Source organism: Gossypium hirsutum, chromosome D11 (genome assembly GCF_007990345.1).
Source record: "Gossypium hirsutum isolate 1008001.06 chromosome D11, Gossypium_hirsutum_v2.1, whole genome shotgun sequence".
In the NCBI taxonomy this organism is placed as follows: Eukaryota; Viridiplantae; Streptophyta; class Magnoliopsida; order Malvales; family Malvaceae; genus Gossypium; species Gossypium hirsutum.
This window is the reverse complement of record NC_053447.1, coordinates 14,938,562-15,078,452: the sequence shown is the minus strand read 5'-3', so window position 1 is coordinate 15,078,452 and position 139,891 is coordinate 14,938,562. Positions and strand designations below refer to the sequence as shown.

The 139,891-nt window shown below is 32.3% G+C and overlaps 13 protein-coding genes and 1 long non-coding RNA gene across 16 annotated transcripts in view; 6 read left to right on the top strand and 8 right to left on the bottom strand.

The window, feature by feature from the left end:
- Positions 1-23,808: 23,808 nt before the first annotated feature.
- Positions 23,809-24,829, bottom strand: LOC107912524 (EPIDERMAL PATTERNING FACTOR-like protein 9). 2 transcript variants are annotated; one of them, XM_016840734.2, is made up of 3 exons: positions 24,557-24,829; positions 24,339-24,409; positions 23,809-24,234 (listed from the first exon to the last, which is right to left on the bottom strand). In XM_016840734.2, the coding sequence occupies exons 1-3, from the start codon at positions 24,627-24,629 to the stop codon at positions 24,049-24,051; spliced, it is 330 nt and encodes a 109-aa protein (XP_016696223.1). In that variant the 5' UTR covers positions 24,630-24,829; the 3' UTR covers positions 23,809-24,048. The 2 variants fall into 2 exon arrangements, with proteins under 2 accessions (XP_016696223.1, XP_016696222.1); XM_016840733.2 differs by having other exon boundaries at positions 23,809-24,240; positions 24,557-24,797.
- Positions 24,830-28,604: 3,775 nt separating this feature from the next.
- On the top strand, positions 28,605-32,607 carry LOC107912528 (asparagine--tRNA ligase, cytoplasmic 2). The gene is made up of 8 exons (XM_016840738.2): positions 28,605-29,355; positions 29,443-29,685; positions 29,796-30,383; positions 31,335-31,520; positions 31,613-31,677; positions 31,799-31,928; positions 32,041-32,099; positions 32,251-32,607. The coding sequence occupies exons 1-8, from the start codon at positions 28,927-28,929 to the stop codon at positions 32,432-32,434; spliced, it is 1,884 nt and encodes a 627-aa protein (XP_016696227.2). The 5' UTR covers positions 28,605-28,926; the 3' UTR covers positions 32,435-32,607.
- Positions 32,608-33,702: 1,095 nt separating this feature from the next.
- Positions 33,703-41,619, bottom strand: LOC107912526 (uncharacterized). The gene is made up of 14 exons (XM_016840736.2): positions 41,208-41,619; positions 40,878-40,987; positions 40,224-40,286; positions 39,945-40,137; positions 39,650-39,754; positions 39,427-39,557; positions 38,751-39,324; positions 38,111-38,176; positions 37,849-37,925; positions 36,875-37,156; positions 36,235-36,538; positions 35,999-36,148; positions 35,072-35,611; positions 33,703-34,291 (listed from the first exon to the last, which is right to left on the bottom strand). The coding sequence occupies exons 1-14, from the start codon at positions 41,475-41,477 to the stop codon at positions 34,097-34,099; spliced, it is 3,060 nt and encodes a 1,019-aa protein (XP_016696225.2). The 5' UTR covers positions 41,478-41,619; the 3' UTR covers positions 33,703-34,096.
- Positions 41,620-45,749: 4,130 nt separating this feature from the next.
- Positions 45,750-46,682, bottom strand: LOC107910962 (uncharacterized). The gene is made up of 2 exons (XM_041106235.1): positions 46,618-46,682; positions 45,750-46,510 (listed from the first exon to the last, which is right to left on the bottom strand). Exon 2 carries the CDS (start codon positions 46,448-46,450, stop codon positions 45,824-45,826), a length of 627 nt encoding a protein of 208 aa, XP_040962169.1. The 5' UTR covers positions 46,451-46,510; positions 46,618-46,682; the 3' UTR covers positions 45,750-45,823.
- Positions 46,683-46,763: 81 nt separating this feature from the next.
- On the bottom strand, positions 46,764-51,511 carry LOC107912530 (uncharacterized). Its single transcript, XR_001688198.2, has 3 exons — positions 51,338-51,511; positions 51,132-51,251; positions 46,764-46,965 (listed from the first exon to the last, which is right to left on the bottom strand). It is a non-coding gene; the product is annotated as an uncharacterized lncRNA (long non-coding RNA).
- Positions 51,512-70,201: 18,690 nt separating this feature from the next.
- LOC107910963 (zinc finger BED domain-containing protein RICESLEEPER 2-like) lies at positions 70,202-71,541 on the bottom strand. The gene is made up of 3 exons (XM_016838874.1): positions 71,377-71,541; positions 71,086-71,308; positions 70,202-70,809 (listed from the first exon to the last, which is right to left on the bottom strand). The coding sequence occupies exons 1-3, from the start codon at positions 71,539-71,541 to the stop codon at positions 70,202-70,204; spliced, it is 996 nt and encodes a 331-aa protein (XP_016694363.1).
- Positions 71,542-82,305: 10,764 nt separating this feature from the next.
- On the bottom strand, positions 82,306-84,245 carry LOC107912531 (cytochrome b561 and DOMON domain-containing protein At3g25290). The gene is made up of 3 exons (XM_016840740.2): positions 83,565-84,245; positions 83,092-83,346; positions 82,306-82,966 (listed from the first exon to the last, which is right to left on the bottom strand). Exons 1-3 carry the CDS (start codon positions 84,192-84,194, stop codon positions 82,655-82,657), a joined length of 1,197 nt encoding a protein of 398 aa, XP_016696229.2. The 5' UTR covers positions 84,195-84,245; the 3' UTR covers positions 82,306-82,654.
- A 12,600-nt stretch (positions 84,246-96,845) lies between these two features.
- LOC107912532 (60S ribosomal protein L32-1) lies at positions 96,846-98,872 on the top strand. The gene is made up of 4 exons (XM_016840741.2): positions 96,846-96,998; positions 97,121-97,216; positions 98,313-98,494; positions 98,579-98,872. Exons 2-4 carry the CDS (start codon positions 97,127-97,129, stop codon positions 98,706-98,708), a joined length of 402 nt encoding a protein of 133 aa, XP_016696230.1. The 5' UTR covers positions 96,846-96,998; positions 97,121-97,126; the 3' UTR covers positions 98,709-98,872.
- Positions 98,873-99,867: 995 nt separating this feature from the next.
- On the top strand, positions 99,868-103,661 carry LOC107912533 (adenylylsulfatase HINT3). Of its 2 annotated transcripts, none has more exons than XM_016840743.2 (7): positions 99,868-100,229; positions 100,343-100,398; positions 101,344-101,401; positions 101,905-101,971; positions 102,773-102,828; positions 103,224-103,246; positions 103,339-103,661. In XM_016840743.2, the coding sequence occupies exons 1-7, from the start codon at positions 100,053-100,055 to the stop codon at positions 103,358-103,360; spliced, it is 459 nt and encodes a 152-aa protein (XP_016696232.1). In that variant the 5' UTR covers positions 99,868-100,052; the 3' UTR covers positions 103,361-103,661. The 2 variants fall into 2 exon arrangements, with proteins under 2 accessions (XP_016696232.1, XP_016696231.1); XM_016840742.2 differs by having other exon boundaries at positions 103,193-103,246.
- A 4,501-nt stretch (positions 103,662-108,162) lies between these two features.
- On the top strand, positions 108,163-110,796 carry LOC107910965 (wall-associated receptor kinase-like 22). Its single transcript, XM_016838875.2, has 3 exons — positions 108,163-108,937; positions 109,063-109,170; positions 109,537-110,796. Exons 1-3 carry the CDS (start codon positions 108,349-108,351, stop codon positions 110,769-110,771), a joined length of 1,932 nt encoding a protein of 643 aa, XP_016694364.1. The 5' UTR covers positions 108,163-108,348; the 3' UTR covers positions 110,772-110,796.
- A 2,297-nt stretch (positions 110,797-113,093) lies between these two features.
- LOC107910966 (E3 ubiquitin-protein ligase CHIP) lies at positions 113,094-115,685 on the top strand. The gene is made up of 6 exons (XM_041104233.1): positions 113,094-113,108; positions 113,719-113,790; positions 114,584-114,717; positions 114,824-114,977; positions 115,070-115,180; positions 115,258-115,685. Exons 1-6 carry the CDS (start codon positions 113,094-113,096, stop codon positions 115,381-115,383), a joined length of 612 nt encoding a protein of 203 aa, XP_040960167.1. The 3' UTR covers positions 115,384-115,685.
- A 2,538-nt stretch (positions 115,686-118,223) lies between these two features.
- Positions 118,224-120,292, bottom strand: LOC107912534 (U-box domain-containing protein 9). The gene is made up of 2 exons (XM_016840745.2): positions 119,620-120,292; positions 118,224-119,512 (listed from the first exon to the last, which is right to left on the bottom strand). Exons 1-2 carry the CDS (start codon positions 119,920-119,922, stop codon positions 118,421-118,423), a joined length of 1,395 nt encoding a protein of 464 aa, XP_016696234.2. The 5' UTR covers positions 119,923-120,292; the 3' UTR covers positions 118,224-118,420.
- Positions 120,293-127,692: 7,400 nt separating this feature from the next.
- On the bottom strand, positions 127,693-129,277 carry LOC107912535 (uncharacterized). Its single transcript, XM_016840747.2, has one exon. The coding sequence runs from the start codon at positions 128,744-128,746 to the stop codon at positions 127,871-127,873; it is 876 nt and encodes a 291-aa protein (XP_016696236.1). The 5' UTR covers positions 128,747-129,277; the 3' UTR covers positions 127,693-127,870.
- An 8,834-nt stretch (positions 129,278-138,111) lies between these two features.
- The window catches only part of LOC107912536 (transcription factor bHLH62), a 3,020-nt gene continuing 1,240 nt past the window's right edge, over positions 138,112-139,891 (top strand). The window contains exons 1-4 of the mRNA XM_016840749.2: positions 138,112-139,283; positions 139,372-139,575; positions 139,672-139,737; positions 139,841-139,891. The exon at positions 139,841-139,891 is cut by the window's right edge and continues 18 nt beyond it. Of these exons, the coding sequence (XP_016696238.2) occupies positions 138,420-139,283; positions 139,372-139,575; positions 139,672-139,737; positions 139,841-139,891 (1,185 nt within the window). The 5' untranslated portion in view covers positions 138,112-138,419. The remainder of the gene's footprint in view (positions 139,284-139,371; positions 139,576-139,671; positions 139,738-139,840) is intronic.

The following is a 139,891-nucleotide window of genomic DNA, read 5'->3' as shown; positions in this document are numbered from 1 at the left end:
TTAATCTTGGAAGGTATATCCAATAGCCATAGTCTATTGTAAAAGTCCTTATAGTCGTTTTGTAAAGCAAAAGCTCTAGGGTTATCTTCAGTACCTTGAATAGTTTATAGGCACTGCGTACTGTAAACTCGTCTGACGCCTTAGCACGCCAGACTTGGGAATCATCATGTGGTACCTCCGCCAACGGAATACTCAAAATCTTCTCGGCGACATTCTCCAGAAAGGTAGCTTCTATTAACTCTTTCTTCCATGTTCTACTGCTATGATCAATAAATTCTGCAACTCTAGTATCATTCAAATGCAAATTTAAATCTAATAGTCTGCCAAGCGATAAATCTGGAATCCAATAATCCCTACTTACTGAGATGTCCATACCGCATCCTACCTTCCAGCATACTCCCTCCGTTAACACTCCCTTAAAGGCCCAAATGCTTTTCCATGTGTACGAAACATTGTTCCCTAACTGTGAATTTAAGAAGTCAACATTTGGAAAATATTTTGCTTTTAAAACTTGTGCTACTAAAGAGTTTGGATTTTTCCAAATTCTCCATCCTTGTTTGGCTAATAATGATAAATTGAATTTAGCCATATTTCTAAAGCCCAAACCCCCTCTCCTTTAGGCCGACATAAATACTTCCATTGGCACCAGTGAATACCTCTTTTACCATGCGCTTTCTGCCACCAAAATTTAGCCAAAACATTTTGAATCTCTCCACACATAGTCTTCGGTAATAAAAAACACGACATGGCGTAAGTTGGGATGGCCTGCAACACTGATTTTATAAAGACTTCCTTCCCTCTTTGGGATAACATTCTAGTGCTCCACCCATCAAGTCTAGTGGAAATTTTCTCTTTTAAATGCCAAAAGGATTCTTTCTTTCGTTTACCAATAACACTCGGAAGCCCCAAATATTGCTCTATATTAAGTGAAACCTTTACCCCCAGTATCGTTGTAACTTCGGTCTTCTTCTCTTCTGATGTATTTGTACTAAAGAATATGTTGGATTTATTAAAATTAACGCATTGCCCCGAGCACTTCTCATATTCCTTCAAAATTCCTTTTATCTCCCTTGCCCTAGCCTCTGTTGCTTCCTCGAAAAGAATGCAATCGTCTACGAAAAGTAAATGTGAGATTTCTGGACTTCTTCTACTGGCCTTTGCACCCTTTATCAACCCTACTTGTGATGCTATTCTCATCAATGATGATAATCCTTCACTACATATCAAAAATAAAAAAGGGCTCAGTGGGTCTCCCTGACGCAAGTCTCTAGTAGGTCTAAAAATTCTGCCACTTTCCCCATTAATATTTACTGCATAAGACGTTGCGGTAATGCACTACATAACCAACTCCACCCATTCAGTTGCGAAACCCATACGTAACATTACCTCTTTCAAGTACCCCCATTAAACCCTATCATAGGCTTTGCTCATGTCAAGCTTAATCGCCATGTAGCCTTTTTTCCCTATACGCTTCAGTCTAAATGTATGCAAGATCTTATAAGCTACTAACACATTGTCAGTTATTAACCTTCCCGGAACAAACGCACTCTGAGCCGCATCAATACATCTTCCAATTACTCATCGGACACGATTTACAATTGTTTTTGTGACCATCTTATAAATAACTGAACCAAGCTAATGGGTCTAAAATTAACAATACTAGTAGGACTTGGGATTTTTGGAATTAACACTATATCTATTTGATTTAGCTTGCCAATACTTGCACCATTATTTAAGACTTCCAAACAAAATTTACTTGTTTCCTTACCAACGATATGCTAATAATGTTGAAAGAAGATTGCTGGGAAGCCATCATGTCCAAGCGCTTTTGTAGGTCCCATTCATTTTAAAGCCGCAAACACTTCTTCTGCTGAATAAGTTTTCGTTAAATCTCTATTGATATCTATCGAAATATTATTTTTGATGCCCGTCAAGAGATAGGAAAGGTCCCCAGTCCCTTTTGTCGTGAACAACCTCTGAAAGTATAACGTAGCTACCTAATTTATCTCACTAGCTTCAATTGCTTCGCCACCTCCATCTTTCTTCAATTTGGAAATGGTATTAGTATGCCTACGGGACGTTGCAAATCTATGAAAAAAGGTTGTATTCTTGTCCCCTACTTTAAGCCAATTTGCTCTTACCCTTTGTTCCCAATATATTTCATCTTTATCAATCTCCATATTCACATGTATCTTAGTGTCAATGATTTAAGCCATCACGTCGTCATTCCTCTCCTTCGCCGTTAGCATATCAAGATGCTTCATGAGTCTTGCCTTTAGCCCCGCTCGCCCATTCTTAATCGTACTTGCCCATGCCATTAAGTCTGTTTGTAATCTTTCAAGTCTCTCCATCACTATGCCTGTTCTTGACTCCCAAGATTCTTTAATTACTTTCTCGCACATTTCCTCCATCAGCCACCATGCCTCAAATTTAAATTTTGGAGCTCTCTTAGAGAATATTTCCCCGCCTGTATTAAGAAGAAATGGGTAGTGATCGGACATCGAATGGGTTAAGTGTTTAACATTTCCTGTCGGGAAAAGAGACCTCCATTTGTCATTGCTCACCCCTCTTTCAAGTCTTTCTCTAATATTTGTTTCCGGCAGATTTCCCCTCTCCCAAGTAAACCACACTCCCAAGTATCCCAAATCTTCCAATTGACATTCTTCAAGGGCCTCTCGAAAGGCTTGCATTCTGCTCTCCTCTTTTCGTATACCCCCAACTTTCTCAAAGGAATACATAATCTCATTAAAATCACCACTTACCAACCACGAAAACCCCTTGTCTTACCCCAGTTTCTTCAGCAGCTTCCACAAATCACTTTTATTATAGACATAAGGAGAGCCATAGAACCCTGTGAATCTCCACTATTCCTTTATCATCTCTTCTGTGATCAAAACATCAATATGATTTCTAGAGAAACTTTGTAAGCTAACTACTAATTCTCCTTTCCATGCTAGGCATAAACCTCCTTTCGAACCTTCTGCTTCAATCTTAATTCCATTAAAAAAATCGCAGCTTCTTCTAACTCTCTCCATCCTTTGCTTATCGACTTTAGTCTCCATTAAGAAGACTATTTGGGGACTATGCTACTTTAAAGAATAGCGCAGCCTCCTTCTCGCTCGTGGACTCCCCAATCCACGAACATTCCAACTTAAGATTTTCATTGTGTCCGGTCGACTTGCCTACTGGAAGCCGCCGATCCCAATGACTCCTAAATATCAGATTGCTCATCGTTGTATACCATCTCCTCCAAAAAACTTTCCTCCCATTATCCTATATTATCATGCTTCAATCTTTTGAATCTAACACTGTCGATATTTTCATTATAACCACTTATAAGATCTGCATCGGAGGACTTCATCTTTCTTCTATTCGCTTCACCTACTATTGTCATAATCTTGCCGATTGGTTGAGTTCTTTTTCAGTTTAGCTTATCCTAATATTTGATTTGGCCCTTTTTCCTTGGACCACCCTTCGACTTTTCAGCCTCTTTGAGCCCCATCAGCCCCTCCTCCTTTCCAGTCATCTCCCCTCCTCCCAACAATTCCCCATATTCCTGTGGCCCTCTCACCTTATCACTATCACCTACAACTTTTGTTTTACTTATTTGCGCCCCATTTTCACCTCCAGTGTACGAGCATTAGGCTTCCACCTTTTTTATCAACGTTTTAAATTTAATGCTCTCTTTCCCAAATAATTTTGATTCTGCTTTTAAGGCTAGCGAATAATGAGGGTTCTCACAAATTTTGTTTTTCCTTTCAGGTGTTAACTGAGTACAATTGCTCAACCCATGTCCCAGTCTTCCACAACCAAAGCAGAACATAGGTAAATTTTCATACTTAAAAGGAACCCACACTTTACTAACAGCATTAATAGAAACAAAAATACCTCTTCGAAGCGGTCTCTGAACATCCCAATTAACTCTGAGCCGACAAAAGTGTTTATTAATTTTAGATCTGAGAACCCCGCCAAATGTGGCACTGATTGCATGCAATAAGTCATTCTTATCAAATTCTGGAGAGATCGAATCAATTTTCATCTAATACGGTGATGAAGTGAGTCAGATTTGGTCTCTATCCACTGCCTGACATAATCTATCAAATAGGATAACACTTTTGCAAAAAAACCAAGGCCTACCCTCCAAAATCAACTCCAAATCATCCACCAACTCAAAAACTATCGAAAATAAATTTTGACCCACCATCTGAATCTCAAACTTTCTTATTGTTTTCCAGATGCTTTTCATATGAGCCCTAAAGCTGTCTGGATTGTATAGTTTTTCGTCTATATTGTACATATCAATGTAGGTTTAGAACTTGGTACTAGCCTAGAGCCCTTAACTGATAGCATAACCAATTCTTCTGCAAGAAGCGAAATCTCCTCCCCCCCTCTCGACCGTCACCACCGCTTTCCTCCATCCCAAGCCACCGCAATTACTGCTTTCTCTAGGACTTTTAGGAAGGCACTCTTAGAAGCAGAGAGTGAATTAGGGTTTTTTTGCCATCCTTTATATTTTTTATCAGCTAATGATAATGAAATTTTAAAAATGGCCTTTGTTCTTTCACATTATTTTCCTCACCTTTCTGTCAATCCATTCCACATAAATAATATCAAAATTTAAGTAACTTAGAGTACTAAACCACATCAAGAAATCCATTTTAAAATAATAAAATATTTATAACACTTCTTAGATATCTATTGACAGATAATTAAAATCTTACTAAAATAATAATCTTGTGGGAAAAAATCTTAGTGGAGGAAAAATAATATATGTATCTATAATATGCATAACATGATTACCTCATTAAAAATTTATTAAGAAAACCCAATGGGACAAAAACTCAGTCAATGGGAAAGAAGTATAGCGCGTATTTACTCCATCTCATGACAACATCACATAACATCTCATATTCTACATATTCAATCTTGAATACTACCTTTTCAAATTATCACTTGAACGAAGTTGATAAATGATTATATCATTATTCTTGTAATACCCTATTTTGCTCGGGTCTAAAAGACTCAAATTACAACAGGCCAATATGGCCCAAACCCGAAATAAAATAGAGGCCCCAAAATTTCAAAGGCCAGTGGCCCAAAATAGTTTCAGAAACCCCTAGGGTTTCTAGGGTAAACTTTTGCACCGCAGCCAAGCCCCGCACGAGCCACGTTCGTACCTGCACAACAAGAAAAGAAACAACGCAGTATATGGCAAGAAAATCAAAGATTGCGAATCAAACATATATGAATAGATTCACTTTTCTTGTTATTGTTTTCATTACGGCTATAAAAAGTCATTGCAATACTGTAAAAATGGGGGAAAAATCAATAAAAAAACTGAGTATTACACAGCACAAAAAGAACAGAGAATTGAACAATCGAACCAAAAGGTTTATATTTTTATTTTCGCTTCGCTTTAGTTTATTACATTATTATTATTTTTTATCATTATTTGCATATGAAATAAAACGAATAAGAAAATAGAGTAGAAACGACCTTCATTCAAGTCCGAACCGTCGTGAATGGCCGAGGAAGTCGTCTCCGAGGAAAGACAGTCAGAAACTGAAAGGTTTTCTGGGCTTTTGAGGCATTTCTGCTAATCTTTTGAAGGTTTTGAACCCGGATTTGGGTTTAAAGGGGTCGGAAGGGTCGAGTAGGGGATTTTCCCCTTTTTCGGCCACCGCAGACGGCGGTGCCGTCGTCGGATGTCGGCGGCCGGCGCGGTGGCCGACGATCAGCCGATGCTTGGGCCCCTGGCAGGACGAACTGGGGGGAGAGTTTTTTGAAATTTTTTTTTGTTTTTTTTAGATGGCTTTAAAATGATTTTTTTGGAAAGGTTGGGGCTTTTATAGGGTACCAAAACGGTACCGTTTTGGGAGAGCCCCCAGACACCCAAAACGGCGTCATTTTGGGGAGGCCAACATGAATCCGACCCGACCCGGCCTAGGATCCGTGTGTTTTTATGTGGAGGAGTAAATTGCGCTTTTAGCCCCTCTGCCTTTTAATGTTTTTGCAATTAAGTTTTTTTTTTTAAATTTACAACTTTAATTTATTTTTGATTTCAATTTAGTCCTATTTGAACGATGCCGTTTTTAAGGAAAAGGGAGAATTTCCTTTCCAGCCCCTCTATGTTATTCGCGTGTTCAATATGGTCCCTTAGTCTGCATTTATTTACAGATTTACCCCAGATTTCCATCTCCAATTCAAATTAGTCTTTTTTGTTATTTTTTAGAGAATTCATTAATTTCAATAATATAATTATGATTTTTATTTAATTTTTTTATAACTTATATATGTAATCATTATTTTCATAATCTATATATTTATTTTATAACTTATATATGTACATATATATACTTATATTTTTAATACATATTTTATAATCTATATATATATTTATATATTTTTCTTTATTTTCGTAAATGCATTATCTATTTTATTAATTTCATAATCCATATTCGTATATATAAATCCATATGTGGTTTGGATTAAATTCATAGATATTTGTGCATTGGTTGTTTTACACTTTAAGACATGAGAGAATCAAGAATGATAAATTTATTTTCAGAATTAAAAATTTTAGGTTTTTTCCCTAAATTGAGGTATTACCTTGAAGTTTTAAATTTACAATTTTGACATCAAAAACTATAATTTTTTGTGAGAATTTGAGCCTTTAAAGCATACATTTTTATTGCTCATTTTATTATTGGTTATGAGTGTGTCAATTTGATTTGTTATTCTAGATTTGATTTGTTATTCTAGAACTTGCTTCAATTATGCATGTCGACACGACACTTTTGATTTGACATACTGAGATTACAAAGGCACTTAGGTTTTAACCCACGTATCCCATAAAAAGCCTACCTTTTTAATTAACCCTTAGTGAACCCCGTTAAGCCTAAACACATTGTTTCTTGATTTACCCATTAATGTTAACCCATAACTCATTTTGTTATTCGTTGAGAATTTTTCCCGTTTTACTAACTCCCTGTTTTGTTGAGATGTGATTTGGTTAGTTGTCTAACTATGCTCTTTTGTTTGATTTGCTGAATTATTTCTTATTGTAGAAAAAAAAAAGAAATCGAAAAAAATATATTTATTTACATTTTGATTATTATTTAGTTCTATGAGCTTGAACAGTTAAATTCATATTTTGAGAAGAATCTCGTTTTCTTATTCTTGAATAATTCTTGGTTTTAATTCAGTATTTGTTATTTTTCTAGTTTGGTAATTTATCAATTCGATCTCGATTTTAACCATCTTTTTCGGCTTTTCTCCACACCCTTAACCTAAGCCCCATTACAACTTCTTAAAGACATTTTGATTTGTGTATCATATCATTTTATAATGGTGGAGATTTGATTTTCATGCAAGCCTATGGTAATGACTTTTCATGTTTGACTATTGAGTGCTTATTCTTGAACCTTAAACATTTTGAGTGATTTGAGTGAATCTTTAGTGAGGATGTCGATTCTTGTCAATTTTGAATAAAAGGTAATTACTTAGATAAGGTGAAACACCTATATTTTCGTGTTTAAAAATTTTAGCTTGGATTTTGAGACTTTAGTGCTCTTTTAGTTGAATTGCCAATGCATGATTATTTATGGATTATTTTGAGACATTATTGATGGGAATTACAAGTTGAGAAATATTATTTTTAATGTGAGTTGAGGATTTTCCTTGAGGACAAGCTAACGCTTGAGTGTGGGGATATTTGATAAGTTGTAAAAGTAACATATTTTAATTCTATTCTTAATGTGTTTTTGGATGGTTAATTATGTAAATTAATGAATTTGATGCTCCTAATCCGTTAAATTCATGTCACTATACTAGGAGAGCATTTGAGAGCGAAAGGAGCGAATAACAAGTCAAAATTAGACAAATAGAGCTGTTTCCAGGATCCACACGGCCTGGGCATTTCCACATGGGCTGGCCACATGCCCATGTGCCAGCCCGTGTCGATATCACACCCTGCTTCCCAAATACGTGGAAAAACTCAATTTTTAAGCTTTCTGAGCATTCTAAAGTCTATAAATACCAATTAGAAGAAGACATAAGGGGACACTCAAAGAAGATCGAAGAAAGCACTCGAAGAATGCCATCGAAGTCAACTCGAAAGCGGATCTCCCTCAAGATCGAAGATCTCAATTTAATTTCTTTCAAAATTTTATTAAGTTTCTTTATGTCTTGTGGTTATTCTGACTTTGAGATGTTTTCATTTAGGATTATGAACTAAATTCCCTAGATACCTAGGGAAGATGAAACCTGTGATGAATCTCAATATTTGGTTTCTGATTTACGCGATAAATACTTAATTCTTGTACTCAATTATGTGTGCTTATTTCTTATTTTAATATTTTTGAGATATTAATTCAAGTTTAATGTGCTTATTTTGGTGGGGCAAAAATCCATGTTTAAGAGTAGATCTAGCATAATGTGGAGTTGTATGCAATCCTAGAAATAAGACGACATAAATCTACCAGATTAGAGTTATATCTAATAGGGGAATCCATAGATCGAGTTAATGCGATAATAGAGGTTTTAATTAGAAAGAGATTTTAATTAATCAACCTAGAGTTAGTTGTTCTTAATCTCGAAAGAGATATTAACAAAATTTAGGGGTTTCTACGGATCAAGACACAAGTGAATAAATCGATTAATTCAGAATCATAATAATAATTGAAGTCTAGTTGGATTCTTTCTTGGGTATTGTCTATCTCATTGGTTATTTTCGTTTATTTTCCTATTTCATTCTCTGTTGCGCTTTTAGTTAGATTAGTTTAGTAATTTTAGATTAAAAATAATCACTCCAATTTATCGGCTAAATAATAGAAAAACGGTAATTACTAGTATTTTTAGTCCTCGTGGATATGATATTCCCTACTCACCATAACTATACTATTGTTCGATAGGTGCGCTTGCCTTAGTCATATTTATAGTTAGTTTAGTAACCATCACAACTTGTCTGCATAATGTTTCGGTGGCCTATGACCACCCTGTCTGGTGTGTTAGATGGATGGATATGGTATGTAACGGTTGGGGGTGGGATCTATTCTGAATGATACTTTGCATTGCTAAGAATACCATGCCATCTGTTATCTGATCTGATATGTTATAATCTGTCCATTAATTTTACTATTTGTTATGTTATTGGACTATGACACACACTGGACTTTTAGCTCACTCTGTTATTTTATTTTCTCAGGTAATCCTTAGGATTAGGATTGGGTGGTGCTTAGGAGCTTTGATTCGGATTCTAAAAATGAACTGGTTTTAAATAATTCTTTAAGTATGGGCTTTTGGACTATCAATTATCTTTATGGACTTTTATTTTGATTTTGGGCTTCGACATTTGGTTTAGTAGGTTAGTTTTAAACGAGAAACATGATTTTTCTGATAATTAAATAAGGTAACCATTGAAAAAAAAATTGATAAGTCACTAGTTTTTAGCTTCAAATTAAATGTGTTTTTCAAAAAATATCTAAGCTAATAATACGATTTTTAATTCAATTTGACAGAATAATAACAAATGTTTTTGAAAACTTCTCACTCAGCAAGAGTGAGGTTTTCTGGAAGAAAAATAAAATGAGTTTCACAAAAATATCTACACAAGATCAAATAAGATTAAATAAGGCAAGCAAATCTAATTTTCTGTGTGGTCAATATAACCTTCAAAACTCGATCATAACATCTAAACTATGTTTAGGGTGTTACAATGGTGATATTAAATTTTGTCAGCATCAAAATTAGAATCTCTCATTTACCAATAATATACAAACAAAATCATCTTTGTCCCTTCTATTACTTAACTTCATTTACAAGTTACAATCTCTCTCTCTCTCTTTTTAAATTATCTAAATGGTTATGTTAGTTTAGTATTTTTAAAATTTTTAGTAAGATTTAAGTCTCGTGGTGTTTAATAATATTTTATTATAACAATTAAGTTTATTGTAAAATCGACTTTTTATATTTTATTTTTTTCTTTATGATATTTTTTCATAAATAATGAAGTACACTTCTTACTTCTTGTAACAACATCTTTCTTTAAAATTGTGCAAAATTAATTCTATTCTTAAGTAAAATAAAAATAATTTTTTTCGTTAAGATATTATTTCAATAATAGGTTTAAATTTTATATAAAAATATATTAATGAAAATAATTTTTAATAAATAAAATCACATTTGTAAATTGTTTAAATCACAGTAATTAATAATATTATATTTTTATTTTGAAAATTAAAAAAAAGTTAAATGTGATCTTATATGTTACAAATAATAACCATTATGTTATAATATTTAAAAAAATGGATAGATAAATGAAATTATTACAGAAGATTAAAGGTAACATTTTTAATTTTCTATCAAATTGATGATATACCTTAAGCTTTGATTGAAGTCAACTTTTCCAGAGAAAACACTAGTTTTAATAAATAAAATAAAAATGAGGTTGCTTTGGTGAGATGGAGAAATGAAAGATTTATTATGCTTTGATTTGTCTGATATATTTGTCATTTAGTATTTTGGGTGGAATGTTCCATCACAAAATTCAGTTTTGTTTAATAGATCTTTGTCAAATTGTGTTTAGATAGATTTTGCTGTTGATCCATATCTGCTTTGTATATTGTTGAATGGAAGCCTCACTTCAGGCATGTCAAATTTTGTATGAATATAAAATCCCAGCAAACCGTAACCCTAAACCAATAATTGTGTGTGATTATCAGGTGGTGTTTAGAATATTAAGTTTGTAAACGTATGGATAGATGCTAACCTCCAAAAATCTGGGCAGACTTCTTCCCACTTTTCCTCCTTTCCTATTCTAATATACAAATACCCTCGCGATTTCTTTGCCTTCTAAATTATATTAATACGACCAAATAAAAGTGTTCACATATACATATAATGAATTCTGAATAAAATAAATCAATGCAGAAATTTACCAAATTCAGTTTTAAATTTAACCCAGTTTAGTGATAAGATTAGGAGGAATGGAATTGAATGTTCCAAGGTGATAAAGTGATAAAAGGTAATATATTTTAATCCTTTTTTTAATGCGTTTTTAGATGATTATTTATGTAAGTTGGTGAATTTTATGTTACTAATTCTTTGAATTTATATTTCTATACTTAAAGAGAGCATTTGGGAGCAAAACGAGCAAAAATTAGACAAAAAGAGCAGATTTGAAGAACCACACGAGCTAGACACACGACCATGTGCCAGATCGTGTCGATTTTGCTATTCGCATCCCAAGCACATGAAAAAACATAATTTTTAGGCTTTCTGGACATTCTAAATCTATAAATAATAAACAGAAGAAAAGAATATAGAGCATTATGTTTTTAGGTTATTCTGACTATGAGATGTTTTTTTACTATGAACTAATTCCCTAATTAAGATGAACCCTATGATGAATTCTATTATTTGATTTCTGTTTTATGCGATAAATATTTGATTCTTGTTCTCAGTTATGTGAGCTTATCTCTTGTTTTAATATTTTTTGGATATTAATTCATGTTTAATGTGCTTAAATCAGAGGAGGAAAAATCTTATTTTAAGAGTAAATCTAGCATAATTGAGTGGAGTTGCTTGCAATCCTAGAAATAGAACAACATAAATCTACCAGATTAGAGTCAAATTTAATAGGGGAATCTATAAATTGAATTAATGTGATAATAGGGGCTTTAATTATAAATAAATTTCAATTAATCAACCTAGAGTCAGTTGTTCTTACTCTCGAAAGATATATTAGCATAATTTAGGGATTTTTACGGATCAAGATACCAAGTGAATAAATCGTTTAATTCAGGTTCATAATAATAGATGAAGTCTAGGTGAATTCTTTTCTAAGGGTGAGTTTGGATGGGTTGTTCGTTTACCTGCGGTTAGTGCAAAAACAGTGGTGGCGGTGAGATTATAAATTGTAGCGATACTGTAACGTGAGACAAAAAGTAAGCTAAACGCACCGCACCGTACCCAATCGCCTATCCAAACCCACCCTAAGTATTGTTTCTCTCATTGGTTATTATTCGATTATTTTCTTAATTCATACTCTGTTGTTAGATTAATTTTAAATCTTAGTTTAAAACAATTACTCTAATTTGTCGGCTAAATAATAGGAAAATATTAATTACTAGCATTTTTAATCCTCGTGAATACGATATCTTTACTTACAGTAATTATACTATTTATCAACAGATACACTTGTGTTTGTAGTATTTTTAGTTAGGAACAGTAAAACACACATCACAAGACAAAGAATTAGCGGTTGGGAGTTGGAAAATGTCAAGTCAGTGGCATGGACAGCATGCCGCGCTGCTTCTATTAATTTAATCACTCTAAAGCTATTGTGAAAGATGCCTTCACTTTAATAATACAAGGTATACACATCCGTAACTCAAATCTGGAGCCATCCATATGGGATCTACAACATTTTCCTTTGTGAATATTATATGTTGAGCCATGATGATAATATTCAGGTTCTACATATACTCTGAACCTAACCAATTTCAACATATTTTGGTTTGATCCAACTCTTCAGGCAAGGCTTTTGTCTACACAAGTAGACAGTGAAACAGGGTTTTGTCTAGTAAAATAAATCCGTGGAAAATGGGTTTTAACGAAATTACAGAAATCAGTCAATGTCAATGTGAAAAAGATGTAGCAGACCGAAAGTGAATTTTCTTTTAATCAAATCAGAAATTAGGAAATTTCTGGGATTTGAATGTGACCTTGTTCTTTCATCCCGGGTGTTAAAGGAAAACATGTAAACTTAAAATTTGTCCTTTGTCGGCAGTTGATGGGCTATTTAGTCACTGCATTGGACCTGGTCGTGATGCAAAATCTCATGGTCAATCTTAAATCTTAAGTTTTAGTGAGAAGAGGAAATGTGATGGAAGCAGCATTGGCTTATTTTATGTTGGATAATGAATGCCGTGTTAGGGATTTCTATACAAATATTAATTAGTTTAGTTGAAGTTTGGCAGCTAAATACAGAGGAAAGAACATTGCTGATATCCAGTCACGGACTATATCATATCCAGTGATCTAGATCTAGACTTTAGATTTTAGAGGTTGTTTAATTTAGTATACTAAGAAAATTTTATTATATAAAAAATGCTGTTTTTTTTTGTCACTCAGCTTCTTCAAATATTAATGCTCCAATAAAGATAATGATCTTTATGGATCCTTTAGGTGATAATGATAATGAATTTTAGTTGATATGGATCCTTTGGATTGTTTTAAGGCTCAATGAAAGGGGTTTGATCATAGTAGTTGAGTATAGTATCCCATACTAAAGGGAAATTTGTTATTCCAATATATCATCGTTATAAACATGATGTAGATCCTCCATTGTGCGTTGGGCACAAACTATAAGATTGAAAATGAATCCAGGTCTTGGAGGTAGGAATATATATAGCAGTGCAGCAGGCAAATACCAATGCCATCTCTTGGTTGTAATGAGCAGTCATTTCTAACAGTCTGGCTATCCTTAACGTTTATTGGACCATTTTGTTGGCACGTCTCTCCTGTCCTTTCTTTTCTGTGTTGGCCGAAAACAACACTTCAGCTTTATTGTGTGGGCGAAAAACACTTCACATCAACCAACCGAATCCCTTGTTTTTCTTCCTTCTGAGATTTTTCTTCCACTTCTTCTGCTGATGGCTGAAACCATATCTCTAATTTAACCCTCACCCTCACCTTCCACCCTTCTAATCAAGCTTCAATACTGCTATGGATGAATGCTTTCTGGCCAAGTTTGGTTCATAGTAAGCCGTTTTTATAATAAAATTATCAAAATATATGATTAATTAGGGCATTACCTATAATATATTATATTACTCTATGTGGTTGATTTCGCTAATATAATGTGAATTAATTTGGTTCTTTTAAAATATCTGTAAGTTAAATGAGTTCTAATTGCACCATTTTTAAATCTATATTATAAATGTTTGGCTAAAAATGATTTTGACTAGAAACAAAAAAAAATAATATGCAATTTGCATGATTAATTTTTTTAACTAAGGTAAAACTGTGAAAAGCATTAGCTCATATAATAATATCATTATTCTAGTGACTAATATATTCCAAAATATATCGACTATGAATATATAATAAAATTTCATAGACATGGTTTTGATTATAGTCCTAAAATAATTAATAATGTCTATGATAAAGGATGTATAAATGTGTGATATTGTAGTCAAAAAATTAGACAATTGGTGATCTTCTACTATGACTATGTTCAAAAAATATGTGAAACACTTCTATATGTATATGGCTTGTTGAGAAAAAAGTCATGCACAATAAAATTTAAGTTTTCGCCAAGGGATTTGAGACCTCTTTACAATAACTAACTTAGTGAAAAATATATATGATGCGTAATTTCATGTATTTGGTAATTGTAAAATTAATTTCTTGGATATCAAGAAATAAATAAAGTAGACAAATACGAAACCATCATGATAAGAAAAGATAAAGTGATTATGGTAAATTGATAATTGTATAAAGGATATCCTTAATAACATTCATTAGACAAGGAATGGATAATTAAACTTGATGAAAATGTTGGTCTTGTAAATTTTCAAGATAGAAATATAAAGTTTCACCATGTGGAATTTTGAACATTTAGAGATAAGGTACAAGTTGATAATATTTGAGTCACCCGTGATGGAAACTTGATCCAATACTTGGAATAATGTTAAGCCTTGAGTGCAATGAGATAAAGTAAATCATCAGTATGTGACTACTAGCACTATAAAATAATGTATGATATATCATCTCAAGGTAAAAAATGCTAGGCACCCGTAATGGTAAATGATATTATTCTCTCTATCATATCATAAATATGTTACGATGTTATAATTATGAAATTACTCTTAATAATATCAACTTATGTGAGTGTGAAGTGTGGTTGCTTTTAGAAATTTAAGGGTTTGACTTTACCAACACTCATGAAAAAAAGTTACAAACACATAGTTATAATAGTGCCCCAATATATTATGCATTGACTAGTGTTTGAGCTATGTTTCGTTAATCAAATATAATAGCTAGTTCAAAGCTTAGCTTATCGTACAGTTTCGAATAACTTGAACATGTTTTCACTAAGTGCATGTTCAATCATCTATTATGCAATTGATTTTTAAGATTATCAAAATTTAGAATGATTTGAAAATGGAGAGAGATTGTTGAAATATTTTCAAAATAATTATAGTTCCAATGATTATAATTGAAAGGTTGTAAGTAACTAATAATTATAACATTTGGTTATTAGTTAAGAGTTGTCACTCTCCATAAATCATAATGTTAAATCACACCTCTTAAATTTCAAAAGTTTTATCAATTGATTTTTAACAAAGAATTTTAACTATTCAAGTAATATAAATTGTTTGGTTGTACTTATTTAAGAGACATGTCTATTCAAATAAAGATCTATTGAATAATAGTTATGTCTCTATACAGAGACACGAGAACTCTTATAAATAGGAGTCAAATTTCATTGCAAGGCTCAATCAGAAAAAATAGAAATAAATGCTCTTTCTATTCCCTTACCATCTTTTATATTTAGAGATCATTCTATAAAGAATTAGGATAAACTATATAAATGGTCACCCAATTATGCCTGTGAACCTGTTTTGGTCACCCAACTTTAAAACTTTTCAATTTAGGCACTAATGTTTGAATTCATTCCTATTTTAGTCACCCATCGCTAAATTGATAACAAAAAGTCTTTTTCTAATTAGTATAATAACACATTTAGTCCTCAATACTTACATATTCTATCAATTTGATTCTATTTCTAAATAGTTTAATAAATTTAGCCCTTCACATTTATAAAGTCTATCAATTTGATCTGTAAACTTGTTGGAAAATTTTGGTTAAGAAAACGATTTACAGTTATAATGGAAGTTTAAAATTTTCAAAATTGAGTATGTTTGTGATATTTATAGCAATAAACTTCTTACTAAAAAGTACTTGTGCTTTGTGCAAGAAAGATTTAATTCAATCTTGGCTTTCAACTGAACGACCTTCTCTGCTATTCTCATACCCTGAACATCAAGTGTGGGCTCGAGCAATACGAACTAAACACAGAATAAGAAATGATTAATTACTTTCAATAGGAAAGTAATTCTCCTAATAGAAACTGGTAAAGATTGTAATTCCTAGCTAGAAACTATAATTTATTCTAAGTAAATAATTTACTACTATTTTCTGACAGAATAACAATAACTAAATAATCAAGAAGTGTGTGTTTTAGGTCAACCGGTGTCATCTATTTATATAGAGAGATAGAAGAATCATGGTTGATGATAACACTCTAAAATAACGTATTTTTATGTATTGATTATGTATTTATTCTGAGTATGATCCTGCTAATTTGAGCTATTTATGATCTTTTATCTCATAGGGACTAAATTTGAGGCAAAAGCAAAATTAAGGGCCAAAAGCGTGAATTTAGAGATAAAATGGGCCAATGTGCGACACAAGGAAAAGTTGGTGCCAAAAGTGCAAGCATGGAGGACACAAGGGTTGAAATGCAAAAAGAAGATATTTTATTATATTAAACTCTATTTTTATTATATTAGGATAATTAATATTGAGATAATTATTAAGGATTATTTTTAGGATTTTATTTTATCTTTATTTATCTTCAATTAAATGTATTTATCTTTTAGGAATTTAAGTAGGATTAGACTATCTCCCCTAGCACTATAAATAGGGGGTGAAGTAACTCAAAAAGGGATCCCATATATTTTTCTAAAAATACTCTCTCCCCAAAAGTTTAGGCTTTTGTTCTTCTCATATTTCTTTTTAATAAAATTTTTATTTTTATTTATTTATTTTATTTTCTACCACAACCATGAGCCACTAAACCCATCTAGCCAAAGGTTGTCAAAAATCCCCAAAAGGGTTCATAAGGCTTAGAATCCGTACTTAGCCTCCTCGCTGAGTATTCATCGTTTCTCCGTACTACGGGGTTGACGCTTTCGTCCATGTCCCTTAAGAAGTAAGCATTTCAACGTATGCAAAGGCGGCCGCTTTGTATGTTTTGGGAAGGTTGCACAGTCGGTTCGTTAGCTTACTGCGTCAGAGGTTCGCGAGCCCAAGAGACAAAATGGCGTGGGATTCGCCATTGAGAAGCACTGATCTAGCATAAGACGATCCCATAGAAGCGATTGTTGGCTAGAGTCAGGTTCAACTAAATTGTAAGTCTAAATCCTTGGAGCTGGTGGTCGTAGGCGTCCTCTTCCACTATAACTGGCTTATTCGGTTTGGGAAGGATCATCTAAAAGCCGAAGATTGAACCCAAGGCGGAACGAGACAACTGGAGGCTGGAATCTCCCATAAGAATTTCTTTTCTCTCAACTCTATTTTTAATTTCTCAAATTTTCGATTCAATATTCTTAATTCTGTTTTTATTTTATTTTTCGTTTCCAGACTCAACCATTTAATTTTTTTTTTATTTTTTTATTTTTTTTCAGGAACGCAGGTTGTCTTGGGCAAGACTCTACCCGGGATTCTACGTAACAAGATATTGTGCAAATCCAGTCCCTGAGGAATTGACCCTACTTCCCTTTTACTATTTTTTTTTTATTTTTTATTAGGGATAGGATATTTTTGGTGCTTTCAACGACCGCATCAGTTGAATAAAGCTTAAACAAATAATTTTATTTTAATAGAAAACACACTTCTACTCTAAGTAGAGTAGGGGTGGGCGACACACCTTAGATAATAATACCAACTCAAATGTCAAAATTCAAGGTTATGTCTTAAGACAAGTGATAAATTATTTTGGGATTCTTGGCATTGAAATCAACATGTGTCAAGACATTACATGTTGTGTCTTAAGGTAAGGTCTTTTATGTCTCAAGACTAAGCCTGAGACCAACCTCCCTTATTTTCCTATTTTTGCTTCAATGTTAGAATGTCTCGAGACAAAGGGTTCCTATCTCGAGACCTAGAGAAGGCAAAATCTAATTAGTTTCGATGTTCTTTTATCTCGAGACAAAATCAACTTGTCTCGAGACTATACAAGTATGTCTCGGGACTTCAGGCTCTTGAATGCAAAATTTATGTGAAATTTGTTCTAACGGTCTCGAGACATGTTCTTTCTGTCTCAAGACTCAGTGACCAAATGGTCAAAATCCTGCTGTTTTAAGTGTCCAAAGTCTTAGTAAAATGAACCTAAACATACCTAAATATACCACAAAAACATATTCAACCAACTGACCTATCTAAACATATTCAAACATCACAAAATTATAACCTTCAATTCATCATTACTGAAGCAACCAATTTGCACATTCAAACTCACATAATCAAAAGATAAAATTCAACCAAGATACATTATAGGTCACTTACCAAAAATGTCAAAATTAACTTAGGCTACAAGTCAACCAACCTAGGTACATGCCAAAAAACTTTAAACATGTATATACATACAAAATAAGATCGTAGTAGCTTCCAAACTGAGCTTGAGAGTTGGATGTTTGATCGAAAAATTTCTTTAGCTTTATTTGAGACTTGTGTATGGAAACAAGTATATTCGTACGCTAAGTAATGGTTACTCAGTGGCGCATTCGAATTCAAATATAAACATACAAAGGCAAATAAACATAAATAACATGATAATTCAACTTAACCAACTAATCATTTCACATTAATATCAAATATATGTATATATATACTGATAGTTTACTTGTCATTTCATTTTATTCACAATAATGCTTTGCTCAATTTCTCGATATAATTTCTGATGCACCCTCAAGGTATTTGCATCTAGTTTAACATACCAAAATCATATATCATGTTAACATCAATATCTCATATCACTTCAATACATGTTCAATATAACATTTTTACATTATGATCCATATTAACCAAATCGGATATAATAACAATACTAAAAAAATCTACACTAATAGAAAAATCTAAGAATTGGTTTAGCCTAATTTAGCTTTTTATATCTTGAATTCACAAAATTTACCAAAAGAAATTAGCTTAAATAATTAATTGTTTTCAATCACACTCATTAATTAAACTTTTTAAAATCATACTCGACACATAATTATTTTATTTTAATTATCTACTAATTTAACTTAATTTATTAGGTCCGAAATCGAATTTTACGAGACTATTGAAAATCAGGTTGTTACAACATTAATTTGTGAATGTGACCCTTTTCTCTAACTTCATCATTTCCATTCATTTGGTTCTACATTCAATTCATTTATAATTTCAATGAGCTAGCAGATGGATCGATTGGACATATATAATTAGGGCTCAAATAATTTATAATTAAGTTTCAGCTTTTTGCCTATCAATTGTAAACTTATTTAGTCACAAAGTCATTCCACTATAGTATCGTGATTGAGCTCTCTCTAATTACATACCATTACGAAAGCTACTTAATAAGTGATCGTCCAATGACCTTGTCATAAGTGTGTTTCCCTCATAAGATATCTTTAATCTCTTTGGGATAAATACATTCTCTCAATATGATCCTATTTTATCTCATGGTAACCATCTTCCTTCATGAAAATTCAATTATTATCAAATAATAATCAAGTCATTTTTCACAAAGTCGATAAGAGGATATCATTTACCCATTAGTTGGGCTATGGATTCCACTATTGTAAATGATGCTACATACTGCAAAAGTCGTATAACCAACTCACAAGCTTTCAATTCCTTACCTATTTGAACTTAGGCTTTTACTTACATCAATGTATACAAGTCACACATATATGGTCCGTCATTCGCTCAAGATTAAAGTATGCAACACTATGAACGTCACAAGTGAAAAATCTATAAACGGATCTAGGATCTATTCTACTTGGATCTTATCCGATGTACTGTTAGTCCAATTAGTCACATTTATGACTCTATCTTTTGGGAGTCATTCGCTCCGATGTTCAAGACAAAACATCTCCCCAATTGGACTTGATAAACGTCATATTAGGCTTTCAATCGGTTCATTCATTTCTAATTAAAATAAAAGCATGTTTAGGTTTATCTACTAATACAAGTCGTCTTTTTGTATTACGATTTGACCATGTAATACTGCTTAGTATTAGTTAAACGTTAGACAACTAGTGAGTCAATATTTACTTCCATTTTGCTTTGCATGCAAAAACATTGAAGACAATATACAAAGACTATTAATGTAATCAATGGATATTTTATTAAACCAATTTCTTCAAAAAATACAAGTATACAAAAAGAATATACTACACTTAGGGTACTAGATCCAACAAAACTTCCTAACTAAAGCTTTCAACTTTTAAAATAGAGTCATTACAAATCTATAAATTTGCAAAACCCAAAAAAGGAAAATAATTTTTTTTCCACTAATGAGTCATTTTTTGAGCCAATTCCTAATACCAACGAGTTTATCATGAAACTTTATTTATTTTTTTCATGAATTTCTTCTAAATATAATATTTTATAACACTTTGATTGATAAAATTTTGACTAAAAAAAACTTTTAAAAAATACTTTAGATTTACTCTTGTTGTTAATTGTTGTAAATAATTTTCAATTCTAATTGTTGTAAAGTCATTTGATTAATATGGCATATAAGTGCATTATAAAGCTGATTTTGATTTTTTTTTAAAATGTGTATGTACTACTCAATTTTGCTTTGTGTTGGACTTACATTACTCATATTTGAAAATACATTTTTTTAATATTTTAAAAATAAGTAAATAAAGGAATATTTTAAAATTATGATAAAAAGTAAAGCCTTTAGCTGTAAAATATGGGAGATGTTTTATTCATCGTAAAATATTAAAAAAATGTATTTTCAAATATGAGTAATGTAAGTCCAACACAAATGAAATGCAAAATTGAGTAGTACATACACATTTAAAAAAAAAAAATCAAAATCAGCTTTATAATGCACTTATATGCCATAATCAAAAGAGTTTGGTTGGGAAAGGGAGAAAATTATTTAAAAAGTTTACGTGGAGAGAACACATTACACAAAGAAATATTGCTATCTTCATTCTTACATATCATAAGAACCAAGACTACATTCTACATGTAACTCTATCCATCACAAACATAAACCGAAAGAAATTATGTAATGAAAACATAAGTTTCCATCCATTAAGCATTTGGTGCTCATCAAACTCAAATTATCATATCTTCACTTTCAAAATGTATACTCATCAACTCACAACCCAAAATATATATTATACCAGCCAAAGCTTCTTGTGGCTGCGCCTCACTTCCTCCCCAGCTTTTTCTTTGAAGCCGGTCGAAGCTTCTTTTTACTCTCACGGTTATGCCTTCCCTTTGTTCTTATACTGTGAAAACCTTCCCCAAAAGCCATTAAAAATTATAAAAATTTAGAGTATTACAATTTATAATTTAGTTTGGACCCGCTCTCAAATCCAATTTAAATCACCTTCAAAACTTGTTCCCTCTCTTGCGCACAGCTGCCCCCACATATATATTATTTATTATATATAGATATAGGACTTTGTGAATTTTTATTAGTAAAATATAATATTAAAATATTAATCATCATTAAAAAACCCAAAAACTAGAAAATAAATAATAAATAATGATTAATAAACTGATAAAATGTTAACCACCAACTTAAGATTAAAATCATAAGACTCTGCTACATTAATAGTACCATGTTTTTCTCAAAGTACATAGAAATAGTTTTTAAAGTTGATCTTTGAAATTGAAACTTAAAAATCAATAATTATATCAGAAAAAATTATGAACATTTTAATTTTTCATAAGAAAAAAATGTGAAAGAATTAATTGAATTTTCTTTTGTTACATAGATAATGATTATTATGTGTTCTATTTATTTTTAATTATTTGTTTTTTTATTTTTAAATCCACAATAAACCATACATATCACTAATAATTTAATTTAGTTTAAAATCATTTAAAAAATTAATTACAAGCTAAAATTATGCTAGTCAAAGTGAAAAATTATTTTTAAAAAATATTAAACTATTTATATAATTTGATTATATATTATATTTTTAAAATTTATATTTTCTATTATTTTCAATGGTGATTTGTTAATTTCTAACACTGTCGGTTTGGCCTTTCATAAGTGGAGACAGAATAAAGCATCCATAATAAAGGCGCTTACTATCTATTCTTCATTCAACACACTTCCATTGTCGTGTCCAAGTCGAAGTAGAGACTTTTACTTTCTCTCAGACCATAGTAATATTATTTTATTTGATCAGATCATTGAATCACTTATTTCTCTTGAAATCTCTTTAGTGTTTATTTCTACACACGTCTTTTTTAGGGGGTCTACAGCCATTATGTGGCATAGGGGTTACATCTCGTACGAAACTTAATAGTATACCACTTCTACGAATAGCTTGTAATGTTGCATCTATCTTTGGTTATGTACCGAATAGAATAATTTCAACCATAAAAAAAAAACAGCAAGTGACTAAAACAGAAACAAATTTAAAAGTTGAATGCCTTTGATTTAAAAGTTGAAAGCTTTGGTTAGTAAGTTTGAGGATCAAAATAGTAGAATTTGTAAATGTGGAGGGTTAAATTTGATGAATTGTTTAGAATTAGGATCGAATTGACAAAATATGTACGTATTGAAGACTAAATGTGTTCTTGTACCAGTTAGAAAAGGCTTTCCGTTATAAATTTAACAGCAAGTGACCAAAACAGAAACGAATTTAAACGTTTATGCCTAAATTGAAAATTTTTAAAGCTGGATAATCAAAATAAGAACATGAGCATAATTGTAGAGTTGTAATAATTTTTTTATAGAAATTGATATTCTCAATGTAATATTTTTATTAGTACAAAATGCAAATCTTTATCGTATCTTCAATGTTGATTTACTTATAATTTTTTTACCCACTAAAATAGGAATTAAAAATTGTAATTCCATTCGACGCAGCAATAAAATTATTCGGTGGAGCTCAGCTGAAAGATAAAGAACACAGGTGGGGAGCAGAGATTTTAATTGTGCGAGGGATTCATGAATGTGTACTAAGAAACATAGGCCCACGACTGCAAGAGAGCCAAATTGCCATCAAGCATATTTAAATGTTGGCGGGTCTTGCTTGTTTTGCATACTCTGAAAATGGGGCCTCCCCCGTAGGAGCTTTCTGGCTTCTTTGTTGGTTTCCAAATTTGCCATTTTGTGCAATTTAATGGATTCAAAACTAAAAAGAAAGAGTAGGGCATGCAAAACTTTTGTTAGCTATTCTTTTAATATTTGGGACCGCTGCCACATGTTCCAACTTGCCGAATGACAAAAAAAAAATCTTCCACTTGAAGAAGCCCTTAACACCGGCATTCTTCATAAATTTGCTCAACAGTTAGCTTCTTCTTTTGCTCACATCATCAACTGATACGGAATCTTAGACCTCATTACTGAATTTGTTAGATCGGAACATACTAGATTATAACATACCGTCAAAGATTATAAAAGATTTCGGTTTAAATTCTATTATATGCTTATATATTTGACAAAAACATACTCAAAATAATATGATAATATTTTGTAAAATAAAGTTATTTTTATCATTATCCAATTGAACTGATGACTAGTTGATTGTAACATCAATTCATTAAGCTACTTATAGGTAATATTGAAATACGAATATATTAATGCCACGTTGTCAAAGCTATAATCCCAAAAACCAGAAGTTGTTATCGTATAGTGTTTCAGGTTGTTCTTATCTTCCATTTTGTTTTGGACCAAAGGTAGTGGGAAAAAGCAAATCATATGTAAATATTCAAATTATAAAGGGTGCAATATAGACCTTGTTATAAATCTTCAAGACTAATATCAGTATATGCATGAATAAGACTGGAATTTATCAACACAAATAATCTTGGTTTCACAAAAATGAAAGAAGAAAAATTTAAAAGGCAAATGCTACTTGATTTCCTATTACTTTATAGACCTTTGATATAACATGCCAACAAGAAACTAATGATAAACTTTCCTTGAAGCAGGAAATTTGTTAAGGTGCAATGTGTTCTTCAAGGATAAAACGACATCATGTCCCTTCAAACTTTGCAACAAAACTTGAATCATGGTCTATGGCAAACACATTTGTAGTGGTATGCACTATTGATTGGGTCGTTTCCTTCCACTGGGACTTGTTCAGCTCTACATTTGTGTTTGCATCCTCTACATTCATTGTAAGTGCAGGTTGGAGCTGTGGATCCAATCATCAATCTCCTTGAATTTCTTTTCATCTTTGCTTCATTGCTGCTCTGTTGCTTCAGAAATGTTTCAGTCAGAAAGTCTGGAATTTTGTAAAACAAGTGAAGCAAATGCTGGGATTTTGTAGTAAGCAATGAAAGTGAATCTCCCTTACCTGCAAGTCCCATGGAGGAGAAAAAGAGACCCCTTGTTGGAAAGGAAGTATTACTTGGGTTGTTCTAGATCCTGCAAAACTTTGAACCATAAGCGTATAAAAAAAGTTCATAACAGCCAACCCAAGTATGCAACATTGTTTAGAAAGCAACATAGAAGAGAACATATATCCCTGATATATAAATACAATATACAAGTATAAGGGGGCAGATTTTTTACCTTGTATTGCATGCGCTGCAAGGAAGAAGGTGAAGAATAGCATGTGTAAGCAGCTTAGATTAAGGTTGGCCATTGTAGCCTTTGTATTGTAAAGTTAGAAGGTGATATATATGGAATGAAGTTGTAGGGCAAATATGTATGGTAGGATAAATGAGAGAGATAAAAGGGGGGGGGGAGTTAAAGAGATTTGTGGTCAATTAATGACCATAAAGAGATAGACTGGCAAATCATTCAGTGACTCAGAGGTGCCCACATGAGAGGTTCCCAAACATCAAGGCCGATAGATTTGCTTGTTGGTGGCTAAACCATGAGAGCTGTGGATTGACTTTTGGAGTTACAAAAATGCCCATTCTGCTTCCTTCAAGGGTTGATTGAGCTTGATGTTTTGGTGGGGGCTAAAAGGGGAAATTTGAGGTGTGTTATACTTAGAGTTGCTCATGGGCTGAGTTGGGCCCATGCAAGGTATTTAGACTAATTTTTCAAGTCAGGATCCGATTCAACCCAAAAAATAAATTTATTTTTTTACCTAAACTCGGTCCAATTTAAAAAAAAATAAACTTGAGCTTAACCCGATCTGCTCATAATTGATTTTTTTAGATTAGTTTTTATTTAGAAATAATTTTTTTAAATATAATATATTAAATGCGCTAAAAACAAATAAAATAAAATTTTTCTAATTTATATTAAAAAACACTACTATAAATATAACAAATACTTTATTATATTAAAAATAAAAATATAATAAATATTTTATTGCATTAAATATAATTTTTAAAATTTTATATTTTGGGTTGAGTTATTTAACTGGGTAAGTCTATTTTAAGTTTTGGGTAATAGATTTAATTATTATTGGGTTAGTAATTTAATATAAATATAAATACGTATAATAATTATTTTATATATAATTAATATAATATTTTTATAATATAATATATTCAGATCGGCTCAGAATCCGAACAAAAAAATTTATCTAAAGCCTGATCAATATAAAAACGAACCTTATATTTTACTCAAACCGATTTTCCGACCTTCTTATTTTATCAAACCCTCTTATTCTTTAAAATCACTTTTGAATCTAGACCAGTGACATAACCAATGAAAAGTTCTAGACTTAAGGTGGGTTTGGATGGGCGATGTGTTTACCTGTGGTTAGTGTAAAAATAGCAGTGGCGGTGAGATTAGATACTGTAGCGATACTGTAGCGTGAGACAAAAAGTAAGCTAAACGTACCACACCGCACTTAATCGCCTATCCAAACCCGCCCTTATAGTTAGGAAATAATTTATTTTGGCCCTTAAGATGAATGGTACAGCCCCCACAAAAAGGAAGCATCCAGAACATCGACCATATGCAATCCCTGGATGAATGTTGTAGAAAGAATTTAACTTTTGTCATTGAAAAGACTGATTGATAATGGACCACAATGTCCTATGCCACAGTAATTACTATATTGCATCTCTACAATTCCCAAGAAATGGAAAATAGAATTCTTTTAAAGATATCTTTTTACTCAAACCCTAACCACATCAACAAAGCTTCCAGGCTACTCACTTGTGTTTTTGAACGTATGAGAGGCAAAAAGTCAAAACCGACAATATGTTCGAGGTTAGTGAAAATGGTGAGTGGACAGGCATGTGCTTGCCCTGTGGACTGTGGCGTGTCATGCTACTTCTTCCATATCAGACCCATGCTTCTTTTTCCTCCCATAAGAAGAATTTCCCCATTACACCAAGGTTTGTAACAAGTCTCCTTCATATTTAATGTGATGCCTTTGTATGAATCACCTCTATAAAAAACCAGTAGTGATAAACAGAAGAAAATAAGAACCAGAGTTGGATATGATCATATGATAGCGTGGAGTATTGGGCCTTGGGGGAAATGCACGAGTCATGTTTCATGACTAACCCATCAATGAGACTCACTACATATTTCCCAAAATTAATTATTTTGTGCTTATTTAAAATTAGGGATAATATAATTTTTGTTTTTAAATTTGATAATTAAGTTGACTTTGGTATTAAACTTGATAATTATGTCTACTTTGACATGAATTTGAAAAATATCAAAGTTTGATGAAGTGACATTTTGATGTTGTGCCACATCATCACTTGAAAATTAAAAAAATTATATGAATTTCAAGGCAATGATATGGTATAATCTTAGAGTGTCACATTCAATATTTTAATAACCAAGTTGGTAGTTAAACATGTCAAATCACCAATTCTCAATTCAATCAATTCGACTAGTTCAACCGTCGGACCAACAAGAATTAAATAAATAATTAAAAATTCATAAAAATCTAAAAAAATAAAATAAAAAATTTATTAAACTAGTTCAACATGTTCAACTTTCAATTTTTGTCGTTTTTGCCAATTTCAAGTAATTTACGAGTTAATCAATTTAACCCTTTTGTTTAGACCATTATACCGATCAAGTTTCAATCCATTCGATCCGGTTTTGTTCCAATAACACTAGTCACATCATCAAATATTGATAGAATTCAAGTTTAGGGACCAAAATGGATTTAGTTGTCAATTTTAAGGACCAAAATGGACCTAGTTGCCAAGTTTAGGGGCCAAAAATTATATTCTCCCTTAAAATTATAGATGAAATAGTAAAACAAAGCCATAATCATAAATTTAGCCCGCCTAATATTTACTTCTTGTGTCATTTTGATCCTTTTTTTAATCCCTGTGACTCTCAATCTTCAAATTTTGGTCATTGTTTTCCTTTAGATGGAGAAATTGACTAAAATGTTAAAACTTTAACAGCAATGACATGATAGCTTACATGATAATCCGCGAGTATTTCATAAAAATTTGAAATAATAATAACAATAATTTTCAAAAAAGTTCATAAAAAATATTAAAAATAATTATTCACGTCGGCAATGAAGTATATATGGTTTGCCACACAAGCAGCCACATTAGTTTTGTTAAAATGTTAATAGTTTAGTCAATTATTTTGTAAAAAAAAAACACTTTAACTAAAATTTGAAAGTTGAGGATTAAAATAATAGAAAAAAAAGAATTAAAGTCAAAGTGAAAAAACCTAAAAAAATAATGTAATTTTAATAGAATTTAACTTTGTTATACGTCATTGATAACTTGAAGTCGTTTGCTGGCTCTCAATCAATTGAAACAGTCCATAATTCCATATTAGTTAATTTAATGCATAAATTAAAACAACCTCGATGGTTTGATGATTAAGGGTGTTCATTGTTTCAGGTATAATCTAGACTCGAGTTGTGTAGTCATGTTGATTGTTCTAATTGCGTTGGTTGTTGGGGTTTTGGTCTAATATTATAATTCACCTAGACCTGTTCATGGGTTGGGCCACTCGAAATGTAAGAGGGTTTGAACAAAAATATAGGCCCAAAAAATGGGCTTGGACAAAAAAATAAAACTCGTTTAAGAAACAGGTTGGGCCTCGGGTAAGGCATTTTTGGCCCGAGCCCGGCCCGAATTCACTAAAGGACAAAAAAATCTATTTTTTATTTTTTAATATTATTTTCTTATTGTTTTCTCCCTATTTTGCTTTATGTTGCTACTATTTTGTTGTTATTGTTTGGATATTGTATAAAACTTATTTTATTGTTAATTTTGTTATTATTTTAAAGACATTTGTTAATTTTATTATTATTTTAGAGGTATTAGCTGGTTAAGTTACATCTATCTTAATGTTATTTTAAGTATATATATTTTTAAAAATTTATTTTAAATTTGTTTGAAAATATTTATTTTAATATTTTTAGTATTTTTGATGTATTATATATATTAAAATTATATAAAAATAATATAAAAATTAATATGGGCGGGCTGGGTCGGGCCCGAATTTTAACATTTTTATCAGGGTTAGGCTTGGGCAAAAATTTAGGCCCATTTTTGGGCCTGGGCCAGGCCTAGCAAACGAGCCTAAATTTTTAGTTGAGTTTGACCCGGCCCATGCACACCTCTAAATTCACCAATAAAAAAAAGCATAAATTAAAAAAGTAATAAAAAGAAAAATGGTAAAAGTATAATAAACCTTTGATTAATGTTCGTAAAACAGTTGGAGAGTGTGAAAATCCCGCGGATACCCAACATTAGAAGAATACCTAACCTTGCCGCCAAGCCTTACTCTCCTGTTTATGTCCCTTGGCCTCGCCATTATCATCTACACCCAAGAAAAAAAAAACCTATGTCAATGCAGGCAAACAATCCCTTTCCTTTGCTTCCCATTCTCTTCCTTCTCAAAGAAAAGCACCCTTTTTCTCTCTATATATCATCACCCTCCTCCTCTACCATGCCATTTATAAACCTTGTTTACTCACATACTTCTCTCCATTCCCTTCCTAGTTCAGCTTCTTCTTCTTTTTTCTGTAATAAAGCATGGAATCTCAAGAACCCCAGGTGAAAAACTCCCCTTTGATGCCTTCGATGTACACCAACCGGGTGGCCTTGAAAACCATATTGAAAAGTGGTGATGGCGAGACGGGGCTGATTGGTACCACAGTGGTGGTTGGAGGGTGGGTGAAATCTTCCAAGGAGGTAAAGAAGGAGCCTCTTCCGCCGCCACAATCACCACCCCCAGCGGCAGCCGATGCTTTCCCTGCTGCTTCTCATGGGACTAAAGACGTTAACTGCGTGGAAATTCTTCAATCTCGAATCCCGTTTTTCAGGACCATTATCAGGGTTTTGGGCGGCTCTGCTAGTTCCCCAGCTGTTCGACAAAAGTTGGAGTCTTTGATCCCTAAACCACCTCCTCCTTCCATATTCTTTTTAGATATAAACGATGGGTCTTGTGTTTCAAGTCTGAGGGTAACCCTCAAATCTAATTATGCTTTGTTCTGTTTCTTTGAAGTGATTATTTATAGATTGCTTGATCATGAAAATTCCTAATCTCAGGTTGTGATAGATTCAGCTATAGTTCCAGTGTCTGCCGGCCAGATTCTACCAACTGGAACATGTATATTAGCCCAAGGTGTATTGGGAAATCCATCAGCACTTGGAAAACAAACCATTGAGCTTACAGTAGAGAAGATTCTTCATGTTGGGACAGTAGAGCAAGATAAGTATCCTTTGTCAAGGAAAAGATTACCCCTTGATTCTTTAAGGGATTATCCCCATATTCGTCCTAGGACAACTACGGTATTCTTTGCATACATTACTATTTTTCTCAACATTCTGTCATAAGACCAAATACCTTAAAGATTGAACCTAGTATGCTACTCTTTAATTGCTATGATTTTTTGTTGCAGGTGGCATCCATTGCACGAATTCGCAACACCTTAGATTTCGCATCCCACACATTCTTCCAGAACCGTGGATTTTTACATGTGCAAGTGCCAATTATGACAACTACAGACCCTGAAGGGTTCAGTGAAAAGTTTCAGGTCACAACTCTTCTAGGAGAAACAAGCAAGAAAGAGTCGCCGGTCGGTGTTAGTGATGCTGATGGTGTTAACCCGGAAACTGTTAAGGCTGCCATACAGGAGAAATCAAGTCTAGTTGAACAACTCAAGAGAAGTGACAGCAATAGAGAAGCACTTGCTGCTGCTGTTCAGGACCTGAAGAAAACAAATGAATTAGCACAACAGATTGAAACAAGAGAAAAATCCAAACCCGTCACTGCAGTGAAGCCTGACTTAGTGAGCTTCAATGCTGATTTCTTTGGTCGCCAGATTTATTTAACTGTTTCGGGCCGCCTTCATCTGGAGAGCTATGCATGTGCTCTTGGACATGTTTACTCATTTGGACCCAGATTTCGAGCTGATAAAACAGTGTCCGCAAAGCATGTGGCTGAAATGTGGACAGTTGAGGCCGAAATGGCCTTTGCACAACTAGAGGTAAGCCTTTGCATCATCAAGGTTCAAGCATCTTATGTAATTTCATGGTCCTGTCAGATAAATATTTCCATTCTATTATCATTCAGCTCTTCTTCAAGTCCTTAGGTAGTTCGAGTTAGGGCTAATTTGGCAATGCTTTTGAAAAGTGCTTTTGAAAAGTTTGGTTTAAAATTTGAGTGTTTAACATTGCTCTCAAAAAGTGCTTTTGAGAAATAAAATGTCTATTTTAAACACGATATTATCAAGTAACAAATATGCATTTAAATAATATTTAAATTAGTTAATATTATTATATTTTAGTAAGAATATAAAAAAATTATTATAACTTGTTAGTATTTTAATATATGAAATATAAATTTTAAATAATTTTAAGTAATAAATATTAATTATTTATAAAATTTAATTAGAATATATAAAATATATTTTAAATATTTAAACATAACCATTAAATATTTGTAATTAGTATTTTAAAAATATTTTTTATTTTTAATTAATGATTTTAACACATTTGTAATTAAGCACCAACAAAAAATAATAATAAAGTACTATGTTATTAGAGGGGTGAAAAAGTAATTAAGCACCAAAAGTGTTTTTGGGAGCGGAAAAACTAAAATTTTTAGCTTCTTCAGCCAAAAGCAGTTTGTTCTGCACAACTTTTCTTCTAAAGGTGCTTTTGGAGTTAGAACTGTTTTTTTTAAACAATGAAGAACTGGCCCTTACTCTGTATTTGCACTATGCCTAATAACGGTTGCACATCGCACATCTTCCATTGAGAAAATACGTGCAGTTTCCTTCTAAACTGGAATTATTTCCCCTCCCTTTCTTTTCTGGTGACATAAATTCAGTAGTTTTGAGGATTTACATATCTCTAGCTGTTTCTTATTCAGCTTATATGTGAATGAATTTTTCATATATTAAGATCACATTGATATCTTTGATTGGACTTTCCAGGATGCCATGAAATGTGCAGAGGACTGTTTCAAATTTCTATGCAGATGGATATTGGATAACTGTTCAGAAGATATGAAGTTTGTCTTGAAAAGAATCGACAAGACTGTCGCCCATCGTCTTGAATATATGGCATCAAGTTCTTATGACAGGATTTCCTATAGAGAAGCAGTTGAAATTTTGAGAAAGGTAAACCTGGATATCATGCAACTCCTATCAAGCCAACATATCATCTTTTGGCAACTTCCATCTGACAAAACCTTTTCATTCTTGGACAACAGGTTACAGACAAGGCTTTTGAAACACAGCTTCAGTGGGGTGTCCCTTTGACAGATGAACATCTAAGGTATGTATAATGTGGCTCTCAGTATCAGCCTAGAAGTACCAATGCAAATATGATAAAGAATTGAACGTGAACTATTTTCCAATTAGTGTGATTCTTACTGTATCGATTTACTCGGTGGCAGTTACTTGGCTGATGATCACTACAGGAGGCCTGTAATTATTTATGATTATCCAAAAGCAGTTAAGCCATTTTATGTACGCTTGAATGATGATGGAAAAACAGTTGCAGCATTTGAGATGGTTGTGCCCAAGGTAAGTCTAAAATTTTCTCAAATGATGAAGAATATCTTAATACAAATATCTTCTGACGCCAAAACAGTGTGGTAGTTTAGAATGGTTATAAAGCTAGATAATGTGTTTGCAGATTGGAACAGTGATTATAGGCAGCCAGAATGAGGAGAGATTTGACATGCTAAATGCAAGGTATATTGTTTTATTGCACCATACATTTTCACTCCTAGTAAGCATAATTTGCAAATATATGTTGGGAAATTTTCGATTTAAATAAAACTGGCGACAGCACCGAAACACTAACTAGTTAGCTTGATCGTCTGCCATGGTTTTCTAAATTCAGGATCAAGGAATTCGACTTATCAAAAGATCAGTACGAATGGTACTTAGATCTTCGCCGGCATGGAACAGTCAAGCACTCTGGACTCAACCTAGGGTTCGACCTGATGGTTCTCCTTGCCACTGGCCTAACTGATGTCAGAGATGTTATTCCCTTTACCAGAACTCATGGCAAAGCCAACAACTAAGGAGGGAGTGTTGAAGTGCATAAAAACTACAGATAAAACAGTTCCAACTTGCTTGTGTTTCAGAAAAAGAGAAACTTGTGTAAACAGATATATATAAATGCTGCATAGGAGAAATGTATCATTCTTTGTTGATACCAAGTACACCAAGTTAATGCAACTAAAGAATTTATTAACCGAAAATTAACAATCACATGGCTTGCAAATCTCACAGAATGCTAGTTCCCAGGTTTAATGTAATCGGTCATTATAAAAGAATGATATCAGCGGTATTATATGCCCCCTTTTAGGTTGCTGGAAAAGTTATGGAGAGATCTCCAGCATAATCCCTCTGAAATAAGCCCCACATGCCCTGTTCCATTGCAACCAGCGACAAACTTTGACACTACGGTCTCAAGTTTTGCACATCCACGTCTAAATTTATCCATCACCAACTCTATCTCCTTGTGAGAACTTTCAGTATCTGCAACCTTCTCAAAGCTAATAAAGTCCATACCAAATGATAATTTGTCAACTCTTCCACCCATCTTATTGCTAAACTGTAAAAAGCAATGGTCAAACCAAATCCTCGCATTGCCTTGGTTCAGACAATGTTGCCGGATTTGCTTTGATGTGTCTTGGATACAACTCGAACAGTCTTTGCTGCCTACAGCTCCTGTGCACCGAGCCAGGCCATAGACTTGGTCAGGGTCCTTGCCACAGAAGTAGCAACATCAGTTTTCAAAAGAACTTGAGAGACTTGTTTAGCCAGCAAATGATATTATCGTATATCAGGCTACTGCGACTTATGATAGCCTCTTGATTACAAAACTGTCCCAAAGGATTTGCAGATTTTAGCCCAGAGTTCCCAGAAAAAATAATAAAAGGAGAGCACTGTAGGATAAAGCTATGTTTCTTGTTTTTAAAGTTTACATTTTAATTAGTGTCAACATTTGTTCCTATGAACTATTTTCAGAAATATTCTCCATTTGCAATTTTTAAGTTTTATTAGAAAATTGTTGACACCATATATATCTCAGTTTAAGGAACAAATTAAATTCTATATGTAACTATGAACATAATTTGTTGACAGTTTTATATACATACAATATTGGACAAATCATTTTCCTTTTTCTCTCACAAATTCATACTAATTGTTCCAAAATTCTAACTCGGAATCCTTTAAATGATGGGATTACAAATGCTGAAATTTGAACTGTGACTAAATGATGGGTAAATTAGTCACTAAGTTAAACGTCTGTTAATAGAATGATAGGAATAACAAAATGATCTCAAGTAAAATGAAGAACCAAACGAACTAATCGGAAGTTCTAATAAATGTACATGGATAAGACTTAATAAATATAGCCACATGCAGGATCGGTCCTAAAAGTATCGATCCTAAAAAATTTTAAATCATGAAACACTCATCAAATCACAAGACCACCTAAATTTTGATTCAAATCCATTGATTCATGAAAAATCGTAGGTAACCCTAAACCATTGCTCACCCCTACTTTGTTACCTGCTAATGGCGTCTTAAAAGTTAAATTCTTGTAAAATCAACAATATTTACACTGATGGAGAAAGCACAACACACCTGGCGCCCACATCAAAGAGGACTTGCTGCCTTAAACATCACATATATATAAAATATATTTGTATATATGAATGCGAAAGGTTGTTTCAAGGTTTTCGCAATGCAGATGCAGCACCCATTACAACAGCCAAGATAATACCCACACCAGCACCAAAAGAGGCACCTACAGCAGCTGATGTAAGAGAGAATAATGCCTTGGCTTGAGAATCCTTCTTCCCATCTATTGCACCCATAGCATGGTCTTGTGCCAACTCCAATGAAAGCCTATCTCTAACAAGTTCCTGCAATTTGATATGCAACAAGAAACCCAAAATTTATTCATCACCATCTGATCTTCATCAAAAGTAACAACAAACCAAACCATGTAGTTCATTATAGCATACTATCAGAAATATCCAGGTATTGGTCAGTTGATGTTTATATTTCCTGTATATTTGACCAATGTGCCGATAACAGTCATAGTTTATCCTATAGAACTGTTAAAAATGCATATGGGCATATACCCAAGGAATTCATCTATAAACATCTTTAAAAGAAAAGGGAATTGGGTCATATCCTGAGATGTCATGTTATATGCACTACAAACATACATCAACTAGATTATGAGGAATAAGGAGTAACTTTGCAAAAGCTCATGAACCAAATCAGGTGGCACAGAATATATTTCCCTGCATCAATATTAAGCTGTCTGGTTAAAAGTACGAGGGCAGCAGATACACAAAGCAAATAGATCTCATATTGTATGGATTATGTTCTTCTAGACACTATTACATCACACATTAGAAAGGAAATGCCTTTCAACACATTCAGTTAGACATAAAAATTTTCAATATTATCAAAGCAAATGCCTACCACATGAAAGTTTCAATATCAATCACAACATAGCAACTATATATTTTAATTTGTTGTTCATTCAGTCTTTTTCAGCTAGTTTCTGAATTGATTAAGCATATCTAAATCTGTAATGTTTTTTTTTTCTTTATAAACTCTCCAATGCCTGCAAAAGAGTAACTGATTAGTACCTATGCATATTAAGAGCTATTTATAATCTCTGATTGTACCTCCAGTGAAGCCTCTTCATGGCTCCGAAGAACACGGTGAACAAGATGGCAGAGAGAATTAACCCGCTCCACAGGGAAAACAATATCTTTCCTTTGGAAAGGTCGACTAACAAGGTCAATAGGAGCAGACAGAAGCTTCTGAACACCCATTCTCCCATCAGAACCTTCACTACTTATTACACCCCAAGGCAATGAAGCACTGGCAGCACCAGGCATAACATATGGACAAGAATTGATAACTTCAGTGGTGCTTGGAGATGCTTGATATGCCTGAACAACTGTATTAATTGCAGCTCTCTGCTGATGTGCACTGACAGAAAATTTGTTTGTTATTGCAAGGACCCAAGGTATTCCAAGAGCTTTTGCCTCATCTAATAGTAGTGAAAGGGCTGGATATTGCTGTAATGCATCTGGATGATTGTATCGAGGTATCTTATGGGATAAGTTATGCACAAGAACAATTAAATCAGTCTTCTTACTAAGGTCGCGGATTCCCCTCCATAGTTCATCTTTGAACCAAGAAGCCTCCATGGCTAGCTCCTACAACATACAAAAATCCAAAGTTAAATAAATTAGTGCAATTTCCTTAAAAGACCCAAAAGGTGAATATAATATTTAATAAAGCTCAAATTACAGATTGGTTTCAACTGCTAGGACCCTTTTTAGCACCAAAAAATCTAAATCTTATATTCAACAATTTTTTTAAGAATAAATAAGTTAAATTGCAGTACCGCCCAAGCTCCACCATAAATTCGCAGAACAGAAGTCTACAACAATGTGAGATATAATATTTGCTATCCCACAGTACAAGCATTATTGTCTTCTAGAACTTCACAAATATATTCAAACAAAATAAATCTATACTGCATAGAAAACTTTGAATCATAAAAGTTTCAATTATATTCCTCAGACTCACAAAAAATATACCTGCAAATTTACTCCAGGCGAATCACTGTAGCATAAACCACCAGCAATGCCATCCCGAAAATCAGCTTCTTGTAAATTTTCTATATTGGTAATAGCGGACAATTTGCCTTGACCAAGTATTGCCTTGAAAAGAGAGGTCTTACCAGCACCCTAGTAACTCATAAAAAAAATATTCAAACCATGTTTGTACTGGAAAACAAAAAATACAAAATTTACAAGTTGAAAGTGAAGAATACCTCTAGACCAAGAAGTCGTACCCTACGAGTTCTAACATGAACCTCCTTCGATGCAGTTGTAAAATCGCTAGTACAGAATATGAAAAAGTCATTCAAACCATCTGGCCTTATGTATTTTTCTTGATGAGATGATACAATATTATGTTCTCGATTGAAATTAACAGTGTCTGCTACTATCTGATGCTTAGGAGGTTGCCTCAAGGGAGCCCCTACTAAGACTCTTATTTTTTGTAATTCTGGTGGTTCCCCATTCCCAGATGAGTAAACTGGTGCTGAAGGAAATGATTCCACAGTAGTTGAACACCTAAATAAGAATCATGTCAAAGTGCTTGTCACACGCCAAGGAAAGTGAAAGAGATTGGTGCAACTTTGAGCATATAAAATGCAGACCAAAATACCATGTTTTTACATGCATTTGTTTGAATGACGGATGTTGTCCAGCAGCATGTATTATTTTGCTAAACTGTATTAAAAAAAGGATTGAACACTAAAGTGCATTGAGTTCAGTTGTTTTGTCATTAATCCCTTCCCAATGAGAATCCTTAAGAATTATGACTACATCTAACCATACTATGGACATAAAAAAATATATAAACAAAATTAGAAACAAGAAAAGGATGACCAATAAGTCCAATCATACCATTTGCCATTTACTTGAGCATGAAATAGTGTGCACAGATGCAATCTGAATCCAGAAATATCAACCTTCAATGGTTCTGCATTCTTCTCTCCAGGAATACCATTCCAACCAAGAGGCACGATGGAAGTAGCAGTACGAATAATAGGAGACTCAACAATTTGCCCAAGCTGTACAGCACCTGCAACTGCAAGGCCAAGCCATTGCTGCAGATGTGGAAACTGTTGCACTTGCTCGATTCCGAAGAAGGATGAAGCATTATCATTCATGCACAGGTCATAAATTCTGCCAAAAAAATCATTTATTTTATGCAATCCACTAACAAAGGTGCCTCAAGAGGAATTATTCAACTGGCATTTCCCAGACAAGAATAAACTCTATCTCCATGACATTCTCAATAGAATAAAGGTTCCCAAAATCCAACCACACAGCCATATGCCCGTGGGATAGCATCACTTAACACTCCCCCTCATGTTTAGCTCCACAAGAGCCCTATGTATGGACAACCTTAGAAGAAGCATCAATTTAATATGGAGTTATACCATGTTAAGCATCTAGTCTAAAACTAATGTAATACATGGAGGGACTCAACTTGAATATAAGGCCATGGGAAACCCCAGACTTAATAGACATGGGATAACACCACTTAACGCCATCAAAGGAATATAAAGCAACAATGTTGAGTTCATGAACAGTTGATATGTTTATATCTTCAATTTGTTTAGAATCTGATCTCTATTTGGCAACTTTTCTGACAGAATTACATTGCATCAGTTACGCTTTTGTCACTAAGAATAGATCAAAGGAGAGAGAAAAAAAATCAAAACATAAAAGATCAAATTCTGCAATGTAATGGACTAAATATGCTAGCTGATTTAAAAGAAGAAAAAGAAATACACCACTGCAATTAGAATTTAGAACTAAAAATTAAAATAAACAACAGTAGGCATTAAAACTATTGCATAATTTATTATTACCTTTGAAATCGAGACCTATATGACTTCATTGAATGAGATTGAAGTCTCTCTCTTAATTCAACAATGACAGATCTGACCTGTACATGTCTTTGCCAGAAGAAAGCAAACAAAATGAGAGGTTGAAGAAGACATCATCCCCATCTCACAAATCATAAGCAATAATGGCTATATTGAATATGGTGCTCTAGTTTATGAAGTACAGAATACGAAATATTCATTAGGAAGCCTAGACAGAAGCTCCATAAACAAAAGAAACTCATACCGATGTCAACTTTGAGTACTCTGCACCTGAGAGTGATTCCACTGACGAATTCTCCAAGAGATAGATCTGTTATGAGTGAATTTATTAATAATTCATTTGTATAAATAATTGAAATAATAACATGACAGACTTGTGGGTTGTAGCAACCATTAAGCACTGTATGATTAGGAGAACAGCTTAGGCTGATGCCATGGCGCTGAAATAACCACCTATATCTGAACTTTCCAATTTGAGTGGGTAGTGACAATTGACAATGGTTGCAACCATCAGAAAGGGAAACAAAACCCCCAAAGATATCTCAACAAGGCAAATTGACTTGTAAGAAAGCTCATTAAACATTTCATGAAATTCCAAATTCCTCAGAAGCAAGACCTTAGGATCATTTAATCAGAACTAGTTTACAGAAACTAGATAATTAGATGCCTATTGACACTAGCAGTTATGAAACAACTGTTACCAGCTGGTGATGACAATCCAAATTTTCGAACAATCTCAAAACTCCTATTTACCTTAAGCTTAGCAAATAAACAACAGAGACAAACTATTATCAACATTTTCCACCTTCATGCATGTGTAGCTTTAAGTTAATTGAAATACAAACAAATGAATGAACTAAGAAGTATTCCTTCATAATATGTACCTGTCCAAATGGTACATATGAAGGTAAAGAAGGCACACTATGCCATCTCTTGTTGTCTCCACTACCATTGTTTTTATCGGTCAACTTTCCAGATCCCGTGTCTGACTCACAATTATCGGTGTTGGCAATTGGTTTAAGAGAGATGCCATCAGTACCCTCTTGAATTTCAAGAGACTGTGGTCCAACAACTACATCCTCAATGGAAGATGCAGTTTTAGAGTCAGTTGCAGATGGCTCTATGGGGTCGATTTGCTTTCTGCTGTATTTTTGGAATTGTCTTCTAACTCCTTCTAATGGAACAAGCCTTGAAAGTCTCCAAAAGGGCCCCTGGACAGGGCCTACCCCTATAACCAATTGCTCCCCTTCATTATCTTTTAACCTCTCAGGCTTTCCTTTCTGTAACCCTTGTTCATTCTTTGATGTTGGTAAACTGTTATTTTCCATGCCAGAGGGCATCAATAAACTTTGTGCATTATAGTGGTGGAAATAAGCAGGTGACAGGAGACGGGGTACAAGATCTTCAGGAATGCAGTAACTCTTGAAATAGTGCTGCCAACCTTTTCTGTTAACATAACTGGAAATTTTGTTCATCACGGAACAAACAATTAGCTTCAGAGAAAATTAAATAATAAAAAAACCACACGATAAATATTTCAAAAAAGGGGAGAGCACTCACTCTCTTAAAGCCGCATTTCCTACTGCAGGTTGGGAAAATGTTATACACTTGACCTGAACCCTTTCACTTTCTTTTGATGAAGATGATACAGCAATAACCCTCAAAATGGCAAGGGTAGCCAATGCTGCCACCTACTATGTCATACATAGAGAAGGTATGAAATAGATTAACTGACAAAAACACATCAGGTAAATCTTAAGTAAAACTAGTCCATCAAACTTACTGCTCCACCAAGAGAATGTCCACATAATACAAGTTTCCGTTTCTTTTTCTGAGCAAGCCTGTACAACTCCAAAGCAGGTATGCCTTTAGCACGAGCCAAGAAACCCTAAAGATTATAAATTGGAATGAATATAACTAAAGAAAAATTATGCAGAATCTCTAAGTATTTTTAGTTATAGACAACAACTAACTACATAAAAGTATGAGCAGTGAAAGAAAGTTCAAGACTTAAGTATCAACCACAAAAAGAAGAAAATAAAATCTAAAGATATATGAATAATAAACTGTTATCAAACCCGATGTGCAGCAGGTTTAGGCCTATCTTTAATCTGTTTAGGTTTTGATTCCAAGGGATTGAACTGATTTTCCTCATTTCCTTTCTGTCTCTCGCCTCGGTTGGCTTCAGTTAATTCAATCCGGCCAATCTCCTCTGCAACATCCTCATGAAATATAGCACCTTGAAGTATGTTCGCATCAGCCATGACATCTCTTAAAGAAATCAAGAATGAAACAAAACAAAATCAAGCTTCTGAAAGAAAGAAACAATGAGTCAAACTATAACCAGCCATGCTTACTTATACTGCTTGGTTCCAATGAACGAAGCAAATAGTGTATCGCCTGCTTCTGCTAACAGATACCTGCAATGAGAGAGATGCAAAGGAAAAATAAGGGAACCAACAAGGCCAAATTGCAAGGTAATATCTTAGGCAAGCATGCATCAAATGATTAATAGTACTTCATGGTGGAGTACCATCAGAGACCTAATCCAGACTAAATGAAAACCAGGCAACCAGCTAAGTTAATCACCTTATGAACCATATGTCATTTTTTAAATTTAGGATGGATGCACACACCTGCCTTCGAACTCATTAATGATGCTCTCTTATTCTTCTTACCTTTCTATTTAACCCCTTTTTGTCCACATTTGGGCCAAAGCTACACAAGCATGTTGAATCGTTGACAAGTAATGAGAAAATTCCAGTTAAATTTATTATTTATAGGAAAAAAATGTTTTCATACCCGCATTGCATACAATTTTAAATTAAAATTACGACTTTATGTAAAGAATCACTATGGTATTCGTACAAAAACTAAATCATCTTCAGCAACATCATTATAGCTTGCTATTGCAGCACAAGATCATTCATCTGTGCTCGAGTTAATATGAAAGATTATTTACAACTATGTAATAGACGAGGAGTGTAGATTATAGAGTTAAAAATAAATACCAGTGTGGAACATGATCCGAAGAAGGTTGTACGCGTTCTATAGAAACAATTTGTCCTCCAAAATCAGCCTTAAATTTGTTCACAGCTCGAATCATCTCAGTAGCAGGTTTCTACAAAGAAAGGGGTGGAAAAGAATATTTTTCCCATAAATAATAGAAAATTTATTATAAGACATGCAGTTTCTTTTTGTAATTAAACATGGATAAAACTTAGCTCCCTTTGAACTTAAAAAATTTTAAATTAACTGTCAAATCATAACATCTTTTAATATATGTGTATAAAATTGGCGTGATGGGGAAATATTGGAGAAAGCCGCAATTATTGCTGTACCTTGTAAACGCACTCGGAGAGGACCATACAACAAAGAATGTCCTGCAAATCCGAGAGAGAATCAGCTTTGACGGCTCGGCAAAGCTCTTGGAGTTGGCGCTTTCGCCTTTCGTACTCTTGATGGAGTTTCTGGCGCTGTTCCATGTCGCCGTTGTTCCACGGCGGCCAATGCCACCTCATCCGCCACTGAAGCGGCCCCCACGAGACCTTGAGGATCTTGGCTCTTTGGTCCTTGATCCATGTCTCCACTCTGCTTTGTATTGATTCCATTATTATTCGATCAAAACAATGTTTTCTCTTTCTTTTTCTTTTTTTTATTTGGGTTTGTCTGCCTTCGAATAGTACAGTTGAGATTTTAGAATGCGAGAGAGATAGGGCAACTCCGAGTTTTATTGGGCGAAGCTGAAAGCCGAAGCCAAGCTAAAACAGCAGAAACCTCTACTTAAATGATCAATTACGTGTACGCTAAGTTCACTTTCTCTGTCCGAATGGTAAGTTTAGCAATAACTATTTTTGAACAAGTGTAAAAAGTATTTTCTTTTTGTATAAAAATATTCTTAAATAAGTAATTTTTTTTAAATATAAAAATTTTAATTTCTTTTTAAATTTAAAAAACAATCGTAGCTTAATTGTTGCTCCCATTAGTTGTGTTTAACAATGCGGAAAACACTTTTAACTCTAGTCAAAAGCAGTTTTACTTAAAAGCACTTTTTATCCCTCCATTTTTCTTCTCTCAAAAACACAATGTATTTTCTTTTTCTTTTTCTTTTTCAAATCATTAATTAATAATAATAATAATAACATTCCTTAAAATTATACGTGTTAATATCTAATTATAAATATTGATTGATTATATTTTAATATTTAAAATATAGTTTATATATTTAAATTAAATTTTATAAATAATTAATATTATTTGCTTAAAAAATATTTAAAATTTATATTTCATATATTTAAATATTAATAACAAATTATTTTCTATATTCTTACTAAAATACCATAATATTAACTAATTTCAACATTATTTAAATGTTTATTTGTTACTTTATAACACAATTAGACTTGTTTATGGGTCGGGTCACCCAGCCCGGCCTGACCCGAAGACTTGTCCGAAGTGTGGGAGGGTTTAGGTAAAAATACCTAAAAATGGGCTTGGATAAAAAATAAGGCCCGTTTTAAAAAACGGGCCAACCCAAATTCATTAAAGGACAAAAAAATATTTTGTTTTTGTTTTTTAATATTATTTTCTTATTGTTTTCTCCCTATTTTGCTACCCTTTTACTATTATGTTGCTACTATTTTGTTGTTATTGTTTGGATATTGTATAAAACTTATTTTATTGTTAATTTTATTATTATTTTAAAGACATTTGTTAATTTTGCTATTATTTTAGAGGCATTTGCTTGTTAAGTTGCATCTATATTAGTATTATTTAAGTATACATATTTTTTAAAATTTATTTTCAATTTGTTGGGAAATATTTATTTTGATGTTTTTAGTATTTTTGATGTATTATATATTTTTTAAAATCATATAAAAATTAATATGGGCGGGTTGGGTCGGGTCGGGTCGGGCCCGAGTTTTAACATTTTTATCCGGATCGGGCTTGAGTAAAATTTTAAGCCCATTTTTCGGGCAAGACCTGGGCCTAGCAAACAGGCCTAAATTTTTAGTTGAGCCCGGTCTGGCCTATGCACACCTCTAAACACAATCTCTAAAATGGACATTTTATTTCTCAAAAGCACTTTTTAACAGCAATATTAAACACTTAAATATTAAATCAAACTTTTCCAAAGCATTTATCAAAAGAAATGCTAAACTAACTCTAAGTTTTATTCATCAACGAGGGATTCTATGTTCCTTTAAAAGGTATTTATGGTTACTCAAGTTTTAGACTAAGCAATGTGATAATAAATTTTAAAATTACACCCACCAAATAAAATACAAATTTGGTTAGTTTTAACCTTTTTAGTGATTTTTACTGTTAACAAAATTAATCTATTTATCTTTAATAATATTAATCTATTTATTTTAAATTAATATATTTATCTCAGTATGATTAAATCGAAAATAAATTTAAAATATTTTATATGTAATTTTAAATAGTATTTAAAGTAATTTAATATTAAATTTTTTATGATTTTAAGGTGAAAAGTATTGCATAAAAATAATGAAAATAAATAAAAAATAAGAAAAAGATAATTTAGTCACAAAATATAATATTAATTTTCTAACTATTTGATTAGTTTTTAGCATACTGAAATTTTGAACAAAATGATGACTTACCGTCATATCAAACTCCCTCTTAATTTCAGAATTGTATGTTTTAGCCAATTTCACGATAAAGCAGTGATTGAAGTCGGCACCTCAAAGATTTTTCTTTTTTTTCACCTCTCCCTTTGGATGCCATTCATTTAAATGCATCATCATTCTGCTCAATATTCAACCCAATAAAAATATAAGGGCTAGTTTGGATGGGCGGTGTGTTTACCTCCGGTGAGGTTAAAAATAGCAGTGGCGGTGAGATTAGTTACTGTAGCGGTGAGATTGGGTACTGTAGCGGTGAGATTAGAAACAATGGTGGAGTGTGTGTTTGGATTCAAACGCAGCTGTAGCGGTGAGGTGAAAATGAAAAATGACTATTAAGGACATCAAATTAGAATTGATATATAATAGAAGTTATTTAAATTATTTTACTTTTTTAAAATTATTAAAATATGCAAATTCATTTAATAAAATATTAAAATGTATCTTCCAATATTTTAATGAATTATATAATTAATTTAAATTATTTATTAGATAAAATGATAATTATTTTTAATTTTTTATAGTTATAATTAAATATTTTTTATAACAATGATAAATATTATTTTCACAAATAATAACATTATACTTGGATCTAATTTTGAAGTATCTAAACGGATGATTTTTAATAAAAAAAATATAATAACATAAGACATAACAAGTTTCATTATTAATAGAAATTAGGTTATGATACAAAATGTGTTTACAAATATTGATTCATTAAACTAGTTGCAATGGTTTCCCTTAACATTGTGATTTCAAGGTCACTTTCTCTGCTAGAAGAACTCGATTCACCTCTGTCAAACTGGCTTGAAGAGACTGGCATGTCCGGTATATTCTCAAATTCTCGAAAATCCTCATCATTTGACCAAGCATGTCTTCGAATGTAATTATGCAAAACCATTGTTGCAATAACTATTAAAACTTGCTTGTCGAATGAATAACTTGGAATATCTCTTAATATTGGCCATTTTTTTTTCCATACTCCGAATGTTCGTTCAATCACAGAGCGTAACGAAGAATGGGCATGATTAAAGATTTCTTTTTTTCCAGATACTTGATGATTACCTCGACGAAAATCAGGTAAATGATATCGTTCCCCCCTATATGGACCTAGAAAACCTGCCATTTGTGGATATCCGGAATCCACAAGATAATATTTTCCTGCAAAAAAAGTAAAACATAATATCAAGTTTAAAAATAAATTAAAAATTTTAATATTTTTATGTAAAAAGTAATTAAAAAATTAAAGTTCGACCTGGTGGAGGGTGTGGAAACTTCAACTCTTGCTTTCTAAGTGCTTGCAAAAAAATTCTACTATCATGTGCTGTTCCTTCCCAACCAGGAAATGCAAAAATAAAGCACATGTTGAAGTCATAAGCTGCCATAATATTTTGAGTTGGTTCACCTTTCCGTCCGATATAAGGTATTTGAGAAGAAGGCGAAATGCATGCTTTTATGTGTGTTCCATCTATGGCCCCAATACAATCCTTTAAAATAAATACAAGTAATGAGATAAAAGTTAGAAATAATTTATGTTTTAAAAATATAAAGATTGTGTAAATTTTACCTTAAAGTGAGGCCAATATCTTGTATCATGTCGAATATGGTTCGGTACTTCCTCGAATTGACCTTCAATGGGTTTAATCGTGTCTATTCCCATTCGAGCAAATATATGCAACATATCAGTAAAAATTCGACTAACAGTTTCCCCAGATCGTTGAAATCGCTCTGTTGCATTTGAATTTGATTCTCTATTTCCAAGAATGTACAATGATAATGCTAACTTCTCCATCGCCGATACTTTCCCATTCTTTAAGCAATAATTTGTTTGCAAATCATGCAACAATCTGTGAAATATATTTTTTGGCATCCTAAAACTAATCATGCAACGATCATCGTGCCCATTTAATACTTCGTCCACCCACATTTGACCAGTATAATTTGAATCCATACGCGGTTGCATAGTGAAATAAGTTTCATGGTGTACCAATACACTGCTTAACACATATTCTTCCTCATTATGATAATTGTTGTGCTCAACTTGGGTAACAATTGTGGCTATTCTTCGTTGAGCTTCTTCACATAATTCAGAGGTATCATAATTCATATCAAAACTATTATACATATTGTTAAATTCATCCATAACCTGAAAAAGTAATCAAATGAAAATAAATCCTTTAAAATCTCGTGACATTCTATACAACACAAAAACTTGATTAAAAGCATAACATAAAAATACCAAACATAAAAAGTAGCATACATTAGTTTTACATATAAAAAAGTAGTATAGTTATATTACAATAATATTTCTAAGGAGCTGATGGTGGAGGTGGTTGATGGTATGGTTGGAAGGAAAATGAGGATGTTGCTACCAAGGATGAAAATGATGCAATTGGATTTTGTTCAGCATACTCACGTCGAAGCCACCAAACCCTATCATCTGGATCTAAGTTCAAAAACATTTCTCGTTTCACCGGTATTTGGAACATTTTGGTGGCAAAATAGTACAATTCATCTCTTTTTGGAATTTCATCTCCCAAAGCACGCAAAGCATCCATTGCATTTGAAATAGTATATTGAGAGTGAGGAAAAATAATTTCATTCACTGACTTCCTTGGACTAGCCATACTCTCACACAATTTCTCAATCTGAGTAGTTAATGTATTTCTTGATGATTTTCTACTTGAACTTGATTTTTTTCCCTTACCGTGTACAGTCCCAAGTGTTTGCTTTCTTCGATTAGGGATTTCATGAGAAGGGTTTGATGGTATCTCATCAGGGGGAATACCTTCATTCTCGTTACTATGTTCATCTGAATCACCAAATCCCTCATTAGGTGCATCATCTCCCATAGGAACCCCACTTGGAAGAACACCAGACGAAGGTGCCCATGCGTTCTCTCCGGTGGCTACAATGCCACCAAACATTTGCCACATTAACTCATTCAATCGTGGCTCAATTCCTTTCTTCTTAAATCCTTTAAAATCAGGATTTTCCTACATAAAATGCTAAATATTAAATGTTATACTAAGATTTTTATAATTGTAAATTATTAATTTCAATAAACTTTATGCATTAAAATAATGATAAAGTGAACACTAACCTGTATTTTTGCAGCCCACCATTCTTCGGTAGCATCGACCGTCTTTTTAGTTGGACACCATCCAATACCTGTAGATTCCTTAAGCAACTCCCTCCATAACCTCCATTCCTTTTTTAATGTATCCCACTTATTTTTCAATTGAGGTTTTCCATAATTTTTTTGTGTTTTTGCTTGAAAAAGAGCAATGACATTTTCCCATCCTTTTGAGTTTAGATGAGTTGTCGGTCTATTACCAGCATTGACTTCATTCACGCAAAGTTCACAAAATATCAATGTCAGCTCATCATCCCAAACAGCTTTTGTTGCTAAGCTACTATCTCCTTCCACAAAATTTCGTGTCTTTACCATCTATTGTCATTGATATAATTCAGTCAATGTGCTAGCATTCACCAAGAAGCATAGAGCAAATATATAGTCTATAAGTTATATTAGACGTCTCCCAATGCTAATCTTTATCTAGCCACACCCAAAAAAAACTGGCACCTTAATTGGAAAAAAAAACTGTTGTAGTTTCTTTCTGGATTTCTCTTTTTTGATTGTCTATAAATAGATACATGTGTTGTTATGGCTTTTATAGCCGAATATATTACATAATATTCATTTTTATTTTCCCTGTATTTTTGGGCTTGTAAGATGGACTTATTTATTTTTTAATTTATCTGTTTTGTTTGTTTTTCTCTGGCCCGAATAAAATTGGCCTGTTACATAAGACAAATAATGTTATATTAGTTCGAATCCTCTAATTTTGATTGAATTAATAAGGTTAGAAATTTGAGAATTTTAAAATCTTAAGTTCGAATCCTTTAATTTTGATTGAATTAATAAGGTTAGAAATTTGAGAATTTTAAAATCTTAAGTTCGAATCCTCTAATTTAAATACTATATATGTGGCTCACTACTAGAATTATTTGGGACAGATAGTGGCCTTAATCTCTCTTGGCTAAACGGGAGAATTTAGACCATTTTATAATACGAGAAAAATGCAGACATACATTACAATAGTTAGGTATAAAATAAAGAATAGCTAATACGGTTTTACACTTGAAAAAGAAAGATAGTAAAAACTTTTGTAAAAAAATAAGATCTTTTCAAAATAAACAAAAAAATTACATAAGCAGAAAATTTTATCTCTTTATCAAAGATAAGTTATAAGAATGGCTAAATATTATCAATCAAATTAATTTATTTTGACTCATTTACTAACACATGAGTAAATAATAATAATACTCTTATTAGACGGAGCATTATTTTAAGTTTTTTATTTTTAGAACTTTTTGTTAGATGAGACAATTATACTTTTACCCTTCTAAAAATTAATAATTTAAATTTAACTTTCATAATGTAGAATTTTCAACATTAATCCTTGACTTCACCTAAATGGATTTTTTACTCTAGCTTTGTATAAATGAACCTATCCAAGTTTATTTGAATTTAAATTTGTAGTTGTAATTATATTTTGTATTAATTTGGTTGTAGTTATAATTATTTATTGCATTTGTAAGTTTCTTAGAAATAAAATGATTAGAAATAAGATGATTGGGGAAATTTGGGTCAAAATTGAGGAAAAAGCAGTGAAGATAATCCTGGGAAGTGAATGGGAAACTTCCCAATCCAGGTGTTGAATGCAACAGTTTTTTCCTTTGAAATGAACGACCGAAAGAGTGAGCTCTTTTTTTTCCTTCTTGTTGTTGATTTAATTTGTGCTTTCTTTGCTTCTTTTCATTTGGTTAACGAATCTCTGAATCTTTTCATTTGATTTAATTTGTGCTTTCTTCGCTTTTTTCATTTGGTTTGATTTATCCTCTCCCTCTCTCTTTGTCTCACACATATGCACATCAACAGACGCAATTGTGTGTTCATCTCTTGTTTTCATTATAATTTATTGCATTTGTAAGTTTCTTAGAAATAAGATGAATGGGGAAATTTGGGTCAAAATTGAGGAAAAAGCAGTGAAGATAATCCTGGGAAGTGAATGGGAAACTTCCCAATCCAGGTGTTGAATGCAACAGTTTTTTCCTTTGAAATGAACGACCGAAAGAGTGAGCTCTTTTTTTCCTTCTTGTTGTTGATTTAGTTTGTGCTTTCTTTGCTTCTTTTCATTTGGTTAACGAATCTCTGAATCTTTTCATTTGATTTAATTTGTGCTTTCTTCGCTTTTTTTCATTTGGTTTGATTTATCCTCTCCCTCTCTCTTTGTCTCACACATATGCACATCAACAGACGCAATTGTGTGTTCATCTCTTGTTCTCATTATAATTTATTGCTATTGAATGCAGGGAACAATTTCGTTTGGTGTTGGCTTCTTTTTCGTTGTCATCGGATGGCCTATCATTAGCATGGTATTGGAGGCATATGGGTTTATTGTGCTCTTTAGGTTTGAATTTTTCATTCCCTTGATTTAATAAAAATGCTTGGCTTCTATTAATTTTGCTCTTTAGGCATATGGGTTTATTGTACTCTCGGCTATACACACTCCCAACCCTCTGTCAACCACAATACACATTGCATCGCCATTTTTGTATGGACATGTAAGCTGCACGGTCCAGATTATGCTAATTATAGTTGTTTTAATTATGCTTGTGGAATGATTTTCGATATGGTGGTTGGATTTGTTTTGGCAAGTTCTTTTATTTGGTTTCTAGTAGAATTTGGTAGTGAATGGAAGTACATGAGGAATATGAGTCAGCTAATGAAGAAAATACTTATGTCTCTAATCCTGTTACAACAAAAAAAATGGAATAGAGAAGGATGTAACAGAGTAGCAGACTTTGATTGAAAGATTTGTCCTGAAAATTGAAAATTTCTGTAAGGGGAGCTCCTCTGACATCTTTGCCTAAAAGGGGGAGAAGTAGCAGCAAATGTTCAAAATGAGGATGGTGATTGTTAATGATTGTTGCTTTATGCTTTGCCAGAGTCGATCTGGTGTAGCAAACGGTATATACGATAGATGTTGATTTGTTGCTTATCTCGTGTTCTCTTTATGCTACTTTTTGTGGTTTTTGTTTATACTAGATGGGACTTGTGTGGATTATTTGTCATGCTCTATATTTCTTGAAATTACTTTGGAAAGTGTGTGTATGCTTGGTGGACAATGTGATGACCAATCATATTGACAAGGGAAGTGTATGGTCGAGCATGGTTCTATTTCTTAGGGGGAGATATATTCTAGTTTTCGTTGATTTGTTCAGATTGTGTGTTAATTATTTGTTGTTGATCTTGTCAAAATGTCAAAGAGGGAGATTATTAGAACTTTGATTGCTTCTCTTGTTCCATTTCATATTCAAACAACATATAGAATAACAATTTTGTATAGTCAAAGTTTTAGTGTTGGCATGTTTGACTTTTAAATTACATGGCTTTTGCTTTAATTTTATTTAGCAGCAAATGAGGAGGTATGGACGTTGAAGATGGAATTAATGAGATTATCTTTTAGTCTATTAACTTGGCAGTGGTTTTTGGCCAACACTGGCAGTGTTTTGCAGAGGATACCTATTGTTGGTTGGTTGTTCGAGCAACCATATATTAGATCGGTATGTTTTGTTTCTAAGTTAAGTACTTTTGTTTTTAACTTGTAAACTTCTGCTATACATGCATGCTTCTGAAGTATTATTTTGTTATTTCTTGGTTGGTTGTTTACTTGATTGAATCAGTTTGAACTTTTAACAGCTTCCTAGAATAGCCCTAAATTTTGAAATATGAGCAATGGTCTTTGGTGATCTCAGATTATGAAAGAAAGCCAAAAAGTAATCTAAAACTAAGTTCTTATTGAATATTTTTGACTAGCTGAAAGAAGTTTGGTCTGAAGCCATTTTATTTTGCAGTCAACATGTCAGCAACTGAATCAGCATCCATTCTTCTTGCTGCAAGTAGTGCTCGAGAGGCAAAGGGCTTGCTTGAAATGGCAAGAGGAACAGTTTCAGCAACAACAACAACAGCAAAGCTATTTCAGTGAGTTAAGTTGTGGGGTGTTTTCGAGCCAAACCAACCACAATTTAGCTGAGAAAGTGAGTATGAATTTGCATGTTTTTTTTTGTTGTTGGCATGTTACTCGGTAATATGGATGGTATTATTACTGATTTGTTTTCTTATTTTATCAGGTCTCTTTCATTAGATAATAATATTTTAATTATGTTGATTTATATAGGTTGGAAAGGAGAAAATCAGTGAAAGAATGAAGTATCTGCAAGATTTATACCAGGATGTAACAAAATCACAGGCAAAGCTGGTATGCTTGATGAAATCATCAATTATGTTCAATCTCTTTAACGGCAAGTAGAGGTAAAAAATAATGGAGAAAGAACATATGGATTTGTGTATGAACACAAAAATTCTTTTTCATTTCTACTAATTACTTAACTGCTTTAAGATTTTGTCCTCCATGTGAGGACATATTTATTTGTTGTTATTTTCTTAGCTAAGAAGAAGATGAGAACAAGATGAGAAGGAAAAACAGAAACTACTTTGATACAATTCAAACACATATATAGAGTAGAAAAAGAAGAGTTTTGACTTACCAGAGCAAAGTTGAGAACAAGATATGAGTCGAAAAATAGAGCTTCTTTGAGTCTGCTGTGAGTGTCTTTGAGTCTGCTGTGAGTGTCAATTGAAGAGCAGGAGTTGAAGAGCAGGGTTTTCTGCAGATTCGAGAAGATATTAATCTAATTTTCAAGGATAAAATGGTAAAATAATAAATAAAAGTAAGGGTGTTTTTGTCTGCTACAGTGCCAACAGCTTAAGAAATTCATCCACTGCTGCTGATTCCTCCAGCTGAAAATCAGCTGACCAGTGTGGTAGGAAAGAAATCTCACTGCACTGATAGTCCAAACAAACAACGCTGCAGTGAGTTTGGTAGCAAATTTTTATTATAAACGCACCTCACTGGCGGTAAAATTGAAACCAAAGGGGCCCTAAAGCTTAAACTTTTACTTCACCCATTTCTCATGTCTAAAAAATCACCAAAATTCAAACTCAATTTTAGATGCGATGTATATGTGTATGAATAAATTTTGTTAACTAATGTTAATTTTTAAGGTTAAAAGATCAGTCAACTTACAATGAGTTTTTGAATGGAATCTAGACATTTTTAGGTTGAGATATCTTCATATTGATTGAAGAGTCATCTCTTAGTTTCGAACGGACTTTGCATTGCCTAATTTCAAGTTCAATAGCTCAAGTTACGATCGTTTTAGTGAAGATTGTGCGAGCAAAATTTTTAGACGGGATTACGACAAAAAATTACAAATTTTAAGTTTTAATGAGTATAAATCATATTAGGTTAAATTTCAAGGCTTAATCTTGATCACATATTAGGTTTTATATTTTTTTACTTATTTATTCCGAATATTTGTATTTCTTAATCAATAAGAAAGTTTAGTTAATATTTGTATTTCTTAATCAATAAGAAAAAAAAACAACTAAAAATGAAAAATATATATATTGCAAATAAAGAAACTCATAGAGTTGTATTGAATTAAATAAATGAACGGTCTGCTAAGACACATTTGTATAAATTAGCTAATTACATCAAAATAAAACTCCTTCTAGTGGAACTAAACTTTATTGTTGACTAAGAAACATAAATGTCCTAAACAATTGAAAATACCAAAGAATATCTTATTTAAAAAACTGGAGTTTTTATTTTTTTAGTTAATCCAATTATATTCAATGATATTATAAATTTATTAATTAATAATATATTATGTAATTATTTAAGTAGATTTTTTAAAAGATATGGCCAAATTAATTAATTTCACATTAACATACTACCATATTCATTAATTACTTTCATTGTTACCACATAATAATACTAATAAATTAGTATAATATAAATTTAGTAATATAATTAACAATAAAATATATTCTCATCAATTTAAATATTTTTTTCAATTCCTACTTTAATATATATTATAAAACTATAGGTAGATAAAGTATTGAACTCGTAATCTTAACTAGTAAAAATATAAACGCCTATCACTTGACTCTTAAAAAAACTCAAAAATAAATTTTATGGGTCAACAGTTTCTAGTTTGTTTATATACTTTTTATGTCAAATAAAAAATAATTAATTTTACAAAAAAATTACTAAAATATTCATAGAGTGGTCTGTGGAAATTTAAAAAATTAAAAATTAAAATCCTTATAATGGCTCCTTTTACATAGGGTGGGTTTGGATGTGCGATTGGGTGCGATGCGGTGCGTTTAGCTTACTTTTTGTCTCATGCTACAGTATCGCTACAGTATCTAATCTCACCGCCACCGCTGTATTTACACTAACCGCAGATAAATGCACCGCCCATCTAAACTCACCCTTAGACGGAAGAAGAGCCCATATTTAGACATGGGCTCAAATGACACAGACAATCTTAGAAAGGATGGCGGCCAGGGAGGGGCTGTAAGGGTCCAATATGTATGGGCTTGAACTTAGTAATGAGAGAAAACAAATCCATGCTTTATACAGGCACCGAAGCCCAGGATTCTTTTTTTGTTTCTACTCTTAAGGGAAGAAAAATATAATATTTTGCAAAAAGGGCCAAACTATTTTCTTAATCCCTATTACATGCTTAAACAGTGGATTTGGTATCTTATTTTAATTTCTTCAATTTCAATCATTTACTTTTTAATTTGGTTAATTTTAATCTTTATATTTTTTAAAATTTAGATTTTCAATCTTGATCCAAATGATAATAGTTAAATTCTAATATTAGTTTTGTGTTATGCGAAAGTTGTGGATTTAGTCCATCTTGTCAAATTTAATCATTTTCAGGCCTTTTATTGTTCAAATTTTGGAATTTAGCTCTGACTCAAACGACAATCATTAAATATATTAATTTTTTTTAGTATTATGTGAAAATAGCTAGTTTATATGATGATATTACATACGTGATGATATGTTTACTACATAAAATTTTAAAAATAGTAGAACGTAATAAATTTAACTGCTACTATTTAGTTAGAATTAAAATTTTAAAATTTGAAATAAATTAAAAATATTAAATTAAAGTATAATGATTGAATCCACAACTTAGAATACTATAAAGATTAATAATAAAAAATAAAAAATAAAAAATCATTGGCCCTACTCTTAATACGAGCTTTGAGAATCAAATGGAGAGTGTCGAATCTTTTTTGGAAATCGACTTTTTATTTAAAATGAAAATGGAGTCGCCACCAATATTTTTTAATTAGGTATGATTGAATCACCTCAAAACTTGGTCATTTTAATAAAATGTTAGATTTACTAAAACGATAATTTTCGGTCTACAAAATTCAATAAATGGGTTCGGGAGTCGGTTACGTATCAGTAAGGATTAGCACCCCCTCATAACGCCCAAAATTGGTACCTAGTTAATTACTTAATGTCTTAACGTCAAAAATTGAAAATTCGAAGAGAATTTAAAATGCAATTCCTTTCGCGCAATGTTATTTGATGGTATTGAAAAAATCCCTACCTAAATTGAATTTTTAATGAGGAAGTTTTCACATTTCAGATAGATCAAGACGATAAATCATGTCTCGTAAATTGTAGTACAAAATCTCGAATTCTCGAAAATAAGAATGCTTACCGTTTGATTATTACCTAAGTCCTACGTGTATTCAATTTAAAAAAAAGATGTTTGATTATTTAGGTTAAAAAAGAAAGTCGAACCTCGTAAGTTAGGGCACAACTTCTCGAATCCCTAAATAAAGAACATTGCCTCGATTTTAATTATTTCTTATGTGTCAGGTAAAAGCGAATATAACATTTAATGTGATGTGCGATTAATTTGTTTGAGTTTGGTACCAAATGAACGAGTGCATGTAAGCATAATATACAATAAAATAATGGCAAAAAATAAAATAGCTACATAGGTACAAATGAAATAACGTTATAATGAAATAATAATAAAAGAATAAAATGATTGTAGTAAAGGTAATGAGGGTAAAAAAGTAAATGATTATAACATGATCATGATAATAATAGTATTAATAACCATATCTAATGACAAAAATAAAACTAAAATAAAAAAATAACTACTCAAGCATGTAAATAAAATTCCATAATTTAGAGAGGGGAAAAATATAAATAATCATAAAATAAAAGTGTTGGATATAAAATAATAATAAAATAATAAAATAACAAAAAATAGGCAAAGGACTAAATTGAAAGCTAAAAGAAATTCTAAGCATAAATTTTAAAAAAAGCAAACAAATGATTAAATCAAAAACAAAATAAAAAGTACAGGGACTCAGGGTGTTAGTTCCCCCAATCCAGCATATGTGTCATTCCCTTGGTAGGTCAACAGTGGGTCAAGGGACTGATTTGAAAAGAAACTAAAATTATGGGGTAAAAATTAAAACAAATAAAAAGGAATAAGACAAAATTAAAAAGGATAAAAAATGGAAGGACCAAAATGGTAATTAGCCCTTCCATGCAAAAACGCGCGAATCCTATGGGATATTTGGGTCGAATTTTTGGGTCGGGCCAAAACGACGTCGTTTTGGGGGTCTGAAGCCAAGCCCAAAACGATGTCATTTTAGGGGGCTATATAAATTAAAAAATGCCCAAAAAATCATTTGGTTTCAGTCTTTTAAAAAAAAGATTCCCTTTTTTGTTCTTTTTTCTCTAAAATCTCCTCTCACCTTCCGGCCACAATGTCACCGTGCACCGCTGCGGCCACCGGTTATTGGCACCGGCGACTACCACCTACGATGGTCGAAAAATTAAAAAAGACCCATTTTTAAATCCTTTCGAAACCCTAGAGTTAGATCTAGGGATAAAACACCCAAAAAAGGCTGGGATAACGAACAAAAGAAAAAGGAAAAAGAAATCATTCGCTTTCCTCCCTCTCCGGCGAGGCCCTCAACGGAAACCCAAGGGGTTTCGAGGCTTCTCAAATAGAAGGTGGTTCTCGACAACGGCTCTTAACAGGTAAAAGTTTAAACTTTGTTTTTATTCTTATTTTTTTGAAATAAAAAAGCAAATAAAATAAATTACCTTTTTTTTAACTTCGTTTTTTTGTATTTTATTTCTTCTTCTTTTTTTCTTTATGTTACAAGATGATTTTGGCTTTTATAGCCAGATATATTACAAGGTATATTCTTTTTGTTTTTTTTGTTTTCTTTTCTCTGCTTTTACTTTTTGCTTCTGTTTCTCTATTGTTTTGTAGATAGTGGTGGCAAGGGGGTGTCAGACGGCAAGCCTGCCGACAAGGTGAGGTTGCGGTGCCAAAAGGAGCTAGGGTTTTTGAAAATTTTTTAGGTTTTGGGCTTTTGGGCTACTGGGTTATTGGGTTTAGTAGGTTTGAGTTAGGGTAGTTTAAGTTTGGGATTGTAATTTGGGCCAATCTGTTTTTTTTTGTAAATAGACTGTGATATTAATATTATTTTTTGGTTTTTGTTTTGTCTGGGCCGGATGAATTTGGGCCACTACAGCTGCCCCTCTTTGCTTGTTGTCGTGTAACGGAAAAGGAGCAAAAACCTTAAAAGAGGACCAATTATGTCCGGTCCCGCTAAATCTCGACTTCAGTGGTGCTTCTCCCACTCCTTCAGTCTATTGGTTATTCTACATCACCGTATCTACTTCGCTACAACTTTAGGAAGGCAAGATTTAGTGTTACAGTTTCAACTTGCTCCATTTCAACATTAAGGAGATAAGATTTGTTGTTATAGTTTCAATCCATTCTACTGCAATTTCAGGGATAGAATATTTTTAGTTTCATTTTTTTTCACTGCATCCTTAGGGAGATAAGATTTGTTGTTGTAGTTTCAATCCATTCTACTGCAATTTTAGGGATATAATATTTGTAGCTTCATTTTGCTCCACTGCATCCTTAAGGAGATAAGATTCGCCATGGTAGTTTCAATCTAACCCACTGTAACTTTATGGGTATTGGATTTGTATCTTTATCTTGTTCCACTGCAACTTCAGGAAGATAAGATTCACCATTATAATTTCATTCTGACCCACTGCAACTTCAAGGGTATAGGAATTGTATATTTAATCCGATCCACTGCAACTTTAAGGATATAGGATTTGTAGCTTCATATTGCTCCACTGCAACTTTCGAGAGATAGGATTCACCATTGTAATTTCATTCCAACCCATTGCAACTTCAGGGGTATAGGAATTGTATCTTTAATCTGATCCACTGCAACTTCAAGGATATAGGATTTGTAGCTTCATCTTATTCCACTGCAACTTCAAGGAAATAAGATTTGCCATTGTAATTTCATTCAGACCCACTGCAACTTCAGGGGTATAAGAATTGTATCTTCAATTCGATCCACTGCAACTTCAAGGATATAGAATTTGTAGTTTCATCTTGCTCCACTGCAACTTCAGTAAGATAAGATTCGTTATAGTAACTTCAAGGCATAATTGCAAAAAAAATCCCTCAACCTTTGGGGCTTTTGAATATATGCCCCTAACCTTATTTTTTTCTAAAATCAGCCCTTCACGTAACAGATTTTTTAGACATCAACCCAGTTGAAATGGTAACCGTCAGTTGACCGTTAATCAACAACCGGTCAAAAAATTGGTCTACATGGCGTTCTAGGTGACTGATGACGTGGCTGACATTAAAATAAATAAGCTAACGTGGAAAAAAATTAAACAAATTTAATAATAATAAAATAAAAAACCTTAAATCCTCAAACCCCCAAATTCGATACTCTTTTCCCAACTTCTAAAATACCTAAATTGTGAAATTCCCTAAATCCCTAACCTTTGAAATCTTCATTGAATCCTTAAAATCTTCAAATTCCTAAATTTTGAAATCCCTAAATCGATATCATTTTAAAATATTCTTAAAATCCCTAAAACTTTTACGAATCAAATCATTGAATCCCTAAAACTATTAAAAACGAAAAAGCTTCAACAATCGTGAGCAGCTTCTGTAACCCAAAATCGAAAGGTAGGTGCTTTCTTATTTGGTTTGTTGGGAAAATAAATTCCATTTTTGGTTTGATTTGTTGGTTATTTGTGATTTATTATTGCAATTTCAGTGCCACAATGTAGGGTTTGTTTTGTCAATTTTTGATGCGATAGTAATCCCGATGCTGTTGATAAAACTATTGTCAAAATTGTAGATGGTTAATTGTGATTTATTATTGCAATTTTAGTGCCACAATGTAGGGTTTGTTTTGTTGATTTGTGATGCGACAGTGGTCCCGGTGATGTTGATTTCTGTTACCCAAGCAAAAAGATGTTAAAATTGTAGACATGTGTTACTGTTTTGTATGGTATTCAAAGAAGTGGTCCCGATGTAGGTAGTGAGTTTTGTTTTTTTAATGTTTTTTGCTTAGAAAATTGTTTGTTTATTCAAAGCAATTTATTTTTGCTCAGAAAAGATGTTAAAGTTGTAAACTCCTGTTACTATTTTGTTTATTTTTTTAATGTTTTTTGCTCACAATGTGTTACTATTTTTTTGTAGATGTCATCAGATGATGAATATTATATTATTTTGCATGTGGGTGGGCACTTTGTAAAGGACCCATATGTTAGATATGTAGGTGGGGAAGTGATTAGGCTTAAAGAGAACCCAAACACAATATCTTATTTTGAATTATGTAAAATAGTAAAAATTAGGTTAGGGTTTAACAATGTCATGTTAATATATTTTCATGAGCCTGGTACAGTAGGGTTACAAAATAATCTAAGGGTAATTTATGATGACACTTCCACCATAGCAATGTTAGACTTTTGGGTCAAGTTTAAGGAGATTGAGTTATATGTTGAACATGAGGTTGATAACCCTATAATTATGGATAAAACTTTTCTGTTGACTACTAAGGAGGGTGATGCTGAAGGGGTAGAAGTTGATGGGGAGGGTGATGATGAAGGGGTAGAATCTGATAGTGAAGGTGATCTGGAAAAGGTAGAATCTGGTAGGGAGGGTGAAGTAGGAGAGGTACAAGCTGATAGGGAGGGTGTGTCTGCTATTGGTATTGAGGTAGATGAGGATATTGGTATGTAAAGTGGTGGACATATTAGTTTAGGGTCTATTGTTGGAGAGGATAATGATAGTGAAGTTGCTGCTGATGAATATGTTGGTGATTTTCCAACATCAGATGGAGTGGATAATGTTGTTGATGAATATGTTGGTGATTTTGCAACATCAGATGGACTGGATAATGTTGCTGCTGCACGTAGTGGAGGAGAGAAGGATGAGAATGAGACTAAGGTATGGGACTCAGATAAGTATGGAAGCTTGATTGGGTTCGATGAAGGTGAAGAATAGAGGTGTTCAGTCGGTTAACCGACCGATTAACCGACTTGAAATAACATTAATCGAATTAGCCGACCTTTCAAAATTTTTAACCGTTAACCGAACCGAATTTTTTTCAAAAAAATTAACCGAACCGAAATATTTCGGTTAATTCGGTCGGTTAACCGAATTAACTGAAAATTATATGTTTTTTTTTATTTTTGGTTAAAAATTAACCAAATTAACTGAATTAACCGAATTACCCGAATTACCTGAATTACCCAAATTAACCGAATTAAATCACTACATAATTAAAAACATTACATAAGTCTTTGAATTTTATTTTTATTTATTAAATTATTTGTTTAGACTTTTAGGCTTTAGTTTTAGTTTTAGTTTTAGAATTTTATTTTTATTTATTAAATTATTTGTAATTTTTATGATTGGGTTGGGTTGGGTTGGGTAATTGGGTTGGGTTGGATACTTGGGTTTGGATTGGGTTTAGGTGAATAGTGGGCCTATTTATATATTATAATTTTATTTATTAATTTTTTCGGTTAAACTGAATAAATTCGGTTAACCGATCGGTTTCGAACCAAATTAACCGTTAACCGAAAAATAAAAAAATAATTAACCGGACCCCGACCGAAAAAATTTGGTTAATCGACCAATTAACCGAATTCGGTCGGTTAACCGAATTTTTTCGATTTTACCCGAATTTTGCATACTCTTAGTGAAGAACATGAAGATGGTGAGAGAAGAATGAACAAGTTTCCCTTATACAATGATAAGTGAAAATTTAGTCTGGGAATGTTGTTTAAGGATGGAAAACAGTTTAAGAGTGCAATTCAAAAGTACTCCCAAGAATGTAGAAGACAACTAAAGTTTATTAAGAATGAATTGAAAAGAGTTGTTGTGAGGTGCATTGCTTCCCCTAACTGTCCATGGAGAATTAGGGCTAGCTGCAGTCCTGTTGCGAAATGCTTGCAAAAAAAGACGTTTTAGGATGAGCACCATTGTTTGGTTAGTTTTAAGAACAAAATGGTGACTGCTGCTATGGTTGCCCGGCATTTTGAAGCAACTATCAATGATCACCCTAAGATGAAGCTGAGGGAAATTCAAAGAAGATGTGCTTCTGAGATGCATGTAAATGTGACCACTGACTGTTGTTATAGAGCGAAGAAAACAGTGAAGGAGAAAATGGTTGGGAATCATAAGGATGAATTTGGCTTGCTATGAGACTATGTTCATGATTTAAGGTTAAAGATGCCAGGAAGCACAATAAAAATTGTAATGGCCTAAATTCAAGGTTATCGGAACAGTGGTTTCATAACCACAAATCTGATTTAAAGAGAAGTTTATTTTAATATTTTTACATGAGTATTGATATGATAGGAAAACCGTATGAAAATATCGATAGAAAATTTTACCGATTTAGTGGTTAGTTAGAAAAAGAAATTATTGATGAAATTGGGTAAAAACAAGGTATCGAGACCTCAATCTCGTAAAATCGAGTCAGAAATATTTTTATAAATATTTATGAAGCGTTAGTAATATGGTATTAAAATTTCGTTAGAAAATTTCTACGTTTGGGTAGTTAATTAAGTAAAAAGGACTAAATTGAAAAGGGTGTAAAAGTTACTAGAAGGATTAAATAGCTCAATTGTTAAATGAGGAGGGATATAAATTGCAAATAAGCCCAAAAGGAGATATTTTGGCCGGCATAAGCTGAGAAAATTTTGGAGAATTGGTGAAATAAGGGCAAAATGGGAAAATAACAAAATTTACTAAAATAAAAATGGGACCAACTTGTAATATCTAGAATTCTCTTCATATTTTCTTCATTATCATCAGCCAAAAACGTCCTAAGGGTTTATTCAAGCTGGTATTTCATAATTTTTGCACCAAGTGAGTTAATCCTTGCCTTTTTCTTGTAATTTTTATGTTTCTAAGACTTTTACAACTAGGTCCTATTACTAAATTCATTAGTTTTTGATTTTATGAATGAAATTGAAAGTTTCTATGAATATGTTCTGGAAGTATATGATTATTTAGCATGTAATTAAAGCTTTAAATTGTTTATATGCCGATTTTATTGAAAGAATTGAATAGAAAGTGAATGTTTGAAACCTAATTGTAAAAGAGTTTGAAGTTAGGGTTTTATGTAGAAATTATGAATTTCAATAATTATGAAATAACTTATAATGTCTAGGTTAATTGAGTAAGGACTAAATTGTATGAACTGTGAAATTTGGGGTAAAATGGAAATAACAATTGGCACTAAAACAGTTTTGTACAGTAGCAGTAGTCTAAATTCGAAAAATCAGCAAAAATTGTAGAGATTGAATTAGAGGATTAGTATAATATGAAATTAAAGATTATTGAGTCTAGTTTCTTATAGAAGAAACGGTGTAGGCAATGGAATAGTAAATCATGATATATAATAGGTTTTGTGAGACAAGGTCAGAATGATTTTGGGTTCCCCTATTCTGATTTTGGAAAATCATAAAAAATTGGAGACAAATAATTAGAGTCTTAAATTTATAATTTTAAAATCCTTAATAGGTCTATTTTCAAAAGAAACAAACAAGAACATGATCCAAATCTTGTACGAGGAGATAATTAAGTTTTAGTGAAGAAGGGTCAAAACTGTCAGACAGCAAAATAGGGATGACTTTAAAGAATAAACTGTACTTATTGGCTAAACCAAATATTCTTAAAATTTTATGGTAAGAATATATGTGAGTCTAGTTTCAGGAAAAATTAGCAGATCTTAATTTGGAGTTCCGTAGCTCAAGATATAAATAATTTAGTGACTATTACTCAAGAAGACAGCTCTGAATGAACTATAAATAATAGTGGGATTATAGAGAATGTTACATATGAACATGAAATGTATTAAATTAATGATTAAATTTATTTATTTAAATACAAAAAAATTCAAATATGAAGCTAGATCGAAGGAAAGAAAAAGTTTAGGATTAGTAGATTTTTTTTGCATATGAACAAGTATCGAGGTAAGTTCGTGTAACTTGAATTATATTCTTAAATGCTTGAAATGTTTGTTATTGATGTGAATATGATTTGAATGTTCATTGTATGAAAATTGATGAAACATTGATATATTTGATAAAAAGGGGAAGAAATCCCGATTGAATGGAAGGAAAATTCAATGGATCTCTAAAAAGGAATTGATGGTAAAAAGGATCTAGCCCGGACGGGTGATCCTATCCTGATATAGCCTTCCCGAAGAATATGTGGAAAATGGATTTAGCCTAGATGGGTAATCCAAATTAGGGTCTTAATTTAGCCTGGACTGGTAATTCAGATCCAAGCTTATTATAGTAATTGTCATTGCAAGGGATTTAGCCTAGACTGGTAATCCCGACAATACTCTATGAGTTTATATTACAGGGGATTTAGCCTGGACTGGTAATCCCGCTGTAATGATGAGGTTCGCGGGAGTGTGCTCTCTGAAATGGAAATGTGCGCACATGAATATGAATTGACGGACCCGGATTTGTACACTTAGGTGTACCCCTGAAAATCCATCGAAATTCCAAGTAGTTCAACGGGATAAATATGGAAAAATAACAAGGGGATGGAAATCATGGAATTGATGAGCTCATCAATCATGGTATATATATTATTGATACATGGAAATTATTGAACTAACTTGAATGTTGAGTTTGTGCATGTTAAGGGAATAATGCATTGAATGGATGTATGAATGTTTATTGCATTGTATTGAAAATATTAGGTAAGTATAATTCTTGTTACATGAGCTTACTAAGCACAAAGTGCTTACCCTATTTCCTTTTCCCCTGTGTTGTAGTGTTAACGCTCGAAGGTTGGATTTGGTCGGAGACGCATCACACTATCAACCTCAAGATTTTGGTATATAAAGAAACTTTATTTTGGAAATCAATGGCATGTATAAGCTAGTAAAGTAAATGTTAATGTGAAATGAATGTATGGTTAGCCATTGGTATGGCTAACAAATTTTGGTTTTGGTATGTGATGAGGTTATCTTATGAATATGTTAAATCTATCTTGAAAATATGTTGAAATGGATTGATTGGTTTAGATTAGTCTCGGTTTAAAATTGCAGGGAAGGTTAGATATTTATAAAGGGGTTATATTGAGTTCATAAAAAGAAAAAAAATCTTATGGTTTCGATTTAATCTCGGTTTAGTCCCGATGTATGTTTTGGGCTTCAGAGGCCCATCCAAGGGACGTCATGACATGTTTCAATAAATGAATAGTATTTAACTCGCAATAACGAAAAATTAATTCGGTAAAATCTGGTAATGCCTCGTACCCTATTCCAGCGACGAATACGGGTAGGGGGCATTACAAAAATGACCTTTTAAAGGGTGATAGCAAACTCCCTTCCTCATTTTAAGAGGTATTATATGTGCTTTGATGCACTAAAGAGAGGCTGGAAAGCAAGGTGTAAGCCACTCATTGGGCTAGATGGTTGCTTCCTAAAATGCCCATTTAAGAGTGAATTTCTCACAGTTGTTGGAAGAGACACAAATAATCAAATGTTCTATATTGCATGGGCTGTGGTTGAAATGGAGTGCACTGATTCATGGGCCTAGTTTCTCAGTCTCCTATCAACTGATTTGGGCTTGGAAGATGGGTATAGGTACACAATTATCAGTGACCAGCAAAAGGTTAGTAAATATGCAATTTTAAGCTTTGGTATTGTTTTTTTAATCTATTATTTGTATTTAACTAAAATTTTCTAACAATCTATCTCGTTCATTATTTTGAATTAGGGCATTCAGATTGCAATTTCTGACATACTACCAAGGGTGGAGCATAGGAATTGTGTGAGGTACGTGTTTGCAAATTGGTCAGGGAGGAAGTTAGAGAAATCTTATGAGTGTGATTTTTGGAAAATTGTGAAGTACACGACTGAGAGAGAGTGAGAGGATCTATGTTCAGCACTGGACAAGAAAGATAAGGATGCTTACGATAATTTGATGAAAAAGTCTCCAAAGATGTGGACTAAAGCATTTTTAGGGACTACTTGTAAATCAGATATAGTTGACAACAATTTGTGTGAAGCATTCAATTCAAGCATTGTTGAAGCTAGACTCAAAGCATTATCAGAATACCTGAGGATATTAGGACCAAGATGATGACTAGGATAGTACAAAAAAGGAAGTTATGTAATGGATGAAAGCAAAATTATGGTCCATTGGTGAAAGCTAAGTTTGATGCCAACAAAAAAGGACTGTGTAGAGTGGCAACTGATATGGATTGGTGAAAATGGATGTGAGTTGAGGAAAGGAAGTTATCAGTATACAATAGACCTAAGTCAAAGGATATATAGTTGTAGAAGTTGGCAAATTAGTGGGATTCCATGTTCCCATGCATGTGCTGCCATGTATCGCTTAGGGCTTCAACCAAATGAATATTCGTATGAATATTATCACATTGATACCTACAAGAAAGCTTACTCTTTTCCAATGAAGCCCATAAATGGGCTACATAATTGGGAAAAAACTGGTATTCAGCCAGTGCTACCTCCTATTGAAAGGAAGATGCCTGGGAGGCCCAAAAAGAATAGGAGGATGGCCAAAGACGAACCAAAAAAATTGAAGCTTGGTCACTAAAGTAGGAAAGGTCTACTTATGACATGTACTCAATGTGGCCAACATGGTCATAACAAGCGGTCTTGCACAAATTTGAAACAGGTACAGTGTTGTTCTTCAGTTAAATATATTGAGTAAATTTTTTATTTTATTTTATCTAACCAATGATTATGATCCATTTTTTGTAGCAAGATGCACAACCACTTAAACAAAAGGGGAAATCTTCCATTAAAAGGTCAACTACCTTAGATAAATCTAAGGGAAAGCAAACATTTTGTGTAAGTTTCTTCCTTTTACTATTGATATGAGTTATTTTATATGTTATTAATATTAATATAAAATACTCTTGTAGTCTGGTAGAACCATAAGGATCATGACGATAGCTTCATGCCAAGATGGTAGTGGACAAACTTCTTCAACACCCAAGTCTCGAAATAACAAGCGAAAGGCTCCTCTCGACCATCTTAGAACACAAGAATCAGTTGCAGGAAACATGAGTAAATTATTGTTTTTTTTTTTGAATGACTTCTGTTGTTTGTCTTGTGATTCACTATGATAACTTGCTTTTGAACTTGTGCCATAATTCATTTATCTATTTGCATCTATTTTCTATTTCGCAGGACCATCTCGCGATAGCTCGTGATCCTAAAAGTACGGTGTAAGGATTTTGCCTACAATATTCTGGTTTTTAAACAGAAGATGGTAGTCACATTTTGAGCCTACAACATTCTGGTTTTGGAATACACCATTGTTGAATGTTATTTTGTTGTATTGAAAACCAATATGTTAGTTTTTTTTGGTTCATGTATATCTTACTCACATTTTGGTTTTTGGCTGGTATAACGTTAGTGGTCTATAGGGTGAATAGTGTATAGACTAATCATATGCTTTTGTAAAGTACATTTATCCAAATTACAATGGGGAAATCATATGTTTAAATGATCAAATTTGTCCTTTTAGTCTTATGTTTATTGTCACTGCATTATTTATTAAGCTAAATTAAATTAGGCATAAACAACAAATATTGGTCATTACTTCTAAGCATAATGTTAAATTATATAAAAAACAACCAATATTTGTCAATCAACATTTGCAACTGCTAGCTGCATATGCCTCTTACCACTACTGCTAAAAAAGAAACCTATGGTGATGCATACAAGACATAACATAGAGCAAGAAAATACTATATTATACATTGACTTCTCTTTCTTGATAACTTTAATTTTTTGCTTCATGGTCAACATTTTCTTCCTTAATGCTACTTCTCCTTCAACACCACAAATTGATCTACCTCATTCAACTTCAATGCCAACCGCACTACTGCCACCATTATGGTTACCATCAAATGCAACCAAATCTATAGCATTATTTCTAAGTACAAAATTATCCTTCAAAAGATTTCGTTCACTATCACACAATTGACGCAATAACTCAGTCACACAGTCACACATTTTCCCGTCATACTACTTGAAGAAATCACAACCACCGTCCTACAAAAAAATCTCAATTCAACCAAATTGGAATAATCCAAAATGGAAACAAAACAAATACTGAGATTTATGAAATCATCAAAATAGATCTCAAGCTCAATTTGCAAATAAAAATTCTTCACTCACCCAAAAATCTGAACAACCATAAAATACCCTCCCCGGATTTAAATCGCTCTATGAAGTGTCTCTTGGAGCTAACTTATTGCAGTGACATTTTACTATTGGTCCATCGTAGGCATACTCCTTCCGCGATGACATTTTACGATTTTTTCTTCGAACCATTCAAACCATGCGTTACCCAACCTCTAGACTGACTATTTGAACTATGTGAATCCATAATTTCAGTCGAAAAGGAAGAAAAATAAAAATTTCTGGCAAGATTAAGGATTTCACAATTTGGTTTTAAGGGATTTCATGATTTTATTCTTAATAGTTTTAGGGATTCAATGATTTGATTTGTAAAATTGTTAGGGATTTCATGATTTCATTTTTAATAGTTTTAGGGATTCAATGATTTGATTTGTAAAATTTTTAGGGATTTTAAGAATATTTCAGAATGCTAATGTTTTAGGGATTTTAAAATTTAAGGATTTGAAGATTTTAGGGATTCAATAAAGATTTTGGAGGTTAAGGATTTAAGGTTTTTTTGTTTTATGATTATTAAATTTGTTTAATTTTTTTCCCACATCAGCTTATTTATTTTAATGTCAGCCACGTCATCAGTCAACTGGAATGCCACGTAGACCAATTTTTTTGACCGGCTGTTAACTAACAGTCAGCTGACGGTTATCGTTTTAACTGGGTTGATGTCTGAAAAATCCGTTACGTGAAGGGCCGATTCAGAAAAAAAGGTTAAGGGCATATATCCAAAAGCGCTTAAAGGTTGAGGGCTTTTTTTGAAATTATGCCTAACTTCAATCCGACCCACTGCAACTTTAAGGGTATTGGATTTGTAACTTTATCTTTCTCCACTGTAACTTCAGGAAGATAAGGCTCGCTATGGTAACTTCAATCCGACCCACTGCAACTTCAGGGATATAGGATTTGTAGCTTCATCTTGCTCCACTGCTACTTTAAGGAGATAAGACTTTCTATGGTAAATTCAATCCAACCCTCTGCAACTTCAGGGGTATAAGATTTGTAGCTTCATATGCTCCACTGCAACTTTAGGAAGATAAAATTTGAGGTTTCATTATCGTTCTTTGAGAAGCATGACCCGTGGAATCTATTTTATTGGCCTATATTTTATGCCAAGCGATTAAGATTGTTGTGGAATCTATTTCATTTTAGTGCTTAGTTTGACATTGATCATTGTTCGTTAAGGTTCTATCACTGATGTGTTACCATACCTTCTTGTTCAGGTCTGGTATCTTTGACAAGAAACCCAAAGAGGTAATCACAATCTGAACTATTCGTTCAAGATCTTTCCAACTTTCAAATTTGGTTAGTTCTAAATAGTGGTCCTGTTTCATGTCCCTTTACTATTTAGAAATATTTCAAAGCAAAATGTAGAAACCCTTTTATACTTTGACATTGTTAGTCCACTAACCGTTATTTCAATGCAAAATGCTTGAACAAGGTCATAAAAAATGGATAAGACTGAAATTTATCGAGAGCAAAGTCATTAATGAAAAGATTAATCAAAGTGGCAACCATTGCAAAAACACAAAGTGGGTAAAAATGAAACTAAGTTCCCCAGATATCGCAGTATGAGCTTCTCCGAGCAAACTTGCTGAGGCTTATCCCAAGTTGGATATGTGTTTGAGGGATCTAGAGTACTCTGTCGATGTCCCAAGATGTAAAGTTTCTCCTCCTTGTTACCTTTGCAGGGAAACAACTATTACATGCCCATTCTTTGTTCAAAATTTGAGCTGCCCTTTTCAGGTTTTCAACTCAAAACTTCTTTGGTCTTAAGACAACATTTGCGGGTTTTCGCCTTGGCCTCTCCTTTTTTTCTTTTTTTTAGGTGAAATACCTCTTGATTGAATGTGAATTCATAGGGTAGGGCAAATCTCTGCCATCCATCTCGGTCAAAATCAATGCTCCTCTAGAAAAAGCTTTTTTCACCACAAAAGGTCATTCCATATTCGACATCCGTTTTCCTCTAAAGTCTTTTTGTATGGGAATGATCTTTTGCAACACTAGGTCCCTCTTATAGAATTCTCTAGGCGAACCTTTTTGTCATAAGCTTGCATCATTCGTTTTTTGTACATCTGACCATGACGGATAGCTTTTAGCCTCTTCTCTTCGATCAAGTACAGTTGATCATATTAAGATTGGATTCATTCTACTTCATATAACTTCAACTTTGATAAAACTTGGAGAGAAGGAATATCGACTTCAATGGGCAAAATCGCCTCCATTTCATAAACCAATGAGAAAGGTATTGCCTCGATGGAGATTCTGATAGACATTCGATAAGTATAGAAGGCAAATGGTAACTTTTCACGCCAATTTTTATAAGTCTATGTCATTTTCCCCACGGTCTTCGTAATGTTCTTATTGGCTGCCTGCACTGCACTATCCAATTTTGGGCGATATGGTGACGAGTTATGATGTTTGATCTTGAATTGACTACAGACCTTCGCTATCGTGCTGTTGTTCAAATTTAATGCATTATCAGATATGATCCTTTTTGACATTCCATATCGACATATGATCTCTTTCTTTAAGAATTTGCTAACTGCCAACTTTGTATTATTGGCATAAAAAGCGGCTTCTACCCATTTGGTGAAGTAATCGATGACCACAAAGATGAATTGATGCCCACTAGAAGCTTTTGGCAAGATCAGCCCAATGAAATCCATGCCCCACATAGAGAAAGGCCATGGAGAATTCATAACATGAAGAGGTGAATGAGGCACATGAATTTTGTCTCCATAAATTTGACATTTATAACATCTATTGGCATAATTAATACAATCCCCTTCCATGGTGGACAAATAATATATGAATCTCATAATTTGTCTGGCCATTGTAAAACCATTGGCATGTGTTCCGCAAAGCCTTTATAGACTATTTCCAGGATTTTATTGGCTTCAATAACGTTCACACATCTCAGTAGCACCTGATCCTTTCTTCTTTTGTATAGGATCTCCCCATCTAAGACATACTCATTGGCTAGCTTTCTTAGTGTCCTTTTATCATTCTCGATTGCCTGCTCAAGGTATTTGCAGTTTTTTACATATCGCAATATGTCATAGTACCAAGGGTAATCATCTCTTTATTCTTATTCAATGTTGTAACAATAAGCCGAGGCCTCATAAACCTCATTTAGATAGGTTTTACATTCTCTTGTTTGTTCACTTTGACCATGGAGGCTAAGGTAGCCAAGGCATCAGCCATTTGATTTTCATCTCGCAGGAGGTAGCAAAAGGTAATGTCATCAAACTCCTTAATTAACTCGAGAAGTAGCTTTCGACAATCAATCAGATTAGGATCTCTCATTTCCGACTCACCTATGAGTTGATAAATTACTAGTGCAAAATCCCCATATACCTCTAACATTTTGATCTTGTGTTTTATAGCTGCACGGATACCCATGGTACACGCTTCGTATTCTGACATATTATTTGTGCAATCTAAATCAAGTTTACTGGTGAAAGGACAATAATCTCCATTTGGGGATACCAAGACTGCCTAGGGGTGTTCAGTCGGTTAACTGATTGGTTAATCGATCCGAAATAACATTAATCGAATTAACTGACCTTTCAAAATTTTTAACCGTTAACCGAACCAAAATTTTTTCAAAAAAAATTAACCGAACCAAAATTTTTTCGATTAATTTGGTCGGTTAACCGAATTAATCGAAAATTATATGTTTTTTATTTTTGGTTAAAAATTAACCGAATTAACCAAATTACCCGAATTAACTGAATTACCCAAATTACCCTAATTAATCGAATTAACCGAATTGAATCACTACATAATTAGAAACATTACATAAGTCTTTGAATCACTAACATTACATAAGTCTTGAAATTAACACATAATTGAAATGTAAGTCTTTAATATTATCCATTTGTATCCATTTCTTCTATCTAAAAGATCTCTATTTGCATTAAACCTACAAAAAAAAAACATGTGCAAAAATTTAACATATAATAGAAATATACGCATTTAAAAAAATCATATAATATAAACAAATGAATAGATTATAAGTTAACAAGAATAAGATAGTAAGCATACCCTTCAACTCATGAAAGCTCATGAATTTAGGGTAGGCTCTGATGCATTCCAAGAAAAGTCTAAACATTGAATCAATTAAATAAGTAGGAGTGATATGGTAAAAAAATTGAAACTATTAAGTTAAAACAATAAAGATATCATTTTCAATCTTGTCAAGCTCTTGGATTTGTTCTTCAATCTTTTTGATGTCTTCTTGTGATGATAATTTTCGAATCCAATCTTGAGTACACACAAGAGCTTGTACAATTTCAGGAGTTAAAGAACTCCTATATTGATCAAACACATGTCCCCCGATGCTAAATGCAGACTCTGAAACAACCGTAGAAACCGGTATAGCTAACACATCTCTGGCCATTTTTGAAAGAGTGGGAAATCTAGGGCTATTCACTTTCCACCACAATAAAATATCAAAATCTTCAACAAATTCCCCATTAGCCTCAGCTAGATATTTATGCAACTCAGATGTTTTATCCTCACCATAAATTTCCAACTCACGCTTTTTATACAAAGCTTGCATTTGCCTTTTCATTTTTTGTTGTGATTCATCGAGAGAAACATGTGTTGGCACACTCGATTGGCTACAAGTACTCTGAAGTGGAGGCTTATACTCATCAAAAAATTCATACAAAGATTCCTTCAATTTTTTCATCATTTCACAAGCTTTTTCAGAACTAGACATTTCACTAAGTGCAAATTCAAGATACTTTAGTTTTTGTCTAGGATCTAAAACACAAACAACAAACATAAGCAAATTCATCTTATCCATATCACCTCAATACTTATCATACTTCTCTTTCATCTTGATGGCCATAACATTGAAATCAAAATTACTATTTAACTGAGCATTTCGTCAAAGAATATCAATTTCAGAAAGCTCATCAAAAAAACTATTGGATGTGACATATGAAGTGCCAGATATACGCAAAGTGACTTCATAAAAGTGTTGCAAGAAATCCCTCAAGTTTCTAATGTTATCCCAATCATCCACACTAGGTCAACCCTCTCCCCTTTCAAGTTCAGCCCTAAAGTTTGTATCTTGCTCCTCAAATCTCTCAAAAGCTCTCTCAAAGTTCTGAGCAGCGTCTAACATTAAGTAGGTCAAGTTCCACCTAGTACAAACATCAAGACACAACATCTTCTTGCACTCTATCTTTTCCACCACAACACACTCCTTAAACTTTTGTAATCTTGCTGGAGATTGTCTCACATATCTAACAGCCCCCTAACACATTCAACAAATTTATTCATTTCCTTTAAGCTTTCAACAACAATTAAATTCACAATGTGTACCATGTATCTCATATGAAGATATTTACCATTTTGAGCTAAACCCCCTCGAGAGTTAAATTTCTTTCTCAAATAACCAATAGCAACATCACTTGGACTTGCATTATCAACAGTAACAGTAAACAACTTATCAATCCCACAATTTAACAAGCATTTCTCAATCACCATCCCAATGGACTCACCCTTATGACTAGAAATTGGAAAAAAGTTTAAAATATTTTTATTCAATTTCCAATCGTTATCAATAAAGTAAGCAGTGATACACAAATAATTAACTCTTTGCAAAGAAGTCCATGTGTCAGTAGTTAAGCAAACTCTAGAACAAGAACTTCTCAAAAGTTGCTTTATCTTGACCCTTTTATCTGAATACAATTGATAAACATCCCTAGTCATAGTAGTTTGTAAAGGAATATGAAACCTAGGACATGCCACAAACATAAATTTCTTAAAACCTTCACTTTCAACAAACTTGAAAGGTAATTCATCAATCACAATCATTTGTGCTAATCATTTCCTACATGCTTCTTGATCAAATCTCCAAGTTGAAAGATTCCCTTCCCCCCCTTCAACTCCCTTTCTAGGTAAAACTAGTTATCCTTGACTAGTGTCAACAACATTACTAGGATTTTTCTTACATGAACCAATATGATATTTCAATGACCCTGTCCCATTTTTTTCATATCACAACAAAATTCCTTTTGACAATAATTACATTTAGCCTTACTTGCACCCTCACTATTAATAATCTTAGTGAAGTGAGACCAAACTTTTGACCTTTAAGGAGCGACTTTTCTTTTCCCAGTAGTCCCCTTTGTTTGGCTTGAAGCTCTAACTCTCGAATTTTCAGAATCTATCGAAGTAGGAGGTGTAACACTACCCTCAATAGATGTTGGTTTGGTTGAGATTCTGCAAGAAAAAAAAGTATATAATAAATTAAAATAAATTTATAATATTAAACATATTTTGATGTTGAGTTTTAGAAAAAACATAGTTGAGTTGGATTGTGTTAAAAATATACTTAAATTTTGGAATGAAATGAAATATCCTTTTCAAGTAGCATCATTAACAATTTTTCAATAGCATAATAATGCTTACTTTGAGACACTGAAGCAACACTGTAATTTAATTTAGGACAGCATAATAATACTCAATTTGGAACATTAAACAACAGCTTAATTTAATTTAAGACAACATGAAAATGCTCAATTTGATACACTAAAACACCAACTTTAATTCAATTTATGACAGCATGAAAATGCTCAATTTGAAACACGAAAACAGTAGCTTGATTCAATTTAAGACAGTATGAAAATGCTCAATTTGAAACACTCAAACAACAACTTTAATTCAATTTATAACAGCATGCAAACAGTAACAATACATAGCATTAAAATCAATAAACAACAATTCAAGGCTTTTTAAACAAGGGAGTATGTATGCTAATTTTCCAGCATTTGGTCAACATATGTATGCTAATTTTCCAGCATTTGGTCAACATATAAACTTTATAAACAGTAGCCAAATTGTAAAAAAAAATGTCAACCAAACTTCCCTTCATTTAAAAGAGCAGTTTATGGCTTTTAAATCAAGGAATTTATATGTTGAATTTTCAATAGTTGGACAACGGCTCCTAGTCATAACTATGACAATCATTTATTTTTTTCAATCAAAATATTCAATAAAAATCATTTATTTTTATTTTTTTGGTTTATTAATTATGTTTTTTTGGACAGTTTGCAAATCTCAACCATGCAAGAAAAGAACACTGCTATTACATGAAGCAATCAAAGGGTTATTACATGAAGATGAAACAGGTTTGGGTTCGGGTGCGGAGATGAAAATGAAGCAATTCGTAAATACAAATACTAGCTGATATCTATTAGGATTATGAAGATCGAGCTAATTTCATTCTCAAAATAGAATTTGCAGAAATGGAGGTTTTAGTTGGTGAAAGTACTCTTGAGCTAGTAAAAGCCTACCTCAACTTGCCGGTGATGGATGGTGATCTGGTAGACGTCGGAGTGCTGGACGGAAGGTGGCTAGTCTGGTAGAGATTTTGGGAGTTTTCAATTAGGAACTTGAAGTTGAAGGTTCAATTTTTTTTTCTGTTGTCTATTCATTGTTGAGTTTAGACTTTTAGACTTTAGTTTTAGTTTTAGAATTTTATTTTTATTTATTAAATTATTTGTAATTTTTATGATTGGGTTGGGTTGGGTAATTGGGTTGGGTTGGATACTTGGGTTTGGATTGGGATTAGGTGAATAGTGGGCCTATTTATATATTATAATTTTATTTATTAATTTTTTTATTAAACTGAAAAAAATTAGTTAACCAACCGGTTTCGAACCGAATTGACTGTTAACCAAAAAATCAAAAATAATTAACCGACCCCCGACCGAAAAAATTCGGTTAACTGACTGATTAATCGAATTCAGTCTGTTAACCAAAATTTTTCAGTTTTACCCGAATTTTGCACACCCCTAGGACTGCCCCAATTCTGTTATCCATGGCGTTTGAGGTGCCATCAAAATTCAATTTCTAGAGATGTTCTTTTGGAGCACTTTCTTTAGTGGTCGCAACATACATTAAATCTTTATTTGGGAAATTGAAATTTAAAGGCTCGTAATCCTTTAGAGCTCTACTAGCCAGAAAATTCACTATTGCACTTCTATTTATTGCCTTCTAGTTTACATAAATTATGTCGAATTCAAAGAACATAATCTTCAATCGAGTCATTCTTTAATTCAATACAGTCGACTCCATCATGAACTTTAGAGGATCCATTTTTGAAATGAGCCAAGTCGTACAACATATATTGTCTTAGCCTCCGGGTGGTCCAGACCAAGGTGCAACACAGCTTCTCGATTGGTGAATATCTTGTCTCATATTCGGTGGACTTCCTTCTGAGGTACTATATTGCTATTTCTTTCCTCACTGACTCATCATGTTAGCCAAGTACGTATCTCATAGAATTCCCAAATATTGCCAAGTACATTATCAGTAGTTTATTTGGGATAGGTGGCATAAGCACTGGGCATTGGACAAGTAATGTTTGACCTTGTCGAAGGTGTTCTGGCATCCTTCATCCCATACACCTAGATTATGTTTCTTAAGGAGACGGAGTATGGGGTCACATTTCTTGGTTAGTTATGAAACGAACCGGGAAATGTGATTTAATCTCCCTAAGAGACCCCAAACTTCCTTTCGAATACTTGGCGGTGGTAACTTTTGTACGACCTTGACTTTATCTGGGTCAACCTTAATTCTTTTCTTACTGACTACAAATCCTAGCAATTTGCCCGATGTGGCCCCGAAAGTGCATTTTGTTAGCTTCAACTGGAACTTTCTCAACCTCAAAAATAGTTTTCTCAAGACTTTCACATGCTCTTTCTTTGTTTGTGATTTTACAATCATATCATCGACATAAACCTCAATTTCTTTGTGCATTATATAATGAAACAAAGTTACCATGGCTCTTTGATATGTTGCTACTATATTTTTAGTCCGAATGACATCACTTTATAACAAAATGTTCCCTAGATTGTTATGAATGTAGTCTTCTCCATATCTTCAGGATGCATCATTATCTGGTTGTATCCAGAAAAACCATCCATGAAGGAAAACAATGAATGACCTGCCGTGTTGTCTACTAAAGTATTGATGTGAGGCAACAGAAAATTACCCTTCGGGCTGACATTGTTTAAATCCCTGTACTCTACACACATTCACACTTTCCCATCTTTTTTAGGGGTGAGGACTGTATTGGCTACCCACACCGAATATTTGACCACTTGTACAAAATCAACATCAAATTATTTATTGACCTCCTCTTTTACGTCGGGCCTCATCCTTCGAAGTTTCTATTGAACCGGCTTGCATTCTTCTTTTATAGGAAGCCGATGTACCATAATATCAGTATTTAGATCAGGCATGTCTTGATACGATCATACGAAGACATCTTTGAATTCTTGGGGTAACTCAGCGAGGTCCCGCCTTGTCTCTACAGTGATGCAAGTTTTGATTTTCACTTTTTTCTTTTCTTGTTCATCCCCTAAGCTCACAACTTCTACTGACTCTTTATGAGGTAGGATTTGTTTCTCATCTTACTCTATCATCCGTAACAAATTAAGAGACAAGTTACAATCTCGATTATCTTCAAAGTCCTGAGGTTTCTCTAGACACATATCTTGCTTGAAAGAAGACTCTGAGTTAAAAGAAACGTCGCTCATATCATTGATATTTGGAGACCTATTATATGAATAAAAGGAGACCCAAGGAATAAATGAATTTAAGAATGATTAAATGTGTGGTATGAGTAGAAGAAAAAAAAGAGAAAAAAAAGTAGAATATTTTCCAAATGGTACATAAAAATACATTGTTTGCATTGAAATAAAGATAATGGACATGCGCCTTTTCACAAAAAGATCCCTATTACTCCCAGGCTTAGAGCATCAGGTGTGTTTTAAACATTACTCTGAAATAGTCCTAAAAACTACAAGGATCTCTCCACAGTCCAATTATTCAGAACACTTCTGGGGATGTAGGGACAAATTCCTGATAGGTTTTTTTTAGTTCCTTCTTCAGAGGCACAAACATCTTTCCTTTCCAAACCCTCGATATCTTCAAAGAATTCAAACTCTTTGTTATCTATCAGGCTCTGTACTAGAGTTCTGAACTCGACGCACTTTTGGATTTCATGAAACTTATTGCATGCAATGAAATGTAATGTTAATGAATGGAAAAGATGCGTGCAAAAAGAAATTGATTCTAGTTCAATTTCATTAGAACAACTTTGTTAGAAAACGATTTTCTTAACATAAAACAGATACTTCCACTTTATCAAGAAGCCCCTTTTCCATGACAAACTCTCTATTTAGCAAATGAACACGAATCAACATAGTTCCTCTGAGATGAAAACGCAATGCAACCACAGCCAAAACAAAAGGAAACAAGTCAGTACATTTTGTATAAAGCTTGAATATAAAGTAAGGAATAATAATCAAAACATTCATTCTTTGTAATCTACTCAAGTAAACGCTAAAGGTTTGACATGGTTCTTCCTAGGGCTGGCTCTTAGGGTTTATTACATGCGGTTTGGTTCTAAAGTAAAGGTACCTAAACTGGCAGATTCCTCGATCCTCACCCATTATAGGCTCATACAGACCGAGTTTAGTTTAGGGGAATACATTTCCCTATGTCTGTATAGAGGTGAAGACCTCACGAAGGAATAGCTTCTCACTCCCACTTAAGAAGGGTAAAATAGAGCGGTTATGCCATGCAATATGTGTGAAAACATACAAATATGAATTCTTAAACCTCAACAAAAATACGACAATATGTCTAGATCACTGTACATCACGAGATTATTAACAAAGGCATTCGCACATTTTAACACCAAAACAAAACACAATGATGAAATACAAGAAATGGATCGTTAATTTTAAACCAATTTCTTGATTTCTGACAAAAAGACCAAAAAGTAATCAACTCGTGGCTTAACTCTCTTATTTATCCCCAGTGGAGTCGCCAAGCTGTCGAAATCTTTTTGGAAATAGACTTTTTATTTAAAACAAAAATGGAGTCGCCACCAATCTTTTTTAATTAAGTGCGATTGGATCACCTTAAAACTTGGTCATTTTAATAAAATGTTAGATTTACTAAAACGATAATTTTCGGTCTACAAAATCCAAAAAATGGGTTCGGGAGTCGGTTACATATGAGGAAAGATTAGCACCCTCATAACGCTCAAAATTGGTACCTAGTTAATTACTTAATGTCTTGACATCAAAAATTGAGAATCCGAAGAGAATTTAAAATGCGATTCCTTTCACGAGATGTTATTTGATGGTATTGAAAAAGTCCCTACCTAAATTGAATTTCTAATGAGGAAGTTTTCTCATTTCGGATCGATCAAGACAAAAAATCATGTCCCGTAAGTTGGGGCACAAAATCTCAAATTCTCGAAAATAAGAACGTTCACCATTTGATTATTACCTAAGTCCTATGTGTATTCAATTTAAAAAAAAAAGGATGTTTGATTATTTTGGTTCAAAGAGAAAGTCGAACCCTGTAAGTTATGGCACAACTTTTCGAATCCCTAAATAAAGAACATTGCCTCGATTTTAATTATTTCCTATGCGTCAGGTAAAAGCGAATATAACATTTAATGTGATGTGCGATTAATTTGTTTGAGTTTGGTACCAAATGAACGAGTGCATGTAAGCATAATAGACAACAAAATAATTGTAAAAATTAAAATAACTACATAGGTACATATGAAATAACATTATAATGAAATAATAATAAAAGAATAAAATGATTGTAGTAAAGGTAACAAGGGTAAAAAAGTAAATGATTATAACATGATCATGATAATAATAATAATAGTAATAATAACCATATGTAATGACAAAAATAAAATAAAAATAACTACTCAATGATGTAAATAAAATTGCATAATTTAGAGAGGGAAAAAATATAAATAATCATAAAATAAAAATGTTGGAAATAATAAAATAAAATAATAGGCAAAAAGACTAAATTGAAAGCTAAAAGAAATTCTAAGCATAAATTAGAAAAACAAAAAAAAAGTAAACAAAGGATTAAATCAAAACAAAATAAAAAGTACAGGGACTCAGGGTGTTATTTTCCCTAACCCAGCATACATGTCATTCCCTTGGTAGGTCAACAGTGGGTCAAGGGACTGATTTAAAAAGAAACTAAAATTGTGAGGTAAAAATTAAAACAAATAAAAAGGAATAGGACGGAATTAAAAAGGATCAAAAAAGTGAAAGGACCAAAATGGTAATTAGCCCTTCCATGCAAAAACGTGCGAATCCTATGGGCTATTTGGGTCAGATTTTCGGGTCGTGCCAAAATGACGTCATTTTGGGGGTCTGAAGCCAAGCCCAAAACGATGTCAGTTTTGGAGGCTATATAAATTAAAAGTTTCCCAAAAAAGCATTTGGTTTCAGTCTTTAAAAAAAAATCCTTTTTTCTTCTTTTTTCTCTGAAATCTCCTCTCCCTTTCCGGCCACAAGGCTGCCGCACACCGCCGCAGCCACCGGTCATTGGTGCCGGCGACTACCACCTACGGTGGTCGAAAAATAAAAAGACCCCTTTTTTAAATCCTTTCAAAACCCTAGAGTTAGATTTAGGGATAAAATACCCAAAAAAGGCCGAGATCGGCCAAAAAAGAAAAAGGAAAAAGAAACCATTTGGTTCCGAGGCTTCTCAAATCGAAGGTGGTTCTCAACGACGGCTCGTAACAGGTAAAAGTTTAAACTTTGTTTTTATTCTTATTTTTCAGAATAAAAAAGCAAATAAAATAAACTACCTTCTTTTTTTTTAACTTCGTTTTTTTGTATTTTATTTCTTCTTCTTCTTTTTTTCTTTGTGTTACAAGATGATTTCGGCTTTTATAGCCAGATATATTACAAGGTATTTTTTTTTGTTTTCTTTTCTCTGCTTCTCTGCTTTTTGCTTATGTTTCTTTGTTGTTTTGCAGGTGGTGGCGGCAGAAGAGGTGTCAGACGGCAAGCCTGCCGACATGGTGAGGCTGCGGTACAAGAAAGAGTTGGGATTTCTGAAAATTTTTTAGGTTTTGGGCTGCTGGGTTATTGGGTTTAGTAGGTTTGGGTTAGGGTAGTTTAGGTTTGGGCTTGTAATTTGGGCCAATCTATTTTTTTGGTAAATGGACTTTGGTATTAATATTATTTTTTGGTTTTTGTTTTGTCTGGGCCGAATGAATTTGGGCCACTACAGAGAGAACATGCTTTGTTTTCCTCAAAATTTCGTTTTTAGTTTCCAATTCATGATCTATGAAGACTAATCTTTTTGGAGATATGTAATTGCTCTTTCAAATAATGTTGTTTTCAAGGTTTGAACTTTCATTCTCCTTTGAGAATCCAATCTTACCATTATACCCAACACTTGTTGGTATCTTCAATGTCAAATTTAAATAAAGTATCATTTAGTTAAGTATCCACAATCAACCTATTTTATTTGATAAATTTGTATCTTGTAATAATATATAGTCATCCCTCTCTATAACAGCCACCCGTTATAACAACATTTCGCTATAGCAACCAAGTTTTTAGAAGAACTGGTGTTTTATGTATCATTTTAACCATCTATAACAACTTTTCATTTATAATAGGAACATCAATAATTATGAAGTACATTCTTTATTAAATTAGTTCTTTATAACAAAATATGGTCTAAATTTTTAAGTAAAATTACATCTATGTCAATAAAATGATTAAATTTCACATAAAGAACTCTATTAATCATATTTTATTAAATTAAAATAATTTTCAATCAGTGAAATTAAAGATATCAATTCAATAAACTATTAGGTTCCTTAATTAAATATTCTACTATGAATTTGGAACATCATGAGCTTATAAATTGATTACTTGAATTTAGTAACTCGTGATAAATTAATTAATTAAATTTAATAACGCATATTGATTAATTCAACTTGTTTATAATTAATCATGTGAAAAAATATAAAATAAAAGATGTATAAAAGTAATAATATATGTACATGCATCTTTTACTTTTGTTGATTCGATTCCCATTTTTTTAAACATAATTCTCACTGATGAAAATTCACAATATGAATTTTATGATAAGCTTATAACGATTATCTCATATTGTTATAGGTGTATAATTGTCACCTCTTTATAATAGATAAAATATGAGCAGACAAATGAAGTTGTTATAGAAAGAGTTGAATGTATATGAAATAAAAAAAGAGAGTAACGTTTGTAACTAATATGAAGAGGGGATAAGAAATTAGTGGGTTTGAAGGTATTTCACTTGTAATTTAATTAAAATTTGAAATTATTGGTATTAAAATTGGTAACGGTATGTTAAAGATATGATTATGGTAGAGAGTCATTTGATTGTTGAGGTTTCTTTTTCACTTGCCTTGGTTCGTAAAGGTTAGTGAGGAGACAATCTAACTGCTGCCTGCCCCTTGGAATTAAGGGACATTTTATTCCAAATAACGAGGGGGAAAGCTTGTTAATCACATGCGAATCTAATAAAGAGAGCTACCCATCGTAAACAAAGGAACAAAACCAAAAGCTAAAGCAAATGTGGGGGAACCAAGCCAAAAGTTGCATAATTATATCAAATTATGAGATGCCCCCTGTTTTAATACCACTTTAAAGTAACAATAAAGTCAAACCAAACTCTCAATTAAAAGTGTATATATATATATATATTCTTAAGGCTTCTAGAATAGAGAAATAAAGTTAAGGATGAGATTTTGAATTTGAGAATAATGGTAATATATGAGTTTGATATTCATTTAATTCTTGATATATCATGTATTGTATTGATTGTATTTTACATTATAGTTGATCGGACATAAATATAGTCGAGAAATAGAAATGAAGTCCAAGGTTGGACATAAATCCGTTTCGGAGGTGTGAAGAAATTTCATGGGAGAGTAAAAGTTGAGAAATAGCATCAAAGATATGATGACTGTGTAACCATTTTTCCTTATATCAACAAATTAACGCGTCAATTTGATGGGAGCAAAGCAAGCACTAAAGTAGGCATCTATTCTTATTGCTAATAATAACTTCACCAACACCTGTCTTAATTTGGATGTCATTTTCGCCAGAATGTTTGTTGCCTTTGACATTGCTTGCAGTTGCACCTCCCTTTCTTTGGCTTCTGAAAATGGTCTTCACTTGGACTCATGTTTACATAATCTAGTGAGAGAGGGTAAATGGAAAATTTGCCTTTTCATCATCCCAAAAAACAATTATTTTATTTAAGTTTCTTTTTAATGCAAAATTTCTCACTTATAAAGATTTACATTTAATTTTCTAACACAATTTCTTCTTGCCTTCACAGTTGAATCCAACCTCCACAGAGAGTCATATAGAGTTTACATAGGGAGACGCCTCGATTGATAGAGATTGATACTTGCATTATAGAAGTTCTTGGACACGCCGTGGATTGAACCACCAACCAAGGTTTTTTATTATTGAAGAGGGTTAACTCATTTGGAAAAAGTCTTTAAAGTGTCGTTTGCCAAGCGGTTGACGCTGCCCTCAACAAATGAAAGTATTGTCCTCGTAGCCAGAGTTTTAACAACTGAAGGTATTGTCCCTGTGGTTGAGGTTTTGTCCCCCAACCTACACAGAGTGTCGTGTATATTTCACGTGGCTTAAAAGTTACCAAGTTTGCTTATAAGTCCCATATAAAGGCCCCCTAGGTATCCCTATAATTATTCACACGCTCAATACTAACACATATCTCGAGTCTTACAAGTACTAGTCTTCACCAATCAAGGCACCCTCCTTCATGAACCGTACATGACTCTCCACAAAGGCCGAAGAACAAAACTCCAACATAGGGACAATACTTTTGATTGTTGATGGTCTAGGTTAGCTACTAGATAACAACACTTCAAAAACTTCTCCTAGAGAAACTGACTCCCCCATCAACAATACCTTACACCAAAAGATAAAATCTATCTTGGGAGTTTAATTGATTTAAAGAAAGTTTAAATATGCAGTTGGTCCCTATACTTTGACAAAATTTAATATTTAATTCATGTACTTTAAAAGTTAAAAATTCAATCCTCCTACTTTTTTTAATTTAAAAATTCTAGTCCAATGATTATTGTCATTGGTAGTTTTTGTTAAAATTTGTCAAACTTAAAATATGCCATGAACCTAATCAACATGTCAAATTGATAAATTTTGACAAAAAATACTTATGATTTTAATGATTTGGATTGATACTTTTAAATTAAAAAAGGACTTAATTTTTAAAATTTTAAATACAAAAATTAAATCTCAAATTTTGTCGAAATAGGGGACCAACGGGCAACGGCATATTTTAACTTCTAAAGAATCATAGAATCAGATACCAATGAACTACTAGAATTGCAGGTAAAAGCCAAGATTTGATATCAAACACTAGAATCCTCATAAACCATAGTGAAAAGAAAAAAGAATTATGAATACAATCTGTTTCACAATCATTTTCAATACATATTCAAACTTATAAAGTTTCACCCTTCCTATATTCTATCCGAAAAAAAGATAGCTGATATACTCGGCAGTATATATATACACACGATATGTACATACATACAAATACTAGTGATGATAGCAATATATGGAATCAAGAGATCATATAATAGACAAAAATAAATAACTGGTCCGGGATCGGTAAACCTCATGTAGCGTCTCGACTCTAGAGAGGGCGACGGTTGCTACAAAACCAGGTTGGACTACAAGGAATCGGTTGATCACATGGCAAGAGGCTGTTGATTAGATTGAGCATTGTTGTATCCATCATAGGGTTTTGTGGATTTCCTGGACTTTCTCTTCAACACTACAATCCATGTAATAGCTTCCAATAGCAACGAAATCCCGCCCATCGCAATGATCACAATCATATATGCCGATTTCCACTTATGCTCAGGCTTCAAGATATTGAAGCCCTTGAACACATTGATGATGCCGAGGACAAGTATCGCGTATCCAAAACTGTGGTGGTAAATGTTCCAGTAGAAACGGAGCTTGTGATCCTTTTTAGGCCTTAAAAACAAAGCAAAGATCTAGCAAAGACAAACAATAAATTCCAACTTCAGTGTCACAAAGCATCAAGAGAAACAAGCTGACAAACTAAAATTCACCCAACAGTCTATGACAAGTATTGCATATATACAAATTTAAGAAATACCTGGACAGTAGCGAGGACGAAAAGGGCAATCCCAATGTATCTATGACCCGAATATGTGATACCAGAGGATTCACTTCCAAGCTTAAGACCAGTTCCCCAGCCAGCAACTCCTATGGCATAAGCTGATATTTGACAGAAAACATGAAGATAAAACCAAGCTGGATCTGCTGACTCAAAGCTTCTTATGTACCTAGCAATCATAGCTCCAAGTGGAAACAAAATTCCCCAACTCACAGTATTCAGTATCCCATGGATCTGTCATCAAAAATTTTCTTCTCAAATTCAACATACTCATAATCAATAAAGTACACAAATATAATTTCTTTTGTGTGTGTGTGAAAAAGAATCACCATTTAGTTCAAAATTGCTAATTTTAATAATCAAGTACCTCAGACAACAATTTCTGTATTTTGAAATTCTTCAAATAAAACATGGAAATATAAAGATTTGTAGGGATTAAAAGGGAAGCTAACATTTTTCTTCTTAACGGTGGTGTCTCCTCCAGAATTAGTGCTACTCTGTCCATTTTTCAAATCTAGCGTTCCTTTAGAATGCAAATTGGCGGCGGCGAAGTCATGTCTTTCTAACATGCCACCTTCTCCAACGCCGGGACCAACTTGCCACACTTGATTAATCGTCCCTTTCGCCGCTAAATTCGCCGGAACCTTAATTGTAGCGAAAATGGCCAGGCTCCCGTCGCTTCTAGTCTCCGCCGTCTTATCTGGAACTTCGAACGACAAATCCTTCGGCACAATTGAAGAATAAGAGCTGATGTCAAAAGTATGCACGACGGCAACGCCGGTGGTGGAGTTTTTGTAAGCGACGAGTGCTTGGGAACCGGCCATGCCGGTGGCGTTGGGATTTATGGCCCAGGAAATCCATCCGCCGGGTTTGGAAGGAGTAGAGATGAAGGCGACGGAGAGAGTAGTGTTAGAAGGGTCGTAAGTGAAGTGGAGGTAAGAGGCGAGAGAAGGAAGGTCGAGGCAGTTGGAGTAAACTTGGTTTTTCGTAAACTTCTGGGAGGAACAGGTGAGGGAAATCGCCGGTGAAATAAGCAGCGCCCAAAAGGTGAAGAAAAGAGACGCCAAGAACGATGTAGCCATTTTTTTCCGACGAAACTGAAAATGAACGGGCAAGCAGTTAAGTGAGAAGGCATAAAGTTGGCGGAATAAATAGAAGCCAAAAAGGACTTGACTAATGATTATCTGACACGTGTAATGTTGGTAAGGGAGGGGGTCGAGGTTATCACAACGCTAAATAGAAAGTGGAAGTGGAAACCTTCTTGAAAAATTAGTTGTTATTTTTTTTTTTGGTAGCAAAGGAGAAATATATATCAATTATAAAGAAATATTAGAATCATAAAATAAATTTTGGCCATCCTTCTTTATTTGAGCAATTACTGTAAGTAAATTTTGGAGAACATGGGAATCAATCCAGCTAAGAGTGTAAGTAATAATATTTGCCTCCTTCCTCTAATCTTTTCTACAAAGTTCTTGAATTTTTAGATCAAATCTCTATTTATCTGTGCTTGAAGTTTACTATTAAGGGCTTCAATAACTAGAGCATAATCAGTTTCAACAATGATATTAGTCTATTTGGCAGACCAAGCTAATTGGAGACCATCGTAAATCACCTATAACTTTGCTTGTGCAACACCTCATTTGTCGATATTTTTTTCAATCCTACAAATCCACCTATCGTGTTCATACCTAGCCACTGCCGTCGAGGAAACTAAGCTTGAGCCTGGATTGCGTGCCCCATCCGTGCTCAACTTAATGGATCTTATAAGTGGGGGAAATTAAATTTGACATCGATTCTGTCTTCCTAGAATACTATCTAAACTACCTGTCGTTAGGCTCGGCCCTGGGAATTGTTTAAGAGTGTAGTCGCCCAGGGCCCAGGGCTGGAAGGGGCCCAAAAATCCTTTTTTTTCAACTTTTAAAGTGGGAAAAAATTTCAGACTAAAACAAATTAATTAAATGCTTTGGGCTTTCAATTTTTCACCATAAGTGCTTCATCTCCTAGGTAGGGGTGAGCATTCGACCGAATCAAGTGAAACATTTTCATGTTAATCGAGTTCACGAGTTCTATTTTATCGTTCTAATTCAATTTGAATTTTTTTCGAATCGAGTCGAGTTAAATGAAAATTGAGTCTAGTCGAATAGATTGGAATTGTTCGAGTTAAATTAAAAAAATTAAGCATGTCAATTAAAAATATTGTCACAGTATAACTAATTTCATACTAGAGCACATAAATTTGAAACTATATATATTTAAAAAATATTCAAATAAAAATATTTAAAAAATAAGATACTTGAGTATGATTTTAATTAGGCCCTGAAATTATTATTTTAATTTTTTTTTAAAATTTTTTAAATTTTTATAAATATTTTGAATTTTAAAAATTATTTTGAATTGTTTTATTTTATTTTTGTAATTTTTATTGTGGGAGAGACAAATTCGCTTATTTTCAAAGTTGACAGGGACTAAATGGGTATTTACAACAATTTGTTATTCAAATTATTTGAATTATTCGAGTTATTCGAATTGTGAAATTCAACTCGACTCAAACTCGAATCGAGTTGACTCGAATAATTCGAATAGCTCAAATAACTCGAAGTTCAATAAAATTTTTAGTTTTTTAATCGAATCGAGTTTTGCTCACCCCTACTCATAAGACCTCAAAATTTTTTCACCTTCTATAGTATTACGTTTTATAATTTTTTTTAAAAGGGCCCAATTGATTGTTTCGCCTAGAGCCCCAAAAATGCCAAGAACGAGTTTGGGCATCACTTGTATAAATATCACCTCAATACCAGTATTTTCGTGTATTTCGTGGGGCAGAAAATAAATTTTGGGGAGGAGTCAGCTTATTTGGTGTGACCAATGTTAGAATAATGGTGGAGCCAAATAAATTCACTTCAACACTTTTATTATGTCAGACTTTATTTTAAGTGATTTTTATTTTTTTTAACTGAAATTATTTTTTATTTGGTGGAGCCATAGAAAATGACGTGACCACCATGCTGCGAACCATTTTTTTTTTACTTTTTTTTAAATTATTTTTTCAATAGAAAAAATGGATTCATGAAAAATAAAAGAGTTGGAACTAACAATGCATGTGTTAAAATTGCAATGTTAATTCATGATTCATACAATTAATGAGTGATAAGTTTAGCCATATTTGTTACAAGATCATGCATTTTCACTCTTTCATTTCCTACATTTTCTAACAAACAATTCTCTACTAGTGTTATTAGTATAGCTTGTCCCTTGTCCAAGTTTGCTTCCATACTACCCATTTCCTCTATTAATCCCTTTCCAATCCAATCCCTTATTAATTGTTCCTTCAGGATTCCTGAATCTTCACAATACGATGCACCAGTAAAGAAACAATTTTGGATTCTTCGATCTTTCAATCGATCGTAGTTGAATCTCATTTGCCGATACATCTTGTCTTTAACATCGATGATACTCGATATGTTTCAGTTTAATTCCGTAAGCGGATTCCTCCATATTGGAAGACTGTTTTCAGCTCTCATGCTACTGGCAACTATAACTATCACCAACAACAAACCAGCACAACACTCAACGATAGATCTTGCAATCAGTAGTAAATCTACAGAATTCATTAGATTTTGACCAACCTTCTCTGAGAACAATGTCCATGCATCTACTTCTAGAAGTGGCTCGATTTTTACGACTTGACAATCCATTCGTCAACATGCATCCAATGATTGAGATGTTACCATTAGTTTAGCCCCAGAAGATTAGGAATTCCAACTTTTTCAAGGGAAAATCTCTCCCATACATTGTCCAAGATTAAAACAAATCTACCATTTTTACTCAAAATTTCAAACAACATCCTTACTCTTAATGTTTCATCTTTATCTTCGGTAATAACGACATTCATTGCCTTTGCAATCTTCTTCTGTAGTTCAATAACACTACATTTCCTCGATATAGTGACCTCGAAATTGTTTACACCATTTAAGAGTATATTGTTGACAAGCTTGGCAACACTTGTTTTCCGAACTTCTGCCATTCCATAGACTCCAATCTTTCGAACCTCATCATTCCTCAAGTGTTGTATAATATCATTCTTTTTATGTTCTATTGTTCCAACGACTAAGCTCGGTGTTGGCAACACCTGACCAATCCACGAAATATCATCCACACATGACCAATTTTGGTTGTTGACGATCTTTCATAGATTGGTCAAGTGTTGCCTTGTGGGTCCTTTGCCTGTCTTTTTCTACTTTTTTTTTATAAAATTAATTTAAAATTTTTATTAATTACAAAAAAAAATATTTACTTTTGTTTTACATAAATGATTTAAAATGAATAGTAAAAATGAGTTGGTCAAAGAGATTAATGTGACTCACTTGCCACGTCAGTCAATTATTAGTTGTTAGAATTAAAATATATATATTTTTTAGTGGAGCCAATCTATTTGGCGTCACCAGGCCTGGTCTTGAGGGTTGTTTGAGAGTGTAACTACTCAGAGCCTAGGGTTAGAAGGGCTAAAAAAATTATTTTTTTAACTTTTAATATGGAGAGAGATTGAAACTAAAATAAACTAATTAAATACTTGGGGCTTTCAATTTTTCACTATAAGTGCTTCATCTTCTAGTGCCTAAAATTTTTAATTTTTTTTTATTATATTACATTTTATAGATTTTTTAAAATAATTAAATTTATTATTTCGTCTAAAACCCAACGAGACGTACTTGTCCTAACTTTAATAGCTTTTGCTGGACGGCACGAAAACTGAAAAACGTGGATAGTGTTGAACTGCTGTCCTTGGAGCACACAATATTTATTCTTTGTCACAAACTCATTTATTCTTAAATTTTCAATTTAATTTTGTGATTTGAATGTCCTTCACTCCTTTGTCACAATATTTTTGTGACAAAGCAACATGTAATGATTATGCGGAGAAAAGCTGCATCTGCGATAATTATGGTTAATTATATATTTATGAAAATATAATGTATAAATTCATGATTAATAAGGATGTAGCTAGCAAAAAGTTGAGTAGTAAGTTATACCTATGGCTCCATTTTCCATATTAATTATACTTAAATAGTTAATATGTACTATAGGCACCTATTTTAAAATTTTAATTATCAATATTAGAATTTTTTTCTGATTCAATGCATCGTTTTTAAATAACTCAAAATGGTTAACGGATTTATTAATTTTTTTATGAAAAAACAGTGCATCAATTAAATAAAATTTGCATGAATAATCCAAAAATGCTTATTTGAATGTTTAGTAAATAATTTAACCATGAATTATTTCAAATTTCAACACCAATTTAATTACGAAATTATTAAATATAAGAGTATTTTTATTATTTCATACTTCTATATAATATTTTAAATGAAACAAATAAAAAATAAGGTAAACTACACCCATGGTCACTTTTGTTTACCTTAGGTTACGTTTTAGTCACTTATGTTTGAAATGTTTACGTTTTAGTCATTTACGTTATCATGCTGTAACATTTTAGTCACTGAGCCATTAATCGTCGTTAATGGTGTAACGGTAAGCTGACGTGGCACGTTAAATTATCATTTCAAACAAAATTTTAGGTTAAATTATACAATTGATCCCCATATTTTTTTCGTTTTAAGTAATTTAGTTTTTTTTCTTTTATGTTCTTTAAACTTTCCTCTTTTTTTCCATTCTCTTTTGTTTCTCCCTCTGTTTTCATACCTTTCTCATTTCTTTTAACATATTAAGAAGTCGAATTGGCAATGAAAAAAGAAGTAGGAAGTCGATTGTCATCATTTACCTATAACCAAAACCCATAAACCCATACCATGCTTCTTTTTTCACTACCAATTCGACTTCCTGGTATGTTAAAAGAAATAAAGAAGGTAGAAAAACAGAGGGAGAAGTAGAAGAGAATGGAAAAAAAAAGAAAGAAAGTTAAAAGAACATAAAAGAATTAAATTGTTCAAAACGAAAAATTATGGGGACCAATTGTATAATTTAACCTAAATTTTTTGTTTGAAATGATGCTTTAACGTGTCACGTCAGCTTACCATTACACCATTAACGACAATTAACGGCTTAATGACTAAAATGTTACAACACGATAACATAAGTGACTAAAATGTAACATTTCAAACATAAGTGACTGAAATGTAACCTAAGGTAAACAAAAGTGACCATGTGTGTAGTTTACCCTAAAAAATATTATTTAAGAATCAAACATAAAATTAATAAATTCAAATAGAAATATTTTACGATTCAATCCATAATCATTTATTGAAATAATTTTATAAATATATATATTTTTAATATAAAGCATTTTTGAAATTCAGTTTTATTTTATATTCTTTTTTTGAACAAACAAAAAGTAATTACGCAATTATGTTAACTTTATTAATTATTATGAGCCATAACACATAGGCTTGTGTTTATATAAATAATTTCCAGTAATAATTGTATGAGTATTTAGTAATGTTTGAAAAGTCATGAATCAAAATAAATTAAATAAAAATCACAAACAAAATATAAGCTTTAAAATTATGAATAAGTGATTTAGAGTTATATCAATGGAATCATTCCTTCACTACTTAAAAGCACATAACAGAAAGTAAAGCGAAGATCCATAATGCGACATTTATTTCCTTAACCCTCCACCAATCTCCTTTATCATTGTTAGCAACTTGCGGCGTTGGAGCAAGCAATGAGGCACCCGAACTCATTTTATTCATCAACTTCAATTCTCCGAAAGAACTAAGATTGTCTTTTGCAAATCCATGCTTCCTTGGGTGATCATTAGTAACCCCAGGCCCAACTTGCCGAACCTGGTTCACCTTCTCTGCACTGCTCGGAACCTTCAAAGAACCATAAATTATCATCTTCTCATCATCATTAGTTTCAGCTTCTAGTTCCCAAACATCAAAAGACAACTTCCCTTCCACAATAGAGTTGTATGAGCTTAAGTTGTAAGTTTTAACAACCAAGGAGCATTTGTTTTTGAAGGCAACGATGGCTTGAGAACCTACCATATGTGTAGTTGTTGGATTGATGCTCCAAGCGATCCAACCATTGGGATTGGACAAAGGTGCTGAGAATTATGTCTGTTTTCACATCTAGGATTTACATATACAACATATATTGTTGTTAAGGGTGAATTTTTTATTTCTTATTATTGAGCTTATAATATATAATATATAATTTATATTAGATGTTAGAATATTAATTCTATTATATATTTATCTATTCTATCTTCTTTTATTGATTTTCTATCTTTTTCATCCTATTTTATTTCCGTTTTCAATTTTTAAAATTTTTGTTAGATCAAAATCTGATTTCACTTTTAATTGTATTTGATTCTAATTAATCAGCATAATCAAAATGGGATGTATAAAAACAAAAGTTTTCTTTCTACGAAAATTCTTTCGATTAACCAACTCGTTACAAAACCGCGTTGATAGCCTCAACTCGTGTCCTAGCCCATCTCAGAGCTAGATTTGCCTCAATTGTTTGCCTCTTGCCTTCAACTTTACTCAAGTTAGCTTGTAAAATCCCGAAAATTACTACTGTAATACTCTGAAAATTACTACAGTAAGAAAATAGGTATCATTGATAGTAAAATAAGGAAATAAAGTGACAAAAAAAGAAATTCTGAGTTATGGCAACATTGGGAATTATATTATGACATATTAATTCAAGAAAGGATTAAATCGCAAAAGTGAGAAAAGTTTTGTTACCCAAGAGTAAATACTCAAAATTTGAGGGGTTAAAGTATAAATATGAAAAATTTGAAGGACCAATAGTGTAAATATTTTAAGGGTGGAATAATATAGAAACTAAGGAAAATGGATGAATTAGGACCAAATTGAAAATGTGAAGAATTTTGAGGGACTAAATCACAATTTTACCAAATTGAGTGATGACTCAATGATGGAATTTTTAAAGATTATGAAGGGAAAAATGGTCAATTAGAAGAGAGAAATCTAAAAGGCAATGATGATGTTGGTGATATTTTAGATTAATTAATTAAATAAATATTAGTTTGTTAATATTTTAATTTGATTTTTAAATGATATTTTATTATTTTATTATTATTCTATTTAGTATATATATGGAAGGAAAGATGAAGAATCTTCATCTTCTTCCATGCAACCAACGTGAGAAGAGAGGAAAAGAAAGAAAGTTTTGCTTTCTTCACAATTTGGTCCTTCCACAAAAAATTTACCATTTTCACTTAGAAATCAAAAAAATTTCCATAGCTTCCAAGAGAGAAAAATAACAAGGAGACAATGGAGAGCTAGAATATCAAGTTAGATTCAAGAAATAGAAGCTGGAGGAGAGAGAAAATCAAGTTAAAGATTGAAATCAATAGCACAAGGTAAGAACATCAAGATTTCAATATATTTTTAAGTTTGAGATTATTGAAAAACCATGGAAATAATGTTATAGTAGAGTTTTCTTATATAAGGTCTTATGTTCTTGATATATTAGTGAAGAAAAATAAGTGAAAGTGATGAGAAATATTATAGAGAAAGGGAATAAGGGAGTTAGACACCTAGTAATCAACATTTTGCACTAAAATAGTTTTGGACAGCAGCAATAGTCTAACTTTGAAAAATCACCATAAATCGTAAAAATTGAATTAGAGGATGAAAAAAATATAAAATTAAATCTTATTTAGTTTAGTTTCTCGTAGAAGAAACAGTGTAAGCAATGGAATTGTAAATCATGAGTTATAATAAATTTTGTGAGGTAAGGTCAGAATGATTTTGGGTTCCCCTGTTCTGACTTTGAAAAATCATCAAAAATTGGAGAAAAATGATTAGGGGCTTAAATTTATATTTTTAAAATATTTAATGAGTCTATTTTCAATATAAATAGATGGGAACATTATCCGAATCTTGTACGAGGAGATAATTAATTTTTAGTGAAGAACAGTCAAAACTGTCAGACAGCAGAATAGGGATGAATTTAAAGAATAAACTGTACATATTAGCTAAACCAAAAATTCTGAAAATTTTATGGTAAGAAGATATGTGAGTCTAGTTTCAGATAAAATTTTTGGATCTTAATTCAAAATTCTGTAGCTCAAGATATAAATAATTTTGTGACAATGACTCAAGTGGACAGCTTTGAATGAACAAATAAATAAATAGTGAAATTATAGATAATGTTACATATAAGCATGTTATATACATTAAGGATGTGGAATGGAGAGGAGGAGGAGGAAAATATATGATTATTCAACTAGCATAAGTTTTCATTAAAAAATGGCTAATTTGCATGTTTTAGGTTTAGGGACTAAATTGAATAAAAGTATTATTTTAAGGGTAAATTTGCAAAAATGTCAAAAAGTGACCAAATTGCATGAAATGAATTGTTTTATTATTTAAATTAATAAATTGAATGAAATATTAATTTATATCAAGATTGAGTGGAAATTCGAGGAAAATAAAAAATTACCAAAATGTCCTTGAATTTTGGTATTTTTGCAATTTAGCCTGGTAAGTTCGTGTAACTTGAGTTATATTCTTAGATGATTGAAATATATATATTGGATTGAGAAATTGATTTGAATTGTGAACATGAGAAATTGTGAATTTGAATGAAATGGAAATGAAGCTTTGAATTACATGTGTAAATATCGGGTCTCGTAGGCCCTATTTGTTATGAATATAATATTTCAAGGATATGCTGTAAAGAATTATAAAAGAACGTTAATAATTTAAAAGTTTTAATTCGGATGAAATTTTGTAACTCGATTTAATACGTATGCAAATGTATGTCTTCTAGTAATGTCTCGTACCCTATTCTGGCGTCGTATACGAGTAAGGGGTGTTACAATGTGACATCGTCAGATTCGGTCATAACGTTTAGACTGGGTTTGGGGTGTTACATAGCTTCCGCTATTTCAAGAGCTTGTTGAGCTTCTTGTGGATCAATGTCACTACCCTTCTCTGCATCATTTACTAATATAGTGATTTCATTATTGTTTGTTCTAGCAAAACAAGGAAAAGTGGAGTAACGAGAGAAAAAATTATTTTTTAAAATTAAATTTTCCAACATAACCTTATGCATATTTATAGTTTATTATAGAATTTGTTCTTTATCTATATCTATATTTATATTAAGTCACTTATTTGGTATCATGGGTTAATTGGGTATCAACTCAATTGTGAATTTATCAAAATATCCTATTATATACAAATTATGTTATATTTTATGAAGATTTTTTTTCCTTTTTATATAATAATAAAAATTTATTTATAATGAGATTTCAACTCAAAACACCATGCATAATAAACATTTAACTTCGCCGTTATAATAAAAACATCAATTAATTTTATATGATTTTTTAATAAATATATCTATTACATAATTTTTTTCACCCATAACGTGGGTAGTTTTTTTTAATTGAGTTGTTGTCACTGAATTAAGTGACACTAAAACTTAACCAAAACAAGGAAAAATAATATTAAAAAAAATAGATTATGAGACACCCATTATGTGGATGAGAATAATAATGTAACAAAATTATAAAAAAAATATTTAGAAACTAAATGTGACTTTGGTTGAAATGGTAAAGTTGAGTTAATGAAAATCATAATAATTTGAGTTCAAATCTTATTATTCTTATCTCGTGTATACTAATTGTTTTATCAATAGTAGTTTCGGTAAATATCGTTCTTTGCATGAGCATTTTGGGAACAACTCTATGTCGGGAACAACATCATGTTGGGAATGACTAATGGCGGAGCCAGAAAATTTTTTTAGGGGGCGAAATTAAATTGTATAATTTTATGATAGTAAAAATGTAATTTCTTTATTTTAATAGTTTATAACTTTATAATTTTAAATGATTAAATCAAATTTTTATTATTTTTAGGAGACCAAAGTGTAATTTTATTATTACTAATTTAAAATTTTATAAATTATAAAAAGTGTAAATGATAATTTTTCTATTTTAGGAGGTACATGGCCCGTGCCAGCTCCCCTTGGTTCCACCATTGGGAATAACTACTTTTAGGAATAAAATACCTTTAGGAACAACCTTGGAAGGTTGACCAAATTCCTAGGTTGTTCTACTTTTGGGAGAGCATGGTTAGAAGGTTCAAATACGGATACTGTTAAGAGGTTCACTTTCTAACCTTTCTTTGAAATATAAGTATTTTTCTACTCATCTCTTCATTGAGCAAATAGTACATTTGTAGTTAAACACCTTTCTTGTCAAAATGTTTTAAATGAGTATAACTTTCTTGTAACTACCATTATACACATTATTTATATAATTTACCTTCCATCTTTCCACGTTCAATCTCATTACCCACCATTTTAGCATGTTCATGCACATTTTCTCTTTATAAATGTTTTCCTTTTAGCTTCCCTTTTCAAGGCATGTAATTATAAATAGAGGTTTGAACGTCTCATTTGGGGATTTTTGAATCTTTTGAAAAACTTGAGCAATTTAAAAATTCTCTCTACAACTCTCTTTTTGCAATCACAACCACCATAGCTCTTGCCTTTCTCGGCCCCCTATTGTTTCCATCGCCACTACTTGCCATTGCACTTGTTTTCTAGAGTTCGCTTAGGTCTTTTTGTTGGTCATCGCTACACGACATCTCATTATGCTAAATTGTAATGTCTTCTCACCTTACTAAAAGAACCATCTACAAACATAAATATTTTCAAAATGATATTTCCTACTTTGTAGAATAAATAAACTTTTGATAATATCCTAATTAAGTTGGGACTTAATTGATGGATGACACCAACTCAATTAATACATTAATATATAGTATGGATAATTTTTACTAATGATAATCGTTTTTCTGATAATTAACATTTAAATATGAGCCAGTTGAGTCTTAGCTTGACTGATATGAGTATTATTGTCAATGCAGGAGAATGTGGGTTTGAGTACATTGTCCTCCTATTTATGTGTTGGGGAGGGGATATGATTATTTCTAAGCATTGTCTCAAAAAGAACAAATATGATCGGAACCTATAAATGATATTTAAACTATATTAATTTTTTTATGTTAGTTTCTAATTTTATCGTATTATAATTTATACTTAAACTATACTTTGTTACCTGTTTTACTCAAAAGAAATAATCTTTTAAAAAAATCCTTCCAATCATAGCTTGCCGCATACCCCCATTTGATTTATTTCTTCAATTTTTTAAATTTATGGAATTAGTTGAAAATATGTGAAGAAAATTTTTAAAAAAAATTAAATTTAATAAAATTAATAAGATAAAGTAATTTGTTTTTATTCCCAATAAAATTACCCTGTTATTTTCAACGAAACCCTCTGAAAAATTTTCTTTCATCCGAATCATCTTTTTCTCTAGAACGGTTTCAACAAAATTTCAGTTTTGTTGTGGGTTCTTGTTCTAATTTCACCAAAATCCATATTTAATGTTGATTCAAACCCTAAACTCTAAGTATCCGTATACTGGTTTCTTAGTCACTGCCAGACAAATATATGCAAGCCTTGTTATACGAAGATGATTGCAACAACTTCTACTAATGGAAGTTGAACTCTAATGAGCCACCAACCGAATATACAGGCAAAACAGTGATAAGGAAAATAACTACAATCACAAACCCCTAAATTATAAGTTCTTAATCTACTTTGGATGGTCGTATAACGAGTAAGGGCTTGTATAGTAGTGCTTAAAAAATAAAAGCTTTTTTGGTTCCAAAAACACTTTTAGAAGAGAAGCTGTTCTAAGCTTTTAGAAGAGATGGTTAGGTTGAAATTTTTGGTTTTCTAGAAACACTCTTGAAAAACATTTCTGAAAAGGAGGAGTTAAAATTTTTAGTTTTTTCTCCCCAAAAGTAATTTTGATGCTTAATTACTTTTTCACCCCTCTAATAACATATTACTTTCCCTTTTTTTTTGGTGCTTAATTACAAATATGTTAAAACCATTAATTAAAAATAAAAAAAATATTTTTTTAAAACAATACAAATGTATTATATCTAATTACAAATATTTAATGGTTATATTTAAATATTTAAAATATAGTTTATATATTCTAATTAAATTTTATAAATAATTAATATTTATTACTTAAAATTATTTAAAATTTATATTTCATATATTAAAATATAATAAATTAACTAATTTGAACCTTATTTAAATGCATCTTTTTTACTTGATAAAAAAATATCTAAAATAGACATTTTATTTCTCAAAAGTATTTATTAACAACAATGCTAAACACTCAAATCTTAAACCAAACTTTTCAAAAATTATTTCTAAAAAATACTTTTCCACAACACTTTTAAAAAGCATTGGTAAACTAACCCTAAATCCAAAATTTTTGCTAAGCATAGAAATTAATAGCATGATTTAATTTTTATTCGTTTAATTTTATATTCATATTTGGTAATAATAAAATATAATTAATATTGTAGTTACAAATTATTAAAAATATTTTCATGCAGTTTTTATGAAAATAATTTGTAATTTTTTATTAATTTATTTTTCTTACCATATTCCTCAACATATTTCATTCAACCAACACAGTGTTGAATAAATGATTCAAAATTAGGTTTTGATGTATCAAAATAGTTTGATTATTCCATATATTTAAAATTTATAAATATTCATAATTCAACTAAATATAAACATCAAGCAAATGCTAAAACTTGTAACATAAATAAAAATGTATCTAATGGTAAGTGAATAACTTCAGGAACATTTATCAAATATAATAAAATTAATAATCCAACAGGCTTTCAGTAGAACCCAATAAAATATTGGGCTGGAATTAACATCTATTCCAAATCACTCCTCTTCCCCAATATATAAATTGCTTAAAAGTTTAAACCCTAGCTAGCTTCCTCGCCTTCACTTCCAATTTAGGGTTTGCACGAGCCGTAGTGCGCCGTTCGCATCAGGTAAGTCTTCTTTTCCTCTCTTTTTTGACCATTTCGTTTATTCATTTTATTTTTTCTTGTCCAAATCAAAACCTTTGTTTCTCTTACCTGGTTGGCCTTTGTTTGGTAAATTTTGTTATTAGGAAGAAATGGCGGTCCCTTTGCTGTCTAAGAAGATTGTGAAGAAGCGTGTCAAGAAGTTCAAGAGGCCCCAAAGTGACCGCAAGATCTCCGTCAAGGTTTTTATTTTATTTTTATTATTTAGAAAAAAAATATTTTTTTTCCTGATCACCGCTTTGTTATTTACTTTATTTCTCAATGATACGTTCTCTTCAGTTTGTCTTGTTTTTAAGAACCCATTTATTCAAAGCTTATTAATAGTTGCAATTGGGTTTTACTTTGGTTCATTGCTCTTGAAAAAACTTAACAACGGTTGAAAAGGTCGCACTTCTTTTATTAGAATGCTCTAGGCTGCATTTGGGAACTTATATTTCAAAAACAGTGCGATGAGACACTTAAAAATGTAATATTTCATGGTTATTCTTAAAATTCATGTATTTGTTGGATGCCTATTTAGTGGTGAATTTGAAATTCATGTTTTTATACCTTTGAACTATAATCATATTGAACCATGACTAACTTATAATGGTGTATGCATTTGATTGGCTTAATTTATATGGAAAATGAAACCCAATACAAAATTTTAACTGTTAAACATAGCAAAAATGACTTATGGTTTGAGAGATCAGCTATCTACTAATGCAGGATGTGTTGTGCTAGTCAGACTGGGATTCCTCAGTCTTTATAATTTAGGTCTATGGTGTCTAGGGGCTCACCTGAAGTTTAAGTGACTTTTTGTGGCAATCCATGTTTCCTAGTGGAAGAGATATTCAGATTGCCATCCTTTGTTTATGGCGCTGTCGGAGTTATAGATCTTGTTGTATTATCATTGTCTATAAAAGGTGCAGCCAAACCTGAATCATTAGGTGAAGTATACACAAGCGTTAGAAATATTTGTCTGAGTGCAATACAAAATTTATTCTTGTTATACTTTTTGAACAGATGCTTAAAACAGCTCCTAAATATTTTTCTTCTCTAATTCTTCTGTTGTTAAGAGGAAGCATGAATCTGCTCTTTGTTTCAGTTTAGTGCTGAAACTAAGCTCTTTGTTACTTCCATGCTTATTTGTCTTGTTTGGCTTTCATGCTTCTGTTTGTATGTCCTGTGATCTTGAATCATGTTTTTGATAAAATTTCATGCAATTTTTGGCAAAGTTGACCTCACATTTAGGCAAAAGATCATACACATGTTAACAGGCTATTTGCATATTGACAGACAAACTGGCGAAGGCCTAAAGGTATTGACTCCCGTGTTAGGAGGAAGTTCAAGGGATGCACTTTGATGCCCAATATTGGTTATGGGTCCGACAAGAAGACTCGCCACTATCTTCCCAATGGGTTTAAGAAATTTGTCGTGCATAACGTCCAAGAGCTGGAGCTTCTCATGATGCACAACAGGTATAATATACGTTTACCCTTCTTTCCTCGTTTTTTGTTGATAACAAGTTTCTTGCATGTTGCTGACTGTTGATGCATATTTAGGACATACTGTGCTGAGATAGCTCATGATGTTTCAACAAAGAAGAGGAAGGAAATTGTCGAGCGGGCAGCACAGTTGGATGTTGTTGTGACCAACAAATTGGCTAGGTTGCGCAGCCAGGAGGATGAGTGAACATCTCTCCCTGATGGTCGATTTTGCTTTTTGGTGTAATATTTTTATTTACCATTTAGGGGTTTTCTTTTCCTGCAATTCGGATCAAATGAATTTAAGTTTTATTTTGACTCTTTTTTTGGTCGTTGCTATTGAATCTAAACTCGTTATCCGATTCAAAATAAGCTTGTTTAGTTTTCTAATGTTTTTTAAGGTTTTCATAATTATTTGACCTGATCATGTTTTTAACATAAAAAAAAAAGCAATAAGGTGACGCGTTATTTATTTATTAGAACACCATACCAGTTATGGTATACTTCATTCGTCTTATGAGGTCTGGGCTCGATTGTTCTTGACACTAGTTCTTTCTGCAATTGAAGTGTGTTGGAGTAAAGTAAATATATTTACTGACGGTCAAAAATCGTCACTAAACTATTTAAAACTTGGTAAATACCTTATAGGTATGATCAAAATTCAACTCAATGGTTTATCCTCCTCTCTTTCTCACCTGGTTTTTCTTTCTTTTAATTTTCAGTTGCTTTCGTGGCAGTTGTTTGGTGGAAACTTTTTTATTAGACATCATCTATGAAAGCATATTTGCAAAAAAATGCACGATTTTCTTTGATGATTTTAGTCACGGGTGGCAGGGTCTCGATCCTTCCTAAGTTTTTCAACATTTTAAATTAATAAAAGTAAATTTGTGCTTTAATCTTCTTAAAAATGATAAAAATTTAATTTAATTTTTTAAAAATTATAAATACATAGACTATTAAAATGATGAAATGATATTTTTAGTATTGTAACCTTCTTAAAAAAAATTGTGACTTCAATTTTGATTTTAGTTTAATTTTCTTTAGTTTTAGTTTTGTTTGGAGGCGGAACAAGATTGGTGGAGAACTGAAGGATCTTGTCCAAAAGCTTGTAGGAAGAAGACATTGCTGATGCATATATTCTAGCATTACGGTATTTTATATATTTTTGTCATTTCAATTAAACTTGTATTAAATCACTGACTGATGTGCAATCATGTTTAACTATAAATATATAAGAATGGGTGAGGTCCTGAATGAAATAATTCTGTTTTTGTTTTGTTTGTATGTTCACGGGAAGCACAAAATTCCAATTTTATTATCATTTTTTAAAAAAAGCTGTTAATTATATATTTATATAAATAGAAAAAACCAAGGAAAAAAAAAAAAAAAAGGACTGGTAGAAAAACAAGAGTCACAAAATCTCACGTGGCTGCCTGGGTAGCTGGCTGGGGATGCGGATAAGCCAACCCAACAACAGGCAGCGACCTCCATAATCCACCCCTACCTCTCACAACATCGAATACGAGATGCCATAGCCAAGCCCAAGTTTCAAATGGAGGCTCGGAGATTGGCCATTCTCTATTCTCATCTTTGCCCCTTCCGTTCGGCTTCCGTTCCATCCCTCTCCTCCATCGTTTCTCCTTCCTCTTGCGCTCCTCAGAGCAAGGAAACCTTTCCACACGACTGCGTTTTCTGTCAAATTATTCGCGGTGATTCCCCGGCTTTCAAGGTATCATCACCTTTTTAACTCTTTCTCTATCTTGCTTTTTCTTCTACATTTACTTACCTTTTGACCTTAATTCTCCAAATTTCTGTTTTCATATTTACGTTTCATTTGAACAGCTGTATGAAGATGATATGTGCTTGTGTATATTGGATACCAGACCTTTGAGTCCTGGGTAAGGTATCATCCTTCCTATAGTTATTGCAAAAGATTTGATTTTTACTATCTCAAAACTAACTTGCCTAACCAACAACTTCTCCGCCTAATTACAAGAGCATTTGAGTTAGCATGAGAGCTTGGTTTCAATCCCTAGCAACCCCTTCCCTACCTTCAGTTATCAAAATATAATAATACTTCAAAAAAAAAATGGTAACTTCGTTAATGAATAGCAATATACTTTTAAATTATGGACTCAATGCAAAGTACAAAGAGCAATGATATGATAAATTTTTAACTCTGGGTTACTTCAATTAGTTCATAAAATCGTTCTTAAAAGTGCCATATAACAAGTTTGGGTTCAAATTTTAATATCTGCAAGTCTATTTTGTTTTTTAGACTGCCATCTCTACTAGTTTTGTATGTAGGTGAGAATGAGATTGAAGTTGTAACTTGTAAGTGAAATTAATCCAATTTTATGATTGCCTATTTGGTAAGATAGTAGCAGTAGTTGGAAAATACAAATCAAGGGCAGGTATTATTGGGAAAGGAAGGTAGATGCGGTTTTCACTTTCTAAGAAGCTGGCATTTGACTTCAATGTGAATACCAAGGAAAAGCAAAAACCATGGTCTATATTTTATATTGGTAAATGTGGCACTTGCCAAAAATGTGTGGTTTATCTGCCAGCTGCAGCTAAGTTATGTGCATATTTTGAATTCACAAAATTACTATTATATGTCACGTTCTTTTTCGAATTGAATATTTTTGTTTTTTCTTAAAAAAAATGTATTCTAAGAAGCATGTTTTAGTGTGTTACTCTACTAATCTAAGTTGTTGAGTCTAAAAGGTCTGCTGACAATAACGGGATAATTTCTCTCTTTATCACTCCATATTATGTGCTCGGTATGTTGAACTAACATTAGAGCTAATCGTTGAATGTTGAACTTTATTGTTGTTTCCTAGGCACTCTCTTATTATCCCAAAGTCTCATTTTCCTTCCCTGGACACAACTCCGCCATCTGTAAGTTTGCTAGACATAGTTTCTTCAAGCAGTTGTGATAACTTTTCATTATTACTGAACAGTTTGCATAGAAATTTTGATTGGATAAAGACTTGTGTACTTATTAGTGAGCAGATAAAAGTATTAACATGTGCATGTGGGTAAAAAAAAATGTTTGAGAAGAATAAGCGATGACAAATTGTCCATTGTTTAATCTCATGACAGATTTTGCACTTTGATTTTAGAAAGTGTAATAATTTCTTGTTGCAGGTAGCATCCATGTTAGCCCAACCTCCATTAACTTTTTAAAGCTAAAATCTAAAACTATTAGTTTGGCTTTTGTTCTAGGTTTATGCAAAAGAAGATTTTAACATGCATGTATTTATGTGCTCTGGCTGCATATATGCATTGAAAATGTTGTGGACCAAGTTTCATGCTTTGCAAATCTAAGATTGTTTGAGAATGTTCTTAGAGTAAATCATGTTTTTGGTCTCTCTTTTATGTGTATTTTGAGGAGCGTTCAGGTGGTAGCTGCGATGTGTTCAAAAGTGCCTTTTATTAGCAATGCAATCATCAAAGTTACTGGTGCTGGTATGTGCTGAAGTGTGTCTATTGCAACTATAATCTAAACATCTCAGTTTTCTTTGAAGTTTTTAGACTACGTATCTTAATACATGTTAAATTTGCAATCAATTTTACTTAAAATTTTTGGCTTTTGAAATGCGCTTTTTTAAAACCATGACCTTAAGCTATATGTTATATCTTATATAGGGTTAGAAGATTGACACTAGCTGAAGCCAATTAAAGAAACAACTGCTCTGTATTTGTTTGTTCATCCTCGTTCATTCTTTGTAAAAACTATTTTGGAAATATGGATGATCGAAATATATAAATTTCACCACTTTGATAAGTACATGTATAGATATAAGTATCTTAGCAAGTGTTGATTTGCACATGAAGCAGCTGTTTTCTGTTACTACATGTCTGCTTGAGGTTTATTTTGATGCAGCTTTGTTCAATCCAGAAAACAACCATGACTGGAATTACTTTGTTAAAGAAAGTCTTGATTTAATGTAATTAGATTTGACTAACTGAACAAATTTATGATATTTTCCCTGTTTACAGCTGCATTTTCTCTTCTTGGAGCATTCTCATATGAAATTCTGATACAGACTTTATAGTAATTTAAAAACTACTTTTTTACTCGTTCATTTCTCATAGTTCTCTGGGAGCTAGATCACACTACCATTTAGTGTTTCTTTGAGGAAAATTAATTTATCAACGGTCACCTTGTTTACCAACTTTCTAGTTTTTGTTAAATATCTGTTCTGTAATGTGGAGGACAATGTACTTAATACGTCTTGGAATTAACTTCCAAGCTCCAATGTGCAGATTCATTCAACTTGTTGGTTAACAATGGTGTAGCTGCTGGTCAAGTTATATTTCATGTAAGTTGCCAGTCTCTACTTTTTGGTGTGATGCTTGTGTCTAGAGTAGGTAGAGAAAGGCAGTTTATGTTTCATGGCAACTAAAAGAGATCCCACTTCCACATGAATTTATCTTGAATTGTGATGTTTTGACCCTACTTTATCCCAGTTTTGCCGAGGGAGCAACCCTTTTTTTACCTCGAATTGGTCAAACATACGCCAAGTTCGAGAGGACTCTAATAGGATTAGTCCTATTAGAGCAACTAATTGCCTTTTTCGTACTGAAACTAATTACATCTGGTTTTTCCTAGAAGATTAGTTTAAATAACGCCTATACTGATTTAGACATAATTTTGAGTGGTTTGTTTATGATATTAAATTTCAGACACATATTCACATAATCCCCCGTAAAGCAGGTGATTGCTTGTGGACTTCTGAGGTATGCTTAATTTGTTTACTTATTTACTTACATATGCAAAATCTGGAGTGCCCTTTCATGGGAGTAAATATGACCTACTGCAAGTTTTACAGAGTTTGCATCGGCGGACCCTAAAGGTAGACCAGGAAACGTCGGGTCTTGCGAATCGAGTTCGAGAATTGCTGCTAAACATTTCTGAAGAGAACAAGGATCAAGTGTCTACTCTGTCTTGAAACTTTTGGGGGATCATTTACATATATACAGCTTTAGCTTTAGCTTATGTACCATAGAAGTAGATAGTTCATTCTTTCAAGAATCTCGTCGGTCCTTCGCAATGGTGTGATTTTGCTTGTTCAAGCTGGTATGGAAGATTGTTTCACTATTTAAAATGTATTAAAATTTTAAAGAACATTTTGGTAATAAATTTTAAATTTAACCAGTGATCTTCATTTAAATTACTAAAAATTTATATTATCATACATCGAAAAATCAGTTTTAATTTAAATGATATTGAGTATCTGAATTTTTATCTAAAGTAACTTATTGAAATTACTTATATATATATATGTAAAATATTATAAAAAAAAGGATTATAGGTGTATAGACATTTTAACTTTGACATGCAAATTAAATGAAATATTTGAAGAATTATATTTAAATTTTTGTTTAGATCTTTTTGGCGATGGATGGTGTAACACCCCTAACGCGTATCCTTCTCCAGAATAGGGTTATAGAGCATTACCAGAGTTTACAAATCAATTTTTAGACATTTCATTTCATCAAGCATTCATATTTATAACCAATCAAAATCAAAACATTAATGAGCTACCATTAACCAATTTAACTTATACAAGCCATTATAACCAGAATCAAATCATTCAAAATTACCGATAGAACCAATGGATAATGCGATATATCTCCAACAAGCTTCCAACCCAATCGATCTTCCAATAATCATTTCAAAGAATCTAATAATTATACATATTACCAATAATAATTCAGTTCCAATAATAAAACACACATATATATAATATTCATTACCAAATAGCATTCACTTCAATTAAAATTATGCAAAATATAGTTCATATGAACTTACCAGGCTAAATTGCAGAAATACCAAAATTCAGGGATATTTTGAAAATTTTCTATTTTTCTCGAATTTCCACCAAATCTTGATCTAAATTAATATTTCATTCAATTTACTAATTTAAATAATAAAACAATTCATTTCATGCAAATTGGTCACTTTTTGACATTTTTACAAATTTACCCTTAAATTTTCACATTTGTTCAATTTAGTCCCTAAACCTAAAACATGTAAATTGGTCATTTTTAATGAAAACTCATGCTAGTTGAATAATCATATATTTTCCTCCTCCTCTCCATTCCACATCCTTAATGTATATAACATGCTTATATGTAACATTATCTATAATTTCACCATTTATTTATATATTCATTCAAAGCTGTCAACTTGAGTCATAGTCACTAAATTATTTATATCTTGAGATAAAGAACTCCAAATTGAGATCCATTAATTTTATCTGAAACTAGACTCACATGTATTCCTACCATAAAATTTTCAGAATTTTTGGTTTAGCCAATAAGTACAGTTTATTCTTTAAAATCATCCTTACTCTGCTGTCTGACAGTTTTGACCCATCTTCACTAAAAATTAATTATCTCCTTGCACAGGATTCGGATATTGTTTTTGTTTGTTCCTTTTGAAAATAGACTCATTGAAGATTTTATACATATAAATTTAAGCCCCTAATCATTTTTCTCCAATTTTTTATGATTTTCCAAAGTCAGAATAGGGAAACCCGAAATCATTCTGACCTTATCTTACAAAATTTATTATAACTCATGATTTAAAATTCAATTACTTACACCGTTTATTTTATGAGAAACTAGGATCAATAAATTTAATTCCATATTTTTTTCATCCTCTAATTAAATTTTCACGATTTATGATGAATTTTCAAAATTAGACTACTGCTGCTGTCCAAAACTGTTTTAGTGCAAAATGTTGATTACTATGTGTATAACTCCCTTATTCCCTTTCTCTATAATATTTCTCATCATTTTCACTTATTTCTCTTCACTAATATATCAAGAACATAAGACCTTATCTAAGAAAACTCTACTATAACATTATTTCCATGCTTTTTCAATAATATCAAACTTAAAAATATATTGAAATCTTGATGTTCTTACCTTGTGCTATTGATTTCAATCTTTAACTTAATTTTCTCTCTCCTTCAGCTTCTATTTATTGAATCTAACTTGATATTCTAGCTCCCCATTGTCTCCTTGTTATTTTTCTCTCTTGGAAGCTATGGAAATTCTTTTGATTTCTAAGTGAAAATGGTAATTTTTTTGTGGAAGGACCAATTTGTAAAGAAAGCAAAACTTTCTTTCTTCTCTTCTCTTCTAACGTGAAATGCATGGAAAAGATGTTGATTTCTCATCATCTTTCCTCCCTTTTATATTAATCATTTAATAATAAAATAATATTAAAAAATCTTAATAAAATATTAATTAAATAATATTTATCTAATTAATTAATTAAAAATATCACAAACATCATCATTACCTTTTAGGATTCTCTCTCTTTCTAATTGACCATTTTTCCCTTTATAATCTTTTAAAATTCCATCATTGAGTCATCACTTAATTTGGTAAAATTATAATTTAGTCCCTCAAAATTCTTCACCTTTTCAATTTGGCCCTAATTCATCCATTTTCCTTAGTTTCTAGATTATTCCACCCTTAAAATATTTACACTATTGATCCTTCAACTTTTTTATATTTACATTTTAACCCCTCAAATTTTGAGTATTTTACTCTTGGGCCACAAAACTTCTCACTTTTGCGATTTAATCCTTTCTTGAATTAATATGTCAGAATATACTTCTCAATATTGACATAGCTCAAAATTACCCTTTTTATCACTTTATTTCATTCTTTTACTGTATCAGGAATATTATCTTACTTTATTACTGTAGTAATTTTTGGGGTATTACAGATGGGGTTGGTGGATGTTCTCTTGAGCTAGTGGCATGGATATTGATTTATTTTTGGAATATTTATGTTTCTTTTTAAAATTCAGTACATCTTATTTTATAATTTTTTGAATTCAATAAATGAGATCATATAATTTAGAGAAAAAAAAACACTCTTTACATGTGTTGAAGGACAAACTCCATCAACACAACAAAAGCTTTAGAATCAATAGAACATTATGACACGTTGACGATTGACTCTGTCACAACTCAAGCATAACGTATCAGGAGTGATTGCAAACACGTACAATAAAGAAATTCGCCTCGGATGGTCCAAAAAGGCTGGCATAAATCAGCAAAAGAACCGAACATCCACCAAATCAGAGAGGATGGTGACAAAATCAACCTTAAAATTACTTGCAAAAATAAGACTACATGCATAAGAAAGACTAAAAAACATACTATAAGAGTGGATAAAAACTTCTAAAAGTGAAAACTTATTAAACAATGAAAAAAAAAGTATAAAACTTAAGATAACATTAGTCCAAACCGGCTCGTGAAATCATGTATTAATTAAAAAGTCAATGAAGAGCTACTCACTTTCTAAAAGAAATTGCCGGTGGTTGGTGGTGTTTCAACGATGATAGGCACCGTCATCTTTCTATTATAACTTGTGAGGGCAACACAAATATCCACAAAATAAATCTATAAATTGAAAAGAGAAAAGACGCATTGAGTGAATGAGCGGGGGGTAGCTAGCTCGGAGGCTAACAGGCAAAAACATTATGATTTTATTTTAATGAGATGGGTTGAATAATAAATTTATAGCTTAGAAAAATTGGATTTGATGTAGGGAGTGAAAAACATTTTGATCCTCATTAGATATATTTTAAGAGTTGTGGTTATAGTTACTATGAGTAAGCCTGGGGAAAATACAAATCCCTTCCACTGTGAACTCGGCAGTACATTAACTTCAAACTGAAGCTTTTGGTTTCTAAGTGTGGCAGCAAATAAAAAGAAAAAATGATGGAATGTGAATGCCAAATTTGATTATTGTTTAAGAAAAATGCGTTCCCATTAATCGATTGACTCTATTTTCCCCATAACTTGTTTTTAGTAAAAAAAAAGAGAAAATTAATCTTGAAGTGCATCAAAATCTAGTAAAATATAGGTCCCTCGTTATCCATTTAGATTCATCAAAATAGATTTTTTTTTAATTGCCTATCATTTAGATTCCTTTTACGAATTGGAAGGATATTCTTTACATATACCATTCAAAGAAAAATCCAAAAATGTCAAAATAAATACTAATAAAATAATTTACAAAACGATCCACAAAATAATTGGTAGGGTTTGATTATTCCTAGGAAACCATGTATGGTTTTACTTTTCCAATTTTGTTTTCTAAAGACTAGTCCGAAATGCATCTTAGTTAGGCCCACGTTCTAGAACCAAAATTATTAACACTATATTTTCATATATGTTGGATTTTTTTGTACAAAACTTAATTTGATGGAATAAGGTCTCCTTTAAAAAAACAATCAAATGCTTTTTACGTTAAAATACCCCTTTTGAGGGAAAACCCTAAATAGTATACTACTTCAACAAAACACGCACTGGTTTTATCAAATATATTCTATTACCAAATAAGAGGCATACCATAGGTGACTTACTTCAACGCAGCAAATTTTTGTTCCAATCAAATAAATTTAAAGGTGAAACAAAAGTGATTATTTATGTAATTTATCTTAAATTTAAAAGGAATTAAAATTGACAGTTCAGTCCTTTTCAATATTTTTAACGGGTCAAGGTGGTTAACCATTGAAAGTGCAGAGAAACATCCTTGGTTTTTCCTACTTTCCCTATAAAATAGAGTTAAATGATCCAAAATAGGAAGAAAAGAAGCAAAAATGATTATGAGATTTGCTTTAATATTCATTTTCTTGGTTTTGCTACTTACCAAAGTAGCATTAGCATCTATAGCAAAACCTAGGTGTAACGACACCTGCGGACCCTAACCCTTTTGGAATTGGACCCGATTGTTACTGGGATTCGTGGTTTGAGGTGCTTTGCAATGAAACTTTGAGCCCTCCAACAACTTTATTGAAAAAGATAAATATGGAGGTCTTGAATTTTTATTATGTTCCCAACTATACTAGCATTGAGTTCGTTCGCGTGAAGAGTCCAGTAATTTCTAAGAATTGTTCACGCAGGGAAACCGAGCAAAGGGTGAATTTAACAGGCAGCCCTTTCTTCTATTCAGAGATGGGAAACAAATTCATAGCTGCAGGATGCAACAACAAAGCTTTAATGGCAGGAATTAATCCCAAAATTGTTGGGTGTGAATCAGATTGTATTAATGGCGACACACTCTTTGGAATTCCTGGCCCTGATAAAACTTGCAACAGTGGTACATACTGTGAGACTGTCATGCCATCTGATCTGAAAACATTTAATGCTACATTTGAGAGAAATGAGCCTGAAGGATGCCAGCTAGCCTTCCTGGTAGATCAACAGTGGTTTGACTCTAATATAGAAAACTCCTCCCGTTTGCAAAAAACGGAGTATGTTCCAGCTTTGCTTGGTTGGTCACTACCCCCTGAAGATTACAGTACAAGTAGATCACCTCATACAAGTATTTACTCAGGGCGACTTTATTGCGGTCTTGGTTATCGGGGGAATCCATATCTTCCTGATGGATGCCATGGTAAAAGGAGAATAAAATTCTCTTCTCATCCATCTCATGTTTGATTATATCTTCATGGCTGCATGCTACCTAAAATCAGCCGACTCTTTCTTAAATTTGTTTCTAATATAGAAATTATTGTTTAGATATTGATGAATGCCTGGAGGACAAGAGACGATGTGGGGACGAGACTTGTGTGAATAAACCAGGGCACTTTGTATGTGAAGGAAGCAGAAATTGGATTATTGCTTTAGGTAATTAAAATCATCACATAAATGGTTGTCTATAGATGATTACAAAAAATGGATATCCGTTTATAAAATTTAGAGAAACATATTTCGATCAACATCAAATTTCGTCGTTAAACAATTTTGCGCATCACTCTTCCTCGTGATGCAACTTTCTCACATTTTTGGGTATGGGATTCGTACCACTCCAACAATGGAGTGATCTGATCACTCTTGGTGATTTAAGATCACTGCCAGGTAATTTAACATTAATGCCACATATGGTATTTAAATAGCTAATAAATAGGATGTAATTATTGTATGCAAATCACAGTAGATTTTGGGATGATCAACCTATTTATTTAAGCCTTTTGAATTGTTGATTACGTACCTAATTCAACATTCTTGATATTCTTGTTTTAGGTCTCGGTCTAGGTTTTGGAGTTCTGTGTTTGGTGGTTGGTGGATGGTTGTTGTACAAGTTTTTAAAGAAGAGGAGGGAAGTGAAGCTCAAGGAAAAGTTCTTTAAACGTAATGGTGGATTCTTATTACAACAACAAATGTTTTCACACAAAGGAAGCTTGGAGAAAACCAAGATATTTACCTCCAAGGAGTTGGATAAAGCAACTGATAATTTCAACAAGAATAGAGTGCTCGGGCAAGGCGGACAAGGTACTGTTTACAAAGGAATGCTGGTTGATGGGAGAATCGTTGCAGTTAAAAAGTCCAAAGCAATGGTTGCAGAGACAGTTGAAGAGTTCATTAATGAAGTTGTCATCCTTTCTCAAATTAATCATAGAAATGTGGTCAAACTATTAGGATGTTGCTTGGAGACTGAGGTTCCATTACTGGTTTATGAATTCATTCCCAATGGTACACTTTTTCAATATCTGCATGACCAAAGTGAGGAGTTCCCATTATCATGGGGGACACGACTAAGAATTGCCAAAGAAGCCGCTGAAGCCATCTCGTATTTGCATTTTTCGGCCTCCATTCCAATTTATCATCGAGACATCAAGTCCACGGATATCTTGTTAGATGAAAAGTTCAAGGCAAAGGTTTCAGATTTTGGGACATCAAGATCGATTTCTGTCGATCAAACTCACTTGACCACACATGTGCAGGGTACATTTGGGTACCTAGACCCGGAGTATTTTCAATCAAGTCAATTTACAGAAAAAAGTGATGTCTCCAGCTTCGGAGTTGTCTTGGTGGAGTTACTAACAGGTGAAAAGCCAATTTTATCTCTGAAAATGGCAGATGAAAGTAGAAGTTTGGCCACACATTTCATTGCATCAACGGAAGAAAACAGAGTGTTGGAAATTATTGATGGTCGAGTGGCGAAACAGGCAAAAGTTGAGGAGCTAATGATGGTAGCTAAACTTGCATACCGATGCTTGAGCTTGAGCGGAAAGAAGCGGCCAACAATGAAAGAAGTTGCTATGCAGTTAGAGCAGATTATGCCATTGCCAAAGCAAAATGATTCCAATGTTGATCATCATCACGACCGGGAAGAGATAAACTATTTAAAATTGGATTTACCTTTCCCTTTGGAATCTTCTTCTTTGACAGATTCAAGTCTTTTCTCTGGAACTTCTTGTTCCACAGAAAAGGAGCCACTTGTTTAGATTCTAGCAAAACAATGTGATTGTAAATTTGCGCATATATATGTTAAATTTTTTTATTAGTTACTGTATTTTGCAAAAGTTTTAGATTTGATCTTTGTATTTTTATTTGTTTAATATCAGTTCTTGTACTTTTTGAATTGGTCACATTTAGTCCCTGTACTTTTTAATTTTTGAAATTTTAGTCTTGACCCAAACAATAACAATTAAATATGTTTGGTTAAATTCAATTACTAATCCTGTACTATCCGTACAATTATAGATTTAATCCATTTTCTCCAATTGGATCTTTCTAAGTTCCTATACTTTGTGATTTTTGAAATTCCAATATTGACGCAAATGATACTTTTTAATCTATTAACTAGATTTTTAGTGAGTAATATGTGAAAATAATAAACTAACATGATTAGAAATAGCTGAACTTTACTTAATGAAGTTAACAATCATTGTTTCATAGGGATTGAAATTTTAAAATTTGAAAAGTATAAGGACTAAAAATTATCAAATAAAAGTACAAGAATTAAATCCATAACCTTTCTAAAGTATAGGAAATAATGGCAGAATTTAACCATATACTATTTTGCATTTGAATTATTTTATTTTTTGGATTAATATTTGATGCACCGTCTCATGCACCTTCAATTAATAATAAAATAACACATCATCATTAGTGTAAAATAAAAAAAAATATTGAAGTACTTGAAAATAAAAATTATTAACTTTATTAAACATAATTAAATGTTAATTATAAATATTTTTATCATGTTCTAGGTTTTAAATTTTGAGTTTTAGATTTCAAATTTAGGATTTGATGTTTTTGTATTTATTTATGTTTATAATTAATATTTATTTTTGAAATAAAGTTATTTATATTTATTTTTAAACCATTCAATATTTTTTTTTGTTTTATACAAGTGATAATGTGTCATCTTATTATTAACTGATAATGTATGAGACTTATACACCGGCGGTGCATCAAATATTCTCCCTTATTCTTTTACCCAATTACTTTCCTTTAAAAGCTTATTGTCGGTTTTTTTTTTTACTTTATTCTTTGAGTAAACTACACCCAAATCACTAAACTATTAATAAATTTATGTTTTGATCTTTTAACTTTAAAATGTCACAAAATGGTTACTAAACTATTTGAAAGTTTTCACTTAAGTCATTGGGCGCTGTTAAGATTGCTTCTATATGGCCATCCTTGTTTGCATTGCATGCGCCAATCAGAAACTCTCATTCATCTTCTCTTTTACAATTCATTGTTTTCATGAAACAATATTTAACGACACAAATCTGCGAACCAAAATCCAAACAGCTTTCTTCTCTAATCACTGACATTGATCGTTAGATCGACTTGAACCTAAGGTATGTGGAGGGATCTCAATCACATGAATGCATCTCTCGAATTAATTTAAGTAGTTATCTCTGCCCTCTGGCTTCAGTCGTTCTTGCTATATTGATCATTGACAAATGATCAGATTTCACCATCACTTTCCTGTAGCCAAGTCCCCACGCTACCGCCAGTCCATCGCTAATTGCCCACAGCTCCGCCTGATCAATGGAGCAAACTCCTACGAAACGGATGTAGCCCATTAGCCAATCTCCTCTACGGTTCCTTATCACACCACCTGCTTTTCCTTGCATCGTTTTCATATAGACTGAGCCATCAGAATTTAGCTTCACCTTGCCTTCCTCCGGTGGTTCCCATCTTGGCAAAAGCATGGTATTAAATAGACTTTCTGTCTTAAAAATCTCTACATCTTTACAATGTCTTTCAAGGCTTACACTTTGATTGAGTAAGGTGCTAATTTGGATGAATTCTTCTTTTTGATTTTTTACGTCAAAATTATTGGCATTAGATTGTTACATAAGATAAACAAAACAGTAAAAAGACCTCTTCAATTTCTTTCGAAATTAAACAAGTTAATCTCTTAAAAAAAACAGAATTTAACCATTGAAAAGATTTAATAAGAAGCAGGGGTAATAGTTACTTAATTATCAGTTGAAATTTTGATATTAAATATATTTAACCATTTTCTGTCTATGCAACTTTAATTATTCAGCATCCACATATAAATGACGTACAGATTAGATTGAAATTGATTGGATCAGTCTAATTAATATAAATCTTAAATCAATTAACTTTTTTTATTTCTAATAATTTTTTAATTAAATTAGAAACTTGATTAATTCCATCCCAAACCAATTTGATTGGAAAAGAACAAAAATAGGGTGAAAATGAATGAAAACCATATCCAATATAAAATAACTGTTTTTTTTTTTTATGTGGGTGTGAAATTAACATCGGGAAATTTGGGTACAATGGACAAGGAGCAAGTGAATTGGCACTGGTAACGTTGGTCAGTCATCACTTGATATTGATTTTTACTGTGATTTTTGGTAATATTTTATATATATTTATATTATTATTTAAGTCGTTAATTGAGTTGATTTAAATTTCACATGTCAACTGAATATAAATTTAATTACAAAAATATCATTTTATATTTAAAATGAATTATATTTTTTTGAATATATTTTATTCCCTTTAATTTTTAAAAAAATTTAAAATTTAAATCCATACTATTTATATAAATAAAATATTAAGTTTATCAGGAAAAAAGTTTATTTTAATTATCATCAATATTGAATGATGAACAAATATTGTAAACTAATGGAAATAGTAGGTTGCTTTTTGGAAATCCCGCTGCTCCCGCTTTCTTTTTGAAAGAAATGAAAAAAAATATTATGTAAAGGTTTCAAATTTAACCTTCTTGTTTTGTTCAAACTTTCCAACCCCTTCTTACTGCAAACTTTAGCTACATAGTCGTGTTCACTTTCATTTATTCTTTTCTTAGTAAAAGGGAACAGTTTGAGTTGTTTTATGCTTTATAAGTTCCTTATTGCTGTTACTATCAGGGTTTAGTTACGTTTTGCTGCATGATAGGCACACTGCACGTTGGGACTTGCGTTGCTCCAGAAGCAAGAACTAGACGAAGGGGTCAATGAACTACAAAAGGTACAGATGACATGATAATCTTGTTGTTTCTTAAGAATCATGAATGACATGCAACTGAAACCCCTAAAAGTTTTAGTGTTATTTTGATGTTCACCTTTGCCGTTTTCTTTGGGTAACTGGATGGAAATCTATATGTATTGGAATCAAGTAATTTAGTGCTTTACTTTATTCTCTTGTAGTTAAGATTGTTAAAGACAATATATTATTGATGTTGCTGTTATTTTCTTTTCATACACTGGCAAGTCAGTCGCAAGGTCCTCACATATATGTACTTTTACAGTCCAATAGGAATGAACTAATTCCAGCAGAAGCTTTTCTTAATATCAAACCGGACTATTATTAGGGTCTATATGCCTATATTGTACATCTTTCACAATAACTTGTGTATAGTAGATGTATGAACTTGTTCCTCTAGTCTGATTTAGGATTTACTTTTGTGATTATTGATGGTATTAAATGCATTATAAGCTTTATGCTATTGAACTAGGCATTAGCATATCAGGGTTATGAAACAATAATGTTTGAGATGCTTGAATGCAGAATTTTATAGTTTACAACTTTCACTTGAATTTCATGTTTGACCTGTGCTTATTTTGGAATTACTTTTGCCTGGAATATATAGTCAGTTTTTATTGTGTACTGTTGCCAGATATCGTAGGGTTTGCTTGCCATCGTGATATGTAAATCCTACAGGAATACGATTTTTGGACTAGATAAACTTGTATTCAGCAGAATTTTTGTTCTGGTTCTCCTAGCAGCATATTCATTTTAAAGACTTAATTTGGTTTTGAAGGCATTGGATCTTGGAAGTAGAGTAAATCCAAAGGGTTATATGATAGATGAGATTTGGCAAGAGCTTGCAAAAGCAAAGTACCTGCAATGGGAGCATGCATCTTCCAAGCGTTCATGGGAATTGAAAAGTTTGAAGTACGTCATCCCTGTGAGTTTAAACATTTGGTTCAAGGGGAATTGATAATTTGATGCAGAATTGGTTCTAATGTTGGTTGATGCAATTCATTCCTCTAATTTGCAGGGAGGCTTGTGAAACTGCACTTAAAGAAAAACATTTTCTTGATGATTCTCATCCAGGAAGTTTTTCAGATGAAGCTATTATTTCCCATATGAAGCAACTGGAGGTCCTGAGTCGAGTGTTTAAGGAAGCTGGTGAAGCTGACATCCCTGGTGAGGTGAGAACCTGTGTTTTATTTATAGCATATATTTTGTTTCTTTTTCTTTTCTTTTTTTTTATTCTTGTGGAGACATCATTAGATAATTTCAGGTGCCGGATTACTTGTGTTGTAAAATCACACTTGATATTCTCCGTGATCCTGTCATTACTCCAAGTGGAGTTACATATGAGAGAACAGTGATCCTTGAACATCTTCAGAAGGTAAATATTGACACGTTTAGGTTTAGGTATCTTTTCTTTTTCACACCAACATTAACCATTGACTTACTGGAAATCAGGTCGGTAAATTCGATCCAGTTACACGTGAACCGCTCGATCACTCCCAGCTTGTACCTAACTTAGCGATAAAGGAAGCAGTCCAGGCATATTTAGATGGACATGGTTGGGCATACAACACAAACTAAAGGTTTTGAAAACTTGTCTGTTTTGCTGGACATTCAAAGACTTAGCAGAGCAATGAAGAGTATGAAGTCATCGGTTGGTGTCTGCCTTTTTGTTTGGTACGTACTTTTGTCATGTTGGGCATAGTTCATTTTTGTGGATGCTTCAGTGTGTAAGGCCATCCCACCATGCCATTTACCACTGCATGTCAATGGTCAAGGCCTTGTGATCCATTGAAATTGTACAGTTAATTCTCACAACAATTAACTGTTAACAGATACCATGTATGGGTTCTATTCAATGGCATTAGAAAGAAACTTACATATTTTACATTGCTCCTGAGAGGCTTGTTGGCTCTTTGTTAGGAATATTGGAAGGCTGCCATGCTGTAATTTGACATGTGGGTATATCTTTTGGGTATTTTATATAAAGTTATGGAAGGCGGCCAAGTCGGTTGTCTCCCAAGTTAAAATGATACTGAGTTCGGCCGTGGGCATCCATTCCGATTCTTATTGTTTTCAATATTTTTTTTGTCATGAATGGTCCAAGGAAAAGACCAAAGACCATGCATCGTTTACATTTACGTATCTTCGTTTTGCTTTAGGCCATTATTATATATTTTTAATTTTCTATTATATATAATAATAATAATAAAAGGTTTGAAAAATTAGGGTTGCTTTTTAAAATCCTCAAAATACAATCCCTTTGTACCAAAATCAAATTGAAGCTATTTTATTATTGTCAAGAATGTGAATCACAGGTTGAATTGTAATGGTTCGATAAAGTCAAAAAAAAGGATTTGGCAAATCCAAGTACAATTTTTTATTTGATATTCAGAAATTATTAAAATGTTGAGCATCATATCCAGCTTGTCGGTGGAGAAATTTCGCAACCTGAAAGATAGAGGGTGATAAATTTGACTAGAGGCAAAGCTGGTTTCACAAAGTTAGTCAAAAGGTGAAGAAATTAAAAGAAAAATGATGGATGTAGGCAATTATGTCGGTGTTAAAAGTTACAACTTAGCAGCCATATGCTCGTAATTCACTCCTTTCATTTTGGGATTGGGTATTAAATATTTATATGCAAATTTATTGTTTTCCCTTACCTTGATATTGTAAATAAAATTTAAAGTAATTGAAAGCTATCCAACTCAAATGATTCCAATAGGCAGAATTTTATAGAGTAAAAGAGAACGTGAGTGGGTTGTTGTCAACACTGATGATGATGTTTTTGTTGCGTCCAAAATAGGGTTATATTCTACATATTATAAAACCCCGGTTGCTTTCAACTTTTCTTCTCCTTGGGATTTTCCAATGCAAAAATTACAAAATCTAATTATTCCTATTTCCTCGTCAAGCCAAAGATGTTAGTCTACTATATTCATTTTCTTCCCACAATAATAAAAAATATATATATATCAATAAAGGGTTGTTTAAAGTTTACCCAAGGGTAAACTACACTAACAACCATTCAATTTTGATCTTAACTTTCAATTCAGTCATTAAACTTCTAAAATCAAAAAGTGACAAATCAATCACCCATTAATATTTTTCATTACAAGCCTAACGGACAGATGATGTAGCTAGTTAACTTGCCACGTTCGGCATTTTCCTGTCATCCCTCTCACAAGCCATCATTAGACATCAAAAACAAAAAGAGAAAAGGGAAGGGTTTTTTCACCATTTTTCTTCATCCCTCTCGGATCCCTCACCACCACCCTCGATGTTGACCACCTCCACAAGCCCACTATCATTTAATTACCACGCCAACATCGCTCACTGTCACTCCTTTGTCAATACACCATGACCACCAAATCTCAACCCCTAAATATTTTAGACCCATGAAATCTCAATCAAAGACAAAAATATCAAATAGCAAGCATCCAAAATCAAACCAACAAAAAAAGAACAAAAATCCCAAATTGGCCTGCACCAAAAGAGAGAAGTAAAAAAAAACTAAAAAAAGAAAAAGAATCAAAAGAGAAGAAACCCACACCCATTTCAGGTTTTACGGGTTGGAGAACTCGAGCCACCAATTCGATGATCCGAGTGATCAAGAGTCATGGTTGGTCAAAGAAGAGCTGTGGTCAGAATATGGTGGTGATTCGATGGTGAACGGTGGAGATCCGTTGAAGCCTTGTTCGAAGCTTTGAGGTCTTAATCTCGAGAGTTTGAAAGCCTATTGGGAAATATGAAGTGAGATTTGAGAAGAGACAAAGAGGAGTCATTTGGTGATGACGATTGGTTGGAGAAGGCCATGAACAATGTCGACTAGAGTTAAGAAAAAAAAAGAGAGGAGAAGAAGAGAAGAAAAAAAGGGACAAAGATTCAACGAAGTCGCCTGGAGGCTGGGGCACAAAGATTCAAAGGGACAGCAGCAAACTGGGTGGTGGCTCCACCTTGAAGGAACAAAATGGCCGTAGCTAGGGTATCTCCATTTTTTCTTCTTCACGTTCTACTGCCTAACTAGGGCTCTCAAATGGGGCTGTTTAAATCACAACTAACCCTCCAACTGGCCGGTTAATGACAACAAGGAACCGTTTAAATGCCATGCCACTTTTCTATTACGGCTGTAATAGAAAATGGTTAGTAGGATTGATTTGTTATTTTTTGAAAGTTGAGTGGTGGTTTTATCATTGAAATCAAAATTGAGTGACTGTTGGTGTAAATTACCCTTTACGCAATTAATGCATTTCTCACAATAAGTTATGCGCATGTAAAATTAGGCATCATAAATCATTGGTTAAGTAACTAGTGCTTGAAATTAGGTTTGAAAGAAGTGAACAAGACCATGTTTTTGGCATTTGGGGATACTTAGTACGTGGAAGTAAATATGAAGAAGGTGCTAAAAAGGGTCTTGGATCAAAACAAATTACATGGTACAAAGTTAATGCAAAACAAAATCTCATACGCACAATCTTCCATTTGTGTTTCTTTAACAACAGTTTGAGAATCAAAACTCTGATGAAGGGCAAGAATTTACAAAAAATGGGAATGATGATATAAGCTGCTGCGATCACCAGGATTTTGGTAACAGAATTTACAGATTATGATGCATGGCTCATGCGGTATGAGTAATATTAACACCCTTTCTCAATCGGTCAAGGATGCAATTAGCCTTTCTCTTGGCTCTACTTGTTCCATCTAGAGCAAGCTTAGATATTGTTCCATGGGAATTTTCTTCTTCCCTTAGTGCCTTCAATTTGGTTCGATCATTAAGACATACAGTGTGGAGGACCGCAATGCAATTTTCCTTGTTTCGTTCACAAGTGCTTTCCCTTACAATGCGAATCAAGCAAGGAACAGCCCCCAGCTCCCCCATTTCTTCAACAGCCCTTTGATGAGTCGAAAGCATTGCAAGGATAGCCAATAACTCATTTACAAGCACACCATCCATGATCTTTTTCAAAATGACACTTACTGCACCATCCCTTACGGCTCTTGCTTTATTCTCATGGATAATGCATAGGTTAAATATTGCAGAAGCAACATCTTTCATTGCTAATGGATGCCCTTCGTCTAGAAGGTCAATGAGAGGCTTTAAAGCACCTGATTTGCCTATAAGCGTCTTGTTAGAATCAAGAGCAGATAAGGTGAAAATGGCAGCAGCTGCATTGCTTTTTGTTTCGATAGTCCCAAATCTCAGAGCTTCCATAAGAAGAGGGATAACCTTTGGAGTTTCGGCAACAAGTTTCTTGTTGCTGTCATGGATTGAAAGGTTCAACAGCGTCGTAATCACATCTTCCTGGAGATCAGTGTGAAGAACACCACTGCGGGATTTGGTTCCCGAGAGTGGGGTGAGCAGTTGAGGAATGGCGTCCACGGATTCCCCAAAAAGGGAGCGGAACGAAGGCATGTTCTTCGTCAACAACCGCAGCTCCTTCGCCGCTTCCTTCTGTTGAGGAAGCGCGGCGGCCGATAACTTATCTAGCAAAGAAAAGAAATGGAGACGCTCTGCTTCGGTGACACCCTCCTGTATACGGTTCTGAACTGGGTCCGGCAATTCAATTCCTTGACTCTTACACCACTGCGATATCATTTCACTCACAAGGTGATTCGGAGTTAAAACTGTGTGGGAAAGAACTTGTTGGGTTTGAGGGCAAGTCCGATTGCCTGCTTTCAGCCATTTCTCGATGAAGGGTCTTTCATATGTCTGCAGATCAAACAAAACAAGGACCCAGACCCAGATCAAAGGATAAACATCAGAGTTTGTTTTTCAGATAAAAGATGGAAATTAAAAGAAGGAATTAGGCTTCATACCTGACCAGAAGATAAAACAACGGGATCTCTCATAAGCTTTTTAGAAAGAGGACATATAAACTCTTGAGGACATGGCAGCTGTTCATGTAACTTCAAGGACGACGTCAAAGTGGTCGCCGACGATCGTGTATTGAACTTAAGCTCTCTCAAAGCACAAAGAGCATGTTTCGCTTGATCGATGGTCTGGACGCTGCAATCCTCATCATCGACAATAATCTTAACCAGCCTCTGCAATTCTTTCTTCAATTCCGCCGCTCTCGCTCTCAGCGTTGGATTGGAACTCAACACTCCGGTTTTGGCCATCTGATTCCTTCCAGCACTCAAAAATATAAAATAAATATATATGTATCAAAACCAAAGGTGGTAATTATTAGTATTATGAAAACAGGAGAAAACAGAGAATGAGAATACTCTGTTTCATTCTTTTTGTAATCTGCATTATTTCAGAGTCTTCACTCAATATCTTTTTATATCAGTATCCAACGCCATGCTTTTAGTTTAGCATTAAAATAAGGCAAACACTGTGAGTACATACATACATGCGCCATGTGAAGTTATATTAGGTTTGAAGTACATATAGTGCCTTTGGTTGAGTTGGGCCGACGCTGTACTTTTTATTCATAAACATCATGTCTTTTCCGGAAAATAGATTCAATTTGAGGTGCTGAAACGGCAAGATTTTAGGTTTAGTTTCAACTTTGTTATATTTCATTTGGTCCTCAAAATCTTGAATTTCATAAATAAATAAATAATTGTTCCTTGTGAATGCAAACTAGTCAAATCCACACCTAAATCCTAGAAACTTTTAAAAAAATGTTAATGAGGTTTATAATGATGCAAGTGAGTGAGGGAGAAGGACCCACAGGGGGGGTCCAACAAGTGTTGAAATCACGAAATCCACGGCCCTTCCGTGAACCCAAACCTGCTCATCTATATATTTTGACCCATGATCAAAAGTGTTGAGCCCTTCATTCAATAATCCTCGTGATTACCATTAATAGGAGTATGAGTGAGCAGGAAAGACGAGGGTGGGTGAGTGGGCAGGCAGCAAAGAATAAAAGAAAAGTGAAACGGCATCGAATTTGTGCAAATCTAAAGTGAGTGGGTTTTGGATAAGGAGAGGAAAGGCGTCGGTGATGAATGCGTCTTTGTCTTGGTTTTATCGGGATTTGGGAGCCTAGTGGATTCTCGGGCCCACTTCTTTCTCTTTGTCTCCCCCAATGAGGATTCTCTTCCCAAATTGGGGCTGCTTTTGTGTTCCCGTCCGATGCTTCCAACTGCATTTCCGTCGGCATTTTCCTTTTTCCCTATATTCTCCAACTTCAATTTCCTTGTGATCAATATTAATTGCCTTCCGAGGCATTAGAACCTGTCTTTTTCGCACCCTTCTTTTCTCATCATGTTAACCAAAATAACATTTCACATAAATCATAATTTTGTTTGTACCAAATATTTCAATTCAATTAATTTAAACCATATTCTACATGGAAGCCTAGATATATACTTCTCAAAAGATGATACTTTTAGGTTTTACTTAGTATGGAGGAAAAATAGATATTAAAGATGGAAATTTTGTTATTTAATTAAAATATTTAAACATAAAATATATATATACAGGCACAAATTTCAACATCACTAATTTATCTTTGTCTGAATATAAAACATTTAAAGAAATAAAATATAAAAGAATAAAACTCAACCTTGTCTTCTGCTTATTATTTGTGGGGAGAGCCGGAACTCTTCTAAAGTTTTTCCAGACTTCCATTTAGGCCCATTCTAAAGTTCAGTTGGGGTTCCCATGAGCCTCTCATGTTCTTTTGAGAGCCTAGCCGCAGTGGAACCCATTGGGTCGATGACCTGTTATTATATATGCCAACAACAATTTAGTAGTAAAACATGCCCATCAACCTATTAGCTTTGTGACAACAGCACTATCTTATAGGTATAGGAATTTGGGTTTAATCCTAAATAATCTCAATCCTCACCCTCAATTATCAAAAAAAAAAAAAACAGAAAAGCATTCCCAGTTGAATTTTATCACACTGTATTGCTCTTCTTCTGTTTTGAAGTCCCCCAGGCTAAGCAGGCAGATGAAAATTGGGCCAACTTTCCCACTTTGACCCACTCGCATTTTTTTTTAGGAATATACAATTAAAAATTTAGTACTTAATTCACCCACAGTAAGAATATTGATTGAGTTGAATTGAAGATTAAAATATGCAAGTATGATATAATGGAGGAAATGAGTTGAAAGACCAAAAAGCAAATAGAAAAATATTTAGTTTAGACGCTGGCGAAAGACACTGCAACTTCATGGCAATTCCCAAACCCCACTCCACTTTCATATGATGCCACATCTATGTTTACACTACACTCATTTCACTAATTAATTTCACCTAATATAAATAGTGTAATGGCATAAAAAGTTCTCAAATTAAAAATAATAATAATTAAGTTTTTATTTTTTTTATTTTTTGCACTCAATTTGGTACTTAAACTACCAAAATATATAAAAGAAAAAAGGCATTCAAATTTTTCAAGAAAAGCAATTAAGTTCCTTTTTTTATTTCACCCAATTGGATACTTTAGCTTTTAAAATGCATCAAAAAGGCTAGCGGTGGATCTAAGAGGGTCTGGTAGGGGCCCCGACCCCCTTAAAATGGAAAATTTTTCATTTAGATCTTTTATGATTTATAAAATTTTAAATTAGTAATGGTAAAATTACATTTTTCCCCTAAAAATAATAAAATTTTGATTTAATCCTCTAAAAATTATAAAAATATATGATATTAAAATGGAAATTTTACATTTTTACTATCATAAAAATATATATTTTAATTTCACCCCTAATTTTTTTTTACTTCACCCCTGCCCCCCAAGTCGTATTTCTGGATCCGCCAACCGTTAAAGTTAACCACCCCTAATTTTTTCCAGTTAAAGCCACCACGTGTCACAACCACAGCGAGACATGTGGCAAAAAAATAGAAGTTCTAATACCCCTATGCCCGGTCCGATCATACAGACCCGGTATAAGACTATTACATTTGGTGTCAAAATGGTTTTGGCTAGACACTATTTAATTTAAGTATTTATACATAGTATTTTAACTTATTTGACTAAAAAAATTATTAATATAAATGTGTGGAGTCATTATTGGATGTTAGATTATGTTTGGAAATGATTTTAACACTGTTTCTACTCAAAATAAGGGAAAAAAAATATCGATAGCAATGACAAAAACGATACCAAAATCACATTTTGTTTTGGAAATTTTGTATTTCATAGCCTAGGTATCGATACCTATACCCTTGGTAAAATTTGGAAAAAATCAGTTTAAAAGTTCACTAAAACCCCCTGCAATATAAATATTCTTCTCAACACTTAAAACCAATTCAAAATATATTAAAATTACTTAAAACTAACTCCAAATCAATCATAATCATCATATTAGCAAACTACATTTGCAAACATACTTATGGTTTCAATAATTCATTTCATATAGAATTAAAATACTTCAAGTAAAACCAAAATAGATAGAGTTTCAAGAGTTTGTATTTTAGTCCCTAACACATGGGAACACATTTGGTCTACCTAAGTACATGCCATTTTAATTCAAAATATGATACCTACTCTTAAAGCTTTTGAGGATGCGATGAGATGAGATGAGAGATCTCCTAACCCGACTCTACCTCTTTGAGTCTAACTGTTCCTACACGTTAAAAATAAACGCGTCAAGTCGGTGAAGGCTTAGTAAGCACTACAAGAATAAATAGGTAAATGAATCATAACAAAATATTTTAAACTTATTCAATTAGTACATATTTTCACACATACAAGTTTCTTCAACTATACCTTACTTTAATAAAATTTAACTTACCTTTTGTAAGTTATCAAACTTATCTCAACAAATTGATGATTCACTTTTGTTCACAACTCATATTCTTAGCCCAAAGTAGACTTTATAGAACACACCGAATATACGAAACAAATACATATGTGCATTATTATGCACTATTGAATAGAGAGCACAAATGTGCTGTACAGAGAGCACTAATGTGCTAATAATCAGAGAGCACGCTAAGGTCCCTTAATGGCATGCTACTAATATCCTAGTAGTTCTAAATTCCGTCTACTTGGGCATTAAAGCTGAATTTCATACATTTAAATACTTTACATTAATATTTAGGAAAATTTTTTTCTCATTTCTTCATCATCTACAATTTAGTCCCCATTTCACAAATCACAAATATCACTCCTTTTTCACACATATACTTTTACCACAACATCATTACTTAGTGTTCAAACAATATACCATTTCATATTCTCCACCTATAATTTTCTTTACAAATTTCATAATTTCATAATGTAATCTTTTTTTTAATGTGTTTACAAATTTAAATATATATTTTACATTTCTATTCTAAGTAATTCCATACTACCATATAAGCATTTGAATAAAAATAATTTAAAAATCTTGCAGTACTTACAACAAAAAGGTTGAGATGACGTATTTTCTTCTTCCTTCACTCCTTAGCCTTCTCTATCTCTTTTTCTTAAATTAGGTCCTCTTCTTTCTTTTCTTTCTCTTCAATTTCATATAAAACATATAACATTTATATGTTAAAAAATCACAATCAAGTGACTTTCCTATACTATTTAATAAAGTAAACATGTATGATATGATAATTTCATCATTTATTATCTTAGCTCTTTGGAAATTTCAAAGAAAAATGAAGGTTTGAAGCTTGGTTCAACTAAATTAAAAGAAAAGTTGGATGAAACTTGGGGGAAAGAAGTGACGTTTGGCTTGTGAAAAGATTATACATATTTTCATCTTTTCTCCCACTTTCTACACCATTCCATTAAAATATCTCACCTTTTTAATTAAAATGGTCAAATTGCTACTAAGTCCTTAAGCCATCCATTTTTTTTTACTTTTACCCATCATCATTACACCTAATAAATATTTACTTGGCTAATTACCACTTTTTCCTTCCTCATCTTTCATATTTCCTAGCATGACTCATGCAACACTTTGGTTAATTTTTTTTTTAATCCTTCATTCTTTTCCTCTACTATTATATATCTCCTATCTTAATATTTTTCCTACTTTGGCCACAACAATTTCTTTATTCTTTCAACTAAATCAATGTATCTATTTTAAAATTTCCTATTTAAAAAGTATTTTTTTTCTAATTTCTTATTAGATCTATATACTTTCTAATTTAATACTCAAAATTCCTATTTATTATATTTCAAAAATTTTATACTAATTCTTAACCTGATCCATCACTGTATCTAACCCCGAGTTAAAACGCGGATGTTACAAAAGTTATAAATTTATTAAATTCTAATAAATATAAAAAAAATTGTAAATTTTTATAAAAATCGTAAAAAAATCTATAAAATATAGAAAAATATAGAAAAAATATATATAAAGTCATAAGAAAATTATAAAAAATGTAAAGAAATATAAAATTCATAAAAAATTATAAAAATTATCGTAATGAAAGAAGTATTTTATACTTTTTCTATAATTTTAACGGCCAATTGCTAAAGCTAAAGGTCAAAGGGCCTTTTTTCAGTCGCAGATCTAGAAATACGACTTGGGGAGCAGGGACGAAGTCAGAAATTTTCTTGGGGGCCAGAATAAAATTATATATTTTTATGATAGTAAAAATGTAATTTTTCCATTTTAATAGCCTATATCTTTAAAATTTTTAGAGGACTAAATCAAATTTTTATCATTTTTAGGGGGAAAAGTACAATTTTACCATTACTAATTTAAAATTTTATAGATTATAAAGGGCCTAAATGAAAAATTTTCTATTTTAGGGGGCCAGCCCCTCCTAGATCCGCCCTTGACCTTTTTGATGCATTTTGGCAATTTAAGTACCCAATTGAGTGTAAAAAAAAAGTAGGGGCTTCATCTTTTTTTTATTCAAGTTTAAAGGCCTTTTTGATGTATTTTGAAAGTTCAGGCACCCAATTGAGTAAAAAAAATACAGGCGCTTAATTATATTTTTCGAAAAAATTTGAGAATTTTTTATACACTTAAGCTAATAAAATAATGAATATTGATATAATGATTTGTCATATTTTATTATTTTTATATAAAACATTTAAATAAAACAAATAAAATTGAAATGTTTTAATTGAGCCTAAAAGAATTTTAATCAAAAATATTTTATCACTTTTAATTATTTGATTTAAAAAAAATTCATTTTAATATGCAATTTTTATTTCACTCATGTATTGGGTGTACTAAAAATCTACTAAATATATAAAAAAAAGTACAGATTTATATAATATAAATTATTAGTATTTTAAAAAAGTATAAATATATAACACCTTTGGAATTTAGAAAAATTGTCCTCCGTGTGAAATCCACTAGAATTGGCCTTGACAAAATACGGTATGATTTAAACATGATATAATTAAACAATATTTTAAAAAATAAAAATAAATAAAAGCATGGAATAAACGTTTTAATCTTTTTTATATCATGCCTACTTTTACCTATAACTCATCCTAAGTAGAGGTGAATATTTGATCGAATCAAGTGAACAAACTTTAAGTTAATTGAGTTGATGGGTTCTATTTTATTACTCTAATTCGAATTGAAAATTATTTGAATCGAATCAAAGTAAAATTTAAACCTAATTAAATAAGTTTATTTGAATTAAATTAAAAAAAAACATGTTGAAATCTTGTTCATAGTATTAAGTTCTGAGTTAAAAAATATAATTACATATAAATTTAAAAACTCTTTAAACAAATAAGAGGAAAAAAACGAAATAATCAACATGATAAACTTAATTTGATAATTTACTTGTTTAAGACCTCAAGTCTATCATCTTGGATTAAAAAAAAAGGATATAATTTAGTATTTTTTATATATTTTGGGAAAATTATAAACAATTTTAATGTTAGAATATTTTTTTTTGAGAATGGCTAATTTACAAATTTTCAAAACTATCAAGAATCCAAGCAGTATTTACATTAATTTATTTTGAGTTGTATAATTCAGCTCAATTCGAACTCGAAATACCAAATTACTTAGTGGATTGGAAAAAAATAAAATAAAATAACTCAATTTTTTAAAATTGAATCAAGTTTTGCTTACCTTTAATTAAGAAAAAAAATTGTTTAAACATGTCAAATTTACTTTCCCCTAAATGTTACAATAACAATCAAAAACTCAAGTGGAAGATGCTTAACTTAATTAAATATTATATATTATTAATTATTAAAATATTAAAATATACTCACTATAATATCACAATAAATTGTTACATTTTTTAGTTTATTTTATTTTAAATTTTGTATTTAATAAAATTTTTAAGAGATACTTTTAAAACATTCAACCTAGTAGTTTTTAATATATTAATTATATTATTCAAAAAAAATATTTATTATAAAAATAATAAATTAATTAAACTAATAAAAATTAAGGTTCAAAATTTTTATAAGGCATAATTATTTATTTGGCTCTTTAATTTTATAAAAAATCATTTTAGTCTTTTATTTAATTTTTCGTCTTTTTTAGTTCTTGAACGGACATTATTTGTCAAATTACTTTAAAATAGATGAAAAATTTAATATCATGTTAGCAATTAATTATTTTTAAAAATATTTTTTATAATCTTTAGTTTTTAAAAAATATATTTTTATATTTTTTATTTTTAAAAATTTAATTAATTATTGAGGCAATATCTGACGTAAAAATTTCAATTAGATAATTTTGCAAAAAAGGTAAATTTAAAGTAATGTAGTACGAGTGAAAAGGAAGAAGAAGTGGCCCCCCACCAGTTGAGCTCCGCCTCCCTAATAGCCGTCGACTTTCCCCGTCTTTAAAAAAAGCCGAAATAAAGTATGGTATCCATTTCACCATCTTTCTTTGTCAGTCATTAATTGCCCTTTGCCCTGCTTTTTAAACTACACTCTTGCTTTCAACACCTGCCCTTCCCTCCTTTATTTTATTTATTTAGTTTCCATCGTTTCCCAATCGCTTCGTCGCATCCAAACTTGTGTGGCTTTTGAAATCGGCCGATGTTAATCTGTACAAGTGGCGCTCAGATTCTTCTTTTTATCTTCCATTATTTATTTTCAGGTTACAGACTATCACGTGATCAGATTGGCTAATTCTGATGCATATTTGCCGCGTTACACTATTATTTAGTAATAAAATATACATTTTGTTTATTTACATATGATTTTTTTGGAAACACGGTTTTCTCGTCTGACCAAATTATCTCGTACGGACGAACAAACTGCCGTTGACGGCGTCCTCGAAGCCAACGTAGCGGCATTGGACGTTGTTGATCGTCGCGGGGCTCAGTGAGCTGTTGTTTGCTTGGATCTGGTTCGTCGTCCGACGGTACGGACCGAACCATTTGTTCTGCATGTAACGGTGTTTTCTCCAAGGTGGGAGGGATAACTGTTTGCTCTTCAACGATCTTTTTGCCGAATCACTCATGACATTGACCATCTTTTTCAATTCCTCGCTTTTCCCCACGAAAACCCTAGGCAAATACTGCAATAGCCTCGAGTAGTCGCTCGTCGGCCTCGCGATCTCGAACTCGGAGGCAAAATCAAGGTCAACGAAGTACCTGGTTTGCCGCGTGGGTGATATCGATTGCACCACGTCGATGAACTCGTAGTTTCCGGCGGTTAGACCACCAGAAGAACCCCACTTGGTCTTGCAGATCGCTGCATTGTAGCCGACCTGGCGAAGATAAGCCATTACTTTACGCCTGAAAATAGCTTTATCCGTCTTGAAAAACGAAAGCATTTCTATTGCATTCAAAACGGTATCCGTGAGCCGATTTAAGTAAGAACCCGTGCTGTTAAGAAAGGAGGACTTGATAATGATCTGGAGGGAGTCAGCAGCATCAATGTTGGAGTCGACTAGTTCAGAGTCGGATCGGTAACCGGTTTGTTCAGCGGCACCGTGATCATCTTCCAAGAAACTATGAACGAGTTCCGAGAGGCAGGGAGAGTCGTCATGGGTGGAGTCCGATTGTTCGCTTCCACTGCTGGAGTAGCGGAGGCCGACGAGTTGCGCCTTGACTCTGTCGTCGAGCGGGTCAGTAACTCGTTTGACTCTTGTACCAGAAGTAGCCATTAATGTTTTTGTTTTCCCTGAATGGGCATTTGTGTTAGAAGGGGTTGTTGGTTGAGATAAATAAGGGATGAGAAGGGAGTAAGGGCAAAGGAACTTTAAGACGAAACCATTTATATATATTAAGTAGGGAAAAAAGGGAATTTAGGGCGGAATATTCCAAGGAAGTGTGTCGCAGTGCAAAGGAGTGAAATGCTTTGGAAGTTGGATGATTGGAGGAGTACAAGTTTAAATTTAAAAAGAAGAAGCAAGGAGACGGGATGTAGCTATAGGCGTGTAAATGGTGTACACGTGGGTGGGAGCATATCCAACCCTACCCAAGGTTTATTCCGGTGATATCATGTACCCACATCACTCCTTGTTTATTCATTCAAAAATTATAACCAAATTATAATTAGATGTAATGTGATAAGAGATTCCATAAAAATAAATAAAAAATGGATGGAGTTAGAAATTTGGGGGTTGAAGAGGAAGTGGTGGCTCTTCATGAAAGGGAAGGGTGAGTGGATGAAGAGCTGAATTCAGGACTTGGGTGGTTGGAAGTTGGAATATTGGTGATGAAGGCGGTGTAAAGCCTTTGAGGCAGGATGAGGCTACATTGTCCAACAAAATCATCCTACATCTTACCCCCAAAAAAGAAATGTTAGAAGCCCATCTGAATGACGTTGAGATTGGGCCGTTTAGTAAGTTATTAAGTAGGCTGCAAACTTCTTAAATTGGGTTAATCATATCCCCTAAACTCGCTTTAGCCAATCTGTTTAATTTAATTTTCCTTGTCAAACGGAAAGCGGACATCTCAGTTGTCTCTCACGCTGCCAACGTGGGAAGTTTTTAAATTTTACTTTATATTGATTTTTTTAATTTACAGAAAATATATATATAAATAAAAATGGAAAATAATACATTCGAAAAATAAATATGTCAAATTGAATTATTATAAGAGATAGTATTCTTATTTTAATAAAAAATTTAAAGTAAATTTCAATTATAAACAAAATTGTTCTTTTAAACTTAATGAATTTTAATTAGAAATTATTTCCGATTTTAAATATAAAGGAAATATTGAACTAAATTATGTATTATATGTTGATTTAGACGTGTACTCAATAATTATAATATTGTCAATTTTAGGATTTTCTATTTGATTGTGTAACTTATGGGTTTAATATATATTTTGTCTTCAACTATCTAATCCGCATACCACGTAGTTGATATTTAAACTTTCATCATTTTTTTTTTGATAATTTGATACATTCAAAATCAATAACACAATAAAATTAAGACACGTGGAATATACAAATATAAAAATAATAAAGTAGGAAAACAAAAAAAATCTTATATTAAAAAAATAAAGTATTTATATTAAATTTTTTAATATATATATATGAATTTTTAAAAAATGAATGTTTAATGGAGACATAGATATTTAATTCCTTTGAATATGGACATTTGTTGTTGAAGTTAATCTTTTATTTGAAATAAAAAAAATCTAGAAAGTTTTCTAGATTGGATATAACTACGTTTTTATAAAAAAATTAAAGGTAAACTACAATAATAGTCACTGGACTTATCCAAGGTCACGGTAGCTTGTCCGACCCAATTAGATAAAACCTTTGTGCTTTAGGCAAGTTCAGCTAGACTCGAATCCAACTTAAATAATAATAAATATTTTTTAATTTAAATTCAATTTTAAAATGCAAAAAAATCAATTTAAAATATATTTTTATTACTTTATTAGTTTTTGAACAATAAAATGAGCTTTTTAAGCGAGCTTGGGCAAGAATTTTTTTTTTTTTGGAATTGCCTCAACTCAATCCATGAACAATTCTAGTAGTCACCAAACTATTAATATTTTTTTTGGTCGTCCAACTATGAAAAGTTACAAAATAGTCACTCAACTATTCAATTTTGTTTTTTTGTCACTAATTAGCTAACGATGTCAAATTTAAAATTGGCATAACAGGAACTTTAACTGTCAACATTTATACATTGTGTTAATTTAGTATTGATTCTAAAAAATCTAATCCTCAGCATTTACATATTGTGTAATTTGGTCTTTTTTGTAATTTGTCTTTTTTTGTGACCTTTTCACCTAAAAGGCTAAAAATAAATAAATTTATCAGCTAAATTTCATTGAAATATACAAAAGAAATAAAAATACTCAAAAATCGAATATAATAATTTTCATCTTTTCTCATTCCTTTAAAATTATCCCTCGATGTCACAAAGGAAAACAAAATTGCCAAAAAAAGATTACACAATGTGTAAATGTCGAAATTTAAATTTTTTGAAATTAAAACTAGATTAACAAGATTTATAAATGTTAAGGATTAATGTTGGTATTATGTCAATTTTAAATATTGTCATTATTAATCAACCGGTGACCAAAAAATACAAAATTGAAATGATGGGTGAAAAAAAATCAATAATAATTAAGTGACTACTAGATAATTAGATAAATAAAATTGAAAATCCTATGTATTAGCGGTTTAATGTGTGGCACTGGCAGCTGCTGGTTTTGGAGAAGGCACCGTCCAATAATATTTTAATAGAAAGGTATTATTATATCCAAAACAAAGAAGAAAGCACTCAACCAGCAATGCTTCATCACCATTTAAATAAATAAATAAATAAAAAAAACTTTCTCATTATTATAAAAATCCTTTACCCTTTCTTGTGGGGTTATAATTTGAATAAAATGAGATTTTAATTTACTGAACCCGTGTCAAGTAGAAGACAAGAAACAGAAAAACCGGAAAGAGAATATTACTTCTTAATGATCAAGTTTTGTAGAAGAAAAAAGGGTGGTGGTGCTTGCTACCGTAAGCCACCAAGCTGGCCCGCACTGCCTCTGCCTCTAGTAGTTTCCTTAGATTGGGTTTTTATGTTAAAAAGTCTGCTTTAATATATAATTTCAAACTGCTCATTACTGTACTGTTAACCACCTAAACAGATGTCAAATATGAATCAATGATGGGATTGGAATTTAATAAATTGGACCCCCCCTTTTTTTTGTGTAACATTTGATAAAGATTTTCAGGCACATGCCTTGCACACTACAATCACAACATTTGTTGAAATTTTGTCATCCAATAACAAGTAAAGCTACATAAAGGTCCTTATAGCTTTTGTAAAAATTTAGATGATATTGCATTTCCTTAGTGTAGATCTTTTTAAATCCCATTGTGTCTAAAATGTTATAAATTTTAATATCTTATTTTTGTATTTTTAATTAAGAATTGTCTGTCTAACTTATCATTATATTTGTTTTCAATGGTTTTTAAAATGATATAGTGTATGTGCCACTTCACATTAATGTATCAACATTTGAAAAAGTTGTATTTCGGCATAAAAAGGGAGGATTGGAGAATGGTAAGTATGGTTTTGGAAACGAGTCGCTCCCACATGGGTTGCATTCTAATTAGGTCCTTTTGTATCTATGCATTACAGGGTTTAGCGTAGAAATAAATATGAATGGAGTGAAATGAAGGTGGTTTGAAACTCAAGCTTTTGAGCTCTACTTTCACATTTTTGTGCCATTCCTGGATTGCTTCTGAAATTTAAGAGCTTCAAGTCTCCAGCTGGCGAAGAAATTAAAGATTGATAGACGGTGCCAAAACAAGGGGTAACGCAAGCAGTCGTTGTTGACTTGGGACCATAATTCAAACCCATGCATGCACATATATATATGCTTTTAATTGCTTCCATAACTAAAACTTATGTTCAATCTGCCAAGTATGTTTTAATTTCCTCACGTTTATCTTATTTTAATCTTGTAGGACCACGTCTCTTGCATCGCTATTTTTAACTACTTCACTCGTATTTTAATTGATTGCCTCTGTGATGATTAGGCTACCACTGAGTACCAACATTAATGAAAGCCAAATTTGGATTTACCATTTTCTGTTTGGAGACCACAGTGGGTTTTCTTTAAATGCAAAATTCAATTTTAATCATTTAAATTTTAAAATTGTCCACGAAAAATCAAGCTATCACGTTTTTTGCAAATGATATATGATGGTGATGTAATAAACATGAACAAAATGTTCAAAGAAAGACACCTGAAATCAAAGATCTAGGCAAATGTGGAATATTTGTGCTTTTGAAAATTGAAATTTTAATTTGGGTAAGAATATTGGCTGATACATGGTTCCCATTGGAAGAATACATTTTTAATAGCAAAGCAAGTTTGTGATTGATGAAACATAATGGTAATTAAATAGAATTTTAGACTATATGTTATCAACACTCAAATTAACATTAACTACTTATCTAAACACTCTAGTTTAGTTTTTGTTTTTCCACTCTTTCTTCTATACCATATCACTTTTTTTTTTTTATATTTTTAATTATATGAGTTGGTACCATCATGTTTTCATCTTTTAAATCTACTAAAACTTCAACTATACTAATTTAATCAATATATTTTCGCTTTTCACTTAGAATGTAATTGATTCTTGATCTGATGCAAACAATTGTACAGGTGAGTTTTAGTACTGATAACAATGATTAAATTTTACAAATCTTCTATAATTATCACTTAGGCAATCACATGGTTAAGTTCCATGACAAACAAAAACCTTCATCTCCTGAGACTGTTTGGTTTTAATTTTGTATATAAATGTAAGCAGAGTTTATAAATAACGAAATGCAATATTACTAAAATTCAAATTTTATAAAAATTGAAAAAGGCTTCTAATTCAATGAATTTGGTTATCAGATTACTAAACACGTGCATGTGAGTAAGCAATCCTCATCCCTAAATAAATAAATAAATGAAATTTTATGTATATGTTATTGGGATTGTGAGTTTTGGCTTGAAGACTGAATTCAAGATCAATGTTTTAATTTTTTTTAAAAACAAAAAAAACAAAGCTTGCACCCAGTGAGAATAGTAGGTTAAAGGAAACCAAAAAGAAAGGCACTTGGACCAAATGAAAAAGAAATTAAAAAAAAGGGGGAAGCCAGTTATTAAATGGTTTCATTATGAAATAAGATTCTTAAAATCAGCTGTCCAAACTGCCACCGCAATTGCAGCTACTGATTTGGGAGTAGTCCCAAACGAACCAAGACCAAAATATAGCAGATAAGGAAAAGCCAAAAGACCCTCTCTCTAACACTCGTTTAAGGATGGATTAATTTACCGAGACTTTAAATAAAATTATTAAATTTAAAAGCTTCAACATTCAATGTCTGAATCCTATTCAATCAAACCTCCTATAATATTGTAAGATACATATAATATAATATTATAATGTAAATAGTACAAATATGTATGTTTTTTATATACCAATTTGGTGCGGTAGTTGCTCACGTGCCCCTTAATCACGTGGTTAAGAGTTTGGGATGAAGCACATACTGTTTACATTTATGGAGAACAGTTATGGTGAGGAAGACTAGTCACTGCGACTGGCAGTGGATATCTTGGTTTTGAACTATAGGCGGGCCAAAAACAAAATTAAATATTACTTCTTTTGGTTCCCTCAAACATCATTTGCACAGTTAATAAGATAGATGCATGCATGGATTTATATTGCATTAATTTGCAAAACCTTTGGAATTTAATTTCATGTTTGCTTGTTGAAAGGTTAATTGTCCATAAATAAAAATTGTGTTTTCCCAATGAAAAAAAATGATAGAAAAAATAAAGATGGGCATGATATAAAGCATATTGCCAAGAACTTAACTAATGGGATCCAAAGCATAATCCAGGTGGTTCACTAGATTTGTATTTTGTTAATCAAATAATTAATGACAATGTAATGGTATACAAAGTGTACACTGCATTAACATGTTTCCTTCGTTTATATGAACCAATTTTGGACAGAAATGTGAATTTAAGAGAGTAAAAGCTACCTTTCTATATGTTGGGTGATGATGAATAACATTTATTTTCCTGTTTTAACAAAAGGTTTGAAATCAATTTTAAAATATGGACGTAGCTTTTAAAAGAATTAAATTATCTAACTTTCAAATCTCTAACTATTTCTTTAATGCTCCTCGTGTATGAACCCAAGTTTGCGACTAAAATTAATATTATAACCATTTTTTATAAATCCTAAATCTCAATTTAATGTGTAATTTGACACATGAATTTTAATTTGGTATAATTACAAATGTCTACATGATCCCACAAAAATAAAAGTTATAAATGCATGATATTATAGCTTTTTAGAATACTTTAATAAAATTATAGTATCCAATTTATTAATAATAAAAATTTTAATGATATCACTTAATAAATTAAAAGATTGTGATTTAAATGAAATTAAGTTTGATATAGAAATTGTCAACTGGGTTTTAATTTGATTGACATCGATATTAAGGACAATACAATAATATACTATATCATTTTGTTAAAAGTCAGGGGAAAAATTATGAGTAACAAGTTTGGTATTAAATTCAGTGAACTAAAAGTTTTACACTTACAAATTAAAATATTTACTATAAATATATATGAATCAAAGAATTGAAAAACAAAGGCAGAAACAACAACTTAAAATTGAAATAAATAAAAAGTCAAAAACAAGTTTGGAGGTAAAGGCATAACGAATTAATGCATGTCAATGGCAATAGGTCAGGCCAAGGGGGGATTCATGCGTGTAAGAATTGGGCGTTCAACTTGTATCACATTGCGGTGCCCAACTTTTTCTTTTATTTTCTTTTCAAACTTAGGTTAACCTGCAAATGATGATACCTACTGTGCCATCCCATCTCCCCTCTCCTTTTTCTCATTTTTTTCAACACTTTATTCAATACATTTCCTTTTTCTTTCTTAAAATTTCTCAATATTTTCTTCTTTATAAAAAAAAATTGAAAACTTAATTAAATTCCATTTTTGTTAATTATTTACGTATAATTGGTTGGTTTTTAGGCGTAGAGGTATGCCAAAGTTGAATCAAGCCAGTTAAATCAACTTAATTGATCGGTCTCATTTGAGTACGAACAATTTAACAGTATGATTGAATTAAAAAATGAAAATTTGAGATCCATCAATAATTGGTGTGAAGTCTATGTACTCTAGGCTTTATTTGGATCAATTTCATGGAAATCCAATTGGCAGCCAATGGATTCAACCAATTTCGCCTTTTCTTCTCCACTATTTTATCATCAAGATTGCAGTGGTGTATATTGTATTTTTAGTTTATAGAACCTATTTTGGTTTCATTAAAATAAATTTTAAATTTTAAATTTTAACATAAAACTAAAACCTTGATTTCATTTGTAATAAAATTATGAATGATAAAATTTTGAAAACTAATATAAAACCCATCAATCAAACCCTAATCTGGAAAATCTTGAATTCCATAAGTTTGGATACGTGAAAAGACCCGTACCATGCATGCATCTAACCCAAAGATTAATCATTTGTACATGGAAGGGTTATTTTCATTAATAAATGTAAAAAATACACCCAAGATTACGATTTGACATGCAACAATTGCGCAATTTGACTCAACCAATTTGGTTCCACATCTTTCTCTTCCATCTCTACTAATCTTTTTATTGTTGGAATTAAATAACTAGTTAAACCTTGATTAAGTTGAAATCTTATTATTATTTCAAATTTAATTTTATTAGTTAGGGTTAAAATATATTTAATTTTTTGTATTTTTTATATATATTTGAGATTTAGTTGATATATTTTACTTCTTTCATTTTTTGAAATTAAAACTGTAAGTCCAATTGAATCTTTCTTTTGTTAAATTCGAGTTTATTATAAAGTTTTTTTTTGTTACATGGTTACATTTACATTTTAAATTTTCATACCAATGAATTTAACAGAAGAATTTTAATGGTGTTAAAAATTTAGCATAAATTTTGATATCTGAAAATAAAAAAACTAAACTCCTGCAAATAAAAATAGAATGATTAGTTTTCAATAAGGACTTTAAACATATTTTAACATTGAAATAATTATTGGGTTTCTCTTATAACGATTGAGAATTTGAGTCTAAATTTTTCGAAACCTCCACCAGGTAAATTTCTTCATTTTAATTAATATTTTATTCTTATTTGTTTCTGCACATTCATTTTAATTTTGTGGCTCTATTTGGTAATGCTTAGGCAAATATTACTTAGCAGACCAAGGGTACCCTGAAAGGCAAGGCTACTTGGCACCTTATCATAAAATAAGGTATCACCCACCAGAGTTCCGTGGTGCAAATCCAAGAGGGCCGCGAGAAAATTTTCAATTGAGCCCATTCATCCTTAAGAAGTTATATTGAGAGGGCATTTGACATTTTAAAGGTGTGGTGGAAGATTTTAACAAAAATGCCAATATATTCGTCTCAATATCAAACTAGAATGATTTGTGCTTACATAACTACATCATATTAAGCAAAGTTCTTGACCCAACATTTAGGGTCATAGATGCGTATCCGAATGTTGTTCCTCTCGAAGCATTTTCGGATGCCGAATGCATTTACACTCAATAAGTTGAGCTTATGAGTAATAATGAAATGACAAAAGTTCGTAATGACATCACTACTAGACGACATCACCGTGTTTCTTAAATATTTGTTTTTACTTGCTTGGATATGTATCTATTTCTTGAATATTTATATACTCTTAATTTATTTTCAATTTACTTGTGTAAAAAGATTTCTTATGCAACTTTATATTAATTAAAATATGCTACCTGACAAATTTATTCAAAGTGTGACATAATTATCACTAAGAATACAGTTTACAATTATATTGACACACTATTAATATTTATCAATTTCCACAAGGTTAATATTTGCAAATAAGGAACTTAAAAAATTTGTTCATTTAAAATTTCAAAAGTATTCACTAATTAATTTCCATAATGGATGTTTTAATTCATCTGGTAATAGTGTTTTATTTCAATAATTTCAGCCAATAAAGACTAAAGTATTATAAACAAAGAAATAATTAACAATAAAATGTGCCATTTTACACATATCAGCTTTCAGCTATCAATTAAGTTCTGCCAAACACTTTTAAATAAATAGTTAATAGAATTAGTTGATCACAACCAGCTATGAGTAGTAAAAGTTTGAGATAGAAAGATTCTTGAAACATATTTTAACATTTGAAATAATGATTGGGTTTCTCATATAATAATTAAATTGAATTAAAATTGATGCAATTGTAATTTTAAAAAAATTAAAAACATATTAAAAATACTTAATTCTATTTATGACATTTTCTTCACACTAATTAATTAAATCTCCTAAACCCTAAAAGTTACGCTAAGAGCTTGAACACAAGAATAATCCCATAATTATTATTATGAAAAGAAAAAGATTGTTTAATTATTGCATAAAGAAAGGGAGAAAACAATAAATAAAAAAATAAAAAAGGTCAAACAATAACCTTTGTTTTACATCTATATAGCTCCATTGCAGCCCAACCCAATTCTTCCCCTTTCCCTCTCTCTATTTTCTTGGCTTTATTGTTCTTCACCAAATTTAAGTTCTTGCTTACCGTTCCTCTAACTACCCTCTCTTTTTATGAAAAAAATGCAATCATTTTGATCCCACAATTCATTCATTTCCACTCAAATTGCACTCACTTGCCTTTGCCAAGTATAAAGAATCCCAAGTTAAAAATATCAAACTGGGACTTTATTTTTCTTCTGTACCTCTTCCTTTTAAGAATTGCCCATTTTTTGGTCTGGATTTTGAGGTTGAATTAATAAACTTATTGAATGGAGAACCAGTTTTTCGTTAATGCAGGAATCCCATCACCTGCACCGCCATTGCACTTTGGGTCATCGATGCCAATGTCAGATTGGCAGTCCCTGTCTTCAGCCATGGAAATTCAGTCTCAAGATCGTTTCCCCACCCCCAACTGGGAAAAACCAACGGATTATGGTCTACAGTTTGAGTCGGCCTTGAGTTCCATGGTGTCTTCCCGAGCTGCTTCCAATTGCAATGTCTCCAGTGAGAGCTTAATAATCAGGGAATTGATAGGGAAATTGGGGAGCATCGGCAACGGTGGTGAGATCCCCCCGCATTCTCAGCCCTTGTTGGCTTCTTACATCAATGGCAACAACAGTTCAAACACTTCTTGTTATAGCACCCCATTGAATTCCCCTCCTAAGTTGAACTTGCCAATGGTGGATAGCTTGGTTAAAGAGAAGCTTCCCCCGAAGGGGCTGAATTCCAGCGTGGCGGATTTCTCAGCTGATCCTGGATTTGCGGAGAGAGCAGCCAAATTCTCTTGCTTTGGAAGCAGGAGTTTCAATGGTCGAACCACTCAATTCGGACCCAAAGACAATACTGAATTTGCTGCTTTTAGATCCAATCCCTTGGCAGCAAATGCCAAGCTACCGCGTGTTTCCAGTAGTCCTTCTATAAAGGCAATGGTATCTCAAGGCACCACCACCAACAAGAACACCCCATTGCAGGACCGATCCGAGTTAGCCAATTCTCTAGAGGAATCCATCGTTTCAGAACAAAATCCCAATGGCGAGCCTGGTTTGAAAGCTTCAAATTCAAGGAAAAGAAAGGCGGTTCCTAAAGCAAAAACAAAGGAAACTTCATCATCCCCATCCGCAAATGCTTCAAAGGTACAGAGTTTAAAGAGTTGTAAGCTGTAACTTCCTTTTTCAGATAAAATTTTCATTTTAACATTCGGTAATCAACCCACGTTTCCAGGTGACTGAACCCAACGAAGCATCAAATGAAAAGCGATGCAAGTTATCAGACAGCAATGGAAATGAAAATGGCTCTGCTAAAGCAGAGGAAGATGCCAAAGGAGACAAGGCTAACAATACAAAGGCTCTTGAACCTCCCAAGGACTATATTCATGTTAGAGCAAGAAGGGGTCAAGCCACTGACAGCCATAGTTTAGCTGAAAGAGTGAGAATCATAATTCAAATTATTTTGTTCTCAATGATCTACTGGGGGTGTGTTCTTGCATTAACATTGGCTATCAATATGTGTCACTTTGATCAGGTCCGTAGAGAGAAAATCAGTGAGAGAATGAAGCTTCTGCAAAATCTTGTTCCCGGTTGCAACAAGGTCTGAAATAAAATTCGTTCTTAATCTGGAAATTTACTGACAAAGAAAAAATTATTGCTCCCATTCTTAATTATAATGGGTTGTTGGGGTTTCAAAATTGTAGGTCACTGGAAAAGCCTTAATGCTGGACGAGATTATAAACTATGTTCAATCA

What these genes read in the sequence shown, in the direction of transcription:
- LOC107912524 (XM_016840733.2), bottom strand. Translation starts at nt 24,629, where the DNA reads ATGGCCAACCTTAATCTAAGCTGCTTACACATGCTATTCTTCACCTTC. An exon ending in TGCAGCGCATGCAATACAAG is followed by an intron (nt 24,410 to 24,556) that starts GTAAAAAATCTG and finishes AAAGTTTTGCAG; the next exon opens with GATCTAGAACAACCCAAGTA. An exon ending in CTCCTCCATGGGACTTGCAG is followed by an intron (nt 24,241 to 24,338) that starts GTAAGGGAGATT and finishes ACATTTCTGAAG; the next exon opens with CAACAGAGCAGCAATGAAGC.
- LOC107912528 (XM_016840738.2), top strand. Translation starts at nt 28,927, where the DNA reads ATGGAATCTCAAGAACCCCAGGTGAAAAACTCCCCTTTGATGCCTTCG. An exon ending in TTCGTCCTAGGACAACTACG is followed by an intron (nt 29,686 to 29,795) that starts GTATTCTTTGCA and finishes TTTTTGTTGCAG; the next exon opens with GTGGCATCCATTGCACGAAT. An exon ending in CAGTTGAAATTTTGAGAAAG is followed by an intron (nt 31,521 to 31,612) that starts GTAAACCTGGAT and finishes CTTGGACAACAG; the next exon opens with GTTACAGACAAGGCTTTTGA.
- LOC107912526 (XM_016840736.2), bottom strand. Translation starts at nt 41,477, where the DNA reads ATGGAATCAATACAAAGCAGAGTGGAGACATGGATCAAGGACCAAAGA. An exon ending in CATATGTACCATTTGGACAG is followed by an intron (nt 38,177 to 38,750) that starts GTACATATTATG and finishes CACTCATAACAG; the next exon opens with ATCTATCTCTTGGAGAATTC. An exon ending in TACGACTTCTTGGTCTAGAG is followed by an intron (nt 36,149 to 36,234) that starts GTATTCTTCACT and finishes ATGAGTTACTAG; the next exon opens with GGTGCTGGTAAGACCTCTCT.
- LOC107910962 (XM_041106235.1), bottom strand. Translation starts at nt 46,450, where the DNA reads ATGTGGCAAATGTTTGGTGGCATTGTAGCCACCGGAGAGAACGCATGG.
- LOC107910963 (XM_016838874.1), bottom strand. Translation starts at nt 71,541, where the DNA reads ATGGTGATTGAGAAATGCTTGTTAAATTGTGGGATTGATAAGTTGTTT. An exon ending in ATCTTCATATGAGATACATG is followed by an intron (nt 71,309 to 71,376) that starts GTACACATTGTG and finishes TGAATGTGTTAG; the next exon opens with GGGGCTGTTAGATATGTGAG. An exon ending in TGAACTTGAAAGGGGAGAGG is followed by an intron (nt 70,810 to 71,085) that starts GTTGACCTAGTG and finishes TTTGTGTTTTAG; the next exon opens with ATCCTAGACAAAAACTAAAG.
- LOC107912531 (XM_016840740.2), bottom strand. Translation starts at nt 84,194, where the DNA reads ATGGCTACATCGTTCTTGGCGTCTCTTTTCTTCACCTTTTGGGCGCTG. An exon ending in CCACCGTTAAGAAGAAAAAT is followed by an intron (nt 83,347 to 83,564) that starts GTTAGCTTCCCT and finishes TTTTGATGACAG; the next exon opens with ATCCATGGGATACTGAATAC. An exon ending in TCGTCCTCGCTACTGTCCAG is followed by an intron (nt 82,967 to 83,091) that starts GTATTTCTTAAA and finishes TGTCTTTGCTAG; the next exon opens with ATCTTTGCTTTGTTTTTAAG.
- LOC107912532 (XM_016840741.2), top strand. Translation starts at nt 97,127, where the DNA reads ATGGCGGTCCCTTTGCTGTCTAAGAAGATTGTGAAGAAGCGTGTCAAG. An exon ending in ACCGCAAGATCTCCGTCAAG is followed by an intron (nt 97,217 to 98,312) that starts GTTTTTATTTTA and finishes GCATATTGACAG; the next exon opens with ACAAACTGGCGAAGGCCTAA. An exon ending in CTTCTCATGATGCACAACAG is followed by an intron (nt 98,495 to 98,578) that starts GTATAATATACG and finishes ATGCATATTTAG; the next exon opens with GACATACTGTGCTGAGATAG.
- LOC107912533 (XM_016840742.2), top strand. Translation starts at nt 100,053, where the DNA reads ATGGAGGCTCGGAGATTGGCCATTCTCTATTCTCATCTTTGCCCCTTC. An exon ending in ACCAGACCTTTGAGTCCTGG is followed by an intron (nt 100,399 to 101,343) that starts GTAAGGTATCAT and finishes GTTGTTTCCTAG; the next exon opens with GCACTCTCTTATTATCCCAA. An exon ending in ATTGCTTGTGGACTTCTGAG is followed by an intron (nt 103,247 to 103,338) that starts GTATGCTTAATT and finishes CAAGTTTTACAG; the next exon opens with AGTTTGCATCGGCGGACCCT.
- LOC107910965 (XM_016838875.2), top strand. Translation starts at nt 108,349, where the DNA reads ATGGAGGTCTTGAATTTTTATTATGTTCCCAACTATACTAGCATTGAG. An exon ending in TCTTCCTGATGGATGCCATG is followed by an intron (nt 108,938 to 109,062) that starts GTAAAAGGAGAA and finishes ATTATTGTTTAG; the next exon opens with ATATTGATGAATGCCTGGAG. An exon ending in AAATTGGATTATTGCTTTAG is followed by an intron (nt 109,171 to 109,536) that starts GTAATTAAAATC and finishes GATTACGTACCT; the next exon opens with AATTCAACATTCTTGATATT.
- LOC107910966 (XM_041104233.1), top strand. An exon ending in AAGCTGACATCCCTGGTGAG is followed by an intron (nt 114,978 to 115,069) that starts GTGAGAACCTGT and finishes AGATAATTTCAG; the next exon opens with GTGCCGGATTACTTGTGTTG. An exon ending in TCCTTGAACATCTTCAGAAG is followed by an intron (nt 115,181 to 115,257) that starts GTAAATATTGAC and finishes ACTGGAAATCAG; the next exon opens with GTCGGTAAATTCGATCCAGT.
- LOC107912534 (XM_016840745.2), bottom strand. Translation starts at nt 119,922, where the DNA reads ATGGCCAAAACCGGAGTGTTGAGTTCCAATCCAACGCTGAGAGCGAGA. An exon ending in TTGTTTTATCTTCTGGTCAG is followed by an intron (nt 119,513 to 119,619) that starts GTATGAAGCCTA and finishes TTTGATCTGCAG; the next exon opens with ACATATGAAAGACCCTTCAT.
- LOC107912535 (XM_016840747.2), bottom strand. Translation starts at nt 128,746, where the DNA reads ATGGCTACTTCTGGTACAAGAGTCAAACGAGTTACTGACCCGCTCGAC.